General features: G+C 42.8%; 3 protein-coding genes across 4 annotated transcripts; 1 reads left to right on the top strand and 2 right to left on the bottom strand.

Annotated features, from left to right (window-relative positions):
* Positions 1 to 20,222: 20,222 nt before the first annotated feature.
* Positions 20,223 to 34,627, bottom strand: LOC120916351 (sialic acid-binding Ig-like lectin 7). Its single transcript, XM_040327266.1, has 6 exons — positions 34,369 to 34,627; positions 31,200 to 31,235; positions 28,097 to 28,369; positions 26,814 to 26,916; positions 22,779 to 22,923; positions 20,223 to 21,101 (listed from the first exon to the last, which is right to left on the bottom strand). The coding sequence occupies exons 1-6, from the start codon at positions 34,586 to 34,588 to the stop codon at positions 21,006 to 21,008; spliced, it is 873 nt and encodes a 290-aa protein (XP_040183200.1). The 5' UTR covers positions 34,589 to 34,627; the 3' UTR covers positions 20,223 to 21,005.
* Positions 34,628 to 36,809: 2,182 nt separating this feature from the next.
* Positions 36,810 to 44,767, bottom strand: LOC120916166 (sialic acid-binding Ig-like lectin 12). The gene is made up of 4 exons (XM_040326986.1): positions 44,662 to 44,767; positions 41,795 to 41,868; positions 39,435 to 39,785; positions 36,810 to 37,282 (listed from the first exon to the last, which is right to left on the bottom strand). The coding sequence occupies exons 2-4, from the start codon at positions 41,859 to 41,861 to the stop codon at positions 36,810 to 36,812; spliced, it is 891 nt and encodes a 296-aa protein (XP_040182920.1). The 5' UTR covers positions 41,862 to 41,868; positions 44,662 to 44,767.
* An 11,605-nt stretch (positions 44,768 to 56,372) lies between these two features.
* LOC120916005 (sialic acid-binding Ig-like lectin 8) lies at positions 56,373 to 89,906 on the top strand. 2 transcript variants are annotated; one of them, XM_040326851.1, is made up of 11 exons: positions 56,373 to 56,466; positions 64,805 to 64,890; positions 67,962 to 68,330; positions 70,921 to 71,178; positions 75,418 to 75,459; positions 79,307 to 79,558; positions 80,562 to 80,597; positions 82,579 to 82,626; positions 82,774 to 82,896; positions 87,308 to 87,363; positions 89,649 to 89,906. In XM_040326851.1, exons 1-11 carry the CDS (start codon positions 56,390 to 56,392, stop codon positions 89,661 to 89,663), a joined length of 1,362 nt encoding a protein of 453 aa, XP_040182785.1. In that variant the 5' UTR covers positions 56,373 to 56,389; the 3' UTR covers positions 89,664 to 89,906. The 2 variants fall into 2 exon arrangements, with proteins under 2 accessions (XP_040182785.1, XP_040182786.1); XM_040326852.1 differs by lacking the exon at positions 56,373 to 56,466 and adding an exon at positions 62,229 to 62,367.
* Positions 89,907 to 123,464: the final 33,558 nt, after the last annotated feature.

Genomic DNA, 123,464 nt, shown 5'->3' with positions numbered 1-123,464 from the left:
CAATAAGGCAACCGGTAACAGACCCGGCAACCTGATTGCCTGAGAGGCGGGTCAAAGTTAGCAAAGCGAATTCCTTTGGCTTTGCTAACATTGAGCTGAGTGAGAAGGAACGCACAGCGTTGCACCCGCTTATCGCTTTTTTGGACGATTATTGGAGCAAAAGGCTCTAATCAGGCACTTCCAAAAAACACCCCCACTGCTGTAATTCAGGTGCCCAGTGATTGAAAAGGGGCCAGACACCTGAATAGGGTGAGTCAGCAGCGACCATAGATAGATTCATGCAATGCATGAATCTATCTATGGGGATTAGAGAGTGACAGGACAGGGGGGGCGGCGCTCCTGCGCCCTTATGGACGCACCGCCATTGGTGCTATCTATCAAGCTCTAGGTAGATAGCAGTAAGGATGCCACACTATGGGGATGGAGTCCAAGAGTAGTTTGTTATTGTTGAAAAATGTATTAAAAAAAAAGCAACATGTCCTGGGAGTTCACATACTTCCCCTAGACCAGGACTACAAAATGAATGAAAATATACTGTATAAATATTTCCAAATTCATGAAAGATGCAAAACAAGTATATTGCATAATGGCTTAATATTCTAAAAATATAAAATTGTTCATAAGAATTATGAAGGGCATTTATAGTAAATATATAATTGTTCATGAAAACCATAGTGAGAGGGAAAATGTATACAGTATTCATACCATTATTTGATAATAGTAGAAATCGGAAAATAAATACTTCTAATAAAGCATTTGCAAATAGTAAAATATAATTAAATAGTAGAAATTAGGAAATAAATGTTAATACTGCTAAAATCTATGTTCCATAAAGCTCTGACATTTTTCTCACAGACCCTTTGAAATGAGGAAGAGAATTGTCACCAGTTGTAACCCGAGGCGTCCATCTTTTCTTGACCACATTCTGAAACTGAGAAACCGCTGTGCAATGAGCAGGACCTGTGAACAATCACAATTCTTTAGAAGTATTTACAATCAAATCTATTTTATAGGACAGGAAATTAGATGTAAACTCAAATAATAAATTCTCTTGTTTTAAGATGCAGCTTTTGTTAAAATAATACCTGATGGTTCTGTAATAAAGGTCCTTATTCATGTGTATTGTTATGGGGTGTCAACTGTCTCCCAATTGTTTTTCTGCATTGTTGCCATGATTCATCTATCTTCCTTATCCATAAATTAAAGTGGTTCTAAAGGCAGGACATTTTTTTTTACCTAAATGCATTCCCTGCATAAGGTAAAAAATGTCTATTACATTGGTTCTATTACCCCCTCACCTCCCTAAAAATTTACTTGAGTCTTATCTCGAGCCAGTGCTGTGCCCAAGTGTAGCAGCGCTGCTCTCTCTTCACCTCACAGGACTCAGTGAGAGCAGCAGCTCCTGCCAATCAAATCCTGTGAGGAGGGAGCTGGGGGCAGGGCCCAGCTGTGTTGTGTGGGTCTCTAGACTTACATATCCTGGCTCAGGAGCAAACCCACAGGTGGGACTCTATAGGACAAGGCTTCCTATGGTGGCACACCAAGAAGAGGAAGAGCCTAGAGCTCCACTGGGGGGGAACTGAGATAAGGCGTTTCGGGGCCGCTCTGTGCAATACCACTGCACAGAGCAGGTAAGTATGACATGCTTATTATAAAAATAAAAATAAATGTAAGCTTTACAATCAGTTTAATGGAGGTCAGAAAGCTGATCTTTTAACTCTGGGCTTACCTCTTCAAAGTTTCAATACAGTCTCAAGGAAACTTTATAAACGAGAGAGCTCTCCTTTCCCTGTAGCTCCAGTCCATCAAACAAGAGTTATGCCGCGTACACACGATCGGTCCATCCGATGAGAACGGACCGATGGACCGTTTTCATTTGTTAACCAATGAAGCTGACTGATGGTCCGTTGCGCCTACACACCATCGGTTAAAAAACCGATCCTGTCAGAACGCGGTGACGTAAAACACAACGACGTGCTGAAAAAAATTAAGTTCAATGCTTCCAAGCATGCGTCGACTTGATTCTGAGCATGCATGGATTTTTAAACGATGGTTGTGCCTACTAACGATCGTTTTTTTTCAATCGGTTAGGAATCCATCGGTTAAATTTAAAACAAGATTGCTTTTTTAACCTATGGATAAATAACCGATGGGGCCCACACACGATCGATTTTGCCCGATGAAAACGGTCCATCAGACCATTCTCATCGGTTTAACCGATCGTGTGTACGCGGCATAACTCTGCAACACCAGGACCATCAAGATGACAAAGCCCAGGTTGGCGGTGTATTTCAGAAGAAGGGAAACCCAAATATTTCTTACTGCAGCAGTGCATACCACCAACATACCAGGCCAACTACCCCTTTCCCAAAAGAACGCAATTTACCTCATGTTATCCAACTTTTGTGAAACAGATATAACTTGGTGCACTTACATACTTCAGTCCAGCACTATCTTAGCTAATTTCCCTGGACTTTGGACTATTTTCTTGTACTTCTGATCCATGAGAAGGGTAATCCCATGGCCTTTTGAGCAGTTCAACTGGAGCTTTCCACATCCCGAACCAGGGAATTAATATCCCAAACAAGTGGTGGCCCGTTCATTAGGGGCCCCCAGCGCCGCCCCCTCTATTCACGGCCGCCACCCCCTCTACCTTCTAGCGATGCGGTAGTGCGATGCTCTATCCAACGGCATCGCAACTCCCTGCTCATGTGTCTGGCCCCTTTCGCCAGGCACATGAATTACGCCAGAGGCTCTAATAGGCTTCACAAGATGGGAATAGATTTATAACTCATGTTTTTTTTCTGTATACATTATAAAACAACAAGTAAGTCACATAAATATATATATATATATTTTTTTGTGGTTTGTGTAGAGTGTGAGTAACATATAAGGTTTTTTTTTCTTCTTTCATCCCTCTCTACCATTTATGGGTGGGGTGAAATTTTGTTCTTTCAATGCAAGAGCCCTTCTAAAATATCTCAAATTTTAAATGCATTTCATAAACAGAAGGTTGGTATTATTCTGTTCCAAGAAACACGTTTTCGTTCAGATCACATTCCCAAGCTTAATAATAGAAACTATACCACATAGATTCACGATACATTTCCATATTCAAAATCACGAGGAGTCTCTATTACGATCCACAAAGATAAACCCCATCAGATATTAAAGAATTGGAAAGGTAAAGACGGTAGATCCTTAATGATAAAAATCATGGTAAATGGAAAGATCTTTACAATAATCAATTTTTATTTGCCAAATTGTGAACAAATTAAGACTAGAATAAAAGTATTTTTGGACGCAATAGATAAAGCAGAGGGAGCAAAAATTAAGGGGAGGAGATTTTAATTTTATAATGAATACAAAAATAGACACTACAACAACTCATTCATAAATGAAGAAAAGTCAGTTAAAAGAATTTAAATATTTACTGGAAAAATATCAAATGGTAGATATATGGAGGGCTCAGCATCGGACCAAAAATAATTATTCTTATTACTGAAACATACACAATTCATATAGTAGAATAGATTATTTTTTTATTAACCAATTAGGTCAGATGATGACTCCCTCCACGGAAATAGGAAATTTCTTTTGGTCAGAACATGCCCCAATATTTCTGGAGCTTAGTCTGATCGAATTTAAAAAACCTATAGGAACATGGAGACTAAACGATAACTTAATTAAAGATAAGAAATGTGAAGAAGATATTCAACAAGCAATACAAAAATTTATGCAGATCCATGAAACAGATAATACCTCAATTCCCATGCAATAGGTAACACTGAAATGTGTGCTACGGGGACTGTTCATCAAGCATGGAACAAGATTAAAACAGGAAAAAGAACAGAAAATATCCCAATTAATGGGAGAAATATTAACATTAGTAAAGGCACATAAGCAAAGCCTTAATTCATTGGATACAATCATTAGATATGTGCATTCCCGTTCGTACGAATGTTATTTTCGTACGAAAATGTTCATTTTCGTACCCGCAGAATAATGTGTACATACGAAAAAATTAAAGCACCAAAATACAAAAACGATGGGATTACGAATGAGCCGCATAACGAACAACCGCAAATACGAACGAACGATCTGACGAAAATACGACAAAACGAAAACGGCAAAAGAACGAAAATTACATCTATAACAAAAGATTTGCATTCTGTATCCTGTTTGAATCCCCTCTCTGTTCGTATCCTCAGCCGTATGTTCACACGACATCCACAACAAAAGATTTGCATTCTGTATCCTGTTTGAATCCCCTCTCTGCTCGTATCCTCAGCCGCATGTCTACATGACACCTACAACAAAAGATTTGCATTCTGTATTTTGTTTGAATCCCCTCTCTGCTCGTATCCTCAGCCGTATGTTCACACGACATCCACAACAAAAGATTTGCACTCTGTATCTTGTTTGAATCCCTTCCCTGTTCGCACCCTCAGTCGTATGCTCACACGACATCCACAACAAAAGACCTGCACCCTGTATTTTGAATTCCTTTTTTCTGTTCGTTTTTTGGATTCAACAGAATGCAAATCTTTTGCCACAGATGTCACACGAACACACGACCGAAAACACCAAAAGAAAAAGGACCCAAGCACAGAATGCAAATCCCTTGCCACAGATGTAATTTTCGTTTTTTTGAATGGGCAGTGAGTGTACAGTAGGTGAACCCGATTTTGTGTCAATCTCGCTCTCTTTCTCAGCGAGATTGAGCACCTACGAGCCCCATCGCGGGAGCCAGCGCCGAGCTGGCTTGCCGTGATGGATACAGAGCCGTCATAGAAGCGACGGGAGATCCGACTTGGATTCCCGCCAATTCTACACGTGTGCGGCGTTTGTTATGAATCCTGAAGGGGAAGTCCCCGCCGGATTTTAAATAAAAATCCGGCATGGGTCCCCCCTCAGGAGCATACCGGGCCCTTAGGTCTGTTATGGGTTGTAAGGAGAGCCCCCCTACGCCGGAAAAAACGGCGTAGGGGGTCCCCCTACAATCCATACCAGACCCGTATCCAAAGCACGCTACCCGGCCAGCCAGGAAGGGAGTGGGGACGAGCGAGCGCCCCCCCCCTCCTGAGCCGTACCAGGCTGCATGCCCTCAACATGGGGGGGTTGGGTGCTCTGGGGCAGGGGGGCGCACTGCGGCCCCCCCCACCTCAGAGCACCCTGTCCCCATGTTGATGAGGACAGGGCCCCTTCCCGACAACCCTGGCCGTTGGTTGTCGGGGTATGCGGGCGGGAGGCTTATCGGAATCTGGGAGCCCCCTTTAATAAGGGGGCCCCCAGATACCGGCCCCCCACCCTAAGTGAATGAGTATGGGGTACATCGTACCCCTACCCATTCACCTGCAAGAAAAGTGGTAAAAACACAAATAAACCACACAGTGTATTAAAATATTTAATTTTTCTGCTCCGGAGGCCGCCCCCTGTCTTCTTTATTAGCTCTTTTACCAGGGGGGGCTTCTTCTTTGACGTCTTCGGGTGGGTGGGGGCCGCCGTCTGGTTCTCTTCCACCGCCGGGGGGGGGTGGCTTTTAAAAAAGCCCCCACCCCCCCGGCGGGTTTCCTCCGGCGTCTTCGGCGGGGCTCTTCTTCTTCCGCTATCCCGACGGGTCTTCTCAACTCTCCGGGGTTCTCCTTCTGTCTTCGCCGCTCTCCGTTGTTGACTCGGCGCACCCCGGTTCTTCGTCTCGCTGTCCGGTGTCTTCTTCCGTGATGTACGTCTTCTCCTTCCGTGCTGTGATGAGTTCTTCTTCCGTGCTGTGACGTCATGTTCTTCACTTCTCTCCTTCTCCCGATGTTGCCACGCCGGTCCTCCTCGCTGAAATGACGGATGCGCGCCTTGCATCGGACCTATATAGGCCTCACAGTCCCATCATGCTCTGTACCTACCCATGTGATACCTACCACGTGGGTAGGTATCACATGGGTAGGTACAGAGCATGATGGGACTGTGAGGCCTATATAGGTCCGATGCAAGGCGCGCATCCGTCATTTCAGCGAGGAGGACCGGCGTGGCAACATCGGGAGAAGGAGAGAAGTGAAGAACATGACGTCACAGCACGGAAGAAGAACTCATCACAGCACGGAAGGAGAAGACGTACATCACGGAAGAAGACACCGGACAGCGAGACGAAGAACCGGGGTGCGCCAAGTCAACAACGGAGAGCGGCGAAGACAGAAGGAGAACCCCGGAGAGTTGAGAAGACCCGTCGGGATAGCGGAAGAAGAAGAGCCCCGCCGAAGACGCCGGAGGAAACCCGCCGGGGGGGTGGGGGCTTTTTTAAAAGCCACCCCCCCCCCGGCGGTGGAAGAGAACCAGACGGCGGCCCCCACCCACCCGAAGACGTCAAAGAAGAAGCCCCCCCTGGTAAAAGAGCTAATAAAGAAGACAGGGGGCGGCCTCCGGAGCAGAAAAATAAAATATTTTAATACACTGTGTGGTTTATTTGTGTTTTTACCACTTTTCTTGCAGGTGAATGGGTAGGGGTACGATGTACCCCATACTCATTCACTTAGGGTGGGGGGCCGGTATCTGGGGGCCCCCTTATTAAAGGGGGCTCCCAGATTCCGATAAGCCTCCCGCCCGCATACCCCGACAACCAACGGCCAGGGTTGTCGGGAAGGGGCCCTGTCCTCATCAACATGGGGACAGGGTGCTCTGAGGTGGGGGGGGCCGCAGTGCGCCCCCCTGCCCCAGAGCACCCAACCCCCCCATGTTGAGGGCATGCAGCCTGGTACGGCTCAGGAGGGGGGGGGGGCGCTCGCTCGTCCCCACTCCCTTCCTGGCTGGCCGGGTAGCGTGCTTTGGATACGGGTCTGGTATGGATTGTAGGGGGACCCCCTACGCCGTTTTTTTCGGCGTAGGGGGGCTCTCCTTACAACCCATAACAGACCTAAGGGCCCGGTATGCTCCTGAGGGGGGACCCATGCCGGATTTTTATTTAAAATCCGGCGGGGACTTCCCCCTCAGGATTCATAACAAACGCCGCACACGTGTAGAATTGGCGGGAATCCAAGTCGGATCTCCCGTCGCTTCTATGACGCGCTTGCTGGGATGTGCTGTCACTATTCCAGTGAGTGTGAGATGTCGGCGCGATCTCGGCACCCTGTCGCCGAGTATCAGCGCGACGCTGTCGTGCTAAAAGCACAATATCACAAACACCTACTGTAGTTAGTGAAGCAGCTTCTCTTTTGTGCTGAGTAGTACAGTCAAGCCAAATAAACTTTTCTGTGGATTTTCATCTGAAGGGAGATCAGTTGGCCAGACTTTTGAACCCAAAAATGGTTTTCTGATGGAGTTTAAAAACAAACAAATTTTCTGAGAACGTTGTTTGTTGTTAAAAAAGTCTGACCAAGTGTATGGGGCTTAACAATCGTTAATATGGATGAGCCGCGTGTTGAAAGTGCCGCGAATCCCGCGATATATTTACGAAAGTACAAAATGACGAAAATCCTTTTTCTGTTCGTATCTTCAGTCGCATGCCCACATGACATCCACAACAAATTGTTATAGATGTCACACAAACACACGACTGAAAACACGAACAGAAAAAGGAATCCAAAACACAGAATACAAATCATTGACGAAAATTCACGAAAATTATTGTCTAACAAGTAACGAACATGAATTAAACAGAATAACGAACCATCCCGCATGTACGAAAATAAAACGGTAACGAAAATACGAAACGATCGGAATACGAAAAAATCTCGTCGTACGAAAAACGAACGGGAACGAACAGGAAAACGGGCGTCTTACGAAAAACAAACGGAAACTAACCTATGGAACGATACGAAACAGAACAAAAAAAAACGAAAAAAAATTCTGTGCACATGTCTAACAATCATTTAACCACTTGCCGACCGCGCACCGTCGTTATACGTCCACAAGGTGGCTCGGCTGGGCGAGAGCACGTAATATGACGTCCTCTCTCCCAGCCGCCACTAGGGGGCGCGCGCGCGCGCCCCCCGCTCGCCCCCGACTCCCGTGCGTGTGCCCGGCGGGCGCGATCGCCGCCGGGCACACGCGATCGCTCGGTACAGAGCGGGGACCGGGAGCTGTGTGTGTAAACACACAGCTCCCGGTCCTGTCAGCAGGGGAAATGCTGATCTTCGGTTCATACAATGTATGAACCGAGGATCAGTGTTTCCCCTAGTGAGGCCACCCCCCCCCCACAGTAAGAACACACCCAGGCATACTTAACCCCTTCCCCGCCCCCTAGTGTTAACCCCTTCCCTGCCAGTGGCATTTTTATAGTAATCCAATGCATTTTTATAGCACTGATCGCTATAAAAATGCCAATGGTCCCAAAAATGTGTCAAAAGTGTCCGAAGTGTCCGCCATAATGTCGCAGTACCGAAAAAAAAATCGCTGATCGCCGCCATTACTAGTAAAAAAAATATAATAAAAATGACATAAAAATACCCCCTATTTTGTAAACGCTATAACTTTTGCGCAAACCAATCAATAAACGCTTATTGCGATTTTTTTTTACGAAAAATATGTAGAAGAAAACGTATCGGCCTAAACTGAGGAAAAAAAATGTTTTTTTATATATTTTTGGGGGATATTTATTATAGCAAAATGTAAAAAATATTCATTTTTTTCAAAATTGTCGCTCTATTTTTGTTTATAGCGCAAAAACTAAAAACCGCAGAGGTGATCAAATACCACCAAAAGAAAGCTCTATTTGTGGGAAAAAAAGGACGCCAATTTTGTTTGGGTGCCACGTCGCACGACCGCGCAATTGTCTGTTAAAGCGACGCAGTCCCGAATCGCAAAAAGTACTCTGGTCTTTGGGCAGCAATATGGTCCGGGGGGTAAGTGGTTAAAAAAATAAACGTATGGAATTGCAAACTCTGCATGATGAGCAGTCCCTGCGGTTGAGGGACAAAAATAGGGCACAGTTATATCAATACAGAAATAAAACAGGGAAAATATTAGCTAGAACATTAAAACAACAACAATCCCAGACCTCTATCGTAAAAAATGTTGTAATACTATGGGGGAATTGACATATGACACTATAGAAAAATCTGAAACTTTTCACACGTATTATTCCAAGCTATATAATATAAACACACAACAAGAAAATTAAGAAAAGAAGGGGGAATAAATTTGCCAATATATCAAGGAAATAGCACTACCTACATTTTCGGAATATTTAATAGAGGAGTTGGAAAAAACGAATTTCACGGAAGAAATTCAACTAGTGATCCCAGCGCTGGTCCTGGGCAAAAGCCCAGGACCAGATGGATATACACCAAGATTCTATAGGGCATTTCAGGACATAATTATACCTATTCTAAAAAAAGAAATGTAATTCCAAATCTTTACACCAAAAAGTATGGAAGCTCATATTTACATTAAAGCGGGGGTTCACCCTATGAACGCAAAAAAAAATTTTTTTTCTTCTACCATAAAATCAGGCATTGTAGCGCGAGCTACAGTATGCCTGTCCCGATTTTTTTACCCCCGTACTCACCTTGTACTCGTACATCGAAGATACCGGGGAATGGGCGTGCCTATGGAGACGCGGGAGCCGAAATCTACAATGTACGATTACAAGGTGAGTCCGGGGTTAAAAAAATCGGGACAGGCATACTGTAGCTCGCGCTACAATGCCTGTCTCGATGGTAAAATCATGTGAGTGAGGGTGAACTACCGCTTTAATCCCTAAACCGGAAAAGGACCATACATTATAAAGTAATTATCGACCAATTTCACTTAACAGTACAGATATACAATTACCGTATTTATCGGCGTATAACACGCACCCTAACTTTAAGAGGGAAGTTTCAGGGAAAAAACCTTCCAAAGCCCCCTGTGTATAACACGCAGGCACAGTTTACCCTCTATTTTCAGGGTAAAAAAGTGAGCGTTATAAGCCAATAAATACAGTATATTCTAAAGTTATTGCTAATAGATTGACACCTATTTTACCTAGTTATATACATTTAGATAAAACTGGATTCACTAAGGGAAGAGAAACTAGGGATAACATTATAAAAATTGGCACATAGAATATGCCCAGAAGACCGCCACCCCAGCATGTCTATTATCAATTGATGCTGAGAAAGCTTTTGACACGGTGGGATGGAGGTTCTTGGAAGAAACATTAGTCCAAGTAGGAATGGGACCTAAGATGCTTGGTAGGATTATGGCACTTTATTCTAACCCTAGGGTAAAAATAAGAACAAATGGTATACTTTCGGAATATATTGAAGTATCATACGGTACTCCACAGGGCTGTCCCTTGTCCCCATTGTTATATATAATGGTAGTGGAACATTTTATTACAGCAATAAGGGAAAGTAAAGATATTCAAGGGATAAGTATCAAAGGAAAAGAATATAAAACGGCAGTATATGCAGATGATTTATTAATATATATCACTAACCCCATTATAACAATTCCAAACTTAATACAAGAATTCCAACGATTTGGGGAATTAAGTAACTTTAAGGTTAATTATGATAAATCAGAGATGTTAAATGTATCACTAATAGAAAAGGTATGGATACTACTCCAAAAAGATTTTCCCTTTAAATGGCAAAAAGAAGCAATTAAATATCTAGGAATTCCAAGTAATTTAAATCGTTTGCAGGATCTGAATCCTACTGTTATAATTCAAAAGGTTATAAAAATACTTAAAAAATATGATAATATTAATTATTCATGGATGTGAAGAATTAATATAGTAAAAATTAATATATTACCTAAATTATTATACATATTTCAAGCAATACCTTTAATCCCTCCCAAAAAAATAATGATGCAATTACGAAAAGCAATAGGAGGGTTTATTTGGGCTCAAAAAATCCCTTGAATAAAAAGAGAAATTTTAATCAGAACAAAAAAGGATGGAGGACTGGCACTACCTGATTTTTCCAGATATCTACAATCAGCATCAATGATTAGAATTTTAGATTGGCACCACAACATGGATAATAAGCAATGGGTTAATTTATAGGAGGATATTATAGGAATACAACTTAAATCCCTTTCATGGATAAAACCTTATTTACGACCTGAGAAAAAAGACCAAACAGTCTTTGTATCAGCTACATTAAAAATATAGGATGCAGTATTAAAAAAAGGGAAACTCTCCACTATGATTTGGACATATGACCCGCTGTTTTCCAATCCAAAATTTTCGCCTACTCTAGGAGCCACTAATTACTTAAAATGGAATAAATTTGAGATTGCAAGGTTGGTTTAAATCATAGTGGATGGAAAACTTCCAAAGCTGCAGGAAATTGGGCCCGAATACAAAAATAAATGGTTACAATACCATCATTTAAGTATTAGAGTGTTACCAATAGATGAGGTATAAATAGACGTATCGCAGTATCCCAATAGACATATGAGTGATTCAACCAGAATATTAGTATCTAATAGCCCGTTTAGGGTACCAATCACCTCCGCCCAGTATCTTTGAAGTTTCGGACACCGCCACAAAAGATGTATTAGCGCACATGTATTACCACATCTAGCACAGGATGGCTCAGATTTCAATTGTATACAGAAATTGGGGAGTTCTATAGACTCTATGAAGAATAAAGATCTGTGTCAGTCTGTGTGATGGAGAAAGACACACCCGGGGCGAGGACCAAAGAATATCATCCCAGACCTCCTCGGGGATAGAACCAATATCTTTTCCCAAACCAGTCCTAGAGCGTGTGTATGCGGCATTAGTTGAAGGAATTGATAGAACCAATTAGATTGTAAAGCGAACTCTCCCTTTAGATCTTCAAAGGATTTAAGTATACCGTTTTTGTATAACTGAGCTAGAGTTGTTATTCCTAAATTTCCCCATCTCTGAAAGCCTCTAAGGGACAACATTTTAGGAAGTCTATCTAGTAGTATAAGAGACACCCAATTAAATTAAGCTTTACCATCATTTTAAACCATTGGAGAATTTGTTAACATTAAACTTTGCTTTGCTGGAGGAAATTGTTTTATTTGATAGAGGAAATGTGGTGATTTGACATAGAGAGGATTTACTTGGAAAAAATACTTCCTCCCCAGAGGGGAATATAAGAAGAAAGGCTATAGGATGATAACGGAGTGTGGACTGCTGGGTCCAAAAATATAGGTAATTTTTTTTAAACACAAATAAACCATCTAAACCATGGTGCTGCATGGAGAGGATTTACTATTATTATATTTACTGCATTGCCCTACAACGCAAAGTATTATTTACCTTACCCAAATGATATCACAATGCATCCCTAAAAAATAAACTATATTTTACTATATGACATCACTGCTCTCCAAATAATATTTATAAATCACTGGTGTGACATTACTACTCCCCAAACAAATAATATTTGAACAGATAAACATCATTACTATTAAAATATAACTTACTTTATTTAAATCACAGCAAACTAAATTTATATCTTAAAGCTGTGACATCACTGCTCTGCAGGTATAAACTTTACCTATTTTATAAAAGAGAGTTTACAATTTACCCCCAAAAAAACGTAGGGGTAGATTTACTAAAGGCAAATAGGTTGTGCACGTTGCTAGTTCAATTGTACTCTGTAAGCGCAGTTGCTCCAGAGCTTAGTAAAGGAGAAGCTCTGCTGACTTTTATCATCCAATTATGTGCAAGCAAACATTTTGCTTTTTTAATTAGTATTTTTCTTGCATGTTTTTGGGTATTTTTTGCAAAGTGAAGCTTCACCTCATTCACTAAGCTCTGGAGCCACTGCATATGCAGAGTGCAATTGAACTTTCAAAGTGTACAGTCTATTTACCTTTAGTAAAATCGACCCAACAATACAATAGTGCCATGACCGACCTCCAGATATGTTTTAGTATGTTCTCTCTGTGACTACTTACAGAATATAATATTAATTAGGAGAGACCTTACCTTTGGATGCAGGTTTTAACTACAGTGTATTAGATAGCCGTCATATCAGTACTCATAACCCCGTAAGAATAATAACTTATTACAATCAGGGTGATGTGGTTGATTCTTTCCTTCCTTTGTGTAGTTACATCGCAGTATCACCTCTACTGTAAAAAGTTATTTATAATGTTCATCTGCAATGTTCACAGGAAGCACAATATAGAAGGTGCCATGATCAGGGCTGTCTTAATGCATGGGAATGTTTGGGCTCTACCCAGGGGCCCCCATGACAATCTTGCATTACAGTACATCAGACTTGCCAACCATCAGTGATTATTATCCAGTGTTTTCTATCCAACCTTTTTTTTAACTTGGAGCCTTATGCCGCGTACACACGATCGGTCAAACGGATGAGAACGGTCTGATGGACCGTTTTCATCGGACCAAACCGATCGTGAGTGGGCCCCATCGGTTATTTAACCATAGGTTAAAAAAAAGCAATCTTGTTTTAAATTGAACCAATGGATACCTAACCGATAGAAAAAAAACGATCGTTAGTAGGCACAACCATCGGTTAAAAATCCACGCATGCTCAGAATCAAGTCGACGCATGCTTGGAAGCATTGAACTTCGTTTTTTTTTCAGCACGTCGTTGTGTTTTACATCACCGCGTTCTGACACGATCGGTTAACCGATGAAAATGGTCCATCAGACCGTTCTCATCGGATGGACCGATTGTGTGTACGTGGCATAAGTCTTCAATCTTCAACCTAAATCCAATTGAGAATCTGTGGCAAGACTTGAAAATTGCTGTTCACAGACGCTCTCCATCCAATCTGACAGAGCTTGAGATATTTTGCAAAGAAGAATGGGGAGAAATGTCCCTCTCTAGATGTGCAAAGCTGGTAGAGACATCCCCAAAAAGACTTGCAGCTGTAATTACAGTGAAAGGAGGTTCTACAAAGTATTGACTCAGGCGGGCTGAAAACAAATACACATCTTTACATTTCAAATTTTTACATATTTTTTTGTAAAAAAATTGGAAAATCATTTATCATTTTCCTTCCACTTCACAATTATGTGCCACTTTGTGTTGGTCTATCACATAAAATCCCAATAAAATACATTTACGTTTTTGGTTGTAACATAACATGTGAAAAATTTCAAGGTGTATAAATACTTTTTCAAGGCATATATATATATATATATATATATATATATATATATATATACACACACACACTGCTCAAAAAAATTTAAGGAACACTTTGAAAACATATCAGATCTCAACGGGCAAAAATCTCATGCTGGGTATCTATACTGATATGGGCTGGGTTATGTGTTAGGAATGAAAGGATGGCACATCATTTGATGGAAATGAAAATTATCCACATACAGAGGGCTGAATTCAAAGGCACCCCGAAAATCAAAGTGAAAAAATTATGCAGCAAGCTAGTCTATTTTGCTGAAATTTCATTGCAACAACTAAAAGAGGTCCTCAGTAGTTTGTATGGCCCCCAAGTGCTTGTATGCGTGCCTGACAACATCAGGGCATGCTGCTAATGAGACGATGGATGTTGTGCTGGGGTATTTCCTCCCAGATCTGGACCAGAGCATCACTGAGCTCCTGAACAGACTGAGGTGCAACCTATCGGCACCGGATGGACCGAAACGTAATCGCCCAGAGGTGTTCTTTTGGATTTAGGTCAGGTGAGCGTGGGGGGGATTCAATGGTATCAATTTCTTTATCCTCCAGGAACTGGCTACATGCTCTCCCCACATGAGGCCGGGCATTGTCATGCACCAGGAGGAACCCAGGACCCACTGCACCAGCGTAGGGTCTGACAATGGGTCCAAGGATTTCATCCCGATACCTAATGGCAGTCAGGGTGCCATTGTTAAGACTGTAGAGGTCTGTGCGTCCCTCCATGGATATGCCTCCCCAGACCATCACTGACCCACCACCAAACCGGTCATGCTGAACGATGTTACATGCAGCATAAAGTTCTCCGTGGCTTCTCCAGACCCTTTCATGTCTGTCACATATAAAGACAAATCTCCTGCGCTCCGGTATTTTTGGAAGATGTTATGAGATGGTAAAGTTCAATTTAAATTTAAAAGGTATCTTCCAGAGTCTTGCAGCCCTCCTCAGAATCGTGGGAATTCATAAGACTAAAAAAGAAAAAAGAGAGAACGGATGGTGCACCGACCTAGTGTGATACTGATAAGAATTTTAATAAAAATGTTAAAATAAATCATTGTACTCACAAGTGGAGTATAAAATCAGGCCTTCAAAGACAATACAGCAGAAGTCCAACACCATCGGCAAAACACGATAATCGCTTCAATCTATGACCGTTGTTAGGGCTGACGCGTTTCGGGGGTGTACCCCTTTCCTCAGAGCTTGGTGGTCTGCAGTGTTCCCTCTCCGTGGGACTTGTGGCAATTTAAATACACATACATAAATGAGTGGGCATGTGCTAAAGGGCCAGGGTTACCCCTCCCACAAAGTAGGAGGTGCACACCCGGGACCCCACCCCCACACACACACACACCCCTCCGAATGTCTGTCACATATGCTCAGGGTGAACCTGCTCTCATCTGTGAAAAGAATGGGGCACCAGTGGCGGACCTGCCAATCCTGGTGTTCAATGAAAAATGCCAATCGAGCTCCACAGTGTCCGGCAGTGAGCACAGAGCCCACTAGAGGATGTCGGGCCCTCAGGCCACCCCCATGAAGTCTGTTTCTGATTGTTTGGTCAGAGATATTCACACCAATGGCCTGCTGGAGGTCATTTTGTAGGGCTCTGGCAGTGCTCATCCTGTTCCTCTTTGCACAAAGGAGCAGATACCGGTCCTGCTGATGGGTTATGGACCTTCTACGGCTCTGTTCAGCTCTCCTAGATTAACTGCCTGTCTCCTGGAATCTCCTCCATGCTCTTGAGACTGTGCTGGGAGACACGGCAAACCTTCTGGCAATGACACGTATTGATGTGCCATCCTGGAAGAGTTGGGCTGCCTGTGCAACCTTTATAGGGTCCAAGTATTGCCTCGTGCTATCAGTAGTGACACTGACCCTAGCCAAATGCAAAACTAGTGAAAAACAGTCAGAAATTATGAGCAGGGGGAAAAAATGTCAGACACCTCCACCTGAAAAAACATTCCTGTTTTGGAGGTTGTCTCATTGTTGCCCATCTAGTGCACCTGTTGTTAATTTCAAAGCAGCTGAAACTGATTAACAACCCCCTCTGTATACACCCCTCCCCCTTTGCTACTTAACTGACCAGATCTATATGCCAGGAGTTCTGATTCAAAAGTGTTCCTTTCATTTTTTTAGCAGTGTATATACAGTATTATACAAAAGTGACATTACGTCTCTTGAAATGTGAACTATATATTAACAGAGTGATGCCATTGCTGACCAAATTATAAATGGTATCAATTATACTGTATTGAATCTAAATCATTTTGTATCTAGATATACTGTATTCAATACCACCATTTTCTTTCTATAGAGACATAATACATGACAGATCTCCAGATTCTATACAATATGTTCCAACTGGGATATCTCTGCTCTCCAAATATAAAGAATATTTTATAATAAAATTCTTTCTGCTACCAGTAAACTGCAGTTTACTGGTAGCAGAAAGAATTACTATTCTCCAGATTTAGGTTAAAATGTTGTTACAGTGGCAGGACTACTCTCTGAGTATGTTATACATTACATTTTAAATATTTCCCATACGAATATCAACTTACTGTACCCAGTGTGATTAATGTGGTTGTTTTGTTTGGTCACACCACGTTATCATCTCTACTAACAGTAATGATTCTTCACAATATCATTCTGCAATTTTTACAGGAAGCCCAATATAGAGGGTGTCATGACATAGTTACTGTACATTACTTCTTAATGCCCTCTTTCTTTTTTAATCTGTTTATTATTTTTCACAAAAGAATAACAAAAAAATGTTAAGTTATAACAGTGTAGTTAAAGAAAATAACAACATAATTAAAACGGAGCTCCACCCAAAAGGGAACCATCAGGAGACCCAAAAAATGGAGGTTCAGGGACACTCTGTACAATACTATTGCACAGAGCAAGTAAGAGCCGGTTCACACAGGGGCGGCACGACTTCGGGGGCGACTCGGCCAGGCGACCTGAAGACGACTTCTGAGGCCCCGTACAGACGACCAAACATGTCTGCTGAAACTGGTCTGCGGGCCAGTTTCAGCAGACATGTTCGGTCGTGTGTAGGCCTGAGCGTGCAGGATTCCAGCAAACATTTGCCCGCCGGGCCTTTTCCCAGCGGACAAATATTCCTGGACTTGTTTTAAAACAGTCCGCTGGAATCCTGCCCGCTCGGACATGTTCGGTCGTCTGTACAGACCTACCGTACATGTCCGAGCGCCCACCATCCCTTGCATGCGTCGAATGACTTTGGCGCATGCGTGGAAGCATTTAACTGGCAGGCCCGCCCACGTCGCCGCGTCATTTTCGCGGCGACACCGCGTCATCGACGCGGCGACACCGCGGACACGCCCCGCGTATTGTTTACGCACGGCTTTCTGTACGATGGTTAGTACAGCCATCGTACAGAAAGCCCCGGGCAGACATGTACAGTGAAAACGGTCCGGCGGACCGGTTTCATCGTACATGTTTGCTGGTGTGTACACGGCCTAAGGCGATTTGCAAAATGACTTCTGTATAGAAGTCAATGCAAATCGCCCCGAGTCGCCCCCGAAGTCGTACAAGAACCTTTTTCTAGGTCGGAGCGACTTGCGTCGCTCCTATTAGAACGGTTCTATTCACTACAATGGGACGCGACTTGTCAGGCGGCTGTGTCGCCTGACGAGTCGCCCCAGTGTGAACCGGGTCTAAGTGTAACATGTTTTTTTATTTTTAATGAGCTTTACTAATGCTTAAAAGTTAGTCTCTACAGCTAATACATGGTGAAGTAGGATTTAGTCTCCCATAATTAGGACCAATCTTGAGCGTCCAATTATGTACGGGATTGTTGAGAGGAGGATATCAGAGGCATGGAATATATGAGGAAGATAAGACCTGGCGCACGGGGAACGCCCACAGCCACTGCCCAGGGTTGTCATTAAAAGGACCTCATCCGCAAGCAGAGTCCCCTACCCCAAAGCACCCCATCACAATGAGGGCATATGACCCGGTATGGTTCAGGTGGGGGGACTGGCTCCCCCCCTCTTTTCTGTCCTACCAGGCTGCATGCTCAGATAAGAGTCTGGTTTGTATCTCAGGGTGGACCCCACAGCATTTTTTTTTTAAATTGCGTGCAGTTCCCCTTAAAATAAATACATTTTTTCTTTTGTTGGCAAAGTTTTTTTTTTGTTCTCTTTCAGTGGTTTAGCGGGGAAGCCTGTTGACATCTGATGACACGATTCATTGTTAAGGACGCAACAGTCGGCTTACCGGCCCGCTCCTCCATCTATTCATTGGTGATTGGACAGCTGGCCCTTTAAGAGAGTCTAAATGCTGGGATTGGTAAAATAATCACAGCTCACAATCACAAGTAGGCTTGGGATCTTTCTGATACCCGTCGGTAACTGTGTTGGGAGTGAGCAGGCTGCATGTTCTCAGCAAATAAATGTTTACATTAGGGACGCATGTGGCTTCTCTGCATTAAAGCCCACCTAACGTGAAGCCGCATATACATGTATGACTGGTGGGAAGAGGTTAAGGTCCTACATTCAAGCACTCAGTATCCAGGGTCCCTTTAAAGTATATGTGAACCCATCATCTTGTAAACAACTGATTCAGTTTAATAGAGAAATGAAAGGTAAACATTTGTGTATAGACATAAAAAAAAATACTTTAACCACTTAAGACCCAGACCAATATGCAGGTTAAGGACCTTGCCCCTTTTTGCGATTCGGCACTGCATCGCTTTAACTGACAATTGCACGGCTGTTCCATCGTCCATACCTTGCATGGGCTGCGCCATCTTTTTGGTGGTTTATCTTTACGCCGGCGTATGTCTTACGTAAACGGCGTAGCTTACTGTGACGGGTGTACGTACGTTCGTGAATCAGCATATCTTGCTCATATACATATTCGACACGTAAATCCACGTACACGCCCCTAGCGGCCAGCGTAAATATGCACATAAGATATGAAGGCGTAGGAGACTTACGTCGGTCGTATCTTGGCCAAATTTAAGCTTATCTGGTTTCCAGAATATGCTTAAATATACGACGGCGCGCATTCAGACTTACGACGGCGTATCTACTGATACGCCGTCGTAAGTCTTTCTGAATCCGGCTAAGAGACTACATACAGATAGCATCTTTGTCTCTTTAATAAGCACTGATATAAACAAAGTATAAGTATAGATACAAATCGTACAAATTGACATGTATACAATTGTTGGCTAAACAGTAATGTATAAAAGCTGAGAAGTACAATCTGAAAAATGCATTACATGAAGATACCAGGACATTGACAGCATGAAATAAAGACACAACTATCTTGTGATTTTGAAACATAAAAAACAGAGTGGTCAATTTAAAATTAAGAATAGAAGGAAAATAAATGGAGAGAGAAAGAAAAGGAAAGAGAGGAAAGGAAATGATTTAGCCCACAATCAAAGGCATACTCAACCTAACTAGGCAAAAGGACAGGGGGCAGATCCTCGTACAATTGCATGGACGCAGCGTATGTGAGATACGCTACGCCGCTGTAACTTACTTTTTTAATCCTTGAATCCACAAAGAATTTGCGTCGTAAGCTACGGTGGCGTAGTGTATCTCGCGCGGCGTTATGGCGCGTAATTCAAATCGGCGAGTAGGGGGCGTGTTTCATTTAAATGAAGCGCATCCAAGCGCCGAATGAACTGCGCATGTGCCGTCCCTAAATTTCCCGCCGTGCATTGCGCTAAATGACATCGCAAGGACGTCATTGTTTTGACGTGGACGTAAATTACGTCCAGGAACGACGGCCATACTTAACATTGCGTACATCAATACGCCATCAAATAGCAGCTTTAACTATACGCCGAAAAAAGCCGAACGGAAACGACGTAAAAGAATGCGGCGGCCGCTCGTACGTTCGCGGAAATAGCTAATTTGCATACTCGGCGCGGAATACGACGGGAACGCCACCCAGCGGACGCCGAAGAATTGCATCTAAGATCCGAAGGCGTACGAAGACGTACGCCTGTCGGATCTAACCCAGATGCCGTCGTATCTTGTTTTGAGGATTCAAACCAAAGATACGACGTGGGAAATTTTAAAGTACTCTCTTTGTGGATCTGCCCCCAGGTCTTTAAGTGAGGTAGCCTTTGAATTTAACTGTTTCAATAAAGACCAACCAAGAAATCCACATTTTGAAACTGCTAATTTTATCCCTCTTTTGAGCAAACATAATTTCATTCACAAAATTTCACTCAATGTCTCGAACCACACCACCAAGGTAGGAATTAATAGCAACTCCCAGTGTTGTGGAAAAATGTGTCTGGCAGCTATCAGGAATTCTCAGAAAAGATTGTTTCACAAATGTCATTGTGCCTGCAATCATGGATAACAGTGCCACTTGTGGGGTATTCCGGTATTTCACATGATAATGTTCATTATAAATATTAAAAATCCCACAGTTGTTTGATGGGGTCCACCAAACATGAATGTAAGTGCATTTATGTTGGATGCAACATCAGCGGATATTAGGTGAGGTAAAGAATGGAGATGAGCTGAAAAAAAAATCATGGGGCAACCTTGTACCACCTCGTTAAGGTTTTATAATTGCACTCTTGTGCTTTACAAGAGAGAGTAAGGAAGAACACTTTCTGCCATTCCTTTGTAGAGAAATGCACATCGCAATCTGTCTCGCATTAAGTTTTAAAAGACAATGGGGTGGCAGAGTTACTAGAGAAAGTTTATATTTTGTAGAAATAATGTGTGAAGGCCATTCGGACCACTGAATGCAAGTTTCAGCCTTGAGGGAAGGATCTTTAGAGGCTTTACAATTGTCAATGTAGAGCTCCTACTTAGAGCATGCTAGTTCGTAGATAGTATCTTTGAAGGACACTGAAGACTGGACCCTATGTATGAACGTCACAATGTAAATTGCTAATCGACATAGGCACTCTTGAGATATCTTCAAGAAAACTCATGAGTTTGCATAAACAGATTCTTCTTCATAAGAAAAAGGTTTCTCGTCAAAATTCAAATAAAGGTTCTCGGGTTCAGTACTGTACTTTATTTCCTAGGAAAATAAAAATAATAAAAATATGAATATAACATTTACAAATGCAAAGCAAATTTTGGTTGGGATAGAATAGATGGTGCCTTCTCCTGTACAATTTTGAGCCTTTTATCCTTAGTGCTATTTGATTACCACTGATTACTGTATATACTTGAGTATAAGCCGAGTTTTTCCGCACATTTCTTTGAGCTGAAAATTCCCCCTCGGCTTATACTCGAGTCTGTGCCCATTGCATACCCGATCAGCCCGTGTCATGCTCAGAAGGCGGCCGACCAGTGTAAAAAAGCCGCGCCTCCTCCTCGTCCTCGTCCGTGATAGGGGAACACTCAGTTTCCCAGCAGTGAGTCAGTGTTCAGTGTTCCGCCTATCATCTGTATTTTATAATATGGAGACCAGAGCTTTGCTTACAGTGCTATATGTGTATCTTATAATATGGAGGAAAAAAGTGAGGCTTCAATGGGCTGATCAGGTATGCAATGGAAACAGTGAGGCTACAATGGGCAGAGTGAGGCATGCAATGGGCACAGTGAGGCTGCAGATGGGCATTGTTGACCCTCTTTTCCCCTTACAGTAGCTGCTGCATTCTCACCCTAGGCTTATACTCGAGTTAATACGTTTTCCCAGTTTTTTGTGGTAAAATTAGGTGCCTCGGCTTATATTCGGGTCAGCTTATACTCGAGAATATACGGTACCTTGCTCCCCTATGATCCCCAATTTCTTCTCCAAATATTTATGAAGATAATATAAGCCAAAGACTGTTGAGGGAGGAAACCAGTAGTGGATTTAAAGCGGAGTTCCGGCCAAAATTTTACTTTTTAAATATTAATACCCCTGTAATACACAAGCTCAATGTATTCTAGTAAAGTTAGTCTGTAAACTAAGGTCCGTTTTGTTAGGTTGTTACAGCATTTAGACACTTTATAAAATAGAAATTGACTGGGGCCATCTTAAGTGTGTGTATCATGAAGCCAGACTGTATGACTTCCTGGATTTCAGCCTTGCAAATCTCGCACATGCTCAGTGCTGCACAAGCAGTGTCAGATCAGGTTTCAGCACCTGTGCTGTCCAAGTCACATGATTCTTCGAGACTGGGGAGTGCACAGACTCCTGGAAAGTTACACCCACTACATTCCCAGGAGTCTGTGCGGTGTAGGTTAGGAAGCATTAAGCACCTAGGTGCAGGAAGTGGGAAGATTAACTATTCTGCCTAGCAACAACACTTTGAAGGCATCTAAAAAACATTTTTTTTAAACTACTGATGTAATGTTATATTTATGGGTGGAACTCCACTTTAATAACAGTGTGACCACCTTATTCGGTTAATCTCCATTTGGTAAGTCTACTTACTACTGGAGTTGTATCTGTGGATAAACATTTTTTGTTGTATTCCTTGGGAGTGAAACACTTGGAAATGAGACTGCTCCATGGAATGATTAGCACAATTAAATAGATTGTATTAAATATACATTTGCACATTTTTCATTTTGAAGTTTTGCGCATTATATTTAAAAAAAAATATTTTTATGAATTTATTCCTTTTATGTTTATGTTTGTTGGCACTGACGTAATGCAATCTGCATCTTAAAAATAAAATGTAAAACAATATGCCTAGAAGACATTAATAAATGTTCCCTAATGCATTTCTTTTTTCTTTTACATTAATTACATTAACTTCACCTCATTAGGTTTGATGGCAAATTCAGTGTTTCTATACAAGGAGTCCAGTTCGGTGTTTCCATACACGGGGTCTGGTTGGCCGTCATACTGGTTGTCTGTAGAAATGCGATCCTCGGTTTTATTTATTTTCTCAGTGTTCTTCGTCCTACGAGTTATAAAAATTACAATTGAATGGTATGCATAAATTGTAATAACATTTGTTGTGTGTGGCATGGCAACATTGTTATATGTTCATTAATTCTGAAGAAGGCAAGAGGTCGATGGCTGGAGTGGAGTGAGATAGATGCCGACTCTGTGGAGATGATATATTTGTTTTGCTTCCCTGGTGACCCCCATTTTCCTTTATTTTGGTCACTTCCCCCTGCCCCTACCCCCCTTTTTCTTATTCTCTACTTCCCTCCCATTTTTTAGGTTTGAAGGTCATGTTGTTGTCTGATCCTCACGCATCGTTTCCACACAAACCCAGTCGAGGATTCCCTGCACCCCTTTTGTCCCAGATGTTTGCCCTCAACTCTAGGGACTTTCAAGCCTCATTTCCTTAGTTTTTTCCTCCCTTTCCTCTCCCTTGGTCATTTTTTTTCTTGTTTAATTCCAAAGCTGAACTCTATGAGATGGTCCTATTTAGTGGACAGATATTCTTTTTTTGTAATATGCATGGATAAAAATAGCAGGTTTTCAGTATTACTCTATGTAACGGTCAGGGGTTAACACCATTCACGATATTCCACAGGACCCATTCTATTTCCCAGAATATCAAGACACACAGCTCTGTTACTGGTTCCGAAATGAATGAATGTTTTAATTGTAAAACTCAGGTTTTTATACAGTTCACAACCAAAAAGCATGTTACAGGGACAGTGAAACTCTCCACCCCCAAACTCACACAATGGGGGCTTCAATACACATTCAGATGGGCTAATTACTAATCAGTATCCAGACGGTCTGGCTAATCCGAGATATCAGTTCTCAGTCATCCTATGCCCAAAGGGGCACAGGATGACCCTAGACCCAAGAGTCATTAGTGCAGCTGGCACAGGAGTACCCCCCATTCTTCAAAAGTCTCTGGGTGTCACGGGCCATTCCGTTACACTCTACAAAACACTAAATCAACAAAATATTGTCTCTGTGATAAGACAGAATATTTCCCCATTTATGGATAATATTTTTTTTATTGTCTTTCAGTTTTCCGTAATCTCATTGAATGTTACAAATAAAGAATACAAATAAATAAATACAAATTGCAAACAATTTGTTATTCCTTTTTGTGTGGCCTTGGAGACCAAGCTGGTAAACTTTGCTTACAATTTTATTTTTGTACACATCCTTACCTTCTATTGGAAAATGTGATTGGAAAAGACCTGAAACAGAGCTGCAGCTGGATATGATGTCTGCTAGAAGCCACCATATTGTAGAATAGCAACATGTCGTGGGATGGATGTTGGCACCAGAATTTGAAATTGAAAGGGGATGTGAGATTTTGATGGCCATTTGACAGCTTTTAAAAGCCCTCCTACCCAGCCAGTGTTCCATGTCTATTGCAATCACATCCTCCATTACAGCCCTGATGAAGGGGGAGGCCTTTCCCCAGAACACGTTGAATTTACCTGTTACTTATAAACTGTCAACTTCAAAAAAACTCAATACCCCTTCAAGCGCGAGGAATTTTTATACTGAGTGCATCCCTACACCCATTCAAAAGTACTCTGTCGAGCATCTTTTCCGACATTTTCAGAGAGGCAACAGCCCGAGACCTTCACATGGTTCACCTACACCACACCTTCATTGGGTAAAGGCCCCCCTGAAGGAGGACCAACCCCACAATGCTTCAATCTATGGCAGACTGTCTCACACACATCAGATAACCTTCTATTGAAAGCATTGTGTGAAAGGTAGTATGGAAATTCTGTTTCTGATCCTCCTGACTTTGAAAGAATCTCATCAAATAGGTAAGATGTGCAACAAGATATGTACATTTATTTATATGCCAAACTTAAACAAGTAACATAAATAAATACGTGGTGTGTCTAAAAAGTTTGGTGAATTGTCTGATATCTCAACGGCAACATGTGTCAGATGCGTGTGCATGCACATGGCTATTCAGAGGCACGTTAAGAAGCGTCACCTAGCATGGAGTACATGTGATCGTCAGTGTACACCAGCTGTGGGCAGTAGAAGGTACTTACTGGTCAGTGTGAGAGATGGGGTCAGGCCAATGGAGCAACGAGTGAACAAGTTCTGCTACAAATTTGGGAAAACAGCAACGAAAACACATTAAATGTTGGTGCAAGTCAGGAGCTGCGGTGGCTCAACGCGATTGGCACTGCGTTGACAAGCCATTCACCTCTGCAGCTAGAGGTTCGGATCCCGGTCTCAGCTACATGTGAATTGAGTTTGGTGGTCTCAGCCCGGCTCCCGGTGGGTGTGCTATGCGAGGTAAGCTTGCGCTTAGTACGCCCACCCCCCTCCCGCAAAAACCACCACACTTACACGCACTCGAAATTGGGTTAACATGCACGCACTTTGACCACGCGGTCTCTAAAAAGAGAGGCGAAGGACTAACGGGGCTGGTTGAGCGGGCTAGATCCTCTCACTCCCTTATAGGGAGTCCCTCTGCCCCGTTGGGCTTCAAAGCGGAGCAGGTAGGGCGGGCTGTGTGGGAGGACCCCCTCACACACCCACCATTGCCACCCAGGGCATGGAGAAAGGTGGCAGATTGCCTCTGGGGGAGGCCTGCCTACTCCCAACTCCTGCAGTCCGGCTCCTCTCTCGAGTACACGCACAAAATACACTTTAAAAAAAAAAAAAAAAATGTTGGTGCAAGTGTACAAGATGAAAGCCGTGAGCAGAAAATGTGTTTATGACTGGTTCAAAAGCTTTTGCGGTTGGAAGGAAACAACAGAGGGTGAGCCATGTTCCGGTAGGCTTAATTGGTTGGTGTCAAAGTTATCAAACTATGGGATATTTTTATGGATTTTTTTTTTACTATGCAGCGATCAGCAATTTTAGATTATTTTTAAAGGGGTCAATGCATTTCTCAATGTAATATGACATTCAGTACTGCCCCCCAGGCGTCACTCTAATCTTAGGCAAAAGAGTTTGGGGTTCATACATCATATGTCACACAGAAAGGAATGCGTTGAGGTACTAAGGGAGCAGGTATTACTACATACCTAAACACCCCTGATTTAAAAGGTATATGCGAACATGTTTCATATATAGGCCAGAAGCACGTTTTCTATAGATAACAAATGTCATGCACGTACTGTAGCATAAGAAAATACTGTATTAGGATAACATATGCTCGAGAGAGAGGCAACTGGTGATTAAATAGTTTAGGAATGTATGTCCCTTTAAGATATCGCACAGTAGTAATATGAATCCACAATAGCTAATCCCAAGCAAGGTGGTAGTTTAAACTTGAGCAAGGTTCAAATACAATAGTTAGTATATGCAATATGAGGTCAGGGTAATTCTAGAGCATTAAAAGTATGGTACTAAGGATACTTATACGTTTGCAGAGGATGAACCTTCTCACTAGTAGCAGAGTATTGTTGCCAGCAATGGAATTGGGTATTGTGAGTCTCCTGCAGGTGGATATCTTTGGGTGTCCCCACAGCAAATAAAGCAATGATGGTAGCGTGGATCCAGGCAGAGGATAGTTAATTACTAGGAGCAGCAGCAAGCAGTAGTTTGATGGTAGCGTGGATCCAGGATGCGGTTGTTTACTGCATCGGAGGTAGTATTAACCAGTAGTTTGATGGTAGCGTGGACCGGCTACGGCCGACAATAAAAGAATGGCTTGTAGTGACAGCGTAGTAGGTTTATAGTAGCAAGGCATGTGTGTGTAATAGAGCGTTGATTACGCTTGGCACTTCCGCGTTCCACGCTGCAACGCACACGTCGCCGGGCGATGACGTCAGTGCGCGGTCGACGTATGCGTTCCAGCGTGGAACGCAGAATGGCGACGAAGACGTCAGGTTACAATATTGCCACCACAATATTCAAACTTTCTATCCAGTTATAATAATGGCTCACCTGCTACACAACAGGAGCTTCACTGTAACAACAACCAACAAGAGGGCGGCAATTCCAACTCCACCAGCAATCCCAGCAATCACAAGATACTTTGTAATACCCGCTACAATAAAAGATACATAAAAAAATAAAAAATAAAAATAAAAGATACATCCACAGTTATTAGTAAAATAGGATTTCCAAATTATATATTCTACGGAATCCTAAAAACATAAATACTAGTCATTAAAGCAAAACTAAAGGCAAAAGAAAAAAGAAAAGTAAAAAAAATAAAAAAATAAAACAGTTCACAAAAGAAAACAGTAAGTGAATTTTTTCAAAAGCAACTAGTTTACCCCTTAAGCCCCGGACCATATTGCTGGTCAAAGACCAGAGCACTTTTTGCAATTCGGCACTGCGTCTCTTTAACTGACAATTGCGCGGTCGTGCGGCGTGGCTCCCAAACAAAATTGGCGTCCTTTTTTTTCCCACAAATAGAGCTTTCTTTTAGTGGTATTTGATCAATATAATAAATATCCCCCAAAAATATATAAAAAAAAATGTTTTCCTCAGTTTAGGCCGATACGTATTCTTCTACATATTTTTCGTAAAAAAAAATCGCAATACGCGTTTATTGATTGGTTTGCGCGAAAGTTATAAAAATGCATTGATTACTATAAAAATGCCACTGCCAGGGAAGGGGTTAACACTAGGGGGCGGGGAAGGAGTTAAGTATGTTCCCTGGGTGTGTTCTAACTGTAGGGGGGGTGGACTCACTAGGGGAAATGACTGATCGCTGTTCATACATTGTATGAACAGACGGTCAGGCATTTCTCCCCTGACAGGACCGGGAGCTGTGTGTTTACACACACAGCTCCCGGTTCCCACTCTGTAACGAGCGATCGGGGTGATCGCGACCGCCGGGTGCGCGCGCAGGAGTCAGGAGCGCCCCCAGTGGCCACTTTGTGAGGTGACGTTATACTACGTGTTCTCGAGCAGGGGAGCCGACCTGCCGCTGTAGAACAGTTCTACGGCGGCTGGTTGGCATGTAGTTAAGGGGACAATTTATAAAAATAAATAAATCGCTTTGCAAATGTTTTAACATTTGAGGAAGCTTAACAAATAATTCCTGTAATGTTTGTTATAATTGTGTAATGTGCTAAAAACATTCAACCAGCAGGGGCATAAATATGAGGGAGACTTCTAGATTAGAGAAGATGTTCTTTAGCACTTCTGTATGGTAGGGGGATGTTCCTTGGTGGACTTCAAATGGAATAAAAACAGGCAACAGCACATTTACTTACGTGGCACGATGATATTGATGGTTAGATTAGTGGCCCCAAGATAATTGTGAGCCAAGCAGTGATATTTATCTGCCTCGCTGGCTGTTATATTGATCAGATAGAGCATTAGTTCACTCCCGTTGCCCTTGTTGAGTACGTTCTTCTCTCCCTTCATCCAGGTCACCTGAGCTCCTGGGTTACTATCCACCGAACATTTCAGAGCCAGTGAGCTTCCTTCTTGTACTGTCAATTCCTGATTTGTGGTGTGGTTGGCGATGGTGTGGTTTTTCATTTCTGTACAAAAACAAAAATGACTAAAAGAGGCACTGACATGTCTGTGAACCCCTCTCCATCACACTGATAGTTACATCTCCAGTAATTCCCCAACGCTCCTTCATCCCTCACTGTCTGCTGGCACCAAACTACCAGGTATCGGCTAGTATTAGAGACTAAAGGAATGGGGGATGTCATTGGCCTCATCATGTGACCGTGCTCGAGGCTATAAACAGGACGCTAGACCTGAACACATGGGAGGCAGTCACTTGCTCTCCCCATACCTGGAAGCACGGGGTATTTTGTAAGTAAAGTGAAAGATAGGGGGTGCTACAGATAGTGAATAACTAAATAATCATAAATACAAAGAATAATAGTGATAGTGTCCAACATGATTCCATGCGCGGCTCTTAATCACTTTTTTTCCACCAGACTCCATAAGCATGAAGTAAACCAGAAAAAAGATAAAACCGCCATAGGGTAATAACATTTTTAATAAAATATATAAAATCAGACAGCGCCAAGTGGCCCCTTAATTTTGTTGGTGCCTTTCCTGATGACATGGTAACACGAAACGTACGTCGAGACGCCTGGTCACGCAAAATCAAGCACTTCCGGTCCCGCTGGCTCTCTGGATCCGAGAGGTGGAACGCACGCTACTCTGCAAGCTTCCTCAGCGTGGAACCGTCTCTCCACTAAACATACAACGCTGAATAGCCTCAGTGCCGGGGAAAGGCACCAACAAAAGTAAGGGGCCACTTGGGGCTGTCTGATTTTATATATTTTATTAAAAACGTTATTACCCTATGGCGGTTTTCTCTTTTTTTCTGGTTTACTTCATGCTTATGGAGTCTGGTTGAATCAAGTGATTAAGAGCCGCGCATGGAATCCAAGGCTTTTAATATATGCTGTTCTTGACCTCTTTTTAAAGCGGGAGTTCACCCATTTGTGTTTTTTTTCCTCTTTTCCCCATAGCTGGATGCTCGTTTTGTCTAGGGGAATCGGCTATTTGTTTTAAAATATGATCCGTACTTACCCGTTTTCGAGATGCATCTTCTCCGTCGCTTCCGGGTATGGGTCTTCGGGAGCGGGCGTTCCTTCTTGATTGACAGTCTTCCGAGAGGCTTCCGACGGTCGCATCCATCGCGTCACTAGTAGCCGAAAGAAGCCGAACGTCGGTGCGGCTCTATACTGCGCCTGCGCACCAACGTTCGGCTTCTTTCGGAAAATCGTGACGCAATGGATGCGACCGTCGGAAGCCTCTCGGAAGACTGTCAATCAAGAAGGAACGCCCAGTCCCGCAGCCCATACCCGGAAGCGACGGAGAAGATGCATCTTGTAAACGGGTAAGTACGGATCATATTTTAAAACAAATAGCCGATTCCCCTAGACAAAACGAGCATCCAGCTATGGGGAAAATGTGTTCTCCATGGGTGAACCTCCGCTTTAATTAAATAGGTCAACATCTTGTGGTAAGGTGCCATCCTTGAGCACATTTGTGGTGATTGTTTCGTTCTGGTGGAGGTGGAAACCTTTTATTAGTGGATTGGAATCATTCTTCGAGCACAAGTTTTATTAAGCAACAGCACTTTATTAATGGACTTTTTTGCACATTATTTATTTGATTCAATATTTATAACCTCATGAGTTGAGGGTTATCCACTGTTTTGCTAATGTTGGACACTATCACTGTTATTCTTTGTATTTATGATTATTTAGTTATTCACTATCTGTAGCGCCCCCTATCTTTCACTTTATCCATTATTGTTTCCAGTTTACTGCAATTTGGGGTGCAGCTCAGTAATATTATTAATATTCACATTATTAATTATTCACACTTTTTAGTTGGCGCAAGATTTTACCTCCCATATTTTGTAAGTAGATGAATATGTGACGAGTGAATTGCTGAAGAGGCGCGTACCAGCGATCACCGTAATGGGCAAACTGCCAGTGTATCTTTAAAAAAATAAAAATCCTGACAAGAAAAAAAGTCCAAATGTTTTTTTCCCCAGGAGACCCTGCTCTGACTCCTTCATATGTGTAAATTGCAGCTTAAGCTACTGAGTTCTGTAGACAACTGGAACTGACTTCTATCTACAGAAGATAACTAGACACTGGAAAATGTGAGAAAGAACTGAGAGCCCCACATGCTTACTTCATGGAAGATACAAAATATTTATATGTAATATTTCTTGTTTATAATTAAAGCGGAGTTCCACCCAAAAATGGAACTTCCACTTATTTGCTCTTCCCCCCTCCAGTGTCACATTTGGCGCCCTTAAGGGGGAGGGGGATGGGGACCTATTTTTGACAGGTCTCTGTTACCACTTACGTAAGACGGGGCCACTACGCCATCCCCCGGAAGTTCGGCCCCCCTCTTCCTTCCTCTGCTACTGGGCCAATTAGAAAGCGCAGCACGCTTCGTGCATGTGCAGTAGGGAATTCGGCTTCATGGCCAGTTTTCCTTAGTGGAAATGGTGGCGGCAGCACCCAACATCACAGGCTCCCTGGACAGGTTAAGTGTCCATATAGTAAAAGTCAGCAGCTACAGACTTGCTGTGCGTATCCGACACACTGAGAGCCCCACCTCCTGCTCTCTGTTCATGGGTTTCATTGCGTGCAGCAGGAGCCAATGGCCTTCTGTGAGAAGAGGGAAGTTAGGAGCAGTGCTGCTGCAGACAGGTACAGCGCTGGATTGAAAGAGGGCTCAGGTAAGTATTTCAGGGGGCTTGGGGGAGCTGACATGGAAAGGTTTTTTACCTTAATGCAGAGAATGCATTTAGAAAAAAAAAGAAAAACATTTTTTCTTTTAGAATCATTTTAAATGCGATAAGATATATTTAATGTATACCTGGCGTCTCATTGGTAATAAAAATGGAAGGTGGATCTGTAATATAAACAGAAATGAAAGTGAGCCGATACACAATAGTACAAAACATTCATGGTTACATATGGATTAGTGTGGATGAATCAACAACTAGCTACAGAACCACATCCCTTAAGAATTAGAAACAAGTTAGGAAGGAATTTATGGGACTTTTTAGGTGCGATATTTCAATTAATAACCAAATCATTAAAAATGATATTATTCATTTGAAAATTGTATTAAAATATTTTGAGCATAAAAACAAATACAATCATGACTCTATATATACAGTACAGACTCTGATGTCATAGGGGAATTATGATGAGAAATCCCAACATGTTTCATCCTCTGGGCTTCTTTAGGGGATGTCTTATATGCACAGGGTCATGATGTTCTATCAAATAAAATACAAACATAGAGTACACATAGACAAAAACCATATTACAAAGATTTTAATAAATATTCGCTAGGGTTTGATTTGATTTGATTTTATTATTTGTTAAGCGCCAAATACAGTTCAAGAACTGCGCCTAAGCGCTAGACAGACCAAATACATATACTGATAATCAAAAAAATAAGCATAGCAAATATCACATACAAAATAGATTAGTAATAAATAACACCTGAGATAGCACAAGGAGGATCATCTAAACAGGGGGAAGAAATGAAATAAAAAAAAAAGAAAGGTTGAAGAAGCAGAATACCAGTCCACATTTAATTGAACCAATATGCTTACCCCACAATTACACACACATAGCTTCAAATGTTTGATATGATATAATCATGTGATGTTCTGTCTGATGTGCTGTCATACCAGAATGGACCAAGTGTGACCACAGGAGATATACAGGGACCAAACTACAAGTAATGCAAACAAAAAACAGCACTAAAGCATAATTCCCCCCAAAATTGCAAAAGAATCCATAATGAGAGGTGCTACTATCGGCCTTATACTGTATATCTTCCGCCGGCGTATGGTGTCACCAGCCAGGTGCGGGTGCTAGATTTCGGTGTGTCCTCCAACATCGCCTGGGTCCCTGTGGACATCTATGCAGTGGGACACAGGTGATGTCAGAGGACATGCCATGGTGGACTGGCAGAACATGCACATGATATCACACGCCAGCTGGGTGGGAGATATATAAGGCCAACTGTACTGGCGGCCATCTTGCCGGAGCCATGTGGGCAGGACTATACCTCACAGTTACCTGGTATGTGTATGGACTTGGGAGATAATATTCCCTGTTGACATTGATTTCTACTTTTTGTCTTTGCTATATTGGAGAGTGTTCATTTAATTGGAGACCCTTAATGATTTTGAGTATGGGGTGGCAAGACTGGTGCTTAACCCACTCGTTTTTATACTATGGCTGCCTTTCTATGTACATTAGAAGTGTTCCACCTCCCCTTCTAGTGTTAACACAAAAACTCCTGCAAAGTGATATACCCTTGTATATGTAAGGACTGTGAGGACTCTAAGCCACCCATGTGGTCATCCTCAGTAGTAAATATTGTAAGTGTAGTTCAGCATCCCCCATTGTAGAATATTTTAAAATTTTTGGGGGAATTAAGTTTTAGTGCTGTTTTTTGTTTGCATTACTTGCAGTTTGGTCCCTGTATATCTCCTGTCGTCAAACTTGGTCCGTTCTGGTTTGACAGCACATCAGACAGGACATCACATGATTATATCACATCAAATGTTTGAATTTGTGTGTGTGTAATTGCGGGGTAAGCATACAGGATAAACAATATTTATAAAAATCTTTGTAATATGGTTTATGAATATGTGTACTGTATATTTGTATTTTATTTGATAGAGCATCATGACCATGAGTGGATAAACCATCCACTGAAGAAGCCTAGAGGGAGAAACATGTTGGGATTCCTCCTAATAATGTCGCTAAGACATCATGGACTGTATATTTAGAGTCATGATTGTATATGTTTTTATGCTCAAAATATTTGAATCCAATTTTTGAATAAATAGAATATTTACCAATACCATTGAGGCACTAGGCAGTGCCCTTGTGCCTCAATGGTCAGTCCGCCCCTGGTCGGTGCTCAATAGTGGGATAGTGAATAGTGGGCGACAGCGGCGACAATGCATGAATCTATGTATTCTATGCATGAATCTATGAGAGAGGGGGCGGCGCTCCTGCACCCACTAGGGACGCACCGCCACTGGATTCACCTGCAGTAATCTGCAGTTGTGGACCGCCAAGCAAGATGGCTGTGGCATCGGGGTTGGAGAACGTTATGGAAACAACAAGGATTCAGTGAAGTGGGGAGGTAAGTAGCGAGTTACCCAAGGCCGTTATCAGTACTCATAGGATGGCTTCAAATTTAGCGTGTACCATGGCAGACCACCGTTTATTCTAACTGATGGCAATACTTTGACTTCATTTACCACTAAACGGTTTCCTGGTGCTAATTCTCAGCCAAGTTGAAGGTATCTATACTTATGTTCTTATAAGTGCTTGCAGTAATTTTCATTCAACCAGGTGTGGCAGAGGGGCTGGCTGAGGGTGTTCTTGGAGTCAAGGCTCAGAACAGAAAACCCAAATTACCAAGAGGCCCCTGCAGATGTAGCGCTACATTTACAAAAGTATTGAAATATTTTTGGACTATTAATTCTTTGGTCTGACACTCTCATTACTAACATGGATTTAAACCCTATCTCACTATAGCTAAAGCCAGGGCCGATCCGCCCTATAGGCTCACTATGCAAGGCGCTTAGGGCCCCCTAAATTACTAGAGGCCCTGCCTGGTGAGAAGTAATTTTCGCCCCCCTCACCCCGCTTCTCAACTCGCTGGCTGCATGGGAGAAGAGGTAAGAAGTCAGCACCCCATGCGTCTCAATTTAATGTAAGATGTAATTTCCGACAGCAGAACACCCCCTCCCCCTGCTTCTCAACTTTCTTAAATGTGACATGTCACTGTCGTCAGCACCCCCCGCTTCTCATTTTTAATGTGCCATGTCATTTTGCTTAGGGCCCCAGGGAGGTCAGGATCGGCACTGGCTAAAGCTAAAAAAAAGTCTTGGCTTTAAATATATTGTAATGGGGAGGAGGTGACAAGTTGTAAAATTTACAACATTTTAGCTGCTGGTGTCTTTCTAATATTTTCCAACCACAAGTTCATATTTTATACTCACACTGTACAGATAATGTCATTTTATTTTGAGTATAACTCTTCAATGACGAGAAGGTCATCTGACAAGTCAGTGAAGTTTGATGGTGACTCCGACTCGGTACAAATGTCAGGTTTGCTGAATTAGTCCATATTCCCGTCTGGTTCTGCCATGTAATTAGTGCGTTGGGGCAGCCTCTTGGAGCAGTACATGTAATCGATACCTTTTTACCTTCGGTCAGCATTCCAGGGTCTGAGATTACAGGTTTTTCATTGAAATCTACAAGAAAAGCCACCCCAAAAATATTTAATGGATTTAAAAAAAAAACATATAACAAAAATAGTTACATAGTTAGTCAGGTTGAGAAAAGACACAAGTCCATCTAGTTCAACCATAAAAAAAAAAACAGTAAATAAAATAAAAAATATCGTACAATCCTATATACCCAATTCTATACCCACAGTTGATCCAGAGGAAGGCAAAAAAACAAACAGCAGAGCCATGATCCAATTTGCTACAGCAGGGGAAAAAAATCCTTCCTGATCCCCCAAGAGGCAATTGGATTTTCCCTGGATCAACTTTACCTATAAATGTCAGTACCCAGTTATATTATGTACATTTAGGAAAGAATCCAGGCCTTTCTTAAAGCAATCTAGTGAGCTGGCCAGAACTGCCTCTGGAGGGAGTCTATTCCACATTTTCAAAGCTCTTACTGTGAAGAAATCTTTCCGTATTTGGAGATGAAATCTCTTTTCTTCTACATCTTTATGTCTCTGTGCCCCCTTGTCCTCAGTGTTGACCGTAAAGTGAATAACTCAACACCAAGTTCACTATATGGACCCCTTATATATGTGTACACATTAATCATATCCCCCCTTATTCTCCTCTTCTCAAGAGAGAATAAATTCAGCTCCTCTAATATTTCCTCATAGCTGAGCTCCTCCATTATCAGTTTGGTTGCCCTTCTCTGCACTTTCTCCAGTTCCCCGATATCCTTTTTGAGAACTGGGGGCCCAAAACTAAACTGCATATTCCAGATGAGGTCTTACTAATGATTTGTACAGGGGGGGGCAAAATGATATCTCTCTCTCTGGAGTCCATACCTCTCTTACTAAAAGAAACAACTTTGCTCACTTTGGAAACCACAGCTTGGTATCGTGTGTTATTATTGAGTTTATGATCTACCAAAATCCCCAGATCCTTCTCCACTATGGATCCCCCCAGTTGTACTCCCCTTAGTATGTATGGTGCATGCAAATTCTTAGCCCCCAAGTGCAGAATTTTACATGTATCAATATTAAACCTCATCTGCCACATAGTCGCCCAATCAGACAGAGCATTGAGGTCAGCTTGTAAATTGGAGACATCCTGCAAGGACGTTATTCCACTGCATAGCTTGGTGTCATCTGCAAAGACAGAAATTTTACTTTTGATCTCAGACCCAATATCATTTATAAAGATATTAAAGAGTAAGGGTCCCAACACTGAACCTTGGGGTACACCACTGATAACCTTAGACCATTCAGAATAAGAATAATTAACCACGACTCTCTGAATTCTGTCTTTCAGCCAGTTTTCTATCCATTTACAAACTGATATATCCAATCCTGTAGCCTTTACCTTACACATGAGCCGTGTGTGGGGAACTGTATCGAACGCTTTTGCAAAACCAAGTATACCACATCCACCGTTGGTGATATTGTAAATATTTAACCACGTGGTGCTTATGCTATAACAGAAAACGACTACAGCGTGGGGCTTAAAATGACAGGAGGGCGTACATGGATGTCCTCCCGTGCTCCTTCTGCCTGTGTGCCCCCTGCGGGCCAGTCAACAAGAATTTTCATAAGGAGTTCAGCAGTGACGGCCTCCCAGGTACCAGGTAACTGCTTGTTTACCTTTGAAGGTTCAAAATAACCCACAAACTGGGATTCTACCAAACTCGCGATTTCTCTTCCCTAGAAAGTGCTGTGCCTTAGTGTAAAGCATGGTTCTGCTCAGGGGTCAAGTCCTGGGGAAAAAAGTGTGGGAACTCACACCCAAGATCCACTCCCCCCACCAAAAATGATACGCTCATATGCTTATTTACTAAACCACAACTTTAACCAAGTTCTTTATAAATCCCTCCCTCCATCCCAGGCAGACCTCCGCAATGTCTCCTGGGAACAATGACAAAAGCTCCCAGGAGATATTACGGCATTGAGGAAGTGACGGAATACCCGCACACTACCCGATGAATCCATATACAGGAAGCGGTCAGTAACATGAAGGATTACTAAGGTTCGCCTGCCCCTGACAGTGACTAGAGCTGGGCATCGCCGCATAGTGAAGGATTGGCTTGGGCGGCTCGGCTGCTCAAGTCCAGCAAAGGGAACTGCGTCCTGCTGTGAAAAAAGTGCAGGAACTCCTTTCCCACGCGTTCCCGCAGGACTTGAGCCCTGGTTCTGCTGGATATTAAATACAAATCATGCGTTCAAATGAATCTGAGTGTGGTGTTTGTTTTTCAAAGCCTTCACTTTTATCTCAGTACAGGAATAGACCATTAGAGGGAACTGTTGACATTTGTGGGCAGTAAGCCTACCTTTGACTTGTATTGTTATCATTTTGGATAAATAGCTGTACTTCCGGTTGTTGGCTTGTCCGTCTTCAAATCTGAAGTGATACGTTCCAGAATCTTGCTCCTTGGCGTCAGTTATCTTCAGTGTGCAATCTCCATTATCTGGATTTCCCATCAACTGAAAATTTGGCTTTGTACCAACAATTGACTTGTCACTGGAGGCTGCAAATTCTTGGCATATCGTCTTCCAGTGACCTCCAGAGCCGGTAAAGGATTTTATGTGATCAGCAGTAAAAGTACAAGGAATGGTGACACAAAGACCCTTCTGGACAGTGACAGTCTGATCCACCTGAATAGAATAGCCATCTACTTCTCTAATGTCTGAGGGAAAAACAAAAGAAGAATGTCATAACAAAATCTCAACGGAGTGAGAAAATGTATGTAAAGGTAAAACCTTTTTTGAGAAAGCCCCGTACACACAGGCCAAATCAGTATAGGCCGGTTGAACAGAAACTCTCCGACATTTGGCCAGTGTGTATAGCAGCCGATCTGACAGAAACCGGCCAAAGTCCAGCCTCTGTTGATGGGGCGTGACCGAAAAAGATCTGCCGATTGGCAGTGGGAGGAGATTTGTGTTAGGAGGGGTAGTTTTGGGGCAGCAGGGGGTAAGAGTTTTTTTTAAGAGTGGTGATTAATGCCCTGTACACACGATCGGTCAATCTGATGAGAACGGTCTGATGGATTTTTCCATCAGTTAACCGATGAAGCTGACTGATGATCAGTCGTGCCTACACACCATCAGTTAAATAACCGATCGTGTCAGAACGCGGTGACGTAAAACACAACGACGTGCTGAAAAAAATGAAGTTCAATGCTTCCAAGCATGCGTCGACTTGATTCTGAGCATGCGTGGATTTTTAACCGATGGACGTGCCTACAAACGATCGTTTTTTTTCTATCGGTTAGGTATCCATCGGTTAATTTTAAAACAAGTTTTTACATTTTTTTAAACGATGGATAAATAACCAATGGGGCCTTCACACGATCGGTTTGGTCTGATGAAAACGGTCCATCAGACCGTTCTCATCGGATTGACCGATTGTGTGTACGCGGCATAAGGGGGATTTGTGCTGGGGGGGAGGATTTGTGCTAGGAGAGGGTATTTGGGGGGTTTTGTTCTAGAAGAGGTGATATGGTAAAGAGGGGAGGAGAATTGTCCTGGAAGTAGGGCTGCACGATTCTGGTCAAAATGAGAATCACAATTCTTTTGCTTAGACTAAAGATCACGATTCTCTCACGATTCTCACAAAATTTATGCCAGAACCCCCCCCCCCCCCAAAATAAATAAATAAACCTGTGATTTATCTGAAAAATATGAATATATAAAAAAAGAGACCAGTGATATGTCTATAATGTTAAAGATCATATAACTCCTATGAAAAAAGCAGAATCAAACTTTGATTCTGCTTTTATCATAGGAGCTATATGGTCTTTAACATTATAGACATATCACTGGTCTCTTTTTTTTATAGATCAGAAGCAGTACTGCCAGCAACCATTGGGTGGCGCATGGATACACACAGTTGTACAGAACTGTGAGAAGGATTAATACATCACAAGCATTACCGCCGGCAACCACTGGGTGGCGCAGGGATACAAACTTGTACAGAACTGAGACTTGAAGCTCAGGAATCTATCCAGCGGCGCAGCCTGCTGAAGTCGGTTTTGATATCGGCGGCTTTTGCGTTCCACGCTGGTTACATGGAACCAGTGGTGAAAACAGAAGAATCGCGGGTCATCCCGCGGGGAGATCGCGGGCAGGGAGAATCGAAATCGCGATTCTCTCCGCGATTAATCGTCCAGCTCTACCTGGAAGGGGACATTTTTTGCTTGGGGGGATTGGTGCTGGGGGGGTTTAGAGGGTAGATTTGTGCTAGGAGGGAGGATTTAAGTGGGGGGAGAGGATTTGTACTTGGAAGGGAAATTTAAGTGGTAGAGGATTTGTGCTAGGAGGGGTGACTTTTTTTGAGGGAGGAGCATTTGTGTTGGGGGGGACTTGTAGGATGGGGACCAATGATTTGTGGTGGGATGGGGGATTTCGGCAGCGGATGGATTTGTACTGGGGGAATTTGTGCTTAGGGGTAAGCATGCAAATTAGTGCCCAAGTTTTTTTTTGGGGGGGGGGGGGGGTTATCTGACACATAATGCTCACACATTTCAATGGGGGGGCGCAGTTTGGCATGTTCACCCTGGACTCTAGATGACCTTGTTCCAGCACTGCTTGCCAGGACAAGTCTGATTATTGGAGGAGAGCAGCACAGCTAGAAAATTTACCACGCTGTGTACTCCTGCCTAGTGTGGTTAGTTTTTTTTAATAGGAAAGCAGAGGGGCTGGCAGGAACACCAGGGATTTCACACAAAAGAAAAGAGATACAAAGAGAACAGGATACTTTCTCATACACGTACATGGTACAGCAGGCACATTTCAGGAATTTGAAATGCTGGGGTGACAAATACTACAAGTTACACTCACCTGTTACATGTACATTTACTGGCGTATTTAAATAATTGTATTGAACTATACTGTGTTTGCTCTCCTCAAATCTAAAGACGTAAGTTCCTCCATCTTCTTTCCTGGCGTTGGTGATTTTCAGGGTGCAGTCACCATTGTTAGGGTCTCCGATGGCATGAAAGTTCTTCATTGTCCCCACTGACATGTCAGTAGAAGCCACTCTCTGAGACCCTTTCATCCAATATCCTTTTGAGTCGAGGAATTTCTCTCTACTGTCAGCCGTGAATTTACAAGGCACAATGGCACACATGGAACGTTTGATTTCCACTTCTTGGTTAACTTCAATTGAGTATTTATGGGATGTCACAGTCTCTGCAAGGGGAAAAAATTAAATATTATAGAATTTGAAATTCTTTAATAAAGGGTGAGGCTGCTCAAATATTATTTATAGGTGGAGTCTGGTGGACAGAGATATGCCTGCCTTCAAATATGTCTGGGATATTCAAAGAGTGGAGACTGCCCGCCATATTTCCCAAATATTCTTGCCCACCTGGAAGTTTTGGCTGTTCTGAGCTACCTTTATGTTCCATCTCCTCCCGATACATTCATCATACATAAAAATACAGCAGGGATGATGGGAGCCCCTCATAATGGCAGAGGCGGCTCTTTAATTAGGCAAATTAGGTCGCCTAAGGCCTCGCACTCACAGTGGCCTCGCAGCCGCCTAACTTGCCCAATGCATTACCCCAGTTTTGAGGGACAGGGGACCTTAACGCTGCTGTGCTCAGGCAGCGTTATGAGCCCTGACTCAGAAGCGGGGCCGCCAGCGTCCCTAACAACCAGTGAATATCGGTGATACCACCCCTTGTGACGTCAATGACTTACACCGTCGAATCTTAGGCTGCAATTCCAGGCTGGCCGCTAGGTGGCGCTTCCATATCTTTTACGCGTCGAATACGCAAATGAGCATTTACGCTGATTCAGAAACTAACAACCGCCCGGCACATTTTTTTTACATCGTTTGCGTTCGGCTTTTTCCGGCGGAAAGTTACCCCTAATAGCAGGGGTAAGTGCAGCGTATCCTATGTTAAGTATGGCCGTCGTTTCCGCGCCGAGTTTTGATTTTTTTACGTCGTTTGTGTAAGTCGTTTGCGAATACGGCCGGACGTAATTTACGTTAACGTCGAAACCAATGACATCCTTGCGACGTCATTTGGAGCGATGCAAGCTGGGAAAATTTGAGGACGGCGCATGCGCTGTTGGATCGGCGCGGGGACGCGCCTGATTTAAATAGTACACTCCCCCTAGCCGCGGAATTTGAATTCCGCCGGGAGATTTACGATACGCCGCCGCAAGTTTTGAGGTAAGTGCTTTCTGAATTAAGCACTCGCCTCAAAAACTTGCGGCGGCGGATCGTAAATCAGATAGATTACGCGGATCTAAAGATCCGCTAACCTATCTGAATCCGGCCCGATAACTGTATCAGTTTCCATGAAAACTATATTGAAAGGGGAAATCTATAGTCATATCTAGTGTTGAGCAGAATACGCCATATTCGATTTCGCGATATATCACGAATATATAGCCGAATATTCGAGAAATATTCGCTAAATTCGAATATTCGTGATATTTTATCGAAATGAAATGTTTGCGAAATTTCGCTATTGCGAATGCGAAAATAATTGCGAAATTTCGACAACTGCGGTAGGAGCACTCTGATTGGCTCAGAATGTTCGTGATATTTTATCGAAATTTCGCAAAATGCGAATGCGATATTTATTGCGGAATTTCGACAACTGCGGTAGGAGCACTCTGATTGGCTCAGAATATTCGTGATATTTTATCGAAATTTCGCAAAATGCAAATGCGATATTTATTGCGGAATTTCGACAACTGCGGTAGGAGCCCTCTGATTGGCTCTGATGCAAAAGAAGGGCAGAGAAAATAATCGCGCGATATTCCGATTGCCGAATAATCGCATTGCGATTTTTCGGCAAGATAAAATGATCGCTTCAGCTACTCGGCCCAAGGTCTCTAATAATACCAGCAATGCTTTTAGAAGTCGATGGAGATCTCTAGGATGTGATCTGTTCTAAAAATAAAATTTAAAAAATTAGAATATTCGGAATAGCGAATATTCACTGCGAAATTCGAAATATATCGCGAATACTCGAATATGCCATATTCGAGCCGAATATTCGCAATACGAATATTCGTGAGCAACACTAGTCATATCTTTATTTGATAATAGTAGAAATAAGAAAATAAATACTTATACTAAAAAAATATTTACGTAGAAAAATATCAATAAATCAGAATGAAATCACAATAAATGCTGACAAAAAAAAGTTCTCTAAAGCTCTGATATGTTTCTCACAGACCCTTAGAAATGAGGAAGAGAATTGTCGCCAGCCGTATCCTGAGACGTCCATGATTTCTTGGCCACATCCTGAAACTGAGAATAGATGCAATTACATTTTTTTTTTGTTAAATCAAATTTGTGTTTTAGGACAGTATAAAGTTAAAGTACCGTAGATGTTTTTGTCCCCAGATCTCACATTTAAGAGGACCTGTCGTGTTTTTTTTCTATTACCAGGGATGTTTACATTCATTGTAATAGGAATAAAAGTGACCCACATTTTTTTGTAAAAATGTTAAAATAAAAAATAAAAAGTAAAAAAAATAAGATTTTTTTTTTTTTTTAAAGTGCCCCGTCCAGCTGAACTCGCATGCAGAAGCGAGCGCATACGTAAGTCGCACCAGCCTATGAAAATGGTGTTCAAACCACACATGTGACGTATCGCCGTGATCGTTCGAGCGAGAGCAATAATTCTAGCTCTAGACCTCCTCTGTAACTCAAAACTGATAACCTACAGACATTTTGAAACATCACCTATGAAGATTTTTAAGGGTCAAAGTTTGTCGCCATTCCACAAGCGGGCGCAATTTTGAAGCGTGACATGTTGGGTATCAATTTACTCGGCACAACATTATCTTTCACAATATAAAAAAATTGGGCTAACTTTACTGTTGTCTTATTTTTTTATTTAAAAAGGTGTATTTTTCCCCAAATATTGTGCTTGTAAGACCGCTGTGCAAATACAGTGTGACATAAAGTATTGTAATGACCGCCATTTTATTCTCTAGGGTGTCTGAAATATATATATATATAATGTTTGGGGGTTCAAACAATTTTCTAGCAAAAAAAATGATTTTAACTTGTAAACACCAAGTCTGTAAAATAGGCTCGGTCCTTAACCACTTGAGGAGCGCCTAACGCCGATATACGTCGGCAGAATGGTACGGCTGGGCACAGGCATGTACAGGTACGTTGCCCTTTAAGTGCCCAGCTGTGGGTCGCGCACATGCCGGTGCACTCGTGACCCGGTCCGAAGCTCCGGAACCGCGCCTGCGGGACCCGCGGACCCGATTGCCGCCGGTGTCCCGCGATCGGGTCACAGGAGCCGAAGAACGGGGAGAGGTGAGTGAAAACAAATCTTCCCCGTTCTTCTCTGTGGCTTGTCACTGATTGTCTATTCCATGTTATAGGGAACGACGATCAGTGACGTCACACGTCCAGCCACGCCCCCCTACAGTAAGAATCACTCCCTTAGGGCACACTTAACCCCTTAGTACCCCCTAGTGGTTAACCCATTCACTGTCATTGTCATTTTCACAGTAATGAGTGCATTTTTATAGCACTTTTCGCTGTAAAAATGACAATGGTCCAAAAAATGTGTCAAAAGTGTCCGATGTGTCCGCCATAATGTCGCAGTCATGAAAAAAATCGGTGATCCCCACCATTACTAGTAAAAAGAAAATATTTTAAAAAATGCCATAAAACTATCCCCTATTTTGTAAACGCTATAACTTTTGTGCAAACCAATCAATAAACGCTTATTGCGATTTATTTTTTACAAAAATATGTAGAAGAATACGTATCGGCCTAAAGTGAGGACATTTTTTTTAATATATATATATTTTTGGGGGATATTTATTATAGGAAAAAGTTAAAAATATTGAATTTTTTTTCAAAATAGTCGCTCTATTTTTGTTTATTTATTTTTATTTATTATATTAATATTTTTTATATATATATATATATATATATATATATATATATATATATATATATATATATATATATATAATATAATATTATATATATATATATATATATATATATATATATATATATATATATATATATATATATATATAATATTTATATATATATATATATATATATATATATATATATATATATATATATATATATATATATATATATATATTTATTATTATTTAATATTTATTATAGCAAAAAGTAAAAAATATAGATTATAAATTCTTTTCTATTTTTGTTTATAGCGCAAAAAATAAAAACCGCAGAGGTGATAAAAATACCGCCAAAAGAAAGCTCTATTTATGGGAAAAAAAGGACGCCAATTTTGTTTGGGAGCCACGTCGCAGGACCGCGCAATTGTCAGTTAAAGCGACGCAGAGCCGAATTGCAAAAAGGGGCCAGGTCCTTTACCTGCATAATGGTCCAGGGCTTAAGTGGTTAAGTAGGTAAATTATGCGTTGCTGGAAGAAACTGGTGCCCACCTACAGTAAGAAAGGTGCTCCATGCTGGAGAAAACAATGCCAGGGAAGTGCTGCTCCCCCTAAGGGGGAGAACAAGTTCCAGAAGAACTCACTTGGTTACTGATTTAGTCTTCTTCCAAAGTAGAAACAAGGAGGGTAATGTAATTTGCCAGCAATTAAAAAACACTTTATTTTTATTTGTATGTATGTCAGTGCTTTAAAAAAAAACTGCTTTGACCGAATGGTACATTTTCTTTGGGGCAGTTTTACCCCCTTCTCTTGCTATTTATTTGACAGCCTTTTGCCAATTACCCTAGAGAGTGGGCCATTTTGATTTGACAGATTTGGCTCCCACTGACTTCAATAGGGTTCGGGTTCAGCATCTGAACTAATTTGAGGTTCACTGAGCACTGTGTGAATCAAGCCAAGGGCAGTTTGGCTTATCCCTAATGGCAACATAGTTCAATAGTTCAAGTTCAATAACTGCCGTTTCTTAAATTATACTGTAGATTAGTAAAGTTACGGAAAGGTCCACCTTAATATTATCCACTCTTGTTTTTACTAAAAAAATAAGTATTAAGTATTAATAAGTATTAATTTACTTATCATTTAAATAATATTTGGCTCATTTAAAAATAAATACAATTAAATTGGCACTCACTGTTTTCATGAGTTGACCAGTCAACACTCCCTTCTGCTTCTTCAAACCTTGAACTGTAAGTATTCAGCAAGCTTCTTTGTGTTTCAGTTTTAGAAATTATGACTCATTCGTGTTCTTTTAATATTATTTGTGCAATTTGTTCACTTCCTGTTTCACACAAAGTTCCCTATATCGTGTCTTTGAGTTTCATTTGATTTGTGGGAGCTTCAAGGGGGTATTTCTAATGTGAAAACCTTAAAACTAAATATGGGTGTACCTTGGTATAAAAGGTGGACTTAGGCCTTGTACACACGATAGGTTAACCAGAGGACAACGGTCTGAAGGACTGTTTTCATCGGTCAAAACCGATCGTGTGTGGGCCCCATAGGTTATTTAACCATAGGTTAAAACAAAGTCAACTTGCTTTAAAATTAACCTATGGAGTGCTAACCGATAGGTCAAAACCGATCGTTAGTAGGCACAACCATCGGTTAAAAACCTGCGCATGCTCAGAATCAAGTCGATGCATGCTTGGAAGCATTGAACTTTGTTTTTTTCAGCATGTCGTTGTGTTTTACGTCACCGCGTTCTGACACAATCGGTTATTTAACCTATGGTGTGTAGGCGTGACGGATCATCAGTCAGTTTCATCGGTTAACCTAAGACAACGGTCCTTCAGACCGCTGTCCTTTGGTTAACCTATCGTGTGTACAGGGCTTTAGCCTTTAGGCTGGGTTCACACTGGTGCGACATACGCCCTGACATTGGGAGCCTGTGTCGCATGACATGTGTAAATCAATGGTTTCCTATGAGAGCTGCCTTAAAGAGGTTGTAAAGGTTAGTTTTTTATGAGGGGTGTGGTCACCGGGTGACATCACCCGGTGACCACGCTGGTGACCACGCCCCATGCCTATATAAATCATTGCACACCGCGCACACAGCATTACAGCGGGAGAGAGCGTTGTGTCAACATCGGAAGAAAAGAAGAGGGAAGAAGACGACGGAGAAGACCGGGCCAACGCTAGAAAAATAACTGGAAGAAGATAGCGGAGGAGCCCGGCAGAAGGAGAGCGGGAGAAGAACCGGAGAGCGGGAGAAGAGAACGTACAAGTCAGAAGAAGACCCCCGGAGCTGCCTAATAAATGACTTTAAAAACCTGTGTGGTGTGTTTTTTTTTTCTTGTCACTTTTTCCCCCCAGGTGAATAGGTAGGGGTAAGGTGTACCTAACCCAAAACTCATTCACATAGGGTGAATGCGGGATCTGGGGGCCCCCTTATTAAAGGGGGCTCCTGGATTCCGATAAGCCCCTGCCCGCAGACCCGACAACCAATGGCCAGGGTTGTCGGGAAGAGGCCCTTATCCTCATCAACATGGGGAGAAGGTGCTTTGGGGTGGGGGGCCGCAGGGCGCCCCTGCCCAAAGAACCCACCCCCCCATGTTGAGGGCATGCGGCCTGGTACGGTTCAGGAGGGGGCGCTCGCTTGTCCCCACCCCTTTCCTGACCGGCCGGGCTGCGTGCTCAGATAAGGGTCTTGTATGGATTTTGGGGGGACTCCCATGCTGTTTGTTTTGGCGTAGGGGTTCCCCTTTAAATCCACACCAGACCCAAGGGCCTGGTATGCTCCTGGAGGGGGAACCCATGTCGGTTTTTTATTTAAAATTTGGCGTGGAGTTCCCCCTCAAGATTCATACCAAACACAGTGCCTGGTATTAGGGGACCCAAGTCAGATCCCAGTTCATTGAAAGTCAGACGTATGTCAACTTCAAGTCTCAGGGCAAAGTCGTATCCAAAGTAGGAAGGCTGTCGTGTCGCACCAATGTGAACCCAGCCTCAAAGGGATTTATCTCACGCTGGAATTACTTTGATTGGTCAAAGGACAAGTCAGACTATCACAAAGTCTGAGCAAAATCAATTCTTGTTCAATCAAGTCGGATGGAAGTAGGACCGATGTAGGACAGAGGTAGCAGGGCAATTGATTTCAACGAGCAGGGGTGCTTTAGGAGCGGTGTATACAGAGGAGAGAGCAAGCTGGATTGGGAACCGCAGCACCCGCTACATGCGCTCTGCCTCTGGACACAGACAAGGAGGAGGGAGGGGAGCACTTTGGAGCTTCTGACCCCCACCTAGGATAGGCCCTGTTCCGTATCACATTAGTTACCTTTCAGGGGGCAGATATCTGTCTAAAACAGGTATTTGCCTCCACTTCCAGTGAAAGAGCGCTGCAGAATCCACAGCGAACTACGCCATGTCCGACTCCCCCCCCCCCTCCCCACACACACTGTCTACTGAGAGACACACAGGGCCCAGAAGACAGCAGGGACCATTCAGAACGTACAGCACCACTCACACATTCGCAGTAGGGAACCAGGCTGTGAAGCCCCAAGGCTTAACTTCTTAATTCCCTTACTGAAGATTCCGGTGCCTGCACCCGGAGCTGAGGGACGGGTCGGCTTCGGGTGAGGAAATGGCAGGCACCCTGCACAGGTAAGTGTCCTTATTTTAAAAGGCAGTAGCTGCAGTATTTGTGGCGGAACTCTGCTTTAAAGAGAAGTTACTAAAACTGTTATATATATGAGGATGTGACTCTATCTATACTTTTTATGATCCCTTTCATTCTTTATTTTACCTTGTTAATAAACATTTTGTTGTAGGGAAAAGGCAGGGAAAGGAAAGGAAAGGAGGGGGAATGAAAGGAAAGGGAAGGAGGGGAAAGGAAAGGAAAGGAAAGGAAAGGAGGGGAAAGGAAATGAAATGTAAGTAAAGGAGGGGAAAGGTAAGGAAAGGAAAGGAAAGGAGGGGAAAGGAAAGGAAAGGAAAGGAAAGGAAAGGAGGGGAAAGGAAAGGAGGGGAAAGGAAAGGGGAGGGAAGGTAAGGAAAGGAAAGGAAAGGAAAGGAAAGGAAAGGAAAGGAAAGGAAAGGAGGGGAAAGTAAAGGTAAGGAAAGGAGGGGAAAGGTAAGGAAAGGAAAGGAGGGGAAAGGAAAGGTAAGGAAAGGAAAGGAAGGGAAAGGAGGGGAAAGGAGAGGAAAGGCAAGGCAAGGAAAGGAAAGGAAAGGAAGGGAAAAGAAAGGAAAGGAGGGGAAAGGTAAGGAAAGGAAAGGAAAGGAGGGGAAAGGAAAGGTAAGGAAAGGAAAGGAGGGGAAAGGAGAGGAAATGCAAGGCAAGGAAAGGAAAGGAAGGGAAAATAAAGGAAAGGAAAGGAAAGAAGAAGAAAGGAAAGGAGGGGAGAGGAAAGGAAAGGTAAGGAAAGGAAAGGAAAGAAAAGAAGAGGGAAGAAACGGAAAGAAGGGGAAAGGAAAGGAGGGGAAAGTAAAGGAAAGAAAAGGAAAGCCAAGGAAAGGAAAGGAGGGGAAAGGACAGGAAAGGAAAGGAACAAAAGGAAAGGAAAATAAAGGGAAAAACATTAAAGAAAGGAAAAGAAAGCAAGGGAAAAGAAAGGAAAAGAATGGAAGATAAAAGGAAAGGCATAAGAGGAACGGAGAGGAAAGAAAGGGAAAAAGGAAAGGAATAGAAAAGAAAAGAATGGAATGGAAAGGCAAGGAAAGGAGAGAAAAGGAAAGGAACGAAAGGGAAAGGAAAAGAAAAGAAAGAAAGGAAAGGCAAGGAAAGTAAAGGAAGGAGAGGAAAGTAAAGGAGAAAAAAGAAAAGGAAAGGAAAAGAAAGAAAAGGAATAGAAAAGAAAAGAAAGGAAAGGAAAGGAAAGGCAAGGAAAGTAAAAGAAGGAGAGGAAAGGAAATGGTAGAAAAGGAAAGGAAAGGGAAAAAAAGGAAAAGAAAGGAAAGGCAAGGAAAGTAAAGGAAGGAGAGGAAAGGAAAGGATGGGAAAGGAAAGAAGAGGAAAGGAACGTATAGAAAAGGAAAGGAAAGAAAGGCAAAAAAAGGAAAGGAAAGTAAAATAAAAGAAAGGCAAGGAAAGTAAAGGAAGAAGAAGAAAGGAAGGGATGGGAAAAGAAAGGAAAGGAAAGTAAAAGAAAGAAAGGAAAAGAAAGGGGAAAAAAGAAAAAAAAAAGGAAAAGAAAGAAAAAAAAAGGAAAGCAAAATAAATTAAAATAAAGGAAAGGAATGGAAAAGAAAAGAAAGAAAAGGAAAAGAGGGGGAAGGGGGAAGGGAAAGGGAAAGGAATGAGGGGAAAGTGGAAGGGAAAAGGAAAAGGAAAGGAAAGGAAAAAAGAAGTTGCAGAACTCAAGCAATGATTTCCCCTACAGTTTGAGAATAATATGTGTGTTTTTTCGGCGGAACTCCGCTTTAAAGAGAAGTTTCTAAAACTGATTTGTGGCAGAACTCAAGCAATGATATCCACTGAAGTTGGAGAAGTAATATCCGTGTGTGTCACACAGGCTGATTTTCATTTTACAAGAAAAAGAGAACAAAAAAAAGGAGAGGAGAAGAAAGGAAAGTAAGTTGCAGAACTCAAGCAATGCTTTCTCCTGAAGTGTTAGAAGTAATGTCAGTGTCACAAAGCGATTTTCTTTTTACAAGAAATCATAACTTGTTATTAAAGAAAAAGAACAAAAAAAGTTGCTAGCAAAGGGGAAGTACGAACTTTATAAATTAGCATACACAAGATTATCACTGTGTTAAACCCGAACTCAAGAAAGTCATAAAAGAAACAAATGAATGCAGCATTGTAATTGATAGGTCGTTTCAGCGGCATTCCAACTTAAAAACAATTACTTAAATCTGAACTGCAGAAATTAAAACTTGAATTTAGATATAATTCTTAAAAGACACTTTGTAGCACCAAATGGGTTTCCAAACCCAGTGTTTGCATTGTGAAAGTAGCAGTGACGTCATCACTGTGTTGTACATGTCCTGTGCAGACACAGAGCTGTGGGAGGGGTCCAGCAGGCTCCACCCTCTATAGGCTGGCTGCAGGAAACTACAGGAGGGGGGCGGAGACAAGACCTGTCACTCTGCACAAGGAGAGAGAGCAGCAGTGAGCGGTCTTTATTACAGGAAGGGAAAGTCTCACACTGGATGACTGCACAGATCTGGAACAAATACACAAAACACACAAAGTAGGGATACACATGCCAAATGTATTTAACCCCTTCCTTACCAGGCCATAATATTATGACGCCGGCAGGAACCCTCCCTCCCTCACGGGTGGACGTCATATTACGTTCTTTCTTCCCGGCCATCTAGGGGGTGCGTGCGTGGCAACGCTCGTGACCCGGTGCGTGCGTCCGTCGGCTGCGATGTCCGCCGGGCACACGCGATTGTCCGCGATCAAGGCAGGAGTGTGAATCTGTGTGTGTAAACACATAGATCCACCTCCTGTCAGAGGTGAGGAGACCGATGGTGTGTTCCCAGTACAGAGGAACACACATCCGTCTCCTCCCCCTGTGAGTCCCCTCCCCCTATAGTAAGAATCACTCTCAGGGAACATATTTAACCCCTTCCTCGCCCCCTAGTGTTAACCCCTTCCCTGCCAGTCACATTTACACAATAATCAGTGCAGTTTTATAGCACTAATCGCTGTATAAATGTGAATGGTCCCAAAAACGTGTCAAAAGTGTCCGATGTGTCCGCCGCAATGTCACGGTCACAATAAAAATCGCTGATCGCCGCCATTACTAGTAAAAAAAAGAAAATGCCATAATTCTATCCCCTATTTTGTAGACGCTTATGGGCCAGATCCACGTACCTGCGCGCATTTTTCCGTCCGGCGTAGCGTATCTCAGATACACTACGCCACCGTAACTTTCAGCATATTTTCCGTATACTGAAAGAATTTGCGCCGTAAGTTATGGCGGCGTAGTGTAACTGTGTCGGCGTAAGAGCGCGCAATTTAAATGGCTAAGTTGTGGAGTTTTTTCTGAACGTGGGGGTATCCCAGTGCGCATGCTCCAAATTAACCCGCAACAAGCCAATGCTTTCGACATGAACGTCATTCTACGCAAAGCCCTATTCGTGAACGTTTTACGCAAACGACGTACACGACGGAAAATTTGACGCTGGCCCGATGTCCATACTTAACATTGGCTACGCCTCATATTGCAGGGGTAACGTTACGCCGGAAAAAGCCTTACGGAAACTACGTAAAAAAATGCGCCGACCGGACATACGTTTGTGGATCGCCGTATCTAGCTAATTTGCATACTCGACGCGGAAATCGACGGAAGCGCCACCTAGCGGCCAGCGTAAATATGCACCTAAGATCCGACGGCGTACTAAGACGTACGCCGGTCGGATCTAGCCCCCATTCAGTCGTATCTTGTTTTGTAGATACAAAACAAAGATACGACGGGGGATCTTAGAAATTACGCGGTGTATCAATAGATACGCCGGCGTAATTTCTTTGAGGATCTGGCCCTATAACTTTTGTGCAAACCAATCAATATACGCTTATTGAGATTTTTTTTACCAAAAATATGTAGAAGAATACGTATCAGACTAAACCGAGGGAAAGAATAGTTTTTTTAACAAAAAATTGTGATATTTATTAAATCAAAAAGTAACAAATATTGTGTTTTTTTTTCGAAAGTAAAGTTAGCCCAATTTTTTTAATATATATATATATATATATATATATATATATATATATATATATATAAATTGTGAAAGATAATGTTATGCCAAGTAAATCGATACCCAACATGTCACGCCCGCTCGTGGAATGGCAACAAACTTTTTTCTTTCAAAATTTCCATATGTAACATTTAAATAAATTCTACAGGTTGCATGTTTTGAGTTACAGAGGAGGTCTAAAATTATTGCTCTTGCTCTAACGATCGCGGCGATACCTCACATGTGTGGTTTGAACACCTTTTTTATCTTCATTTTCATTTTCTCACGTATTCGTTCGCTTCTGCACGCGAGCTCGGCGGGACGGTTTAAAATGTTTTATTTTTTTTTCTTATTTATTTTACCTTTTATTTTTTATTTTTACACTGTTCTTTAAATAAAATAAAAAAAGTTTCACTTTTATTCCTATTACAAGGAATGTAAACATCCCTTGTAATAGAAAAAAAAGCATGACAGGTCCTCTAAAATATGAGATCTGGGCTTAAAAAGACCTCATATTTACACTAAAATGCAATAAAAAAAAAATGTAATGTCATAAAAAACAAAAATGTCTTTTTAAGAGCATTGGGAGGAAGTGACGTTTTGACGTCGCTTCCACTCTGCAATGGTATAGAGATGGGTGGGGGCCATCTTCCCCTCACTCATCTCTATACCAAAGACGTGACAGGAGGCGATCCTCTCCGCCGCTACTGATGGCTCCAGTATGCGGAGGAGGGGTCCTGAGAGAGGCGGGAGGTGGTGCCCCTCTCCCGCCACCAATAAAAGTGATCTTGCGGTGAATCCGTCGCAGAGACTACTTATCTGAAAGCGGACCGCCCGCTGAAGAAAAGGATTAAGAAGAGGATTTGTAACCAGTGGGACCAGTGAGGACGGCGCAGCACAACTCGTGCATGCGCAGTAGGGAACCCGGGCAGTGAAGCCGCAGCGCTTCACTTCCTGATTCCCTCACCGAGGATGGCGGCGGGAAAAGCTGATTGCTTGGCCTCGGCTGCCGACGTCGTGGGCGACCTGGACAGGTAAGTGTCCATTTTTTAATAGTCAGCAGCTGCAGTATTTGTAGCTGCTGGCTTTAAAAAAAAAAAATTCAGGTGAACCCCCGCTTGAAAATACCTACTATGGGGCAGATCCACAAAAGAATTACGGCGGCGTATCTATTAATACGCCGCGTAATTTCTACGATCCCCCGTCGTATCTTTGTTTTGTATCCACAAAACAAGATACGACTGAAGCTGGGCTAGATCCGACTGGCGTACGTCTTAGTACGCCGTCGGATCTTAGGTGCATATTTACGCTGGCCGCTAAGTGGCGCTTCCGTTTATTTCCACGTAGAATATGCAAATGAGCTAGATACGGCGATCCACAAACGTACGTCCGGCCGGCGCATTTTTTTACACCGTTTCCGTAAGGCTTTTTTCAGGATATAGTTACTCTATAGTTGCTCTATGAGGCGTACACAATGTTAAGTATGGACGTCGGGCCAGCGTCGAATTTTCCGTCGTTTACGCCATTTGCGTAAAACGTTCGCGAATAAGGTTTGCGAATTACGTTCACGTCGAAAGCATTGGCTTGTTGCGGGTTAATTTCGAGCATGCGCACTGGGATTCCCCCATGGACGGCGCATGAGCCGTTCAAAAAAAAGTCAATTACGTGGGGTCAATAGGAATTACTATAAAACACGCCCCCATCTCATCCATTTGAATTGCGCGCCCTTACGCCGACACAGTTACACTACGCCGCCGTAACTTACGGCGCAAATTCTTTCAGGATACGGAAAATACGCTGTAAGTTACGGCGGCGTAGTGTATCTGAGATACGCTACGCCGGCCGTAAAAATGCGCGGAGGTACGTGGATCTGGCCCTATATTTTTAACAAACTTTGTTGCAGATTCCTACCTTTTGTTATTCTGAAGAAATAGCTGTTTGTTCCTCTGTGTCCATGTGTAAAGTAAATCTATTTGAAGTGATTTTATAATTATCAATCAGCTGCTGCACCTGCAGGGTTCTAGCGAGAAAAGCAGGAAGGTCTGCATCCCTTTAGTTGTGATTCCCCTTTGGAAATATCTCACCAAAAACGTCATTTTGTCCAAAATCTGAATCTTGGATCTTGGTGCAGACTTGTGGGAAAATCAGTCAGCCAATCACACGAGTAGGAAACGACATTTCAACAAAGAAAACAATGCAACCCCTGCAAATATAGAATATTACAAATTTAAAGCATGTGCTATCAACACAGCATTCAGAGGGGCAGATCCACAAAGAAATTACGCCGGCGTATCTATTGATACGCCGGCGTAATTTCAAATTTTGCGCGTCGTATCTTTGTTTTGGTATCTTCAAAACAAGATACGACGGCATCTCGGCTAGATCCGACAGGCGTACGTCTTAGTACGCCTTCGGATCTTAGATGCAATTTTTCGGTGGCCGCTAGGTGGCGTTCCCGTCGATTTCCGCGTCGAGTATGCAAATTAGCTATTTACGGCGATCCACGAATGTACGTCCGGCCGGCGCATTTTTTTACGTCGTTTGCGTTCGGCTTTTTCCGGCGTATAGTTAAAGCTGCTGTTCTGAGGCGTACGCAATGTCAAGTATGGCCGTCGTTCCCGCGTACAATTTAGAATTGTTTACGTCGTTTGCGTAAGCCGTTCGCGAATAGGAATTTGCATAGAATGACGTCACCGTCGTAACCATTGGCTGGTTCCGGTTTAATTTCGAGCATGCCCACTGGGATACCCCCACGGACGGCGCATGCACAGTTAAAAAAAAAACGTGGTTTACGTCGGGTCACGTCGTATTTACATAAAACACGCCCCCGTTACATCCATTTGAATTCCGCGCCCTTACGCCGCGAGAGATACACTACGCCGCCGTAACTTACGGCGCAATTCCTTTCAGGGTTCAAAAAAAAAAGATAAGTTACGGCGGCGTAGCGTATCTTTTGATACGCTGCGCCCGGCGCAAAAGTACGAGGATCTTCCGCAGAATGTGCAAAAAGCATTCACAATATTCAAAAATAATAATATAAATAAATCAGCATGAATAAAATGACAATGCAAAAGAGTCCAAAATATGTGATAAATATCCCCATAAAGAAAGTTCCACCAACTTATGAAAATCCTCTCTACCATGAGTGAGCAACAGAACGAAAATGCACTCACTGGGGTAGATTCAAGTAGGGGAGCGCACTACTACGGCGGCGCAGCGTACCGTTTTTACGCTACGCCTCCGTAAATTACTTGAGCTACGCTTCATTCACGAAGCATTTGCTCCGTAATTTGCGGGGGCGTTTCGTAAAAGTGGCCGGCGTAAGCGCGCGTAATTTAAATGATCCCGTAGGGGGCGTGGATCATTTAAATTAGGCGCGTTCCCCCGCCGAACGTACTGCGCATGCTCCGTCGGGAAAATTTCCCGACGTGCATTGCGGTAAATGACGTCGCAAGGACGTCATTTGCTTCGACGTGAACGTAAATGGCGTCCAGCGCCATTCACGATTCACTTACGCAAACAACGTAAATTTTGAAAATCGCGACCCGGGAACGACGTGTATACTTACCATTGGCTGCGCCTCCTAATAGCAGGAGCAGCCTTACGCAGAAAGCGACGAACGCAAACGACGTAAAACTCGAACGCCGGGCGCGCATACGTTTGTGAATCGGCGTGAGTATGCAATTTGCATACTCTACGCTGACCACTACGGGAACGCCACCTAGCGGCCAGCGTAAGAATGCAGCCTAAGATACGACGGCATAAGAGCCTTATGCCAGTCATATCTTAGGCTACAGTCGGCGTATCGAGCTTTCTGAATACAGAAAGTCGATACGCCGGCGCTACTTAGCAATTACGCTGCGTATCTATGGATACGCCGGCGTAATTGCTTGCTGAATCCACCCCACCGACATTAAAGCTGCCAAAGGAAAGCAGCAGTTTGTGTCAACAGAATCCTTCACTTGTGGTCCAGTAGCTCTGATCTCGCAATGGGGACACCCTGCAGTACCACTTCTCACCACTGGAGACAGTCAGAATGTTTGATTGATACTGTCTGGGGAAAAAGCGCTCACCCCACGGAGCCACAAGCAAGAGAACACATATAGCAGGGATATGCAATTAGTGGACCTCCAGCTGTTGCAAAACTACAAGTCCCATCATGCCTCTGCCTCTGGGTGTCATGCTTGTGGCTGTCGGAGTCTTCCTATGTCTCATGGGACTTGTAGTTCTGCAACAGCTGGAGGTCCACTAATTGCGTAACTCTGACATATAGTGTAGTATATATATTAAAAATTACACATTCCACATAAAAAAGTAAAACGTGTCATCGAAATGCCAATTAAACAATTCTCATGACAAATAAAACAGTGCACTGACAAAGAGAGACGGCAGTTCCAAGCATGAAAGTGGCAGCGAGATGACTCAGAGTAAAGCTACTGCCCCAACGCGTTTCATGCGAATGCACGTCTTCAGGTGACGCTAGTACTACGAAATAACATTTGACAGAACATCTCTTAGGCCCCATACACACGAGAGGATTTATCCGCAGATACGGTCCAGCGGACCGTTTCCACGGATAAATCCTCTCAAAGATTTCCGCTGATTTCGATGGGATGGAGTGTACACACCATCGCATTGAAATCCGCGCGGAAATCCTCTGCCGATGACGTGTCGCGCCGTCGCCGCGATTATGACGCGGCGACGGGCGCGACGCTGTCATATAAGGAATTCCACGCATGCGTCAAATCATTACGACGCGTGCGGGGAATCCCTTTGGACGAATGGATCCGGTAAGTCTGTACAGACGAGCGGATCCATCCTTTGGAATGGATTCCAGCAGATGGATTTGTTGTGCAGCACAGCAAATATCCGATCTGCTGGAATCCATCCCAGGGGAGAAATATCCGCGGAAACAGATCCGCTGGCGTGTACACACCATAGGATCTATCCGCAGAAACCCATTTGCTGGGATTTATCTGCGGATGGATTCTATCGTGTGTACGGGGCCTTACATTTTACAGGAAATTACAGAGCTGCAGATTGAAAATGGAAAGGTAATTAATAACACTCAATCACAATATGACTTTTGTTGAAATTGTATATGCTATATTGTTTATTTTCTTTTACTTTTTATTTTCCACAAAAGTGAAGTTACCCTTTAAACCCCTTATAACACAGTTTTTAAACTATGTGCTGTACCTGTTATCTACCACTAGGTGTCCCTTACCCCATTCCTGTTGATGTTTATTTACTCCTGTTGCCTCCTACTAAGTTTTATTTTAAGCTTTGAACTCTGGAGGATCTGGGAGTGCTGTGGGTAAGGAAGATTTTATTTCTCCGTTTCTTTCTTTGACATTTCCCTGTTTTTTATTATGATAATTCTTAAAAGTTGGAGATGCATTTCATATAATTTAATGTAATTATCCATATGATATATCTATCTATCTACGGTATATATTTTGTTATAATTTTTTATCCATATGATATAGACAGACGTGTAAATACACATATATATATATACATATATATATATATATATATATATTACAAATATATATTATTTAATCTAATTATCCATATGATATAGATCGTGTGAATATATGTGTATATATATATATATATATATATATATATATATATATATATATATATATATATATATATATATATATATATTTTATATATATATTTTATATATATATATATATATATATATATATATATATATATATTTTTTTTATATATATATATATATATATATATATATACATATACATTTACATATAGTATATATTTATAATATATAATTTTATATATATATATATATATATATATATATATATATTTATATATATTCTAAATATTTATTATTTGATCTATTTAATCAATATAGATAGACGTGTAAAAATATATATATAAATATATATATATATATATATATATATATATATATATATATATATATATATATATATATATATATATATATACACAGGTATATACACAGGGGCAGATTCACATAGAATTAGATAGGTGCAGCATATCAGAGATACGCTACACCGCTGTAACTTACTTTTGGCTGTTTCAAATCCACAACGAATTTGCGCCGTAAGTTACGGGCGGCGTAGTGTATCTCTGGCGGCGGAATTCAAATGGGCGATTAGGGGGCGTGATTCATTTAAATGAAGCGCGTCCCCGCCCCCCGAATGAACTGCGCATGCTCCGTTTCAAAATTTCCCGCCGTGCTTTGCGCGAAATGACGTCGCAACGACGTCATTTTTTTGAACTTAGACGTGACTTACGTCCATCCCGATTCACGGACGACTTACGCAAAAAAAAATAAAAAAATTTAAATTTTGACGCGGGAACGACGGCCATACTTAACATGGGAAATCTAACTATACGCCGCAAAAAAAAAGCAGCTTTAACTATACGCCGGAAAAAGCCGACTAGAGACGACGTAAGAGAATGCGACGGCCGCGCGTACGTTCGTGGATCGTCGGAAATGGCTAATTTGCATACTCGACGTGGATTACGACGGGAACGCCACCCAGCGGACGCCGAAGTATTGCATCTTAGATCCGAAAGGCGTACGAGGACGTATACGACGCGGGTAATTTGAAAGTACGCCGGCATATCAGTAGATACGCCAGCGTACTCTGTCTGTGGATCTGCCCCTTAGAATACATAATTATATATATATATATACACAGGTATATACACAGTATATAGCATAGTATTAATCTATTGCATTTATTAAAGACATTTCCCATCTGAAGTCACCTGGACAGATATCTTTGCCCTCGCTTGGCAAACATTCTTCACTGGTCTTAGGAATATCTGTGGTATTCAATACTAGTCTACATGGGAATGTGGAAATCACTCAGCTGCAGATCAGTTTATGCTTTTCTTTTATTGCTCTGTACCAGATCGCATTTATATACATGATAAACACATAGCCAAAACATAATGGCCCAGATTCTGGTAGAATGGAGTAAAACTGCGGCGGCGTAACGTATGTCATTTACGTTACGCCGCCGCAAGTTTTACAGGCAAGTGCTTTATTCTCAAAGCACTTGCCTGTAAAGTTGCGGCGGCGTAGCGTAAATCCCCTGGCGCAAGCCCGCCTAATTCAAATGATCCGGGTAGGGGGCGTGGATCATTTAAATTAGGCGCGTTCCCGCGCCGAACGTACTGCGCATGCGCCGTCCCTAAAATTTCCCGACGTGCATTGCGTTAAATGACGTCGCAAGGACGTCATTGGTTTCGACGTGAACGTAAATGGCGTCCAGCCCTATTCACGGACGACTTACGCAAACGACGTAAATTTTAAAATTTCGACGCGGGAACGGCGGCCATACTTAACATTGACTGCGCCTCATATACCCAGGGGCAACTTTACGCGTCGCAAATCTAACGTAAACGTCGTAACTTCACTGCGTCGACCGCGCGTACGTTCGGGAATTCGCGTATTTTGCTAATTTGCATACTCGACGGGGAAAACGTCGGAGGCGACACCTAGCGGCGGCAAAAAAAAAATGCATTTAAGATCCGACAGCGTAAGAGACTTAGGCCTGTCGGATCTAATGGATATCTATGCGTAACTGATTCTAAGAATCAGCCGCATAGATACGACGGCCCAGATTGGGACTTACGACGGCGTACATGGCGTTGCGCCATCGTAAGCCCTTTCAGAATCTGGGCCATTCATGATAAACTCCTGGCAAAGGAAGGGTTAAATCCATCTTAAAGCTGAAGTTAAATCTGCTTATATTTTGCCTTCCCAGGTTCCTGATTTCCTTCCTTGTCAACATTCGAATGTCATTTTTAAAGAAAAAAACTCTCAATTTTAATTTCACACTTTATTTTTAGACCTGGTGATGTCATCACTGGGTCTCGGTGCTTCTCTATGTAAGGCAGGCAGATCATGGCTGGTGGGAGGGGCTGGCAGGGTGGTGTACAGAGCTTCCTAAACAAATCACAGCACCTCGCTCCCTCCCTTGGACTACAGGAGAGTCAGGACGCCCACTAACACACAGCTCCTTTCTCTATCTGCAACGTAGAGAGCGTCCTGACTCTCCGGTAGGTACGGTACGTGCCCTGCTTGACGTGGATCGGGGGTCCGATCGGGACCCCCCCCCCCCGTACATGCGGCGGTCCCCGTGGCTTCAGGAGCGATCCGGGACGACGGCGCGGCTATTCGTTTATAGCCGCTCCGTCGCGATCGCTCCCCGGAGCTGAAGAACGGGGAGAGCCGTATGTAAACACGGCTTGCCCGTGCTTCACTGTGTCGGCGCATCGATCGCGTCATTCCCTTTATAGGGAAGACACGATCGATGACGTCAGTCCTACAGCCACACCCCCCTACAGTTGTAAACACACACTAGGTGAACCCTAACTCCTTCAGTGCCCCCTGTGGTTAACTCCCAAACTGCAACTGTCATTTTCACAATAAACAATCCAATTTAAATGCATTTTTTGCTGTGAAAATTACAATTGTCCCAAAAATGTGTCAAAATTGTTTGAAGTGTCCGCCATAATGTCGCAGTCACGAAAAAAATCGCTGATCCCCGCCATTAGTAGTAAAAAAAATAAAATAAATAAAAATGCAAAAAAACTATCCCCTATTTTGTAAACACTATAAATTTTGCGCAAACCAACCGATAAACGATTATTGCGATTTTTTTTACCAAAAATAGGTAGAAGAAGACGTATCGGCCTAAACTGAGGAAAAAAAAATGTATATATGTTTTTGGGGGATATTTATTATAGCAAAAAGTAAAAAATATAGCATTTTTTTTCAAAATTGTCGCTCTATTTTTGTTTATAGCGCAAAAAATAAAAACCTCAGAGGTGATCAAATACCACCTAAAGAAAGCTCTATTTGTGGGGGAAAAAGGCCGCCAATTTTGTTTGGGAGCCACGTCGCACGACCGCGCAATTGTCTGTTAAAGTGACGCAGTCCCGAACTGTAAAAACCCCTTGGGTCTTTAGGCAGCATTTTGGTCCGGGGCTTAAGTGGTTAAAAGAGCTTAAATTGGAGTTCCACACAAAAACGGAACTTCCGCTTTTCGGAATCCCCCCCTCGGGTGTCACATTTGGTACTTTTCAGGGGGGAGGAGGGAGCAGATACCTGTATTTGCTCCCACTTCCGGGCATAGATCACCACGGTGACCTACGTCACGTCTGGCGCCTACTCTGTCCCCCCCGCTGTCTTCTGGGAGACACCAAGGTCCTAGGGTGACCACGTGTCCCGGATTGCACATTCATTTTGCAGGTCTGTCCCGGGCACATTCATTCCAGGACAATACAGTGTCCCAGAATGAAACCGACACAGCCACCCCTCTGGGCCAATCTGATGCCCCCAAAAAAGGCCGCCACATCACCTCTTTACTCACTGACAGTACTTGTCCTGGCCGGGAATGCCTGGAGGAGCACAATCCCCGCCCCCTGCTTGGGATTGGAGGAATCATAAGTCCCGCCTCTTGTGTCCAATCACAGTGCTGTGATTCGTTACAGCACAAGCTGATTTTTGGGAAGGGAGGGTGTCCCTGAACGGTAGTTTGGAAATGTGGTCACCCTAACAGGTCCCAGAACACAGCAGGGACCAGTGGGAATGCGCAGCGTGACTCAGCACAGTAGGGAACCAGGAAGTGAAGCCGCAAGGCTTCACTTCCTGATTCCCTAAGGCTGCTTTCACATTGAGGCGTGCAGCCGCGGTGACGGTATAGCCGCGCTATTTGTAGCGCGGCTATACCGTCGTATTTACTGTGATATTCGGGCGCTAGCGGTATGGTTTTAACCCCCGCTAGCGGCCGAAAAAGGATTAATACCGCCGTATTACCGCGCTTTCCCATTGATTTCAATGGGAAGGCGCGGTATAGGAGCGGTGAACACACCGCTCCTATACCGCGGTAAAGATGCGGCTAGCAGGACTTTTGGAGCGCTCCTGCTAGCGCACCGCTTCAATGTGAAAGCCTTCGGGCTTTCACATTGAACACTACAGGGCGGAACTCCGCTTTAAATCCAATGAACGAAAGGGGCGGGCCAGGGATGAAAGAGTTGGATGAGAAGCTCACAGTGTGCAGTGAAAGCTGAGCAAGCATTTTCTTATATAACCGTACAAAGGAAAGTCTGGAGTTCATATACATCAAAAAAAAAGGAAAAACAGATAAAATCGATTCATTTTAACTCTTTGGGCCAGATCCACGTACCTCAGCGCATCTTTCCGTCCGGCGTAGCGGATCTCTGATACACTACGCCGCCGTAACTTACAGCGTATTTTCTGTATCCTGAAAGAATTTGCGCCGTAAGTTACGGCGGCGTAGTGTAACTTTGTCGGTGTAAGGGCGCGCAATTCAAATGGATGAGATGGGGGCGTGTTTTATGTTAATACGTCTTGACCCAGCGTAAATGACGTTTTTTTTAACGGCCGTGGGGGTATCCCAGTGCGCATGCTCCAAATTAACCCGCAACAAGCCAATGCTTTCGACGTGAACGTCATTCTACGCAAAGCCCTATTCGCGAACGACTTACGCAAACGACGTCAAATTTTCAAAATTCGACGCGGGAACGACGTCCATACTTAACATTGAGTACGCCTCATATAGCAGGGGTAACTTTACGCCGAAAAAAGCCTTACGGAAACGACGTAAAAAAAATGCGCCGGCCGGAACGTACGTTTGTGGATTCGCGTATCTAGCTAGTTTGCATACTCAACGCGGAAATCGACGGAAGCGCCACCTAGCGGCCAGCGTAAATATGCACCTTGGATCCAACGGCGTACTAAGACGTACGCCAGTCGGATCTAGCCCCCATTCAGGCGTATCTTGTTTTGTGGATACAAAACAAGATACGCCGGAGCAAACTAGAAGTTACGCAGCGTATCAATAGATACGCCATCGTAAACGCTTCGTGGATCTGGCCCTTTGATTCTTCACAGCTGAGTCTGAGAGCTGATCATTGCTGAGGGAATTACATTTTACTGTATTGGCAGATGTCACTTCTGAGAGGTGACAACATCTGTTATAAATATCAACTGAGTACATTTATAAATAGCCAGTAAAGGACACAACAGTTACAACTTACTACACTGTTGTGGCTGCTTCATATTCATTTCATTTTTATTATCCAATGACCCAATATTGCTGCTTTTTATGTTTTATGGACGACAAAGCATTAAAAGACTGGAGACGGATAATTGGATTTTAACAAGCAAGTATAAAAATGTTATTGATGGTTTTTTTTTAATTATTATTATTGGCGTAATTCAATATGTGTACGAATAGCAACACTATGGTACAATCTGTGTCGTGCGGTTCAGTTTGAAGTTAGGGGATAGGTTGAGCTTTGGAATTCTTTACAATTTAAACTGAAAATTGAGAAAAAAATAAACCACCACTGATAGGGGGCCCAGGGCCACCATCAGGGGGGTACAGGCAGTACACCTGTAAGGGGCCCGGAGGTCCCCAGGGGCCCAGATGGCAACCCCCTTTTTTTTTTAGGGGTCCGGAGGTTCCCAGGGGCCCAGAGGCCCACAGGGCCCCAGATGGCAACCCCCCTTTTTTAATTAATTTTTTATAAAAAATATATATATTTTTTTTAATATATTTTTATTTTATTTTTTATTAAAGGGCCAATTTTTTTTTTAGGGGTCCGGAGGTCCCCAGGGGCCCGGATGACAACCCCTCTTTTTTTTATTAAAAAAAAACTTTTTTTTATAAAAAAAAAAATTTTTATATTTTTTTTATTTCTTTTATTTTTTTATATATATATATATATATATATATATATATATATATATATATATATATATATATATATATATATATATATATATATATATATATATATTTTTTGTAAATGTTTATTTATTTTTTTATATATTTTTTTATTTATTTTTTATTAAAGGGCCCAAAGGTTTATTTTTTTATTTTTATTAAAGGGGTCCCCAGGGCCCCAGATGGCAACCCCCCTTTTAAAAAAAATATATATATATTAATCCTTTTTTTCTTTTTATTGAAGGGCCCAGAGGTCTCCAGGGCCCTGGATGGCTACCCCCCTTTTTTTATATCTATTTTTCTTTACTTTTTTGTAAAGGGGCCCCTCCCCCGCTTCTCAATTCGCGGCGCCCCCCCCGCTTCTTAATTTTAGGCTACAGCACCCCCCCCCCCCCCCCCTGGTTCTCTGCTCCAGGAGGGCCCATGCCTGAAGCTGTGTAAGGGGCCCCAAAATTCCTGATGGCGGCCCTGAGGGGGCCATACAATGATCAGCTTTATTTATATATATAAAACTTTTATCCCAAAAAGAAAAAAAAAAACTGCTGTAATGGCTTAACCACTCCAGCCCCGGACCATTTGGCTTTCTTTCTTTTGGCGGTATTTGATCACCTCTATCCCCAAGGTTCCACTGTACTTTTTCCGTCGAGTAAATGATTGCATCCCAAAAAATGGTGCCAGTTGATTTTCATAAAGCAGCTCTCATTTCACCCAAAAACATCAATTTACTCCAATTTTTTGGAAAGGATAAACATTTATAAATATAGTGAAAACATGGAAAACTTGTGTGTATATATATATTATTTTATTAAAAGCATGCTTTTTGAAAGAAAAAAAAATGTTCTGCTAATGAGTTCCCATTATTAAAATACGGTGCTTTTTCTTATTTTGCAGTGTATATAATTATCATTAATTTATATTTTGTTTACAAATTTTCCAGATTTTGGTATTTTCCTTTTCTTATATTTATTTTCTTTTAATACCAATGGGATATTTATGTAGACACAAACACCAGGGGCCAGATTCTCGTAGATCGGCGTATTTTTGTGCGGGGGTAACGTATCCTATTTACGTTACGCCTCCGCAACTTAGACGGGCAAGTGCTGTATTCTCAAAGCACTTGCTCCGTAAGTTGCGGCGGGGTAGCGTAAATAGGCTGGCGTAAGCCCGCCTAATTCAAATTTGGAACAGGGAGCGTGTTTTATATAAATAACTTGTGACCCGACGTGATTGAAGTTTTTCACGAACGGCGCATGCGCCGTCCGTGGAATATCCCAGTGTGCATTGCTCCAAAGTACGCCGCAAGGACGTATTGGTTTAGACGTGAACGTAAATGACGTCCAGCCCCATTCACAGACGACTTACAAAAACAACGTAAAATATTCAAAATTCGATGCGGGAACGACGTCCATACTTAACATTGGTACGCCTCATCTACGCCTCATATAGCAGGGGTAACTTTACGCCGGGAAAAGCCTAACGTAAACGGCGTATCTGTACTGCGTCGGCCGGGCGTACGCTCGTGAATTGGCGTATCTAGCTGATTTACATATTTCTAGGCGTAAATCAGCGTACACGCCCCTAGCGGCCAGCGTAAATATGCAGTTAAGATCCAATGGCGTAAGAGACTTACGCCGGTCGGATCTAATAGAAATCTATGCGTAACTGATTCTAAGAATCAGGCGCATAGATACGACGGCTTGGACTCAGAGTTACGACGGCGTATCTGGAGATACGTCAGCATAACTGCTTCGTGGATCCGGGCCCAGGTCTTCAGTAAGGGCCTAAATATGTCTATGATTTAATCCGTGTTCAGTCATGTGAACATCACAATAAATAGCAATAGATACATTTATAACGTGTTCTGGTAATCCACAGATCTTCTGTACTCTGTGTCAGGATGGAATTTGGCTCCGGGATCTGGATATTCTTCGCAATCACAGTGCTGTTTCAGGTTTGGATGGGTAAGCATGCCTTTGTGGTCAAAATTAACTCCAGCCTTACTTTGATTCCCAATAAAGTTTTAGCATGGGAATAGCTGCCCATTAACTCATAGCATTTCCACTATTAGCATTTTATAATTTGATTTCTGATTGGCTACTCAGGCGTACGGCATAAAATAGCTCTTTGTGCATAGTTGCTGAAACATTGTGCCAAGCAACGCTGTATCCTGGCCTAGGCCAACAAGGCTCAGGCCTAGGCTAGCACTTTGCAGGGGGGCAGCACGGAAAGAGTCCCTTCCAGCTTGCGCTATACTGTATAGCGCCAGTCTTATGGGGCAAACTGGGCTGAGAGGCAAATTAGTCTAGATCCCCCATAAAGCAGCCGCACTCCTTCGGGTGTATGCGGGTGGCCGGCATTCCGCGACTGTGGTGGAGGGAGGTTCTGCTTTTAATTTAGATTGTCTTATCATCCTGGACCACAAACCTTCCTCAATGTGCTATATGTTTTCTTCTGCACCATTGGCATGGTTATATCTTCTTAGTCCTCTCCAGGAAATTATCAGAAATCTGTGCTTAAATTAGAACTATAGGCAACATTTTGTATAGATTGAGGGAGGGTTATAGCCCCTGTCAGTTTATTTTTTACCATCCCTGTCCCATTTCAGAGATTTCCCTTCACTTCCTGTCCCATAACCAAACAGGAAGTAAGAGGAAATCTATGCAAATTAAGGGAATCCATTGCCCCCCCCCCCCCCCCAGGCCCTCAGAACTAGTGTCCCCACTCGAAAATTTCAGGGCGGGTCTTAAACAGCAAGGGGTGTGGCCTTGGTAGAAAGAGGTGGGTCATATTTAAATTAGGGGGCTGCACGAGTTTAGTCAGGCCTAGGGCAGCACAAAACCTAAATGCACTACTGATGGCAAGCCAACATTCTATGGTATGGTATGACTTTTAGGACTTCATCCAACATCCAAGCCCATCTAAATCATTTATCTGATGGTCAAGGATGTTTTGTGTGGGATGGTGTTTAGGTTCTATTGGTCTTGGGGAGAGTAAAGCCTCATACACATGATCGGATTTTCCGACGGGAATTGTGTGTTGACAGACTGTTGGCCGAAAATCCGACCGTTTGTACGCTCCATCAGACAATTGTTGTCGGATTTTCTGCAGACAAATGTTGGATGAACGATTTTAAAATTTTCCGCGGACAACGGTCCAAAGTACAAACAAGCATAATCAGAACCAATGCTCACCAAACACGACATTAGCAGAAGGTGTCTAAAAGGTGGGACTCAAGAGCTCAAAAAAAACGTAGTACGTTTAGTACATCACTACGTTCATGCTTGTATGCTGTTTGTATGCAAGACAAAATACACGCCCTTCGGACAAAAGTCTGACGCTTTGTCTGTGGAAAATCCGATCGTGTGTACGAGACTTAAGTGATGGGCTGTCCAAGATTTAACAGTTATCACTGGAACACAAGGTGAGGGAAAATTCATAACTCCCAACTGTCCCTCGTTTGGAACCAATTCCTCTTTCTTCTTGTTGGCCTAAAGTATAGTTCTCTATAAAACAATATTTTTTTCACCTATTAAAGTGTTTTAGTGCACTAAATCTTTTATCCAACATTTAATTTATGTAATTTGTTATTTTAGAAAGTCAAAACAAAGAAAAAATAGTGAAGAAAAAATGTAATTTTGGGGCAAACAATCATTTTTTTGCGGATCATTCCTAATGTGTTAGATCAGTGGTTCTCAACCTGGGGTCGGGACCCCCTCGGGGGTCGAATGATGATTTGCCAGGGGTCACAAAATCCTGGGCTGTTCCTGAAGCCGGCACCGCTCTCCCAGCCTTTTTGCTGCCGCCCAGCAGGGCTGTTCCTGGAGCCTGTGGCCACCAAGCTGGGCTGTTCCTGGAGCCCAAGGCCATCCACTCAGGCTCTTTGCCGCCAGCCATTCAGTTCACGGCATGGCTGGGGGGGCAGAGACTAGAGGTCAGCTGACTGGTGAGGAATGCGAAGTGGGAGGGGCTGGAGGAGACCCTATTCTGATTTCGGCATTGGATTCACTCCAAGAGACACCACAAACTTGCTGACACAGTGAGTAACACTACCTGTGATTATAGTTGCCAATTAAAGTCCCCCACTACAGCTCTCAGATCAGCAGATGACCTTGATCAAGAGCACCTAAGTTGGCCGATCAGAACTCCCCCCAGCACTGCCACTCATTCCAACTCCTACCATCAGCACTGCCACTCATCCCATTCCCCCCACCTCCCCACCAAGGAGTAAGGCCTCGTACACACGATAGGTTAACCAGAGGACACCGGTCTGAAGGGCCGTTTTCATCGGTCAAAACCGATCGTTAGTAGGCATAACCATCGGTTAAAAATCCACGCATGCTCAGAATCAAGTCGACGCATGCTTGGAAGCATTGAACTTCGTTTTTTTCAGCACGTCGTGTTTTACGTCACTGCGTTCTGACGGACCATTAGTCAGCTTCATCGGTTAACCTAGGACAACGGTCCTTCAGACCGTTGTCCTCTGGTTAACCTATCGTGTGTACGAGGCTTAAGAGAAGGAATAAAAATAGAGAATACATGAAAGGGAGAGGAAAAGAGGGGGAGGAACAAAGAAAAAGGGAGAGGAAAAATAGGAGAAAGAACAAGAAAGACGGCTAGAGTGTTTAATACTGTACGAGTGAAAGGGACTCAGGGAGCAGTAAATGTCCGTGGGTTAGGGGCGCAAATGACTTGCTTTCCCTTGGGTGCTGACAACCCACGTTACAAAAATAATTTTACTGTTACGGGTCCCCACAACTTGGGTAATTTTATCAAGGGGTCACGGCACTAGTAGGGTTGAGAACCACTGTGTTAGATGACAAATGGGTTAGATCTCTATCACTTGAGTTTGTTACTTTTTTGACCAGCTTTGAGGAAAGTAGACCAGCATTTATCTTTCCCTACTTTCATTGATACTGTTGAAACCCAGTAGCATTTCCATCAATGCAAATTTTCACATACTACAGAAATACTAATTGAGTTTTGGTAGAGACCCTACGTTTTTCTGTCACTCATGTGGTTTATTTTTCTCTAGGCAGCCAAGGTGAGACCACTCAAGATGGGTATTCCTTCCAGGTGGACTCCAGTGTCATTGTCATACAAGAGGGTCTATGTGTGTCCATTCCATGCCAATTTACAGCTAACAACAGGAGGAAGTTCACGAATAGCACTGGCTACTGGAAGATGGCATTGGGAACTGCTGTGGCCTCCAATGATAAGTCCATAGCGTTAACAAAACAAAACTTTCACCTGGTTGGAGACCCAAATGTCGGGGACTGCACGCTGCACATAGCCGATGCCACAAAACAAGATTCTGGGACCTACTTCTTCCGATTTGAAGAGAGCAAAGACAGTCTCAATAAGTTTAATTATATGGCTAACAAAATAACTGTCCAAGTGACAGGTAAGCTTGTTTGTATCCCAAATGTTTGATCACTTATACACACGATCGGATTTTCCGTTGGAAAGAAATTGGATGTTTTTTCCGACGGAATTCCGCTCAAGCTTGTGTTGCGTACACACGGTCACACCAAATTTCGACCATCAAGAAGGAGGTGACGTACAACACTACGACGAGCCGAGAAAAATGAAGTTCAATGCTTCCGAGCATGCGTTGACTTGATTCTAAGCATGCGTGTGTAGCGCCTGTGTACTTTATGGTACCGGTGCTAGTTAAATTTAAGGGTAGATCAGAGTGTAGTTGGACTCTGATCCAGATTGTTAAGTGTAAAACAGCTTGGTTGTGTTGTGGGCTTATTCTGTTGTACTGGGGTGTTCTTCCAGCCCCGGTGCTGCAGGTGGCAGCAGTGGAGTCAAGGTTTGGGGGCTCTTTCCCAGCAGCCAATCAGGAGGGTTTGTCCTTGCTGTGCATGCTGGGGAGGGGTATTTATGGGGCAGACGCCATTGGTTCTGGGTCTTATTCGTCCACTGTGGCACAGACCTTCAGGGTGACCACATCACGGTGCCCCGGCTTATGACCTACCTGGTCGGGCCGTGCGTGCCACGTGGTGTTCCTGGTTACGGGGCCAGGCTGACCCAGAGCATCTGGGTTCCCACCTTTAAGGATCCCAAGCTGTACTGCTGTTCGGTGGGGAGTCAGTCTGAGGAGCGCCATTGAGAGGCTGGCGGTTCAAAAGGTCCTGGACAAACCACCAGGGATCGAGGTAGCCGGACACTGAAGGATTGATCACCTGTCAGTCGGTACCTGGGCGACAAGTTGAATGAGATCCAGACGTAACTCATGCCCATACATAATACATTTGATTACTCTACATGCTGTGACCCCAATCTTGTCATTAAAATAACACCTAAAACTGCAGCCAGCAACCCTGCTGGGAAGCCAATGTCTGGTCTAAATAATGTGTCCGGGTTTCAGGCAGTCTAAAACCTGGAAGCATGATTCCAAACCCGAACTGTCTGGGTGAATCCTGGACGGGTGGAACCCCTAATTGGAGGGTTGAAGACATGGATGGACTGGCCATAGGGACTACAGGGAGTTTAACGGTGGGCCGATGGCTCAGTGGGCCGTTTTTTAAAACAGAGACTCTCTCAGACCCCCCTGTCTCTCAGTCCCCCCCCCCTCTCTCAGTCCCTGTGTCTCTCATTCCCATCCTCTTTTAGCCCCCCCCCCCCCTCTGTCTCTCAGCTCCCCCCCCTGTCTCTCAGTCCCCCCCCCCTCTGTCTCATTCCCATCCTCTTTTAGCTCCCCCCTCTGTCTCTCAGCTCCCCCCCTCTGTCTCATTCACTCCCTGACTCTTAGGCCCCATACACACCATAGAATCTATCCGCAGATAAATCCCATCAAATGGGTTTCTGCGGATAGATCCTATGGTGTGTACACGCCAGCGGATATTTATCCGCGGATAAATCTCCCCTGGGATGGATTTCCAGCAGATGGATATTCGCTGACATGCAGAACAAATCCATCTGCTGGAATCCATCCCAACGGATGGATCCGCTCGTCTGTACAGACTCACCGGATCCATCCGTCCAAAGGGATTCCCCGCACGCGTCGTAATGATTTGACGCATGCGTGGAATTCCTTATATGACAGCGTCGCGCCCGTCGCCGCGTCATAATCGCGGCGACGGCGCGACGCGTCATCGCCAGAGGATTTCCGCGCGGATTTCAATGCGATGGTGTGTACACGCCATCGCATAGAAATCTGCTGAAATCCTCGAGAGGATTTATCCGCGGATACGGTCCGCTGGACCGTATCCGCGGATAAATTCTCTCGTGTGTATGGGGCCTTAGGCTGCTTTCACACTGGGGCAGGCATTGTCGGTAAAACACTGCTAGTTTTAGCAACACTTTACTGTCATTTTAGCTGCACTATTCGGCGTCTAGCAGGCGCTTTTAACCCCCACTAGCAGCCGAATTCAAGGTTAAATGCGCCCATGTAGCGCTGCTGCCGAAGTGCTTTGCAGGCGCTTCAGCTGCGGTGGCCATTAATTTCAATGGGCAGGAGCAGTTTGTACACCGCTCCTCCACCGCCCCAAAAGATGCTGCTTGGAGGACTTTTTTTTAACGCTCTGGCAGCGCCCCAGTGGGCCGGTCTGGATGAAGTCCAGGGCCACATTTTTGTCCCAGTCCAGCCCTGGTTGAAGACCTGTCTCTGGCTGTCAACCTTCACAATGAAACCCTTTTATTGTGACAAATAAAACTTGAGACCTGGATTCATCCCTAAGGTTTGCAGCTCTCATTTATTAACTCTATACTAGCTAATTCTCCAAGGGGCCCCAACTGTAGCTCAATTGGGCATCAAAGACTTGACACACTACAACAATAATTTGAGTTATTTGGAACCTCCAACAAGCTTGGAGGCCAATTTTTTCTTTGCTGTCTTTTTCCATTTTAAGGATTTTCTTCCTTACTGCTGAAATCATTGTCACAACTCTACCCAAAACTAAAAAAAAAACACTTTAATCCATGAGACCCATTATTTGTTGTATTGTATATTGCCTGTACAGTGTATGTGTCTTTTTCCAAGGAAGATCTCACTCAGAAACCCGAAATCATTGTCTTTGGGGAGATGGTCGCCAAAGAGGAAGTGAGAATGACTTGTTTACTTCCGGGAATCTGCTCACCGCCGATGATAAAATGGTGGAGGGACAACGCAGATGAAGTTTTGGAAAGCACATCTATGTCAATAACCCCGAATTTATGGGACCATGGAATTTCTGTAACCTGTGAGGTGTCCTTACCAAAGGTGGACTCTTCTACTAGACAGACCCTAAACTTGGATGTTCAGTGTAAGTAGACCACAGTGTATTTCTTTTTGCATACGTAACATAAATAGTTGGATCTTGATGGACTGTGATACAATTGTATTTTAATAGTTAAGATTAAAAGAATCTTAACTATTAACTATAAGAATATTGACAGAACTAGAGCTACAAGGAAGACCCTATTTTATAGAGAAATGGGAAAAAGAATTAAACAAGAAATTTGATGACCAACATACGATGTTCGAGTCGAACATGAGTCGAGCATGAGTTTGACTCGAATACGAAGCTCATCCCTAGCCGCGTACACACAAATATTCGATGGGAGCTTGTTGTCGGAAATTCTAACCGTGTGTAGGCTCCATCGGACATTTGCTATCGGAATTTCTGCCAACAATTTGAGAGCTCAAATTTTGCCGACAACAAAACGTGTTTTGTTGTCGGAAATTCCACTACTGCCACTACTAATATCTTGAAATATATGAAACTTTTTTTTCTACTGACCATACAGCAGTATCAGATGTATCACAATCTGCACATATCTAAGGTCCCGTACTCAGGATAAATTAATTTAGTGAGTGAAAATAAAGTTGCATTTTTATATTATAATATGCAAAAAATAATAATAATAATATAGTGAAATATTTTTTTTGTTTATATTTTTTATATTTAAAAAATATATAAATTATACACAAAGGGGCAGATCCACAAAGTGAGTACGCCGGCGTATCTACTGATACGCCGGTGTACTTTCAAATTTCCCGCGTCGTATCTTTGTTTTGAATCCTCAAAACCAGATACGACGGCATCTGGGTTAGATCCGACAGGCGTACCTCTTCGTACGCCTTCGGATCTAAGATGCAATTTTTCGGCGTCTGCTGGGTGGCGTTCACGTCGTTTTCCGCGTTGAGTATGCAAATTAGCTATTTCCGACGATCCACGAACGTACGCATTATTTTACGTCGTCTCTAGTCGGCTTTTTCCGGCGTATAGTTAAAGCTGCTTTTTCGTGGCGTATAGTTAAACCTGCTATGTTAAGTATGTCCGTCGTTCCCGCGTTTAATTTGAATTTTTTATTTTGTTTGTGTAAGTCTCTCCGTGAATCACGGGATGGACGTACTGTACGTCTAAGTCAAAACAATGACGTCCTTGCGACGTCATTTCGCGCAATGCACGGCGGGAAATTTAGAGACGGCGCATGCGCAGTTTGTTCGGCGCGGGGACGCGCTTCATTTAAATGAAACATGCCCCCTACCCGCCCAATTTGAAATCCACGCCCTTACGCTGCGAGAGATAGACTACGCCGCTGTAATTTACGGTGCGAAATCTTTATGGATTCGAACCAAAGAGAAGTAAGTTACGGCGGCATAGCGTATTTCAGATACGGTGCGCCGGGGCAGATCTTTGTGGATCTGCCCCAAAGAGTCACAGATTAAAGAAACCAATGCTTATTTTTTTAGCATTGCTGTCTGTTTCTTTTCTATGTTATACAAAAAAAAAAATATATATATATATATATATATATATATATATATATCGATAGATCTATATATTTATTTATATAAATAAATATATATATATATATATATATATATATATATATATATATATATATATATACTGTATATACTGTATATACAGTGTATAATTTTTATTTATTTATTTTTCAGCACAGCACCACTAAAACTTTTTAACTTGGTCTGCTCACAAATGTTTTCATGGCCCCAGGACTTGAAAGGGTTAGCCAGTTTCTGTAGCTAAAACCTCTGTTTTCCGGAAATATAGAATATGACAGCTTTTGTTTGATTTCTCAGCGTTCGGTCCAGCGTTAGATCCATTTGCCAGCATGTTCAGAACTCTATACCAGATTCTAATCTTAGTATACACTCATCTGCGTGTTGTTGCCAAACAGCCGTGTCTTAGGCACTGAGCCATTGCTCGGCACATCTGTTATTGTCAATTACGAAGCGCGTTCTACGTAGTTCTATTATTGCCTTGTACTGTGTGTGTGTGCTTTATAGCTGTAGATTATATTGTGCACAGTGAAAAATAAATAAAAAAAAACTGGTGCAGAGAAAGGACATGTCAGAACTGCCTGTAGAAAACAACAACCTCCAAATGTTTACTCGCACACTAGGAATGAAAGACCTCAAATCTTTGCTGAGGTCTTGAAATGTAACATATCTTAAGCAGAAGAAACCAGAACTTTTGGGGTGCTGATAATTTTGCAATTCTCGTGCTATCTCCATTGGCCATAGACCAGGGGTGCCCAACCTTTTGAAGAGCAAGGGCCACTTAGTGACTTGGTAACCGGTTTCGGGCCACAATGAGTGGAGTGGGTGGATGACAGCCCACTCGACTCTTTAGAGCCCACTCTTCTCTCAGCACACCAAACTCACAGGAAATAGAAGTCTATGGCTCAGTGCAGGTAACCCACAGGGGCACTGTGTACCTGCGGATCAGTCTGAAAGCAGCCCAGTAACCCCTGCAGAACAGATATGCCCATATAAACACTGTGGGCCAGATTCTCACATCCGCGTATCTTTGCGCGGGCGTAACGTATCCGATTTATGTTAAGCCCCCGCAACTTAGACAGGCAAGTGCTGTATTCTCAAAGCACTTGCTCCGTAAGTTGCGGCGGCGTAGCGTAAATCGGCCGGCGCAAGCCCGCCTAATTCAAATGTGGGACAGGGGGCGTGTTTTATGTTAATGTTATGTGACCCGACTTGATTGACGTTTTTCACGGACGGCGCATGCGCCGTCCGTGGACATATCCCAGTGTGCATTGCTTCAAATACGCCGCAAGGACGTATTGGTTTCGATGTGAACGTAAATTACGTCCATCCCCATTCGCGGACGACTTACGCAAACGACGTAAAATTTTCAAATTTCGTCGCAGGAACGACGGCCATACTTAACATTGGTACGCCTTATATACACCTCAGATAGCAGGGGTAACTTTACGCCGGGAAAAGCCTAACGTAAACGGCGTATCTATACTGCGTTGGCCGGGCGTACGTTCGTGAATTCGCGTATCTAGCTAATTTACATATTTCAAAGCGTAAATCAGCGTACACGCCCCTAGCGGCCAGCGTAAATATGCAGTTACGATCCGACGGCGTAAGAGACTTATGGCGGTCGGATCTAAGGCCTAGTACACACGAGAGGATTTATCCACGGATACGGTCCACCGGACCGTTTCCGCGGATAAATCCTCTCGAGTATTTGCGAGGATTTTAATCCGATGGAGTGTACTCACCATCGGATCGAAATCCGCGCCGAAATCCCATCGCGATGACGTGTCGCGCCGTCGCCGTGATGATGACGCGGCGACGCGCGCGACGCTGTCATATAAGGAATTCCACGCATGCGTCGAATCATTACGACGCATGCGGGGGATTCATTCGGACGGATTGATCCGGTGAGTCTGTACAGACCAGCGGATCAATCCGTTGGGATGGATTCAAGCGGATAGATTTTAAAGCATGTCTTCAAATTTTTATCCGCTTGAAATCCATCCCAGGGGATAAAAATCCACGGAAACAGATCCGCTGGATTGTACACACCAGGGGATCTATCCGCTGGAGCCGGTCCGCGGATCAATTCCAGCGGATGGATCCTCTCGTGTGTACGGGGCCTATGCGTAACTGATTCTAGGAATCAGGCGCATAGATACGACGGCGCAACTCAGAGATAGGACGGCGTATCTGGAGATACACCGTTGTATCTCATTTGTGAATCTGGGCCTGTGATTCTAGTAATAATTACCTTTAATAACAGTATTCTATTCTATTTTATTCCATCCCAGAGCAGGAGGCTGTGGGCCACATCAGAGGGTTCCGCGGGCCACATGTGGCCCCCGGCCACTGGTTGGGCACCCCTGCCATAGACCCTCCTCAAGGTTCTAAGGGTAAAGGTGTGGAATAGATTTTTTGGCCAGCTCCTGTCCAGTGATCATTGAAGCCCCATTGATCATTGAAGGTATGCTCTGAGAGCAATAATAGGTTCTGCAGTCACAGATTAGCTCAGATGTCGACTAAATTGACCCCCAAAAATTAGAGTCATTCAGGGGCTAATTTGTCTGCAATTTTTTTTAAAACAAAATTGGTAGGCACATCATTTTGGGTGGAGCTCCACCCAAAAGCCGAAGCTCCACTTGTTTGCTTCCTCCCCCGCTTTACTTTCAGGGTTTATTTCCTCTTTAAATGACAAAGTTACAATAATCTTCCTCAAAACCTCTTCTAATCTCGTCTTCCTTTATTTCAGATCCCCCAACCATTAAGGTCCATACCGTTATTGAGCCTTCAGGTAATGTGTTACCTATCTACAGTTTCCTGCTCATGCCTTGTCTACTAACAAGTCTTTATGCATTGGTGTCATTTTGCAGTTCAGTAAGGCCGCGTACACACGATAGGTTAACGCTCTGAAGGACTGATGAAGCTGACTGATGGTCCGTCGTGCCTACACACCAAAGGGTTAAATAACCAATCGTGTCAGAACGCGGTGACGTAAAACACAACGACGTGCTGAAAAAAAACGAAGTTCAATGCTTCCAAGCATGCGTCGACTTGATTCTGAGCATGCGTGGATTTTTAACCGATGGTTGTGCATACTAACGATCATTTTTTTCCCATCGATTAGGAATCCATCGGTTAAATTTAAAGCAAGTTGGCTTTTTTTTAACCGATAGTTAAATAGCCTATGGGGCCCACACACAATCGGTTTTGACCGATGAAAACGGTCCATCAGACCGTTGTCCTCTGTTTAACCTATCGTGTGTACGAGGCCTAAGGCCTCGTACACACGATAGGTTAACCAGAGGACAACGGTCTGAAGGACCGTTGTCATAGGTTAACCTATGAAGCTGACTGATGGTCCGTCGTGCCTACACACTATCAGTTAAATAACCGATCGTGTCAGAACGCGGTGACGTAAAACACAACAACGTGCTGAAAAAAACGAAGTTCAATGCTTCCAAGCATGCGTCTACTTGATTCTGAGCATGCGTGGATTTTTAACCGATGGACGTGCCTACTAACGATTGTTTTTTTCCCAATAGGTTAGGAATCCATAGGTTAATTTTAAAGCAAGTTGTTTTTTTTTTAACCGATGGTTAAATAACCTATGGGGCCCACACACGATCGGTTTTGACCGATGAAAACGGTCCATCAGACCGCTGTCCTCTGGTTAACCTATCATGTGTAGGAGGCCTAAGAGTGTTCTATACTATATGACCAAAAGCTTGATGACACTCGACCATCACATCTATGTAAATGGGTTTGTTGGACATTCCATTCCAAAGCCATGAGAATTTTGTTTGTGGAGTCTCACGTTGCAGCTGTAACAGCCTTCAGCCAAAAAAACATTTGTGCCATTAAGAACTAAGGTTGGGTGAGAAGACTTGGCTTTGCAATTGGTGTTCCAACTTATCTCAAAGGTGCTCAAAGGGTGTTTGTGTAAATGACTTAAGTGACCTTTACCTTGTCTTTATGGAGTTGGCTTTGGGCACAGGGGCACAATCATGCTAGAAGAGAAAAGAGCCTTCAGCGATTTCTTACCACAAGTTTAGAAGCCCGTACACACAATAGGCCAGATCCACGTAGCGGATCGTAATTTTCGGCAGGCGTAGCGTATCGTATTAACGCTACGCCGCCGCAACTTTGAGTGGCAAGTGCTGTATTCACAAAGCACTTGCCTCTAAAGTTACGGCGGCGTGGCGTAAATCTGCCGGCGTAAGGGCGCGCAATTCAAATGGATGAGATGGGGGCGTGTTTTAATGCTAATACGTCTTGACCCGACGTAAATTACGTATTTTTTTAATGGCGCATGAGCCGTCCGTGGGGGTATCCCAGTGCGCATGCTCCAAATTAACCCGCAACACGCCAATGCTTTCGACGTGAACGTAATTCTACACAAAGCCCTATTCGCGAACGACTTACGCAAACGACGTAAAATTTTCAAAATTCGAAAAAAGCCTTACGGAAACAACGTAAAAAAATGCGCCGAACGGACGTGCGTTTGTGGATGGCCGTATCTAGCTAATTTGCATACTCTACGCGGAAATCTACGGAAACGCCACCTAGCAGCCAGCGTAATTATGCACTCTAGCCCAGCTTCAGGCATATCTTGTTTTGTGGATACAAAACAAAGATACGCCGGAGCAAACTAGAAGTTACGCGGCGTATCAATAGATACGCCAGCGTAACTTCTTTGTGGATCTGGCCCAATAGGATTTTCCGATGGGAATTGTGTGATGACAGGCTGACCCGTTTGTACGCTCCATCGGACAATTGTTGTCAGAATTTCCACCAACAAATGTGGGATAGCATGCTTTAAAATTTTCCGACAACAAATGTGTGTTGTCGGATTATCCGAGCGTGTGTACAGAAGTCCTTCGGGAAAAAAATCCAAAGTACAAACACGCATGCTCAAAAGCAATGCTACCCACACGATAGGTTAAACACGATAGGTTAAACAGAGGAAAACGGTCTGATGGACCGTTTTCATCGGTCAAAACCGATCACGTGTGGGCCCCATAGGTTATTTAACCATCGGTTAAAAAAAAGCCAACTTGCTAAAAATTTACGCATGCTCAGAATCAAGTCGACGCATGCTTGGAAGCATTGAACTTGTTTTTTTTTTTAGCACGTCGTTGTGTTTTACGTCACCGCGTTCTGACACGATCGGTTTTTTAACCAATGGTGTGTCTGCACGACGGACCATCAGTCAGCTTCATCGGTTAACCGATGAAAACGGTCCTTCAGACCGTTCTCATCGAATGGACTGATCGTGTGTACGCGGCTTAACACAGCATTAGCAATAGTTGCCCAAAGGGTGGCGCTAACACATAGTTTTGTGTATGTTGGCCAACAATTTGTTGCCGTTTGTATGCATTAAGGTGAACAAACACCTTGCACTCTTGGGCCTCCCAGCCACTCCCGTTTTACTTACCTGAGCCACGAAACGTTGTGGGCGCGATCCCGTGATGCTTTACCCCAGCTGGTATCAGCGGACACATGTCCACTGACATTCGCCACTCCATAGAGAACAATGGGTGGTCCGATTAGGTCAGCCCGAAAAATGGACAGGCGGACCCAATCAGTCTGCTGGTGTAAAATGGGCCCTTTGGTAAGATATAGACACATTTTGGGGATTTGTGAGCAGATGGTCTGGTTCAGGCAGTCTTAGGGCTTCAAGCCCTGATAAGAGGATATTTCTTGACGAAATGCGTTGGAGTGGTGTACTTTCACCTTATCCGGGCTTCAATTTCAAATTTTTTTTAAGAAAGAGGACTTCTGTGTCCCCCTGTTGTTGTAACTATTAGGTAGATTCAGGTACGGCCATGCAATGTTAAGACGGCGTAGCCTAGCGTGTTTACACTACGCCGCCTTAAGTAAGAGAGGCAAGTACATGATTCTCAAAGCACTTACCTCCTTACTTAGGGCGGCGTAGTGTAATCGCGGCGGGCGTAAGGGCGCCTAATTCAAATTGGTTGGAGGGGGGCGTGTTGTATGGTAATGAGGCTTGACCTCAAGTTTTTTGACGTTTTTTGCTACTGCGCATGCGCCGGGCGCCTACATTTCTCAGTGCGCATTGCGGCTAAGTACGCCGTACGGGCCTATTGATTTCGACGTGGACGTAAACGACGTAACTCCCGATTCGCGGACGACTTACACAAACGACGTAAAAAATTCGAACCTCGCGGCGGGAACGGCGGCCATACTTTAACATTGTTATTCCACCTCATAGGTGGAATAACTTTAGGCCGCCTAAGGCCTTACGGAAACAACGTAATTCGACTGCGGCGGCCGGGCGTACGTCCGTGAATCGGCGTACAAGCTCATTTACATAATCTACGTCGGCCGCAATCTAAGATAGGACGGCGCAAGCCGGCCTATCTTAGATATGTTTAAGCGTATCTCTGTTTGAGCATACGCTTAAACATACGGCGGCGTAGATTCGGAGTTAGGTCGGCTTATCTACTGATAAGCCGGCCTAACTCTTTCTGAATCTACCTATATGTATCTTTCTGTTCATCAGAATTCTTTGTTGCATATGTGATCTCAAATAGAGAAATTGAATCTTTGGAGCTTTGGCTCTTTTTGTCCTGAAGCCCTAAGTTGTTCTAATTATCTCCTAATTTTGTTTTCTGTAGAAGTGACTTTAGAGAACCATACAGTGTCCGTGAAGGAAGGGCAGTCCGTTATTCTGAGTTGTTTGGTGGACAGTAATCCAGCGGCTGACGTGACCTGGACCAAAGGAGAGAAGACCATAGCCAGCAGTGTGACCGGTCAGAAGCTCGAACTCTACCTGGCACATGTAAAGCCCAGCGATGCCGACACATACAGCTGTACAGCACAGAACAATCATGGAGACACAAGTGACTTTGTTGATATTGAAGTGGAATGTAAGTGCTAGAATAAAGAGTACCTGTCACTTAAAGCAGTGGTCATCAACCCTGTCTTCAGGGCCCACTAACAGGCCAGGTTTGCAAGATAACTCAAATACATCACCGGTGATATCATTTGCTGCTCAGTGATTGCAGTATTCTAGTCTGCATCTCCCCAAGGTAATACATAAAACCTGGCCTGTTAGTGGGCCCTGAGGACAGGGTTGATGACCACTGACTTAAAGTGGATGTAAACCCCCAAAAAAAAATTTTTTATGTCACAATGTAGAGAATAAGATTTCCTGTCATCTGTGCCCAGTCTTGCCACACAGAGTTAATCCAGCGCTGAGCAATCCTCTATTTATTGTTCAGTGAAATAAAACAGACTTCCAGATAAAGACCAAAGTCCTTGCTTGAATGACAGGTTATTTACATATCTTGTGCACTAGCTTGCAGACATGCACAGCTTCTGTAAAGTGCACAATTCACATCCCCCTCCCCTCTCCTCCTCTCCTCTCCTGTCCAGCTCTCCCAGGATTGGCTGTCTTTCCTGTGTTTTGATTAAATGTTTTCAAAATATTGGGTGATCCACAGTTCACAGCCATCAGAATATACATGGACAAGAAGCTGTGCATGGCTGCAAGCTAGTGCACGAGATATGTGAATAACCTGTCACTCAAGCAAGGACTTTGGTCTTTATCTGGAAGTCTGTTTTATTTCACTGAACAATAAAAAGTGGATTGCTGAGCACTGGATTAAGTCTGTGTGGCAAGACTGGGCACAGACCCAACAATTGCCTGGAGAAGATTTAAGTAAAGTATGTGTTAGAAATCAGTAAGAACTGTCTCAAGGTTTTTGTTTATTTTTTTTTACGAGTATCATATGTTATTTTTCTCAGTGCAGAGTTAGATCAATAAAAAAAAAAAAAACATTTGATTGGTTGTTACGTTCTCTGCATTCGTTTTATATGTCATCCTCATTCCCCTCATCCATACTGAATTGTAATGTCACTTTCTTGCAGCCAGCAAAGTAGAACCTAATGACAACCTCTATGCTGGTAAGAAATTATCTACCTTTTATATGACATTTGTGTATTACTGTATTTATTTTTTGTTGAACTAATAAATGTTCTGTAGACAGAGGGCCAAGAGTTGCCCAACCATACCTCACCATACCATGCCATACCATACCATATTATACCATTCTATTCCATACCTCACCATACCATGCCATACCATACCATATTATACCATTCTATTCCATACCTCACCATACCATGCCATACCATATTATACCATTCTATTCCATACCTCACCATACCATGCCATACCATACCATATTATACCATTTAATTCCATACCTCACCATACCATGCCATACCATATTATACCATTCTATTCCATACCTCACCATACCATGCCATGCCATACCAAATTATACCATTCTATTCCATACCTCACCATACCATGCCATACCATACCAAATTATACCATTCTATTCCATACCATATTATACCATGCCATACCATACTGTACTATACCAGACCATACCATACCACATTATATCATTCCATTCTATGCCATTCTATGCCATACCATACCATATTATACCATACCCTACTGTACTCTACCATACCATACCACATTATATCATTCCATTCTTTGCCATACCATACCATACCATACCCTACTGTACTATACCAGAACATACCATACCACATTATATCATTCCATTCTATGCCATACCATACCATATTATACAATACCATACCCTACTGCACTATACCATACCATACCATACCACATTATATCATTCTATTCTATGCCATACCATACCATATTATACCATACCATACCCTACTGTACTCTACCAGACCATACCATACCACATTATATCTTTCCATTCTATGCCATACCATACCATACCATACCATACTATATTATACCATACCCTACTGTACTCTACCATACCATACCATATTATATCATTCCATTCTATGCCATACCATACCATATTATACCATACCATACCCTACTGTACTCTACCAGACCATACCATACCACATTATATCATTCCATTCTTTGCCATACCATACCATATTATACCATACCATACCCTACTGTACTATACCAGACTATACCATACCACATTATATCATTCCATTCTATGCCATACCATACCATATTATACCATACCATACCCTACTGTACTCTACCAGACCATACCATACCACATTATATCATTCCATTCTATGCCATACCATACCATATTATACCATACCCTACTGTACCATACCACATTATATCATTCCATTCTATGCCATACCATACCCTACCCTATCATATTATACCATACCCTACTGTACCATACCAGACCATTACAATACTATACCATACCCTACAGCACCATACCATGCCATACCATATTATACCATACCCTACTGTACCATACTATACCATACTATACTAATACATACAGTACCATACCATACTAGTCCATACCACACCATACTGTACTGTACCATACAATATCATACCATACCATTCTATACTATTCTATACAATATCATACCATACCATTCTATAGTATTCTATACAGTATCATACCATTTTAATTAACCATTCACCAATTTAGCAGATCCATAACTATATGTGATGGGGCTCCATAGCAAACCACCAAGGACCCCCACCAAAAAAAGACAATTTCTCCATAATATAATTTTCATGGCAATTTTTTAAATGTCCCCAAACTATATATAAATGTATGTTATTTTATGTGCCAAATGCTATTACTACATGACGCTGTGTAACAAGACAGTCCTGCCCCCCCCCCCCCCTCCCTCTTGTACTTCTGGGCCCCATAGCAGTTGCATGGCATGCTATGGCTTTAGTTACACTCTTAGATATAAGTATGTTGCTATGATTATTATTATTCAACACCAACATTATTAGCAAAACATATACAGCAAAATAACAATTCTGCTAGAATGATAGTCTTGCCCATGTGAGCTGACAATCTAAGGGATGATTCTATTACAGATGGATCTCCTGATCTGGAAGAAGTCACTGCAGCTTCACCTCAGCAAGGTAAGCAAAATATTGAATAACAATAAATGTTGTCCATTTAGAGTTTAGATCTATTTGAAATGGATTGGATGGTGTGATGATGATGATGATGAATTAAATCCATGCATGTTCCTACCATACCAGGACACTTAAAATGGCTTTTCTCAGCTTCCAGGGACATTGATTACAAACTCCTTGCTGGGCTGGTAGCAGGAAATGTCCTGGTCCTGTCGCTGATCGCTCTGGGCCTTTTCTGTTTGGTGAGAAGGAACATGAAGAGAAGACAGCAAGGTATGAACTAAAATTCTCTGAAAATAAAATATTGTAATAGGTGCCATATAGTAACTCAACCAATCATCATACATTTTTATTTTGTTTTATATTATTATTATTATTATTATAATTAATAATAATAATATTATTCATAATATTATCTCTTTATTATTATTAATACTATAATGATTTGTATTTGCATTTGCATTATGGCCATATATGGCATTTTTGCTACATAGTAACTCAACCAATCATCATACATTTTTTTTTATATTAATAGGCCCCATACACACGAGAGGATTTATCCGCAGATACGGTCCAGCGGACCGTATCCGCGGATAAATCCTCTCGAGGATTTCAGAAGATTTCTATGCGATGGCGTGTACACACCATCGCATTGAAATCCGCGCTGAAATCCTCTGCCGATGACGTGTCGCGCCGTCGCCGCTATTATGACGCGGCGACGGGCGCGACGCTGTCATATAAGGAATTCCACGCATGCGTCAAATCATTACGACGCGTGCGGGGAATCCCTTTGGACGGATGGATCCGGTAAGTCTGTACAGACGAGCGGATCCATCCGTTGGAATGGATTCCAGCAGATGGATTTGTTGAGCATGTCAGCAAATATCCATCTGCTGGAAATCCATCCCAGGGAAGATTTATCTGCGGATAAATATCCGACGGAGTGTACACACCATAGGATCTATCCGCAGAAACCCATTTGATGGGATTTATCTGTGGATAGATTCTATGGTGTGTATGGGGCCTTATTAATATTATTAGTATTCTTTTTATTCATAATATATCTTGTTATTATTATTAATACTATTTTGATTTGTATTTTGCGTTTGCATTATGGCCATATATGGCATTTGTGACACATAATATCTCAACCAATCATCATACATTTTTATTTTGTTTTATATTATTATTATTATTATTATTATTATTATTAATAATAATAATATTATTCATAATATTATCTCTTTATTATTATTAATACTATAATGATTTGTATTTTGCATTTGCATTATGGCCATATATGGCATTTTTGCTACATAGTAACTCAACCAATCATCATTCATTTTTTTTTTTATATATTATTATTAATATTATTAGTATTCTTTTTATTCATAATATATCTTGTTATTATTATTATTATTATTATTATTATTATTATTATTATTATTATTATTATTATTATTATTAATACTATTTTGATTTGTACTTTGCATTTGCATTATGGCCATATATGGCATTTGTGCCACATAATAACTCAACCAATCATCATACATTTTTATTTTGTTTTATATTATTATTATTATTATTATTATTATTATTATTATTACTATTATTATTACTATTATTATTATTATTATTAATAATAATAATAATAATAATAATAATAATAATAATAATATTCATAATAATCTCTCTTTATTATTATTAATACTATAATGATTTGTATTTTGCATTTGCATTATGGCCATATATGGCATTTTTTTCTACATATTAACTCAACCAATCTTCATACATTTTTGATTTTTTTTTTTTATTATTATTAATATTATTAGTATTCTTTTTATTCATAATATATCTTGTTATTATTATTAATACTATTTTGATTTGCATTATGGCCATATATGACATTTGTGCCACATAGTAACTCAACCAATCATCATACATTTTTATGTTGCCATAATATTATACTGTATTATGACAAAATATTATTATTATGTTGCACTTTTAGATTATGAATTATACTGTTGAGGTCCCTTTTGCACTATTGGGAACACCAATCAAATTTTTTTGCGTACATTAAAAAAAAATTAGGGCAAACCTATACCCCGCCCCCCCCCCCCCCCCCCCCGAAACCACCACCACCACCAAGCAGGTAGAGAAGGTGCCTTTTTCTCTAGGTATGGGGTACCTTCACACTCCAACTACATTCCTGTGATATAGCAAGTGGTCCTGGGGCATGGGAAGGGGTGTGCTTGTCACTTCAAGCCATGTGATCAGCATCCCTTGCATTCAGAGTTTAAAACAATGCCCCCTGCAGGCAGTGCATGACTATACACAGTAGCGAGTCACATTTTAAAAGTCCACCCCCCCCCAAAAAAAATAAAAATCCTTCAGGACCTGGTATGTTTCAGACAATCCTGACTCAGGTTGTGGCCCCAAGGGGTGATTCCCAAGTGTTAGGCCCAGGATATATACACAGGATGATTGGTGCCATGGCACCAGACACTAGATGGTGGTAACTATCCATTTCTTAATTTTTTTTTTTTAATTAGAGTTATTTTAAAGTCCAGTTTTGGGATTTCTGCCTCCTCCACCTTCCCTGCACCCCTCAACCCTAAAATAAATAAAAATCCACTACATATTTGAATTCTAGATGTCTTCTGGCTCCTTACTCAACAAGAGGAGTCCTCTTCCTCTTCTTCTGTCTTTTTCTGCCTTGGAGCAGTGGATGGTCCTGAATGCATCACAGAAGATTACCCACATCATGTGAGCGGAGCGCCTTTGTCTGCCGCATTCCCCCCGGTATTCCCATGCAGGTGTGATGATGCATCTCCAAGGGGTGTGTCCATGACAGCCTGGGCTCATTCATCCTAGATGTGGGCATGCACAAGAGCAGGCGTCTCCAATCTTTCTAAACAAAGGTCCAGTTTAAAGCCCTTCTGACTTTAGGGGGTGGGCTATGGCTAGTGGGGGAAATAAATGCCCTGGCATCAGCTGGAGTAAACTATTCCCCAGTCACTGTGCCCATCAATTACCACCACTGTGCCAAACGCAGCCACTTTGCCCATCAATTGCCGCCACTGTGCCCATCAAATGCAGCCACTGTGCCCATCAAACGCAGCCACTGTGCCTAGCAATTGACGCCACTCTGCCCAGCAAACACAGCCACTCTGCCCATCAAACACAGTCACTGTGCCATCAAACACAGCCACTCTGCCCATCAAACACAGCCACTGTGCCATCAAACGCAGCCACTGTGCCATCAAACGCAGCCACTGTGCCCATCAAACGCAGCCACTGTGCCCATCAAACGCAGCCACTGTGCCATCAAACACAGCCACTCTGCCCATCAAACACAGCCACTGTGCCATCAAACGCAGCCACTGTGCCATCAAACGCAGCCACTGTCCATTTCTAGGACCACATGGACACCACCCACCATCCTCGGACAAACCATCGCGCCAAGCAATAAAGTCAAACGTCTCAGAGTCATCTTTGACTCAGACATGACGACGGATGCACAAATAGGATCATTTGTCAGCGGTTCTCATCATCTGCTCTGCATGCTACGTAGACTCATCCCCTTCATCCCGGAAGAGGACACAGCAGTAGTGGTTGGAACTATCATCAACTCACGACTCGACTACGCAAACTCCCTCTACTTAGGACTACCGAAATACCAGATTTCACATCTACAAGTCGTCCAGAACACGGCAGCCAGACTGGTAACAGGTAAAAAACCGTGGGAATCTATCTCTCCGGTCTTGAGGTCCCTCCACTGGCTGCCCGTACAGGACCGGGTGACATTCAAGACACTCTGCCTCACCCACAAATGTATACAGGGGAACGCTCCCCAATACTTAAGCGAGAAAATAAAACACTACATCACCAAGCACGTGCTCCGGTCAACCAACCAAAACCTTCTCCAAATCCCTAAATCCCGCTACAAATCTAAGGGAGAACGTAGATTTTCGGTCCAAGGACCACGGCTCTGGAATGCTCTACCCACCACCATCCGCTTGGAAGAAAACCATCGGGCTTTTAGGAAAAAACGAAAGACCCACCTCTTCTGAAAGACCTGAACAACTCTGGAAGCCAAGTTCGCATTTTGTTGCGCGATACAAGTTACTCACTCACTCACTCACTGTGCCCATCAAACGCCACCATGGTGCCCATCAAATGCCCCCACTGTGCCCATGAAATGCAGCCACTGTGCCCATCAAATGCCGCCACTCTGCCCATGAAATGCAGCCACTGTGCCCATGAAATGCCACCGCTGTACCCGTGAAATGCCGCCGCTGTGCCCATGAAATGCCGCTGCTGTGCCCATCAAATGCCGCCGCTGTGCCCATCAAACTCCGCCACTGTGCCCATCAAACGCCGCCACTGTGCCCATCAAGCGTCGCCGCTGTGCCCAGCAAATAACCACACGGCTGTGAAAGTAGACCCAGACAGAGATCATACAAATGTGATTCTGACAGTGTCCCAAGGGGTAATTATTAACAGGATCCCAACCCGGCATCCCAAGAGCACTGAGCATTCATCAATCATTCTACCCAACATTGTCTACCGGGGTATATTGCACCTAATAACAGTTACTGTCTGTTGCTCTATCTATGTATTGAGTGTGACGAATACCTGAACATTGAGAAAACCTTCATACGTGTGTGTCTTCCTTTTCTAGGTATAATCAACAATGGTCAGGAGCTCAGTTCACAGGGAACGGCATCGTCCTACAAGGTATATGACTATGTGTGGTTATTGGTGGGATGGGTGCCTCCGATCCCTATATATCTTCAACTGTCAGGGCTTAATACGCATGAAAGAATTTAAAACCAATGGGTTTACAGAGAGTTTAATATGTTAAAAGGTGCGAAGGAAACCAATGGATTTAGCCCTACACGTGCATACACGAGCAGTGACCTCTAGACTTTCTATTTAGCCCGGTTTAAAGCCCAACTCCAAAAGTCAGAAAAAAAGTCTGCTTCTGATAGCCAAGCCCACTGATGCATTTCGCCTCAGGCTTAGTCATAAAGTTATTGCAGTGGGTCTCCCTTCCCACCATGGAACTGCAGGGGTTATATGCTTGTTGGTCTAGAGCAGTAGTCTCAAAACTATGGCCCGGGGGGCAGATGTGGCCCTTTGCTTGCCATTATTACCCCCAATGACATCAATGAAAGGGAACAACTCCTCTTGCTAATACCAATGATGAGGCACACTTTTTCCCACTGACACCAACAATGGGGCCCAATGAGACCCATAATGGGGCAGTATTCCTTCCAATGAGACCAACAATGGAGTCCAATGACACCATTAATGGGGCACAATTTCTCCCATTGACACAAACCATTGAGCTTAATGACACCAATAATGGGGCACAATTCCTCTCACTTATACCAATAATGGGGTGCAATTTCTCCCAATAACACCAACAATGGAGCCCAATGACACCAAATGAAATGGCACTAATCCTTCTAATGAGATCAACAATGGGGCCCAATGACACCCAGTGATAGGACACTCCTCCTCCCATTGAGACCAACACTGTGACCCAATGACACCCAGTGATAGGACACTACTCCTTCCAATGAGACCAACAATGGGGCCCGATGACACCCAGTGATAGGACACTCCTCCTCCCATTGAGACCAACACTGTGACCCAATGACACCCAGTGATAGGACACTACTCCTTCCAATGAGACCAACAATGGGGCCCAATGACACCAAATGAAAGGACACTATTCCTCCTAATGAGACCAACAATGACACCAAATGAAAGGACACTATTCCTTCTAATGAGACCAACAATGGGGCCCAATGACACCCAGTGATAGGACAATACTCCTCCTATTGAGACCAACACTGGGGCCCAATGACACCCAATGATAGGACACCACTCCTCCCAATGAGACCAACAATAGGGCAGAATGACACCAAATGAAAGGGCACTAATCTGCCCGATGAGAACAACATTGGGGCCCAATGACACTAATGATTGGGCACTATTCCTCCTAATGAGATCAACAATGGGGCCCAATGACACCCAGTGATAGGACACTACTTCTCCCAATGAGACCAACAATGGGACCCACTGATGGGGCACTACTCCTCCCAATGACACAAACAATTGTCATTGTCAGTCTAAGAAGGGGGGTGAGGTGTACTAGCAGATTTAAATACACTAATAAATTGAAGCAAAACCACAGCTGCCTTTTGGGATAAAGGTTTCACCTGAATAAATTAAAAGCTGATGATTGTAAGCACCCCTGTCACAGTTAAATGGTTTGTCTCATCTTTGTAAACTGTTACACCTGGAAGAGAGCTTGTTCTTTGGAAACACAACAGACTTATCCTCAGATTGCGAGTAACGTGGTTAACGAGAGCTTCGCAATATCAGCATTTTTTTTTTAATCCTGACTCGGTTTGCACGTGTTGTCTCGCAAAATGAGCAGGGTTAAAACCTCTGCGGTGTGCAGTACCGCATTTGGTACAGGGGCACCAGAGCCGATCAGAGCTGTTCAGAAATACTCGGAAATACTCCATTCCCGAGGGTTTCCGAATGCAGCCGAAAAGTTTCTAAGTATTTCTGAGTCTCTGTGGCGCCCACCTCTGGCCACATGCGGTATTGCATGCCATAGAAGTCAATGTGGAACAAATTATTTTCATTTTCATTGACTTCTATGGGGAAACTGGCTTTGATACGCGAGTGCTTTGGATTACGAGCATTCTCCTGGAACGGATTATGCTCGTAATCCGAGGTTCCACTGTAGAAGGAAAAAAAGTCTAAAAAAATGCAGTCATCACATTTAAGAATTGGAAAGCTGCAATATAATAAATGTTTGCTTTTGGGTTTAATACGACTTGAAGGAACATCTGCTTTGGGAAATCCCAGTTGGCTATCATGTTGACTAAACGGTTTTAACTCTACTTGCCCGTTTGTTTATTTTTTTATAACGTTTATAAAGACTGGCTTGTGTATTTTTCACTTGTATAACTTTATATTTTTCTTTTTTTCTTTTCAAGGGCTTCAATAATTAAGTTTTATGAACGGAATTAGGAACTTCGTGAACTTTGACATCATCGTCATCTCTCTAAACCGCCATGCCGGAAGACTCATTTCATTATTTAATGTTGTTGGGGGACTTTGTTCTTTTACGTTCTGCTACTTACCATCATTCCCCGTCCCATATCACCCTTTTTTCCTTGTAGACAAACAAAAAAAAATACCCCTCCAATGCTCCCATCACTGGGGTAGATTCAGGTAGCAATTATGCCTGCGTATCCATAGATACGCAGCGTAATTGCTAAGTAGCGCCGGCGTATCGACTTTCTGTATTCAGAAAGCTCGATACGCCGACTGTAGCCTAAGATACGACTGGCATACGTCTCTTATGCCGTCGTATCTTAGGCTGCATTCTTACGCTGGCCGCTAGGTGGCGTTCCCGTAGTGGTCAGCGTAGAGTATGCAAATTGCATACTCACGCCGATTCACAAACGTACGCGCGCCCGGCGTTCAAGTTTTACGGCGTTTGCGTTCGTCGCTTTCTGCGTAAGGCTGCTCCTGCTATTAGGAGGCGCAGCCAATGGTAAATATACACGTCGTTCCCGCGTCGCGATTTTCAAAATTTACGTCGTTTGCGTAAGTGAATCGTGAATGGCGCTGGACGCCATTTACGTTCACGTCGAAGCAAATGACATCCTTGCGACGTCATTTACCGCAATGCACGTCGGGAAATTTTCCCGACGGAGCATGCGCAGTACGTTCGGCGCGGGAACGTGCCTAATTTAAATGATCCACGCCCCCTACGGGATCATTTAAATTATGCGCGCTTACGCCGGCAACTTTTACAAAACGCCCCCGCAAATTACGGAGCAAATGCTTCGTGAATGAAGCGTAGCTCAAGTAATTTACGGAGGCGTAGCGTAAAAACGGTACGCTGCGGCGCCGTAGTAGTGCGCTCCCCTACTTGAATCTACCCCACTGATATCATCCCACATGACATGTAATGAACTGGTGGAGATCGTATAAAACCGATTGTCAGGGTACAATATGCTACAGAAAAATGGCAACTGATCGCTCACAGGACACCGACTTACTGTGACCAAAACCAAACCAGTAATGTAAGATTGGTTTCAACTCTGATCTCCACCCGCAGAAGAGGTTTACTAACGTGTTTCGCCTCAACAATTAAGCCCACTAGGGGGCGAAATGTATCTGAGGGACCCAGTGCTGATCCTGACCTCCCTGGGGCCCGAAAATGACATGTCACATTAAAGTTGAGAAGCGGGGGGAGGGGGTGCTCTGTCGGAAATTACATCTTACATTAAAGTGAGAAGCGGGGGGGGGGGTGCTGACTTCTTACCTCTTCTCCCATGCATCCAGCGAGTTGAGAAGCATGGTGAGGGGGCGAAAATGACTTCTCGTCAGGCGGGGCCTCTAGTAATTTGGGGGCCCTCTGCAGCTTTGTGGGGCCCTAAGCGGCTTGCATAGTGAGCCTATAGGGCAGATCGGCCCTGGAGGGACCTCTCCTGCGGGTGGAGAGCAGAGCTGAAACCATCTTACATTGCTGGTTTAGTTTTAGTCACAGTGTGCAATCAGTTGCCATTTTTTTTTGTAGTATATTGTATCCAACTTCCCTTGTCATGGCCACCAGTCTATTCTGCCGTACCCAACCCAGGTCATTGCCCTTCGACCCCATTACCCCCCCCCCCCCCCACTTACCGCTTTTCCAGCTTTTCTAGCCACTAGACACGTGCACTGCTGAAAAAATTTGTTTATTTTGGCTTTTTTATTTTTTTGGGGGGTCATTCGTATGATCGCAATTCGTAATTTTGTAAATTAGAAACAAAATCTGAAATTCTTAAAAATTTGAAAAAATATTGAAATTCGTAAATAAAAAAAAAAAAAAACATAAGTTCGTAAATTGGAAAAAATCGGAAATAAGTAAATTCGTAAATTCGAAAAAATCTGAAATTAGTAAATTCGTAAATTCGAAAACAAATCTGAAGTTAAAAAAATTCGGAAATAATCTGAAATAAAAAAAAGAAATTCGTAAATTCCCAATAAATTGGATATTCTAAATAAATCTGAAATTTGGAAATTCAAAAAAAAATCTGAAAGTCCATACAAATCTGAAATTTAAAACAAAAACGGTAATTCAGAAATGAAAAAAAAAATCTGAAATTCGGAAATTCTAAACCCCAAAAAATTAAAAAAATCTAAAATAATAACTGACTAATAATAACTTAACTATTGCTAACTATTAAATTATAGGTATTGGAATCCCCTTTTCAATTTGGCTGTTAGTAAACGTACCGAAAACAAATTCATCTGAAGTTCATCGTAAATAGCGAATGCCGCATCTAAACAAATGGAAAGGACAAATGAATAATAATAAAACGTTTTTATTATTATTATTGTAAATTAGAAACAAAATCTGAAATTCTTAAAAATTAAAAAAAAAAATTAAATTCGTAAATTAAAAAAAAAAAACGTAAGTTCGTGAATTGGAAAAAATCTGAAATAAGTAAATTCGTAAATTCGAAAAAAAATCTGATATTAAAAAAATTCTGAAATAATCTGAAATAAAAAGAAAAAAAAATCGTAAATTCCCAATAAATTAGAAGTTCTAAATAAATCTGAAATTTGGAAATTCAAAACAAAATCTGAAAGTCGATAAAAATCTGAAATAAAAAAAACGGTAATTCAGAAATTAATTCTGAAATTCGGAAATTCTAAACCCCGAAAATTAAAAAAATCTAAAATAATAACTGACTAATAATAACTTAACTATTGCTAACTATTAAATTATAGGTATTGGGATCTCCTTTTCAATTTGGCTGTTAGTAAAAGTACCAAAAACAAATTCATCTGAAGTTCATCGTAAATAGCGAATGCCGCATCTAAACAAATGGAACGGACAAATGAATACTAATAAAACGTTTTTATTATTATTATTGTCATTTATTGTTATTAATTTGTTTCGTTCCATTCTTTTATATGCGGCATTCGTTATTTTGGATAATTTGAAGCTTCGGATAAATTCGAATTCGTTACGTTCACTTAAAGCCAAATTTGAAAGGAAATTCCAATACCTATAATATAATAGTTAGTAATAGTTACATTATTATTTCAGATTTTCTCATTTTTCGGGATTTCGAATTTCCGAACTTCCTATTTCTTTTTTAATTTCCGAATTTTCGTTTTTTATTTTTTGCATTTCCAAGTTTCCGTATTTTTTTTTGAATTGACGATTTATCTTGAATTTCCAATCTATTTAGAAATTTTTCAATTTTTACAGAATTTCCAAATTTAGGATTTTTATCGAATTCCCGAATTTAAGATTTTTTTTTTGAATTTACGTATATATTTTTTTTCGAATTCACCATTTTTTCTGAATATTCAGAAAATAATATATATTCGAATTAACGAATTTGTCTAAATTTGTTATAAAACAAATTCAGAACTAAACGAATTGCACATGTCTACTAGCCACATCCTAGGGACTCCATACTCTCCACCTGCTTTATTCTGGATGGCATTACAACTGGATGTGTCGGATATGAAGAGCTGAATCTGTAAGATACTCTGATCCTGGATAAACACATCTAGAAATGATTCTGCTTCTATTTCTATTATGAATCGCTATCGCCCACCTTATGGTATTTAAAGAGTAAGTTCCCCCCCTCATTAGATATGTGCATTCCCGTTCGTACGAATGTTATTTTCGTACGAAAATGTTCATTTTCGTACCCGCAGAATAATGTGTACATACGAAAAAAATTTAGGCACCAAAATACGAAAACGACGGGATTACGAATGAGTCGCATAACGAACAACCGCAAATACGAACGAGCGATCCGACGAAAATACGACAAAACGAAAACGGCAAAAGAACGAAAATGACATCTATAACAAAAGACTTGCATTCTGTATTTTGTTTGAATGCTTGTTCTGTTCGTATTTTGATTTTCAGTCGTATGTTCATATGACATCTAACAAAAGATTTTCATTCTGTATTTTGTTTGAATCCTTTTTCTGTTTGTATGTTCATATGACATCTTATAACAAAAGATTTGTATTCTGTATTCTCAATTCCTTTTTTCTGTTCGTAATTTGAAATTTCAAAATACAGAATGCAAATCTTTTGTTATAAGATGTAATTTTCGTTTTTATGAATGGGCAGTGAGTGTAGTTAGTTAGTGAAGCAGCTTCTCTTTTGTGCTGAGTAGTACAGTAAAGCCAAATAAACTTTTCTGTGGATTTTCGTCTGAAGGGAGATCAGTTGGCCAGACTTTTGAACCTGGAACCCAAAAATGGTTTTCTGATGGAGTTTAAAAACGAACGAACGTTCGGTAAAATGATGGTTTTTATGTTTGACCAAGTGTATGGGGCTTAACAATAGTTAATATGGATGAGCCGCGTGTTGAAAGTGCCGCGAATCCCGCGATATATTTACGAAAGTACAAAATGACGAAAATTCACGAAAATGATTGTCTAACAAGTAACGAACATGAATTAAACAGAATAACGAACCATCCCGCATGTACGAAAATAAAACGGTAACCAAAATACGAAACGATCGGAATACGAAAAAATCGCGTCGTACGAAAAACGAACGGGAACGAACAGGAAAACGGGCGTCTTACGGAAAACGAACGGGAACGAACCTACAGAACGATACGAAACGGAACAAAAAAAATGTTTTCTGTGCACATGTCTACCCCTCATACATTGCCCAAGTAGATCCCTATGGACCACAGTGTCCCCAATATAAAGCTGTGCTCTATCCCTCAAACCAATGCCCACCTCTTCAGCTGACACCATTGTTTTTCCCAAACCCTCCTGCAGATGGCGACACACATCCAGTGCCGATTACGTGGCCCTGAAAATTTCTGCCTCCCTCCCAGCCCATGCATATACAGTCAGCGCTCTCTCACTTTTCTGTGTTTTTGCATTCAAAGGGGAGCAGACTGGGCATGTGCGAAGGGGAGCTTGTGGATTTCGGGGGGGGGGATACATCTGGAGTTGGGTGTATTCTGCCATCTGCAGGATGGAATGGGAAGGACATTGGTGTCAGCTGAAGAGCTGAGTATTTATTGGGGAATGGGGCACAGCATTTTAATACATTGGGGACATTGTGGTGCATCCAGGGGCGGACTGACAACTCATGGGGCCCACGGGCAATAGAAGATTATGGGGCCCCTGGGCTTACAGATGTTTACCATGCCAGGAGGCAGTGCAGAGGCGGGACAGCTAAAATCTCAGGATTTTCACATCAAAAGCATGTCGGTTTTCGGACATATCAGGGACAGATGTAAAAAAAAACATAGATTTTTACATACTGTCCCTGGTTTTACTGAGCCTGGCATCCCTGATGGGGCCCCCTAGTGGCATGGGGACCTTGGGGAAGTGCCCGAGTGACTCAATGGTCAGTCCGGCCCTGGGTGCATGGGAATCTTTATGGAAAATGTGTGGAAAGGTGAACTTACCCTTCAAGGATCATTCTATTCTTATTCTATCTAATAATTTCCCTTTGGGATTAATAAATTATTCAGAATCGGATACAATTAATGATGCTGTCATTTTATTTATTTAAAATAAGTATTGCGACTTCATTTAAACTTCAAGCGGTAGTATACCAAAGATAATAATAATAAAAAAAATCACTGCTGCAAGACAATGTCATAATGTGCAAGTATGCATCACATACTAGCACATTATGAGAAACTTACCTTAGAATTAGACATGTGCACTGCCGAATAATTTGTTAATTTTCATCTATTTCATTTTTTTGGGCATTTTTTCAGAAATTAGAAAATTAGAAAAATCAGGAAGTTAGAAATCCGAAAAGAAAGAAAATCCATGAAAATTCAAAAGAACGAAAACCTGAAAATTAGAAATAGTAACTAACTAATAATAACTAACTAATAACAACTAACTAATAATAACTAACTAATAACAACTAACTAATAATAACTAACTAATAACAACTAACTAATAATAACTAACTAATAATAACTAACTAATAACAACTAACTAATAATAACTAACTAATAACAACTAACTAATAATAACTAACTAATAATAACTAACTAATAATAACTAATAATAACTAACGAATAAATTATATTTATTGGAATTTCCTTCCAAATTTGGCAGTTACTGAATGTAACGAATACAAATTGATCTGAAGTTACGAATTCTCCAAAATAACGAACGCTGCATCTAAACAAATGGAACAGAACAAATTAATAATAAATAATACTACTAGTAATAAAAAAATGTGTTTATTATTATTATTATTATTATTTTTATTTATTATTTTTTGTTACGTTCCATTCGTTTAGATGCAGTATTCGTTATTTCGGATAGTTTGTAACTTCAGATCAATTTGTATTCGTTACATTCAGTAACTGCCAAGTTTTGAAAGAAAATTCCAATACCTATAATTTAATAGTTATTATTAGTTAGTTATTCTTTTGAATTTTTGGATTTACGTTCTTATACCAATACCTATAATTTAAAGCGGAGGTCCGGTAAAAAAAAATAAAAGTCAGCAGCTGCTAACACTGTAGCTGCTGACTTTTAATAAGGACACTTACCTATCGGGACTTCCGCATAGCAACAGCTATTTTGGGTAAGTACATTTTTTTTTTCAGGGTGGAACTCCACTTTAATAGTTAGTAATAGTTAAGTTATTATTAGTTAGTTATTATTTCAGATTTTTGGATTTTTGTTCTTTTGAATCTAATGATTTTCATTCTTATTGGAGACAATCGCGTCTGCTCTCCTGGAGTCTGGATGCCGAGTGAGTGAAAGATGGCCCCTACTCAGCTCCATAGCATTAGCAGGAGGAAGCAATGTCAAACGTCAGTTCCGCCCTATGCTCTTAAAGGGGGATTTTTTTTATTTATTTTTTTTTTTTTATTTTTTTTTTATTGCATTTTAGTGTAAATATGACATCTGAGGTCTTTTTGACATCAGATCTCATATTTAAGAGGTCCTGTCATGCTTTTTTTCTATTACAAGAGATGTTTACATTCATTGTAATAGGAATAAAGGTGATCAGTTTTTAAAAAAAAAGGATAGTATAAAAATAAAAAGTAAAATAAATACACAGAAGTGAACTCATACGTAAGTCGCACCCGCATATGAAAACAGTGTCGAAACCACACGTGAGGTATCACTGCGATCGTAATGCCACGTACACACGACCGTTTTTAATGTCATGGAAAAAAACAATGTTTTTCTCGACGTGATTCTTGTCAAGCCTGCCTTGCATACACACGATTATGATAAAAAAAGCTCTAGCAAAGCGCGGTGGCGTACAACACGTACGACGGCACTATAAAGGGGAAGTTCCATTCGATTAGCGACACCCTTTAGGCTGATTATGCAAATTTCCCTTCTCATAACTTGCTTCTGAGCATGCACGTTTTTTCCCCCGTCGTTAAAGCCTACATGACCGTTTTTCACACCGTGAAAAACGACGACGTGAAAAACTACGACAAAAAATAGAGCAGATTAAAAAATTTTAATGGCCGTTTTTCACGTCGGGAAAAATGCTCTGGAGCCCACACACAATCATTTTTAATGACCAATTTAAAAAATTGCATTTTTCTCGTCATGAAAAACGGTCGTGTGTATGCGACATTAGAGATATATATAGATAGATATATAGGTATCTATATATATAGATATCTATATCTATATATATATATATATCTATATATATATATATATATATATATATATATATATATATATATATATATATATATATCTTTCTATATATATATATACATACTGTTTTGGGATTCTAAGTCATTTTCTAGCAAAAAAATATGGATTGTAACTTGTAAGCAACAAATGTCAGAAATAGGCTTAGGCGTGAAAGGGTTTAATATTTCCACTTGTGACCTATTTTGATTAACTGCCACTAGAGGTCAGTAAAGCACCACTGCCACTACCTTAAACAAAACTATAACTAGTCCCAGGATATCAATACATATATTTGTCCACTAGGTGTCAGCAGAGTACAACTTGTGTCAAAATTCACCCAAAAGCCCTTGGAACCTTGTTAAATTCCAATATTGTGTGTGTGTGACCCCTACAGAACAATTGAGGCACATAAGAGAGTACAGCAATTTAAAATTAGGCCATGCTGCTAGCATTCTTTTGAATTTCCTTCAGTTCTCCGTTGCTTGATAAATGCAGGCTGACAATAAAACTTTTATTATGTTCAAGGTTAATCTACTTCTCGTGAGCGTGATTTTTTTATTTATTTTTTTCAGCCAAAGAAAAATAATATTACATTGTAATATCTGTGCATGCAGTACTCCAGAAATACCACAAGATGGTAGCAAATAGAACGTAGAATTTAAAATGTTATAAAATAGAATATAATATAATACATTGCACTTTTTAATTTTATTTTTATTTTTAAGGCCTCGTGCACATTGGACATTTTTAATGGTTAGGAGCGCCTGGCAGTTTTTTATTTTTGCCTCTAAATACCGCTGCATTTTAGACTATGTCAGAGGCGTAAAATATATAAATGTGAAAATTAAAACTTTCCGTGCTCTCCCTGTGTATTAACCACCTATTACTCAACTCTATATACCAGGGGTCTCCAAACTGCGGCCCGAGGGCCAGATGTGGCCCTTTGCTAGCCTTTATGCGGCCCTTGGGGCACTGTTCCTCCAACTGATATGAGGCACTATTCCTTCCACTGACGCCAACAAGGGGGCACTATTTTTCCTACTGATAGGGGCCCTACTCCTCCTACTACTGACCACCAACCCTGAGGCCACATTTATTCAGGGCCGGCCCTACCATGGGACCCGATGGTACCATTGTACCAGGCAGCACTTTCAGGGGGGGCAGCAAATTTCCTGCCTGCACGCCATCCCATTCTGGCAGCTCCACTCTCCACTCCACTGTGGGGCTAATTGCCGCCCAACCGCTCCTCCCGTTCCGCTCTCCGCTCCACTGTGGGGTTAATTGCATGAATAGAGCCATAACAGGTCCTTTTTATACTCCTATATACATGTATAGAGCCATGATAGGTCCACTTTAGTTATCATGATATACAATAATGGATGTGGGGGCATTTTGGTGGGCGTAATTTTTTTTTGGGGGGGGGGGCAGCATTTCATTCTTGGTACCAGGCAGCACAATGTCTTGGGCCGGCACTGCGATTTATTCTTACTGGTGCTGGGCCCGGGACACTTTCTGCACCCACTGGCCACAATCCGGACCTTTCTAAAGTCTGTTTGAAAAGTTTGGAGACCCCTGCTATATACTATAGGAAGTAGCTAGCACCACTATGCCTCGAACCACCTGTAGAAAATGCAATAAATATATATATATATATATATATATACCGGATTTATCAGCGTATAGCGCGCACTTTTTTGCCCTGAAAATCAGGGAAAAATCGTGGGTGCGCGATATACGCCGATACCCGCTTTCCCGCGCAGAGTTTGAATACTGCGCCGGCATATACCGAGCGCAGTACACTCGTGTATAGTCGGGCAGTCTCGGCTCCTCTCGCGCTGACGTCCTGGACGTACAGGACGTGAGCGCGAGAGTAGCCGAGCCTGCCCGACTATACACGAGTGTACTGCACTCGGTATATGACGGCGCAGTATTCAAACTCGGGGCGGAAAAGCGGGAAACGAGCGGAAGGACGCCGGACACGCCGAAGAGGACACCCGAAGCCGCAGACGGACGCCGGACCCGACGAGGCTGCCGATGGACGCCGCGCAAGACACCAAAACTGTAAGTACAAAAATCTTTTTTCCACAGGAATTTCGGGGCAACTTTAGGGGTGCGCGCTATACGCGGGAGCGCGCTATACCCCAATAAATATGGTAGTCACAAAAAAAGTGCAGCGATCTCCTTTAACAAAGTGCATTCAAATTATAGTGCATAAATAAATATCTGAAAAACAGTGTACAAATCATCTATATATAATAAATTTACGTGAGTCCGTCTTTTCTTTTAAATATATATATATATATATATATACAGTCCATCAATAAAAGATTTTACGTCTGTGAAAAAGATTTTACGGCTGATTAACCGCTTGCTGACCAGCCGGCGTCATTATACGGTGGCAGGTTGGCACGGCTGCACAAGCCGCCGTAGGTGTGCGTTCGCCGCTTTAAGAGCAATAGGGGGTGTCAGCGTGCCCACGGCGCGTTGTTGGAGCCGATGCACGTGGCCGGCGGCTTGTTGGAACTCCTGATAGGCTAATTGTGGACCTGAATGGATCAGAAGCAATTTATAATTGCATCCCAAGGTATGAGAATCATTGTGAATATCCACAGGGATTAAGGAAACTATTCTCAAATGCACTTGTCTTAATCACTTGCTTGCAGTGCATTGAATATTGAGCTGCCAAAAAGAACTTTATTGCAATTTCAAATCCATGCAATCCAAGCAGAATATAATGTAACATCAACTATAAATGGACCCATGCAGAGATCGTAAAATGATCGTCATATAAAGCTTGGTAGAGGTCCAGCAACCTATAAAGGGGACTATAAATTCAACCTGACTTGAGGTAAACTCGAGGATCCCACAATTAGCTAGATAGGGGGGGCCGGGATCTGGGGGTCCCCTTTGTTGAAGGGGGCTTCCAGATTCCGATAATCCCCCTGCCCGCAGACCCCCACAACCACTGGGCAAGGGTTGTGGGGATAAGGCCCATGTTGAGGGCATGTGGCCTGGTACGGCTCAGAAGGGGAGGCTCTCTCTCGTCCCCCCCTCTTTTCCTGCGGGCTCCAGGTTGCATGCTCGGATAAGGGTCTGGTATGGATTTTGGGGGGGAACCCCACACCATTTTTTTATTTTATTTTGTCGCAGGGTTCCCTTTAAAATCCATACCAGACCTGAAGGGTCTTGTGTGAATTTTGGGGGGACCCCCACACATTTTTTTAATTATTTTGGTTCGGGGTTCCCCTTAAAATTCATACCAGACCCAAAGGGCCTGGTAATGGACTGCGGGGGAACCCATGCCGTTTTTTTCAATTACTTGTATCTGTATTGCCGGGACCCGACAATTCATTATAGCCGCGAGTAGTTTTAAATTACCTTTTTTTCCTTTGGAAATGTCATTTTGTGCAGGGACTTTTCTAAGCACGGAAAACATGCACTACTTTACAGGCATACTATAGACACCCCCCAGGTATGAAATTTAGAGGAATATTTCATGTTTATTATTTCACTTTAAGCATTATTAAAATCAATACTCCTGGAAAAACTATTGTTTTAAAAACGTTTTTTTTTGCACTGATACATGTCCCCTGGGGCAGGACCCGAGTCCCCGTGCACTTTTTATAGCAATAACTTGCATGCAAGCCTTTAAAATGAGGACATTTGATTTTTCATGTTCGTGTCCCATAGACTTTAACAGGGTTTGCCTGTTCGAGGTGTTTTGGTGCAAAACGGACCAGGGGGTGGGGGGGGGGGGATTGTTCGCCCATCCCTATTAGACTTTTCCAGATATATATTCAAGAGGACTATGCAGTGCATTGAGTACTTTATAGTACTCTACCTAAGTGACTCTCTTTAAAGATTTGACCAACATACAGTGCTGGTCCATATCTAAGTGACTTTACATGCAGATGCATAGTGCATATCATTTATCTTCTTTACGTTATTTCAGCATCACTCCTCGTAAAGCCTATTAAGGTACTTCCCACCCCCGTTCATTTATGTTGATATTCACTTTGCACTATAAAACCTCTATAGTACATTCATCATGCCATTGAAATGGTTTCTGTCACTGTGGCTGTACATGCTGATTTCGATCCCATTTGACACTCTTATCTGACTTCACGCTGTTCTGGCTTTATGTACAAGCTGTGTGGAAGATCTATTTGGACGTTACAGGATTTACTTTGTTGGCTGTTACATTACATACAGTTGGATTCCCATATCACCAATTTGTGGAGCAAATTTGATTTTCCTATAAGTGCATCTGATTATCGGATTGATGGTGTTTCTACATAACAATGTTTTATACACGAGAGCTGCTCAGACATGTTTGTGCTTTGCCGAACACTTTTCAATTGAAATGCAGCTTTGGGAGGGTTGTGGAAGATACTTAAAGTGGTTGTAAACCCACTATTTGGACTTTTACCTACAGGTAAGCCTATAATAAGGCTTACCTGTAGGTAAGGAGAATATCTCCTAAACCTGCACGGTTTAGGAGATATTCCCCCCACAATGCGGGCGGCGCATGCGCAGGAGGGAATCCACGGCTGAAGGAACGTCATCGCCGCTCCAGCCAATCACAGCGCTGGAGCGGCAATACCCGGAAGACACGCCGGAGCAAGAAGACATCCTGCTCGGCGTGGACCAGGTAAGTGGTACACACCTCGTTCCGAGGTAAGTATTTCATAATAGGCTAGTATGCGGTGCATACTAGCCTATTATGCCTTTTGCGTTGCAGGTTTGGGGAAAAAAAAAAAAAGTTTATGCGGTTTACAACCGCTTTAATAGGTATCCGATATGAAATACTATCACGTGTTTGGAAGGCATATGTTGCATGGTTTTCCAACACAATCTCCAATGTTTGGGATACAGTATACAGTATATTGACCTCTCTTGTGATTTAATACAGTAAAACCTTGGATTGCAAGCATAATTTGTTCCCGGAAACATGCTTGTAATCCAAAGCACTTGCATATCAGAGCAAATTTTCCTGCAACCACTTGTTACCAACCTTTGGTTTGTTTACTGACTATGCTTCTGCTTGGTTCTCATCTGCTATATCTGCTACTGGACCCTGACTTTACTAAAATGGTGGGGCAATCCTGAGGACCTGGTACTAACACGCAGCAAAATCCATCTCCACCATTAGGAGCTCTGGTGAATAATGGTTAGTACTTAGACCCTGCACCTTGGGTGAGTCCATGTCATCTGCCTGGGTGACCTGCTGTATATTTATCATGCTGGTCCTCTGACCATGACACCCCCTTAGAATGGTAGTCAGTGGGAAGTATGCTCCTTATATTGGTGGTCAACGAGAAGAATGCCCTTGACATTGGTGGTCAATAGGTAGAATGCCTCTTACGTTGGTGATCTAAGGGTAGAATGCTCTTTACATTGGTGATCAATGGGTAGAATGCCCCTTACATTGGTGGTCAATGGGTATAATGCTCTTTACATTGGTGATCAATGGGTAGAATGCCCCCTACGTTGGCGGTCAATGGGTAGAATGCCCCCTACGTTGGCGGTCAATGGGTAGAATGTCCCTTACGTTGGTGATCTAAGGGTAGAATGCTCTTTACATTGGTGATCAATGGGTAGAATGCCCCTTACATTGGTGGTCAATGGGTAGAATGCCCCTTACATTGGTGGTCAATGGGTAGAATGCCCCTTACATTGGTGGTCAATGGGTAGAATGCTCTTTACATTGGTGGTCAATGGGTAGAATGCCCCTTACGTTGGCGGTCAATGGGTAGAATGTCCCTTACGTTGGTGATCTAAGGGTAGAATGCTCTTTACATCGGTGATCAATGGGTAGAATGCCCCTTACGTTGGCGGTCAATGGGTAGAATGCCCCTTACGTAGGCGGTCAATGGGTAGAATGTCCCTTACATTGGTGATCTAAGGGTAGAATGCTCTTTACATTGGTGATCAATGGGTAGAATGCCCCTTACGTTGGCAGTCAATGGGTAGAATGCCCCTTACGTTGGTGATCTAAGGGTAGAATGCTCTTTACATTGGTGATCAATGGGATGAATGTCCCTTAGGCTGGTGGTCAATGGGTAGAATGCCCCTTACGTAGGTGGTCAATGGGTAAAATGCTCCTTACATTGATGGACTGTGTATAGAATGCTTACAATACAGATTGCTAAAAAAATGTCCTTGGTGTTAGTAGATATTTATCTGAGAGGTAAGAACTGCTTATTGCTCAAGGATTACCTAGCAACCTCCGGAGGACCCCCTAGGGTTCCACTGAACCCTAGTTAAAAAGGCTGCAATAGAGGGACTCAAGTTCAACAAACCTCACATGAGTCACAATAAACAGTTACTACTCAAATAGAGAAACATACACACTGTTTTGTACATTTTTCTTTTGCCCTTTTTGCTCTTTTGTGTTGGTTTTTTATTATTTATTTATTTTTGTTTATTTTGTATCATTAAATAAATGTAGATTCTTTTTTTTTTGTTCTACTTTTTAATATTATGAATTTTTGAGTTTAAGTATGAAGTCATCCTTTTTTGATTTATCCCTAGTGGGGCAATCAATAACTCCTTGGTGTTTATCTTGCAGTAATGTTATGGTGCCATGGATTACAATAACTTTTTATAGAAATGACTGTACCGACCCTTACCTCTCTAAACATATTTTTCAATCATTTATCACCACGATTTTCTGGTTTCATCAGGATACGGTGACATATGTACAACATTCTACATATGTTCATCTTGGATGCGTGGAGGATTCTTATTAACTCCGGATTGGCAATTTTTTTTGCCGTCGTCTGAATGTACAAATACTTTTTAAGGTTGTCTGTCATATATCACTGTTTATATACAATGTGGCAGACACGAGAGTGGGTTGTCACTGATGAACACTCATCTTTGTGCAAATTATTACTTTGAGATTTCCTGGAATGGTTTTCACTATAGATATATTTTTTTTTGATAAATTCTGAATTGAAAGCTGCACTCCTGACAGTACTTTACCTTTGGATAAATAGTAGGTGCTCAAAGTGATTACTATGGATGGTGCCGAGCCAAAACCAGACTAGAAGCACTCCAGATAAATGCATTTCACATATTTATTGTGGAGACGGCATTACACAAGTCAAAAAACTTCCAACGTTTTGGGGACTCACGGGGCCCTACTTCAAGGTGACTTGGTGACCATGATTCAAAGGCTGCACAGGGTTCCTTCCCCAAGGTGACATAGTGGTCATAGTTTGGAGCCTCAAAGGTCCCTTCCTCAAGGTAAAATAGTAATCACGTTTCAAGTCCTCACAGTGTCCCTAACTCAAGGTGACTTAGTGATCACATATCAAAACCTCACAGAATCCCTCCTTCAAAGCAACATAGTAACCACATTTTTAGGCTTAGCAGGGTTCCTTCCCCAAGGTGACATAATGACCATGTTTGAGGCTCCATAGGGTCCCTTCTGCAAGGTTAAATAGCGACCATATTTTGGGGCCTTGCACAGTCTCTTTCTTAAGGTGATATAGTAACCAAATTTCGGGGTCTTCTACGGTCCTTTCTCAAGGTGAAATAGCGATCACATTTTGGGGCCTTGCACAGTCTCTTTCTTAAGGTGATATAGTGACCACATTTCGGGGCCTTGCAGGGTCCCTTCCTCAAGGTGACATAGTGACCATGTTTCAAGGCCTCACAAAGTCCCTTCTTCAAGGCAACATAGTAAGCACATTTTGGGGCCTTACAGGGTTCCATCCCCAAGGCGAGGTAGTGACCACATTTCAAGCCTTCAAAGGGTCCCTTCCTCAAAGTGACATAGTGGCCATATTTTGGGCCTTGCAGGGTCCCTTTCCTCAAGGTAACACAGTGACAATGTTTCTAGTCCTCACAGAGTCTCTTCTTCATAGCAACAAGATGACCACATCTCAGGCCAAGGCGACGTAATGACCATATTTCAAGGTCCCTTCTTTAAAAGGGTTGTAAAGGTTTGTTTTTTATTTTCTAAATAGGTTCCTTTAAGCTAGTGCATTGTTGGTTCACTTACCCTTTCCTTTAATTTCCCTTCTAAATGTTTTTTTTCTTTGTCTGAATTTCTCACTTCCTGTTCCTCTTCAGTAAGCTTGCCCCCATCATCCGAGCCGTTCTGGCTGGGGATCAGTCACCGTGCTCGCCCCCTCCCTTGGGACTACATCCCTGCGGGGAGACGCTGTGATGGGGGCAAGCTTATGAGGAGGAACAGGAAGTGAGAAATTCAGAAAAAGAAAAAAACATTTAGAAGGGAAATCGAAGGTGACGATGTGTGTCCAAGCTTCAAGATCTCACAGGGTTCCTTCCTCAAGATAACACAGTGATTATGTTTCAGGCCTCGATGAGTCACTTCTTTAAGATGTCATATTGATCACATTTCGGGGCCTTGAAGGGTTCCTTCCCCAAGGACGACATAGTGACCGCTCTTCAAGGACCCACAGGGTCCCTTCCCCAAGATGACATAGTGATCATAGTGACCACGTTTGGGACTTTGTGGGTTCCTTCCTCAAGGTAACATATTGGCTAAGTTCATTTATGTTACTTTTTCAGAAATCAGACATTAGAAATGAGGCGTGGGGGTTAATAATTTATATTTTTACAGTATTTAGGACTTCAATTGTCTGGGCGACTTTCGCTGGGGTAACAAGAATAAATTTTTGAGTTCTTCTTTGATATTTGCTCATTTTAGTGCCTGAATATTATATTTTGTTGAGTGAGTTACACAGTGTTTCATTTAGGGTTATTTTCTGGCACAGCAATATAGCAATTTTTAATATTTAATGTTACGTTCCATCATGCAAAGTAATGGGGAATTGTAATGCTTCTAAGGTGGCTTTTTTATTGAAAACCCGTGGGAATGTTTTGAATAATGATATTGTTGCTGTATACTGTGATAAGTCAGGAATTTATACATGCAGACTTGGAAGACTGCAAAAAGATCCTTATGCCACGTACACACGATCATTTTTCAGCATGAAAAAAAACAAAGTTGTTCCAACTTCATCATTAAAACGACGTTGCCCACACACCATCGTTTGTAAAAAATGCTCTAGCAAAGCGCGGTGACGTAGAACACGTACGACGGCACTATAAAGGGGAAGTTCCATGCGGATGGCGCCACCCTTGGGGCTGCTTTAGCTGATTCCGTGTTAGTAAAAGACGATTCGCGCTTTTCTGCCTGTTACAGCGTGATGAATGTGCTTACTCCATTATGAACGGTAGTTTTACCAGAACGAGCGCTCCCGTCTCATAACTGAGCATGCACAGGTTTTTAACTTCGTTTTAGCCCACACACGATCATTTTTTACAACCCGAAAAACGACATCGTTTAAAACGTCGTTAGAAAATGCAGCATGTTCGACGTTTTTTCATGCCGAAAAATGAACATGTGAACGCGGCATTATAGTAAACAGGAGTTTTGAGGCGGTACCTGGGCACGCACAGCATCAACTTCCGGTCTCGCTGGTTCTCTGACGCCAGAGGTGGAACGCACGCCAGCTTCCCCAGCGAGGACGCATCTTCATTTCCGACCTAAGCCGTACAGCCTCAGTGCCGGGACGTGGGCACTTTTCCAAGTAAGGGGCCACTCGGCAATGTGTTATTTTAAATATTCTTAATAAATGGTATGCTATGGCAGTCGCTTCTTCTTTTTTGGCATGCTTAATGACGCTCCAAGTTAAAGTGGAGTTCCACCCATAAATATAACATTACATCAGTAGTTTTACGAAATTATCTTTAGTCCTTTAAGAAATTTTTTTTTTTTTTTAGATGCCCTCAAAGTGTTGTTGCTAGGCAGAATAGTTAATTTTCCCACTTGCTGCACCTAGGTGCTTAAGCTTCCTAACCTACACCGCACAGACTCCTGGGAATGTAGTGGGTGTAACTTTCCAGGAGTCTGTGCACTCCCCAGTCTCGAAGAATCATGTGACTTGGACAGTACAGGTGCTAAAACCTGATCTGAAACCTATTACACTGCTTGTGCAGCACTGAGCATGTGCGAGATCTGCAAGGCTGAAATCCAGGAAGTCATACAGTCTGGCTTCATGATGCCCACACTTAAGATGGCCCCAGTCAATTTCTATTTTATAAAGTGTCTAAATGCTGTAACAACCTAACAAAACGGACCTTAGTTTACAGACTAACTTTACTAGAATACATTAAGCTTGTGTATTACAAGGGTATTTATATATAAAAAGTGAAATTGTGGCCGGAACTCCGCTTTAAGCTGCACTCAAGGAACTAAGGGAACATTTGCCACAGTTTGTCCTTTTGTGACAACAAAGCTCCATTTGACCTCTTTTCTAACGAAAAAGGTCAACGACATCTGGTAAGGTGCCATACTTTTATGCACAATTGCGGTGTACCTTAGTTGGTGAAGGTGTAAAGCCTCTCTTTCCTTGCACAACGTGAATCGAAGGAAATTTGAGCACTATCAATATTATTTATGCACTTTTTATGGACACTTTATAAATTCACTGTTATAAAGCAACAGACTTATTTGTGTTTGATTTATGCATGTTATGTTCTGATGCACAATTGGCAACCATTCACTCAATTGGGTGGTGAATAGCCACTGCACTGTTGGCACATATAAATTTATTTCATCTATTTTATTATCATTATTTAGTATTATATGTTACATGCACTTGTAGTTAGTTCAGCACCCCCTGCTTTGTTATTTTGTTACTTCTTCAGTTTACTGAATTTTGGGGAGCAGCTCTTATTTAATAATTTATTCACTATAATTTATTCACTGTTTTTTAAGTATTTGGCGCGAGATCCTTACCTTCTAGTAAACAGGAGTTGTCTTTAAACTTTAGGAGCATGAACAGCAGATAGGCTAATGCCGCATACACACGACCGTCTTTCGGGTTCTAAAAAATTACGTTTTTTTTTTTATGTCATTAAAAACGATCGTATGTGGGCTCCAGAGCATTTTTTGGGTTCTAAAAAACGGGCCAAATTTTTTTCGAACATGCTCTATTTTTTCACAACTTTTTTAACGTTGTCGTTTTTCGGGTTGTAAAAAATGGTCGTGTGTGGGCTTTAACGACGTGAAAAATCTGCGCATGCTCAGAAGCAAGTTTTGAGATGGAAGAGCTCGTTCTGGTAAAACTAGTATTCGTAATGGAGTAAGCACATTCATCACGCTGTAACAGACAGAAAAGCGCAAATCGTCTTTTACTAACACAAAATCAGCTAAAGCAGCCCAAAGGGTGGCATCATCCGCACGGAACTTCCCCTTTATAGTGCCGTTGTACGTGTTGTACGTCACCGCGCTTTGCTAGAGCATTTTTTTTTTCACGATCGTGTGTAGGCAAGGCCGTTTTAATGATCAAGTTGAAAAAAACATTGGCCCAGAATCTCAAAGGGCTTACGACGGTGCAACGCAATGTACGCCGTCGTAAGTCCTAATCTGGGCCGTCGTATCTATGCGACTGATACTTAGAATCAGTTACGCATAGATATCCATTAGATCCGACAGGTGTAAGGCTCTTGCATTTTTTTTTCGCCGCTAGGTGTCGCCTCCGTCGTTTTCCCCGTCAAGTATGCAAATTAGCAAAATACGCGAATTCCCAAACGTACGCGCGGTCGATGCAGTAAAGTTACGACGTTTACGTTAGGCTTGTCCCGGCGTAAAGTTGCCCCTGCTATATGAGGCGCAACCAATGTTAAGTATGTCCGTCGTTCCCGCGTCGAAATTTAAAAATTTACGTTGTTTGCGTAAGTCGTCCGTGAATGGGGCTGGACGCCATTTACGTTCACGTCGAAACCAATGATGTCCTTGCGACGTCATTTAGCGCAATGCACGTCGAGAAATTTTAGGGATGGCGCATGCGCATTACGTTCGGCGCGGGAACGCGCCTAATTTAAATCCTCCACGCCCCCTACCCGGCTCATTTGAATTAGGCAGGCTTGCGCCGGGGGATTTACGCTACGCCACCACAACTTTACAGGCAAGTTCTTTTTGAATAAAGCACTTGCCTGTAAAACTTGCGGCGGCGTAACGTAAACCAGATACGTTACGCCCGCACAGTTTTACGCCCATGTACGAGAATCTGGGCCATTGTTTTTTCTAGAGCCTGAAAAACTTCGTTTTTTTCAACCCGAAAAATGATCGTGCGTACGCAGCATAAGTCTTTGGAAGGTTCACATAATAAAGCCTTCATTGCTGATTAGACAGTCATGTTGTACAGAGAATGTAAGGTCTTTGCCATTTGTGAGGACATTGCCGGTACAAATATAGCCATTCACCGTGAAAGTATCATTTGAAAGCAATGCTGGAAATATATTCACAACAATAGGTTGGGCTCAGTGTGTGTTCAGGGGAGCGAAATATGGAAAGTTTAGTCCCAAGGCCCATACATTGCAGCCGCTCGTCCCCCCCATAGTGTCCCGGTCTCTGCTTGCATGGCTGCCCATTTATAATTCCTCACGTTGTGAATCTTTTATTACCGCTTCCTCTGTGTCTCCTCATCAATATTCAAAGCCTCCGCTGTAAAATGCCACCCGATTGGACTGTGCAGCGGCAGGGGTCAGTCCGGAGCCGAGCCGTTGAAAGGACACATTTTTCTCAATAACCCGGCAAGCGTCTGTCTCCTGCCGTCTTCTTTGGATTTGCTGCCACCCCTGGGGCCTATTCCTTTTACATCTTTTTTGCTTAAGCCAATTTATAAGGGGTAGATACATCCTGACCATGCAGAACAAGGAAATGGATATTTATATTCGTCTACTCTCTGCTCCTCTCCACTGATGGGGGGGGGGGGGAATACCTGGGCTAAAATATTGTTTCAGCCTGAAAAACCGTGACTGATGGAACGGCGAACGGTTCCCCAGATCAATGTAACCATCACAATACAGCAGTATTTAATAATCAAGCGCAAAGAGTTAAAGTGGTTTTAACAGACCGTTAAACCATTTGGCAAGGGCTGGTGTCCCTGCTCAAAGCGGGCTTCCCTTCTGTTTATGCCTATGGCGGTTAGAAAGTTATGGTAAGCGGCGGCCATCACGCTGAGGCTAGCGTCAAAATAATGACCACTGTTCATCCTTCTGAATCCGCCACATCAGATACAGTTTGAAGAGACCCAGTCAATAACTTAACCACTTAAGGACCGGACCAATATGCTGCTAAATGACCCAAGGGGTTTTTACAATTCGGCACTGCGTCGCTTTAACAGACAATTGCGCGGTCGGGCGACGTTGCTCCCAAACAAAATTCGCGTCCTTTTCTTCCCACAAATAGAGCTTTCTCTTGATGGTATTTGATCGCCTCTGCGATTTTTATTTTTTGTGCTATATACAAAAATAGAGCGACATTTTTGAAAAAAAATCAATATTTTTTACTTTTTGTTATAGGAAAAATCAAATAAACGAAATTTTTGTCAAACATTTAGGCCAAAATTTATTCAGCCACATGTCTTTAGTAAAAAAAAATCGCAATAAAAAAAAAATAGCTACCTAGCGGGAATAGCGACACTAATACAGAGATCAGAAAAATGATCGCTTAGTGACACTGGCAATAGGGAGTTAAAGGGTTAACTAAGGCGGTGATCAAGGGGCTAAAACTTTATTAGGGGGGGGGGTACGGGGGCTACCCTGGACCTAACACTAACTGCCTGTCACACCAACACTAAATGCAGTGATCAGTACATATATGATCACTGCATTCAGTGACACTGTGATAGGGAGGTGGGGGAGGGGGTGATCGCAAGGGGTTAATGTGCCTGCGTGTACTGGTGTCAGTGTAGTGTTGTGCAGACTTACTGTGTGATGTGATCTCTCCTCAGCGGCGGTTGAAAATACCGCCGAGAGAGATCACATCACTTCCTCCTCCTGTGTTTACACAGGAGGAGGAAGTGACACGCAGGGGGAACGCGCGGATTGGCTGAGAGTGATCCGGAGGGGGCAGACAAAAACAAACAGCCGCCCCCTCATCCTGGATCGCTCTGACAGCCACGGGGACCGCCGCAGGTACCGAGGGGGGTCCCGATCGGACCCCTGACCCACGTCTAGGCAGGGACGTACAGGTACGCCAATGTGCCTGTCCGTGCCTATCTGCCGACGTAAATGTACATGCGGCAGTCCGGAAGTGGTTAAAGGAACAATAAAAGGATTTTTTTTGTTTTTTAAAATAACAAACATGTTATACTTACCTCCACTGTGTAGCTCGTTTTGCACAGAGTGGCCTCGAACCTGGTCTTCTGGGGTCCCTCGGCGGCTGTCTTGGCTCCTACCCGCAAGAACTACAGTATCCACCTTCATGTGAGCTCTCTCGCATGGTGAGGAGTTCTTGTGGGCACGCTCCGGTGATACAGCCGGCGGCTATAGCCGCTCACTGTATCACTCAGTCCAGCCCCTGGCGCGCCGCGTCAATGGATGTGATTGACAGCAGCACGAGCCAATGGCTGTGCCGCTTTCAATCAACCAATGAATGAGCCGAGAACCCAGCACGTTCACAGAGCAGGACTTTCGAGGGGTTGGGTAAGTAAGTGGGGAGGGGGGGACTGGGAAGTACTTGCATATGAGGAGGCCTGCCCCCTGCCAGCCCTGTACTGAGGATTGGCTGAGGCCCTCATAATTATGCAAGTTGGCACATTTATTTGTTTTATCTTCCAAGAAGATGGACAAGAGTAGGATAAACTTGTAGGCAAACTTAAAAGTCCCACCTAATTGCTTTACAGAGAAGTGGAAAACTTCTCTATAGAGATAAATAAACCTTCAGATGCACCCTTCCTACTTCAGATCAGATTAATTTGCTCTCAAAGAAGAATCCCCTGTTAAAGCTGGACCCTCAGGAGGAGAGGAGCTGAAGAAGTTAAGTCAGTTACAATAAATCATCGAAACGCCAGTATCCCGAGGGGGGGAAAAACAGCAGGTGAGCACTGGATTCCGCAGAGCTCCTTTAATGGATCAGAGTGCTCCATACAGCAAAGTGGGGAGACAATATAGGAGCACTTAACTGCATCAGCACATGCTTTGTCAAGCCTTACCCTTGCATGGCTGACCTCTGCTGCAGCAAGCCTCGCAGAAATTCGGACCAAAGAAACTGGTTGTCAGCAGCTAGTGGATCCGGCTCAGAAAATGCAAGTGACAGTGAAGAAAAGGGTTCCCTGTGTGTGACCTTGACAAGGGCATCCGTGTTTGTTAAAAAGGCCTGTAGGACAGCTGAGCTTGCGTTATTGACATGCAGTTGGGCTTAAAGTGAACCCGTGCTTTGCCCGTGCAGCTCAAAGTAACAGTTTCTTCCTTATCGGTCTTTTATCTCCACTAGGGATGAGCCGAACATCCCCCCCCCCTTCGTTTCGCACCAGAACCTTCGAACGGACCGAACGTTCAAGCAAACATTTAGAACCCCATTGACGTCTATGGGACTCGAACGTTCGAATTCAAAAGTGCTCATTTTAAAGCCTAATATGCAAGTTATTGTCGGAAAACGTCTTTGAGAACCCGGGTCTTGCCCCAGGGAACATGTATCAATGGAATATTTTTTTTTAAAAACGGTCGTTTTTTTCAGGACTCCTGAAAAAACTACAGTTTTTAAAACTTTTTTTCCATTGATACATGTTCCCTCGGGCAAGACCCGGGTTCTCAAAGACGTTTTCACAGGCATACTATAGACACCCAGCAGGTACAATATTTAAAGGAATTATTCTTTTTTTTTTATTATTTAAGCATCATTAAAATCACTGCTCCTGCGGAGCAGTGATTTTAATGATGCTTACATTAAAAAAAATATAGCTGGGTGTCTATAGTATGCCTGTGATAACGTCTTTAAATAGCACAATCACCTGCCTGCCAGTAAATTAGGAAGAACTGATCTAGCTAAACTATACAGTGTATAAATATATGTACAACACCTGGGATGTATATATATCCTCTACACACTGTAACATTAACTGACTAGCCTGCCTGCCTGCTCTATCTACCTGCAAAAAATGACACTCTCTCTCTGTCTCTCCCTGTTCTCTGTTAACTGCCGCAACACACTACATAAGTCCGCCCTTCAGGCGGCCTTTTATAGTGTGGGGCGTGTACTAAACCCCCTGAGCCATAATTGGCCAAAGCCACCCTGGTTTTGGCCAATTATGGCTCTCCGTTTTTTTGCACGCTGTGATTGGCCAAGCATGCGGGTCATAGTGCATGCTTGGCCAATCATCAGCCAGCGATGCCGCAGTGAATTATGGTCTGTGAAACGTAACTCGAATTTGGCGCGAACGACCCGTTTTGTTCGTATTTCGACGAACGATCGAACATACAATGTTCTAGTCGAACATGAGTTCGACTCGAATACGAAGCTCATCCCTAATCTCCACTGATGCCCAATTTAGCTGCCAGGAACTAGAAATGAAAACCCTGTCAGAGTCACTTAAGTTAGGGTGACCAGACATCCCCGGTTTTTCGGGGACAGTCTCCGAATTGAAGACCAAGTCTGTCCCCTGTTTTGTCCCTGGATTGGATTTGAATAGGGGCTGGGGCAATTAAAAAAAAATCAGAATTACAAGACCCCCCCCCCACCGCTCCTATTAGCTTAGGGTGGTGTATTTTTTTTCATTATTTGTGCCCTATTCTGAAGATCTGGTCGCAGCGGAGGGAATGTTTCTTCAGTTTTCGGATGCATGCCCATTCAGCTCCACTCACATGTTCTTCTGCCTTGGATCAAGTCCCGGCCAGCCGCCTGCCTGCTTATGTCCTTGCCTTGGTGGATTGATCTTCCTCTGCTCCCCACCCAGTAGTATCTGGGGGCCCGTAGAGTAAGACTTGACAGGCTGTGAGGTGGGAGGATAAGGGGCAGAGAGTCGCTGATTGCCGCCATTACTAGTAAAAAATAAATATGTCCCCGGATTTCATTTTAAAAATCTGGTCACCTTAACTTAAGTAAGAGCTTACAAAGGGCTGAGGACGGTCTCTTCACTTTTGTGACAGGGATGGACATAGTGTCATGTACCTGGTGGAGAGGGGGCTTCTTTTGCACCTCTTGTCCAACACCCTGGCAGTGATGACAGGTGGTGCTCGGACATGGAATGACTAGGGTGACCACGTGTCCCAGATAGGACAGTCCCGCATTTTGCAGGTCTGTCCCGGGGACATTCATTCCAGGACAATACAGTGTCCAGGAATGAAACTGACACAGGGTTCCCCCCCCCCCCCCCCGGGCCAATCTAATGCCCCCAAATAAGGCTGCCACATCACCGCTTTACTCACTGACAGTACTTATCCTGCCCAAGAATACCTGGGGGAGCACAATCCTGCCCCCTGCTTGTGATTGGAGAAATCATAAATCCCGCCTCTTGTGTCCAATCATTGTGCTGTGATTCGTTACAGCACAAGCTGATTTTTGGGAAGGGAGGGTGTCCCTGAATGGTAGATGGGCAGAGATGGAGTACAAGCTGAGGTCACAACATGTAGGCAGGAATCCAGAGGCAGATCAGGGGTAAGGTCTCTGGGGAGTTCAAAGTGCAGAATTACAGGAATAAAGCATGGATGTTGGCAGGTTCAGTCTGTTCTTTCCACTGCTGGTGGTGCTCTTCCGTAGAGGCAATGCAGGTTGAGGAGGAAGTCCAGAGGAGCCTCACTCCTCTATGATCTCCTCAGTCACAAAGAGGCCATCCCATAAGAGTGGTGTCCCATGTGACTTTGGAGCCCATCTTGGGTCAGGTGGATTCTTTTTAAGACCCTGGCTTTTCAAGGACCCTGTTTGGTGCGCATTTCTCATGTGGACAGAGTAGGGACAGGTTACCCGTCTGGCAGGGACACTGCTTAGCATCAGGGAGAGGGTCCAGATGAGTAGAGAAAGTGCAGACACATGCCGTCCTTCGTGAAAGCCTCTCCACTTGGACCTGGATCGTCCAGGCCACATTCCGCTCCTCAAGACAGACCCTGTTGGCACCCTGAGACCTGCTGCTACTCCCGATTGCTGATCACCCTGTGAGCGTGTCCAGTTGGGTTGACTCCCACGGGTAGGGTTGCCACCTCATCCCTTTAAAACAGAACACATATGAATTACACAGGTTCTGAGGCTAATTTAATGCAGGTAAGGCACCAAATGAGTCTAATTACCACCTTAATTAGCCACAGAACCTGTGTAATTCATATGTGTTCTGTTTTAAAGGGATGAGGTGGCAACCCTACCCACGGGCCTTGTTGTGTATTACGAACTTGAATATCGATACAGTTCTGTCTGTGTTTACTGCTGCACACCACGCTGAACCTCCCCACATGGAACCTAGGTCTGAAACAGCAAACTGATCCTGCAAAGATTCAGCTGTTACTTTAAAAGCTGCGGAAAGTAACACAGGTTGGTTTTGGAGACAGAGAATTGTGACCACAGAATTCAGGATAAGAACAAGAAGCCACCGCCGCCAACCGTCCCCTCCAATACATTTCACCCAATAGGCCTTAGCCATAGAGATCTCAATGACTAAGCATAATTGAAAGAAACGCATAAGGGGAGCGGTCATGGGGCAGGACCTGCCATTACCATGTCTGTGGATGTCCTTTTAATAAAGCTGATGTCAGTGATCTCTAAGGAGTGTGGCAGCTTCTTGTAACTACATTGAGTTTGTAAGCATGGGCGGCTCAGCTTGCCCCTAGCACTCGGTGTTCAAGTGGCGGTGGAGAAGAATCTTTGGAGCAGAGAGTTACTTATCACTATCACCAAAACAAGATTCAGAAAGTGCACCCCTACTGCCCTCCCATTGAAGCCATGTGTGGTTATTTTCCAGGGGTTTGTACAGAACTACGGTAATTTGGGGGAACTTTCAAGCCTCGTACACACGATCAGTTTTCCCGAAGGCCCGAGAATATCGGCCGTGTGTATGCTCCTCGCAGTTCTCTTTTTTCCCGCCGGGAAATCCGGCTGACTTTTGCCCGGCGTTTTTTAGCAGTTTTTCTATGGGGGAAAAACTGCGATAGAGCATACACACAGCCGGGATTCCCGGCCAAAGCTCCATCGCAGTTTTCCTGTCGGGAAAACCGACCGTGAAAAGGGGAAAGACTGAACCAAGCAGGTTCTTGGCTTTCCTCTCGGGATTTCCGATGGGAACGTTTCCCGTCGGCAGGCCCGGATTTCCCACAAGGCCACTGAGGCCAGGCCTTGAGGCGGCAGGGCGCCAAGGGGCGGCAGTGGCATGGAGTCCCCCGACGCCCGGAACATACAGTTAAGGGCGGTAAGTTATGGGGGAATCCGCTCGCTCGTTAACAAGTGATTGCGGCGATGTCGCCGAAATCACTTGTAAAATGTGTGCTCCCGTCCGTCCTCCCCTCTCCCCCACCCCACATACCTCTCTCTGCTGGCTCTGTCTTTGGGATTCCGTCCTCCCCCCGGCCACCGAGTCTGTCTCCTGTCCCTGCTGCCGATGTACACAGAGACAGGGGAGAGCTGTGCTCTTCCCATCTCAGCTGTGACAGGAGTTCTAGCACAGTGCTAGGACTCCTGTTTTGGAGGTGACAGGGTCAATAAAGAGAACATGTCACCTACAATTGCTATCACACAGGGAATTGTTTTCTGCTGTGTGATAGCAAAAAAGTTAAGTGAACAAAATTGATAAAACAATAAATAATAAGAAATAATAATTAAATTAATAAAAAAAAAAAGTAAAGAATAAGAAAAATAAGAAAATAATTAGAAAATTATACAAAAATAAAAAAAAAGTAAGCGACAAGTTACAAAAAAAAGTGATAAAAAAGAAAAAACAAATTTGAACTAACCGCGCCGCCAAATCTCTGTTGATTTGGGGGGAGGGGGTGCATTGCAGAACCTGGCCTTGGGGCGGCAGGGAGAGCAAATCCAGCCCTGCCCGTCGGAAATCCCTTATGTGTGTACGAGGCATCAGACTTTAGTCGAACCTCATTGCTTGCTGTGCAGTGGTAGTAACTTAGTAAATGTTTTCTCTCATTGCATGAACTTGCTCTTTAAAGAAGAACCCTACTAAGTACAATTTGCATTTAAAATTGCCTCATAAATTAACCCCAAGGCAATTTCAGGAAAATTTAAGTCTTTGCTATGACAAAGCGGCTGAACATGCTCAAGACGTCAGAGTCTCTCTTAGCTGTCATTGACTCTGTGACACCATTTAATTTTTATGGCTCCCTTGAGCAGGCTTGAAAGTGTCAAGGACGTAAGAGATATGCAGGGTTTCAAAGTACATGTGAAACAGTATTTAAGGAACAGAAGATTCAAGTAAGTTTAAAAACTGAAAGAACTAAGTACAACAGCCACCATGTCTTTTCTCCTGTCCGTTTTGCAATGTTATGTTTACTAGTAAAAGAAAGGTGCATTTTAAAGTGAACCTGTGGTCAGACTATGGACATTCACCCTCTAGTGCAGGGGTAGGCAACCTCGGCCCTTCAGCTGTTTTGAAACTACAAGTCCCATGAGACATTGTAAAGACCATAACAATCACAGGCATGACTCCTAGAGGCAGAGGCATGATGGGATTTGTAGTTTCACCACAGCTGGAGGGCCGAGGTTGCCTACCCCTACCCTAGTGTGCTTCTACTAGTGAGTGTAGGAAAAAGCATTTTTTTGCCCAGTGATATGGGTCAGGGTTATTAGAGGCCAGGGCTGGATTACTAATTCTGGTCACTCTCTCGTGCCACCCATGGTATCTGTAAAGTTGAAAAACATTCTGGAACTAGAGGCGCTGGTGAGGAGGAGCTGCCTTGAATATTTATGGACTCCCAGCTAATCCCCAGGAGTGGGCCTGGCAGGGAACTGACCCTAATTCTGGGCCGACATGTAAATAATATGTGTAATTGGTCCATGCGCAGAATGGCTTTGACCTTCAGTCATGCAGAATGACTGAAGGTGTTGTGGAAATTGTATTATATGGACTCATGTGGACATTTTATTCTAGGATTTGTGTTTTATAGATCATCATCTGTCTCCCTGCGTCTGATTTAATCGAAGAGTGCTCTAGCAGAACACACCTGGGTTGAATCGAGACCAGCGGTAAAACCGTCAGTATGAAAACCTTCTCATGGGTTTGGAGACGTGTTCTCTGTGCGTGTGGACGTTTGCCGGTTTGTAAGTATCAAGTGCAATGCGCTGGGCTTCTTGCCTTTAAATGTCTATGCATAAAGAAAGAAATAAGTCCGCATAAAGAAAGAAACCTAGTACCGTATTTATCGGCGTATACCGCGCACTTTTTTGCCTTGAAAATCAGGGCAAAATCATGGGTGCGCGGTATACGCCGATACCCGCTTTCCCGCGCCGAGTTTTGAATACTGCGCCAACATATACCGAGCGCAGTACACTCGGGTATATTCGGGTAGTGTCGGCTCCTTCCGCGCTCACGTCCTGGACGTACAGGACGTCAGCGCGGGTAGCAGAGCATTGCCGACAATACACGAGTGTACTGCGCTCTGTATATGTCGGCGCAGTATTCAAACTCGGCGTGGGAAACGAGCGGGGAGGACGCCGCGAGGACGCCGCAGAAGGACGCCGGACCCGCCGAAGAGGACACCCGACCACCTCGAAGAGGACACCCGACCCGCCGAAGACAGACGCCAGACCCGCCGAAGAGGACACCCAAAGCCGCAGAAGGACGCCGGACCCGACGAGGCCGCTGATGGACGCCGCGCAAGACACCAAAACTGTAAGTACAAAAAAAACAAAAAAAACTTTTTTCCACAGGATTGGGGGCCACTTTAGGGGTGCGCGGTATACGCGGGAGCGCGTTATACCGCAATAAATACGGTATATCTCTGTTGTGGCTACACTATCCCTTTTGGATACATATTTGGTTTTATAAGAGGACATTGATATCTGCCTTGTTGGTGTACTTGTACCGTATATTGACAACAGCAGTGGCAATGTCCCCGCAGATCTTCTCAAGCTTGTAAGAACAAATAGAATGATCCTAACTAAATACTGGTTTATTAAGCAGTATTGAATGAGGTCCATGCTGACTGTCATATCCTGTGAGGTCATATCCTGTGAGGTAATTTCCTGTGATGTAATTTCCCATGAAGGAAGCGATTGGCTGTTGGGGCCATGACTTCCTGTTTGTCATTCTTTTTGTTGTCGATGAATAAAAAAACAAGTGCTGTGCTCGGGAGAGACAGAGGAGCGATGGTACTGAGGACAAAAGCATGAGGTCATGTCTGTTTTCTTGGGGATATGCGGTAAATAGAGTGATATTAAAATGCATTATACCATTAGATGGAAAGGGTGCGTATTAGCACAGGAGATATGGATTACGTGTAGCCGAATCTCCATGACAAAAGCCAAGGCCATTCTGCGCATGGGCCAAGGCCATTCTTACTCATTCTGGACTGACATATAAACAATGGCCGCGATTCAGATACATTGTCGTATCTTTGAGCGGGCGTAGCGCATCTCATATACGCTACACTGACGTAACATAGAGAGGCAAGTACTGTATTCACAAAGCACTTGCTCCCATATGTACGCCAGCGTAACGTAAATGGGCCGGCGTAAGCCCGCGTAATTCAAAGTAGCAAGGCAGTGGGCGTGTTGTATTATAATGAAGCGTGACCCCATGTAAATGCATGGCCGATCGAACGGCGCATGCACGTGCATGCTCAGAATCATGTTGCAAATACTCCCTAAGATACGTCGGCTCAATGCTTTCGACGTGAACGTAACCTACGCCCAGCCCCATTTACGCAAAAGACTTAAAATACGACGCTGTTCCGACGTTTCCGACGTCCATACCTTAACATGACTTACCCCTGCTTTATGAGGGGTAAACTTATGCCGGACGTAAGCCTTACGTAAACAACGTAGCTAAATCCGACGGGCGCAAGTACGTTCGTGAATCGGCGTATCTAGGTCATTTGCATATTCAATGTGTAAATCTATGGAAGCGCCCCTTGCGGCCAGCGTAAATATGCACCCAAGATACGACGGCCTAGGGAGACTTACGTCGGTCGTATCTTGCAAAATTCAGGCGTGTCTCAGTTCCTGAATAAGCGCATAGATACGACGGCGCACATTTGGACTTACGACGGCGTATCTGGATTTACGCCGTCGTAAGTCCTTTCTGAATCCGGGCCACTATGTGTAAGTGGCCTATGCACAGAATGGCCTTGGCCTTCAGTCATTCTGCATGACTGAAGGCTGAGATTGTCCTGCACATGCATCGGAGTTGAGAGAAGTGCGTTTACTTACCCGATCCGCTGCTTCCCTGGCCATCTGTGCTTCCAAAGGTCAGGAGGTGGACTGTCACTGGGCTTCATCACGTCCATAGTCTTAATGACATCAGGACCCTAGACCACTGGAGCATAGAGAAGAACATGCTGTGTGACCCAGTCTGGCAGCAGGAGGAACAGATGACTGGGTAAGTAAATCTTCCTTTCTATATCATCTAGACCTAAACAAGCTAATTACTCTTGAACTGTAGGCGCAGCCACACTGCAAGGGATAATTTAAAGTTTCCTGGAGTTGGCCTTTAAAGACCCATAGCCTGATCACAGGTTCACTTTAAGCCTGTTAAAGGACCACCTAAACAGATTTTGTTATTCTTTATTGATCTAAAAAGTCAAAGATACCATTTTCGAAGATGAATCAAAAGTAACAGATATTGTCAATGACATACCATGCTGAACACCCCCTCTTTTTTAAACAACGGCTATACAATTACAGTAGAAACTATTTACTTTATTCTCTCCAGCTGTGGCCGTAGACATCCATCAATGTACGTCAAAACAGTCCGCCGGCCATCACAAGATGTAGTGACTCGTCTGCTGGTGCAACATGATATGACAGGAGATTTAAAGAGCACTGCTAAATCAATAGTTTCAAATAACATCACAAAAGGAAAGTTAAAACTTCAAGAACTCGAAACCAGCATTTGATAGCTGTAATTTAAAGGGCGCTTCCACCCAGTGCTGGTATTTAATTATCCTCTTCCTGCCGCTTTAACGCATATATAGATACAGTGGCAGGGAAGGTGGGCCTTGAATCCCGGCCAATGCGCATATGTTTTTTTTCTTGCTGCTTGTGTCCCAATTGAGGGGATTTTGTCTCACTTTCTATCCTGTAGGACAGTGGTTCTCAACCTCAGTCGTCAGGTACCCCCAACAGGCCATGTTTTGAGAATTTCTCTTAGATAAAATAGCTGTCCAAAATACCAAGCCATTTAAAGGTTGCGGTACGGACTCCAGAGAGAGAGAGAGATAGTTTTGCCCCTGTTCAAATCATTAGTAAGACCTCATCTGGAATATGCAGTTCAGTTTTGGGCCCCAGTTCTCAAAAAGGATATCGGGGAACTGGAGAAAGTGCAGAGAAGGGCAACCAAACTGATAAGAGGCATGGAGGAGCTCAGCTATGAGGAAAGATTAGAGGAACTAAATTTATTCTCTCTTGAGAAGAGGAGATTAAGGGGGGATATGATCAACATGTACAAATATTTAAGCGGTCCATATAGTGAACTTGGTGTTGAGTTATTCACTTTACGGTGAACACAGAAGACAAGGGGGCACTCTTTACGAGAAAAATAAATTTCATCTCCAAATACAGAAAGGTTTCTTCACAGTAAGCTGTGAAAATGTGGAATAGACTCCCTCCAGAGGTGGTTCTGGCCAACTCAGTAGATTGCTTTTCTAAATGTACATAATATAACTGAGTACTGACATTTATAGGTAAAGTTGATCCGGGGAAAATCCGATTGCCTCTCGGGGGATCTGGAAGGATTTTTTCCCCTGCTGTAGAAAATTGGATCATGCTCTGCTGGGGTTTTTTGCCTTCCTCTGGATCAACTGTGGGTATAGAATTGGGTATATGGGATTATGTGATATATATATATATATATATATATATATATATATATATATATATTTTTTTTTTATGGTTGAACTAGATGGACTTGTGTCTTTTTTCAACCTGACTAACTATGTATCTATGTAACCACTGCTGTAGGACACCAAGCAAATAGGGAGATCTTGTGTTCTTATCAAATACCCATCAAATATACAGAGGTCAAGAAATAAAATCTTCCAAATGGAGACACTGACTAACATAACGTTTAATTAAATATGTACACCCAACAACAATTCCACCTTTTTTGACCTGTTGGTCCCCCTGGAGCCTCTGTCTGGCTGTCAGTCCTGCCTCAGTGACATATAATATATATGATGGGCCAGATTCACAGAGACTTACGATGGCGTATCAGTAGATATGCCGTCGTAAGTCCGAATGTGCGCCGTCGTATCTTTAAAGGGTCACTAAAGGAAAACATTTTTTTTGCTGAAATGACTGTTAATTGGGTATAGAGACATAAAAGTTAACTGATTCCTTTTAAAAATGATTAAAAATTTAATTTAATCTATCATATAAGGTGCCTCTAGTTCCACTTTCGGTTTTAAAAGTACATACATGAAGTTCCGGGTGAGAGGTGAGTCGGGAAGACTCACAGAACAAAAACAAACAAATCCAGGGCCGTGTTTTGTTTTTAAAATGAATCTGATTGGTTCTGAGGAGTTTTAGACACACAGTAATGACAGCTTAGACCACCGTGAAAATCTCCCAGTATGATGGTTATAAGGAAACAGGCAACCAGGAAGTGTGGAGATCACAGCAGAATTACAGCTACTTCGAAGCAAAAACGAACAATGAGGACATGAAACCAGGACTGCAGTAAGGTAAAGGAAGCTATTTAGCTAAAAAAAAAAATTCCTTTAGTGACCCTTTAAGCGTATTCTGGAAATCCTCTCTTCCCTTCCTTTTTCTCTCCCTTACTTCTCCCCCCACCCCCTTTCCTTTTCTCTCTATCATTCTTCTTGCTATTTTAATGTTTTAAAAAAATAAAAATGAACACAGAGAGGTTCTTGCTCTTGTTTGGTATTTTAACTGGCAAAAATGTAACGTGCATGGCCTACTGACTTTCTTCCATGTATGACTTTGTACAGAGGTATATCATGGCGATAGCTGCAATGTATACCAACCTTTTGTACTTATTTGTCGATGACATGTACTGTACAGTACATCTATGTTGTGATGTTGGAATCTCTCCATATGTGTTTTCTTAATAAAAACGTTGATGAGGTGTATACATGTAAAGATTTCCTTTTTTATTTTTCTAAGACTGGATCCCATTGTTTTGTTGCTTTATTGTTCTGTATCCCTGATCTAGCAGCGTAGCTATGACTTGGTTACC

Source organism: Rana temporaria, chromosome 10, assembly GCF_905171775.1.
Source record: "Rana temporaria chromosome 10, aRanTem1.1, whole genome shotgun sequence".
NCBI lineage: Eukaryota > Metazoa > Chordata > Amphibia > Anura > Ranidae > Rana > Rana temporaria.
Note: the sequence above shows the minus strand (reverse complement) of the source record. Positions and strands in the feature narration are given on the sequence as shown.

What these genes read in the sequence shown, in the direction of transcription:
- LOC120916351 (XM_040327266.1), bottom strand. Translation starts at nt 34,588, where the DNA reads ATGCTGACCGAAGGTAAAAAGGTATCGATTACATGTACTGCTCCAAGA. An exon ending in TATTACCAATGAGACGCCAG is followed by an intron (nt 28,370 to 31,199) that starts GTATACATTAAA and finishes GTTTTTGTACAG; the next exon opens with AAATGAAAAACCACACCATC. An exon ending in TTGCCATCAAACCTAATGAG is followed by an intron (nt 21,102 to 22,778) that starts GTGAAGTTAATG and finishes TTATTTTCCTAG; the next exon opens with GAAATAAAGTACAGTACTGA.
- LOC120916166 (XM_040326986.1), bottom strand. Translation starts at nt 41,861, where the DNA reads ATGTGGCCAAGAAATCATGGACGTCTCAGGATACGGCTGGCGACAATT. An exon ending in TCTCTTCCTCATTTCTAAGG is followed by an intron (nt 39,786 to 41,794) that starts GTCTGTGAGAAA and finishes TTCCCCTTGCAG; the next exon opens with AGACTGTGACATCCCATAAA. An exon ending in AGTAAATGTACATGTAACAG is followed by an intron (nt 37,283 to 39,434) that starts GTGAGTGTAACT and finishes TTTTTCCCTCAG; the next exon opens with ACATTAGAGAAGTAGATGGC.
- LOC120916005 (XM_040326851.1), top strand. Translation starts at nt 56,390, where the DNA reads ATGTTTATTTACTCCTGTTGCCTCCTACTAAGTTTTATTTTAAGCTTT. An exon ending in TACCGTTATTGAGCCTTCAG is followed by an intron (nt 75,460 to 79,306) that starts GTAATGTGTTAC and finishes TGTTTTCTGTAG; the next exon opens with AAGTGACTTTAGAGAACCAT. An exon ending in TGTTGATATTGAAGTGGAAT is followed by an intron (nt 79,559 to 80,561) that starts GTAAGTGCTAGA and finishes ACTTTCTTGCAG; the next exon opens with CCAGCAAAGTAGAACCTAAT.